Source organism: Dermacentor albipictus, chromosome 2, assembly GCF_038994185.2.
Source record: "Dermacentor albipictus isolate Rhodes 1998 colony chromosome 2, USDA_Dalb.pri_finalv2, whole genome shotgun sequence".
Taxonomy (NCBI): domain Eukaryota; kingdom Metazoa; phylum Arthropoda; class Arachnida; order Ixodida; family Ixodidae; genus Dermacentor; species Dermacentor albipictus.
Window position 1 is genome coordinate 99,544,547 of NC_091822.1, and position 118,595 is coordinate 99,663,141.

The 118,595-nt window shown below is 46.7% G+C and overlaps 3 protein-coding genes across 5 annotated transcripts; all 3 read right to left on the reverse strand.

The window, feature by feature from the left end:
- Positions 1–18,263: 18,263 nt before the first annotated feature.
- Positions 18,264–63,497, reverse strand: LOC135915933 (E3 ubiquitin-protein ligase MARCHF3-like). 3 transcript variants are annotated; one of them, XM_065449119.1, is made up of 7 exons: positions 63,398–63,497; positions 60,403–60,639; positions 58,271–58,380; positions 45,557–45,771; positions 35,798–35,885; positions 19,687–19,889; positions 18,264–18,607 (listed from the first exon to the last, which is right to left on the reverse strand). In XM_065449119.1, the coding sequence occupies exons 2-7, from the start codon at positions 60,581–60,583 to the stop codon at positions 18,550–18,552; spliced, it is 855 nt and encodes a 284-aa protein (XP_065305191.1). In that variant the 5' UTR covers positions 60,584–60,639; positions 63,398–63,497; the 3' UTR covers positions 18,264–18,549. The 3 variants fall into 3 exon arrangements, with proteins under 3 accessions (XP_065305191.1, XP_065305192.1, XP_065305193.1); XM_065449120.1 differs by having other exon boundaries at positions 60,403–60,633; positions 63,398–63,426; XM_065449121.2 differs by having other exon boundaries at positions 60,403–60,620; positions 63,398–63,423.
- Positions 63,498–65,624: 2,127 nt separating this feature from the next.
- Positions 65,625–86,879, reverse strand: LOC135915934 (E3 ubiquitin-protein ligase MARCHF3-like). The gene is made up of 4 exons (XM_065449122.1): positions 86,295–86,879; positions 71,402–71,511; positions 70,232–70,455; positions 65,625–65,897 (listed from the first exon to the last, which is right to left on the reverse strand). Exons 1-4 carry the CDS (start codon positions 86,722–86,724, stop codon positions 65,735–65,737), a joined length of 927 nt encoding a protein of 308 aa, XP_065305194.1. The 5' UTR covers positions 86,725–86,879; the 3' UTR covers positions 65,625–65,734.
- Positions 86,880–94,696: 7,817 nt separating this feature from the next.
- LOC135915956 (uncharacterized) lies at positions 94,697–115,118 on the reverse strand. Its single transcript, XM_070533006.1, has 5 exons — positions 115,045–115,118; positions 111,239–111,358; positions 100,835–100,954; positions 96,758–96,877; positions 94,697–95,142 (listed from the first exon to the last, which is right to left on the reverse strand). Exons 1-5 carry the CDS (start codon positions 115,109–115,111, stop codon positions 94,838–94,840), a joined length of 732 nt encoding a protein of 243 aa, XP_070389107.1. The 5' UTR covers positions 115,112–115,118; the 3' UTR covers positions 94,697–94,837.
- Between the last annotated feature and the right edge of the window lie 3,477 nt (positions 115,119–118,595).

A 118,595-nucleotide genomic window follows, 5' to 3' on the forward strand; every position in this document is an offset into this window, starting at 1 on the left:
TTCGGAATACGACCATTTGTTGACGAATACAAAAGTGGCACATCAAGTGTTCGACTCGGGCAGACTTGCAGCCTTCGTGTGGCAATGCACCCCCCCCCCCCCCCACGTAAGAAAGAAACGACGAAATAAACCCCAACAATAATCGTTTGAAAGATTGCAACATTAAAAAATTTAGCTGCTTCGCATTTATCAAGTTCAATATGTTGTATACTTTTGGCTGTAGTCTCATCTTCTACGACCAGGCGACACAGCGTGTGACTGCGCGGCCGCCCAACACGTGAGCGCTCAGCTAACACAGATTATTATCCCGTTCAACCGCTGGCGTGCGGTTGTACGAGAGCGGAACAGGGGCAGAGAACGTTCAGCTAAAACTGTCTAATGTCCCGAGCATATAGATTGTGACGAAGGGGCCGACCATGCGCGCTCCTGGTGGATAGCCTGGTTTGAACGACCTCCGTACGGTGGGCTCTGACAGCGAAGCTCTTTATGTGGACCCTGTGCTGTCCTTGTCGGACTTCGCTAAATCTATCATCATCAGCAACGGCTCGAGTGACGTCGTCTTCCACAGCTGGCCCGTTGGCGCCGCTATAGGCGCAACCGCGCGAACGTGCTCGTGCCACTGCTCTCTTGTTCGTCGCCGTCTTCCACAGCTGACTCCGTTGCCGCTCGTCATTCCAACGTAGAATTTCACTTCTTTTCCATTGTCGTAATGGGCAGGCCGCATTTGCGGGGGTATGAGCCCTTTATTCTCGTACGTGACGGCCAGATTTAATTTTGATGAATCGCAAGCGGCAATGCCGGGCGGATGCTGCTAACCACGCCACCAAGCAAACTGGGACATCGAACAGAACGATGGACTGCGGGCATACCGTCATTGAAGTCTTTCTCTCCGTGGCAGCCGAACGCGTGTGTAACCTCATTTAGAAACAGAATGACGTAACCAATATTTGAGAAATACTTTAATGAACCATAGTGATTTACGCGGTGATAAACGCTGGGGCCGCACGTTTCAGCTTCGCTGCTTAACCATCTGTATGGAGTGTTCGGGCTGATAATTTTTTTGCTATGCTAGTAATAAACGGCCAAAAAATGAAGAAAAGAAACGATACGCTCCGTAACTGTAATTTGCAACATTTCCGCATGATATTTGAGAACATACGTCAACTGATATAGGACTTATTTGATATGCCAGCGAAACAATATGCCTCCGATATTTCATATATTTTGGGCTGTTCTTTTCCTGTGCCGACAAAAGCTTTTTTAACAGTACTTGTTGCCCAAGTAGTTTATTCATCTTATTCCGCGAAGCTAAGACGCAACCAAGGGCAGAGAGAAGCTTTAGGACTGGAAAGAGCGTCACTTGACATAAGTTTATTGAAAGCAGACAGGATCTTATGGTTTTGATCAAAGCTTTTTTCCACCCTTGTTTGCGCCTTCGTGGAAAACGCTTTCCTAAAGTTATTGGAGACAACGTAACCTATCGTTAGCAGGAGTGCTACTTGTGCCGTCGATGCCTTTTTTACCATCGATATGTAACGATTAATGATTGATTATTCGTAGAGCCGATTGAAGGTCGTCACTTTGACCAAATATTTATCCTTCTTTTCCGCTCTCGTCTGATCTCTTACATGTCAATTTCTTTTCTTGTGTCTTGCAGCTGTCAACGTCGCAGCTCCCAGTTCCACCGAGGGCGCATCCAGCGACCCAGCTCACGTTGACGATGAGCTTCGGCCACCGTTAGCAGTTAAGCGTCTGAGGTCAATGGAGCCCGGAGAAGAACCTTGCGAAGCTCAGTGCGCCCCTTTGGACGTTGCCGAAAGTTTTCAAGATATCCAAGATATGGACCTTTCTTAGAGTGTCGGTGGCATTGTTACAATTCTGGGATGTATGTATTTCACTCGGTGTAGTCAAATATGTCGATATTTCACCAACTGGGCTCTCTGATGTGGCTCTATCATTTATTGGTTTATCATGTTCAAACTAAATTGCTTTGAGTACGTTATGAAGGTACCTATGTGACACCGTGTCTTCCTTTTTTTTTTACTGAAATGTTTTAAAGAATTGTATTGCGCCTTTTTGTATTCTCCTTCTTATTTGTACTTTTTTATTGCGCGTGTAGCTTCGGCTATTCGATCTCCCCGTGATACGTTGTCATACGCTTGTAGTCATTTTCCGCATCCGCAACTGTTGGAAAGATGTCGGCCGATCCCGGCGGCAGCGCAGAGCCAAGAGCAGTGGGTCGTAGCTCTGTAAGGCAGACGTTTCAAGCACTCAGCTAAGTGCACATTAATTGGAATCACGCATACAGATGAAGCAGGAAACAAGCATCTGGACCACACAATTAATGATTAGGCACTGCTGATATCAATGGGAAGCACCCACTGCTCCCGCCATACGTTTCCCGGTAACGATTGTTGTTGCACAACATGTCGCTAAGACGCCAGCTTGCGACGTGGCGAGCGACATCCCTAGTCTTTCGAATATACATGAACTGGCCTAGTCACTAATTTCAATGTTGCTGCGGCTCCACTATGGGCGGTGGTGTGCTGTCAAAATACCGGTTACTCGCATTACTCTAAAAAACTCTCACTCTATAGCACTAAAGCATTCCATAACCCGCCCACCCTTCAGTCCTAGTTAAGTACAAAGACCATGCGCATATTCACACTCCCGTCCGGCCCGCGGTGGATTAACGCAATTACACGTGCTCATGTTGTACGAGGAAAACGCTCAGTGGTGAGACCCACAGACACTGCTCTCATATTTTGTTTTAGTCCTAGTCTCAAATTCATTTACCGTGCAATGTGTTGGTTTGCCGGTGCGCTGAAAAATGAGAGCCAATACTAAGTTCCGTTGGTGTGATTGCGTGGTTAAAAGTAGTTTCCACCCGCTAAAATTTACCTACCCCTCTGCATGACCTTTCTTCTCTGGCTTGTAGACAACATCTAGCTTTCGAAAAAGTCATTTATATCGAAGAAAGAGCGATAAAAACGATGACTTGTAGTAAACTCAAACGTTTACAGAAGCAGCCATGGCCAATACCTTCTCGAAGCATACCCTGTGGTCGACAACCTAAAGAGTGAAAAGGATATTTTAGTTTGACATGCTTCCAAACCAAAAAAAAATTATATCTAAACTAACACATTACTTTGTTGCGACTTTGTTCTGCGACAGCTAGTGGACTTGTCTAGCCGTTAATAATGCACCTCGTCTTTCGTACAGCGACAGACCAAAGTGAGCCACCAGAAGAAAAAGTGACTCAGTAAGGGAAAAGTTGACAGTATAAAACATTAGGTGATTATCTAGCTTTGTATATGATTGTCTGTCGTGATTGCTTTGTTTCGCATGTCTAGCTAAAACAAGAAAACCTTTCTATGCACTGTTTTAATCAACTGTTTTCTCGTGCGGGTATTTTAATTCCATCTTCGAGTTTACACTGTTATTCATTGGGAATGTGCATAGTTTTATTTATGCAAAGGTGTTTACGTAATAATATCTCTGCATTTATTGTATTGGGGCTGTAATGGTCTCTTAAAGATGTATTCTGGACTGTCACATGCTGAATAAACTTTTTGTGGCCAATTTGACTGTCTGCGCACTTCTTATCAATAACTGAGAATTGCGTGCAAACACTAAGTTACACTGTATGTTCCTCTTAAAGGTATGATAAGCACTGTAAGCTAGATTTTTTAGACAACTTCCTAATTTTTACGTATATAAGTAACACTTTGTAAATATTTGGCGTCCCTCTCTCATTACAAGAAGAAGAAGAAGAAACTTTATTAATGAATGGTCCGGCAGTTTTTTGTTCTGCAGGCCTCAGGTGGCGGCTCGAAATCCTTGGACTCGGGCGGCATTACAAACTTTTTGGCAATAAAATTGGTTACAAGAAAAAAATGTGCATGCGTCTAGAATATGATAGTGACTGACTGCCTCGCTTCTACAGGAAAACTCAAGTTGAGAATATTATTTTAAGTGTATAGAAACTCGCTTTATTGCCCATACATCAAGTGAATCCTGTGGAGTCATTTGAATTTCACTATCGAAATAAATACATCTAGATTGAAAAGAGACGCAATCAGCGCTTAATTAAATGCTCAAAAACCCAGCGCAAGCGGGTTTTACAAAAATATTACAGTTTCGCCATAAGGGCGAAGCAATAAATGCCGTAGCAGCATGTTAGCATACTACAGGAAGTCTGGGACTCGTAGCATGTAAATACGAGCTGGCTGTGCTAGGTGACCTGTCTTAAGGCGAAATCTTTTATTGGCTCATGCTCGCCGCCACGGCGGCGTCCGTTCGCAGAATATGTCACACTCCGCTAGAGGGTACTTGTGATGTCATAGGAGTGGCGGGCGTAATGCGCATGCGCCCAGTATGTGGCGCCACCCTCGCGCTCCGAAAGGGCGACACACCTCGCTAGCCTAGGCAGTCGAATGTCTCCGAAGCGCGGTCCCGTTTCTCCAGCAACCAAGCACGTTCGCGCTGCTGACTGCAAGCCGCGGCAGGCTCAGCGCCAAGATTCGAGTGGAAAGGAACAGCTTCTTCCAGAGGCCCTAACACAAGAAGGTTGAAAGCCAATTAACGGATGCGACTGAAGCGACGTCAACCGGTCTCCTGGGACGAAGGCTAAAGAGGCAGAACGAATTCGGAACAAGCTCCACCAACAACAGCAACAGCAACAAGGTACTTCAAGTGGGGACTGCCAGCTTCCATATGCTTCCAACACCAGAAGATTGAAGATTAACTAAAGAAAGCGTCTAAAGCGACTCAACACGTCGGCCCGAACGAGTGCTAAAGAGGGAGAACGCAAGCGACAATAATGGTTGGCATCAGAACCGCAACCAAATACATCATCGGAAAGAGAGAGTTACCCGTTTCAAAACGCCCCTGTGATACAACTACACTCTCTCCGAGACTGCAGTTTGCTGCAGCGACCATCTATAGTCACAGACATTCACACAAGGAGAGAGCGAATAAGCTGAGAAAGAAGTCGTTGGCTCTGTGCGTAGCTTTAACCGATGGCGGAGGAGGAGGAAAGACTACATCGGTCGGGATGGAGGAAAAAGATGGCGTCAGCCAGCAGACGAAGCGATTCTTTTCGGTGTCAATAATAGTAATTTCTTTGTACGAGCGCCGTTATGCGACTGTGTTCCCATTGCGAAGGCATCTGACCACGTCGATGAACGCTCTAGGTGATCTCAGTGATGTGCGATTCCGAGTATGTGACCGGAAATTGTAAGAAGCCAGTGCAACTTCGACAGCTCGTGGGAGTGCGACCGCAGGGCGAGAATCGTCATTGGTGTGCCTCCACGTGCGCTGGATCGTCGGGCCCTGGAATGTGTGATTTACAGCCATGAACCAGTGTGGATTCGGTAGCCTGATTTTTGCTTACCATACTACTAAATGTTTAATTTCTGCCATTGCAGTATTATGAGCCAGCAGACAACGAATCTCGGTGATTAAACGTCCGAACATGTAGCACTAACGCGCACGCGCGAATAGACGTTTTGGCGTGTGAACTGCCTATAACTGCAGGCGTAGTTCCGTTTCGGTTTTCTCAAGTTGCATTATTGCTGCCGACATTTCTTGCTCGTGTAGCCAAGTGTCCTTTCGCTGAAATTCCATGCATGGAATTTCACAAGATCATGCGTTTTATCGCGCCACTAATAATAGCGTGTAGCGTTCTAACCATGAAATCTTCCGTTTTTTTTTGTATTCCCTTCATGGACTTTGTGAAATGCATCCACTCCCTTTCGTAGTTCAAGTTTATCGAACGACGATTTTATTTTGAACAGTTTTCTGGTGTTTTACGCACTTTTCGGTGTAAATTGTGGATTTGCTTTGGTTTCTGGCTTTCCTGTTCAATGTGTCAAATGGAATTCAACACCTAGTTTAGCTCGAAGCTTGTTTGACGCAAAAATAACCATTTAACTCTGATGACGCAGCAGCAGAGAAAAAGTGTCGGTTTGCGCTAGAATCAGAATTTGCCACAATATCTTTCTGAGATGAGCAGTACACTCATTACATGTAGAAGGTGCGAAGGTCCATGCCACTGGGAAACAGGCACCTTTAACCACGTCTACTCTTCTAAACACCAAGGACACTACAATATGGCCTTCCCTGCCATCTCAGAGTACAGAAGTGCAGCCGGAACGCCAGCGTGACCATGAACCTTCATCGTCGGATAGGCAAATCAAGGCAATGCTTGCACAGTTGATCCGTTCCTTGCGAATGCTGCTCATCGGAGTTAAGACACCCGTTGCAAAGGCTGCGGTGCAAATTCTCGACGCACTAGAACCAGTGCTTGCTGCTGTATAAAGGCTAGTAAACGCCATGGCATCATCAACTTCAAGGTTGTCACTACAGGAAAGGATAAGCGCTTCCGTAATATTCCAGTGGAACGCACGAGGTCTACGGGGTCGCCTGGGAGATTTTAAAGAAAGAGTGCTCAAGCATCGGTTTCCAGTTATCGTAATATGCGAGCCGAATATTACATCGCCATTTAGACTCTCTGGCTATGAACCATTCGCGTCTGGGACAAGTGGAAATATTAGCAAAGTTTTACTATGTGTGCGATGTGACCTCACGTATTCGCTAAACCAAGTTCCGGTGCATAACAGCAACGAGTACGTCTCTATAACACTGAAGCTAAAGCGCCGGATAATCTCGATCATCGGTGGCTATATTTCTCCCAGGGGAAGATTTGACTCTGGACACCTGAAACTTCTTCTTGACTCTTGCCAAGGACCTCATATTATTGTAGGCGATTTTTATGCGCACCGCCATCTTTGGGGTAGTAGCATCACAAACCTTCGAGGAAGACAACTTCTTAACTTCACAAGCAGCAATAATCTTGAGATCCTGAACGATGGCTCACCAAAATTTCTTCGTGGCACGACGTACAGCAGCTGTCTCGATTTAGCTATCGCTTCACGATGCCTTTCGTCTTCTGCTGCCTGGTGCACAGATGCTGAAACGTATGGCAGTGGTCACCTACCTACTTATGTACAACTGAGGTGGTTTACTAGACTTCCAAGTTCTCATACGCGACGCACTGACTGGGATGCGTTTCAGAACAAGCTAGAAGAATCTTGCAACTGTGTAATTTCACGGAAAGAGATTGAAGAGTGCATTAGAGCAGCAATGCACGCAATAACACGCATCATCGAAACTTCAAATTCAAGAACATCCGTTGACGTTATATATGAAGAGCTGCGTGCAGTCCGACGTCGCGCCGAGAGGAAATACAGGTGAACTAAATTGATATCAGACTTGAGGACGTCACCCCGTGTGCAAAAGAAAATTCAGAGATACTTAGACAAGCTCGACAGGCAACGTTGGAGGTCATTTTGAACCAGCCTGGACCCAAGAAAACCGTTGACCACAATATGGCATGTTGTACGAGCACTACCATCTCCTCCACAACAGCTACGTCCCTTCCGAGCTTTGGCTATCATCCAGACGCGCAGTGAGAAGGAAATCGCGGAAGATTTCTGCATACACCTCTCTGGATCTACAACATCGGTAGCTTCAGTGCTCAGGTGTGCTCCTCCAACAATGGACGATCGCCTCGACCTCCCATTCACGCTGCAAGAGCTACGTGCAGCGATTTCCTCCTCAAGACACTCAAGTGCGCCTGGTCCTGATGACATTACCTATTCTACCTTGCGCCAACTAGGCCCTCGAGCGACTGAAGAGCTTCTGGCTATATGCAATCTCTCGTGGTCCTCGGGAACTGTGCCTGCACATTGGAAGACAAGCAAAATTGTGGCATTATTGAAACCAGGCAAGACACCCCATGCTACGCTTTCCTACAGACCTGTGGCGCTTGCCAGTTGCATAGGTAAAACCATGGAAAGCATGGTTTTGACGCGCCTGGAGTGGTTTTTGGAGAAGCGTAATATATATCCAGACGCAATGACAGGCTTCCGAAAGGGTAGGTCGTCAATCGACAGCGTCATTGACCTAGTAACAACTGTTGAACATCAGAAACGTCGCCGTCGATTACCGGCTGCTGTCTTTCTAGATATCAAGGGTGCTTTTGACAACGTTCTCCATGATGCAATTTTAAATGCCCTAGAAGAATGTGGCGTCGGGGGACGTATGCGTCAATGGATAGCCAGCTATCTTCAAGAGAGAACGATATTCATGAGAACTCCAGACGGGCAAACAAGGAACCACCTCGTCTATCATGGAGTGCCTCAAGGAGGTGTGTTGAGCCCAACCTTATTTAATATCCTTCTCATCGGACTGGTCAAAGAACACGCAGGCGCAGTCTCGGTCTCTGTGTATGCAGACGACATATGTATATGGACCACGAGCTTAACGCGCTTACAAGTGCAAACGAAGCTGCAGCGCGCGGTGTCAATAACGTCGACATACCTAAACAGTCGCGGACTGCAGCTCTCACCGGAAAAAAGTGCAACCATGGCATTTACACGAAAGTCAATGTCCTGCTACCCCGTTATGATTGATGGGAAGATTATACCTTCAGTAACCGACTACAAGTTTCTCGGAGTCATCATCGACCGTGACTTATCTTGGTCGAAGCACCTCTCAGGATTAAGAAAAAAGCTAGACAGCTTTACTCAGATCTGGAAAATCATGGGGGCCATCCAAGTCATCTCTTCTGCAGCTCGACCAGGCACTTTTTGTTGGCTACTTCCGCTACAGTGCGCCTGTACTTTCTCGGGTTAGTACAACTGCTGTACGCACACTTGAAAGTGCTCAGGCACGCGCACTGAGAAGTTGCCTAGGACTACCACGATGTGCGTCTACTTGGGGCAGTATTGCAGAGGCACGTGCGTGCCCAGCTCGAGTTTATCTGCAACATGAGCCATTGCGAGTGCATCTAAGGGTACTGACTAGACACAGGAACCATCCACTCACGAACGTCACAAGCGTACGGCCTGTGTCCGCTTACTCAGAAGCCGTGTTGTCGCAGCAAGACTTATTGCCGTCGGACTTCGTATCGTATGACATACCCGAAGTTCCACTCTGGACGATGGCAAAGCCAACGGTGAGGCTCTCAATCCCTGGAATAACGAAGAAGTCGAAGATGCCGCTTGCTGGCCTCAAGCATTTCGCGCTATCATACATTGCTTACATGTATGGATATTACGAACATATTTTTACAGATGGTTCGGTGACACAGACCTCTTCCGCGGCGGCCTACACTGTGTCAGGAATGGGGATCGCACAACGGTTCAAGATAGGACACAGGACGTCGTCTACAGCAGCTGAGTTGACCGGAGTTCGAGAAGCAGTTCGCTGCATACTGCAACAAAGTCCCGAGAAGTGGACAGTGTTCTACGACTCAAAACCAGCACTGCAACTCATCAGCAATTATATATGAGTGACAGAACCGCATATAGTCCCCTGGTTTATGAAATCATGTATCTGCTTGCTGAGGCGTCTCATTCCGGACATACCATCGTGCTGCAGTGGATTCCTGGCCATTGTGGAATAGCTGGAAACGAACAGGCTGACGCAGAAGCAAAACAGGCCCACACTGACGGCACTATTATAAAAATTCATTTTTCCCGGTATGACATTACCGCCTTGCTCCATACCTCCCTTAAAACTTCTACGGCGCAACATTGGGACAACCCCGAACATCGACAAGAGCGCCTCCATAGACTTGACGCTGGATTACAATTCCGGCATCCACTTCGGTTGCGGAGAAGCCAGGAAACGCTCATTCATAGATTACGGCTGGGTGTGGCATACACCAACCGATACCTTCACAAGATTGGACAAACACGGGACCCTGAATGTAGCGTCTGTCACACTCTCGAGACAATAGCTCACGTACTTTGCGTGTGCCCGCAATATGCGGCCGAACGAAGAAAACTCAAATCTACAGTTGACAGCTTGGACTCCCGCCCCTTTTCAGAAGAAAAGCTTTTGGGCGCGTGGAGGAGTGTTGACTGTGCCCAACGTGCCATAAAAGCACTTTTTAACTTTTTAAGTGAGACTGGTTTAGACGATCGCTTCTAGAAGCTGTGAGACGTGTAGTCAGTGCGAAATGTGTTTGCGCAAAAACTTTTTGTGGCAAGATTACTTTTTGTATGGACAAGATTACTCTTAGTGTATTGCGTCTCCAGTGCGAATCCGCATATTGGACAACGTGTATATAGTATCTCATTGTACCATATCATAATCATCCGCCACCTACCTTTCCCTGTATTTCCCACTTCCCCATTCCCCAGTGAGGAGTAGCAGGCTAGAGAGACGCTCTCCAGGCCGACCTCTCCTCCTTTCTCTCCATTAAAATATACTCCTCCTCCTCCTCAATGGCGAGATATCTCACGTCAAGCTAGCAGTTTCAAGTTTTATTGCAGACAGACAAATCTGTGGATTTCTGTATTTTCGTCGTTTCATAATGCTGTCAGAAAGCAATGCTGCTTTGCTAAAAACTATGAAAGAACAAAAAAAAACATGGCAACTTTCACATCTTGGTAAATGTCTAGTGATTGCTATGTAGCGTTGATGTGCGGCATTGAGATACCCACTAGCCCCAAAACAGGCCTTAATAAGACATTTCTTATCAGTATTTATTTCTCGCCTTATCAAATTTCTGCTATTTCTTTTCGTTTTCACCTAACTGATTATTTTTTTTCTATAATGGAATAAAGCGAGAGACATCGACATTAATAACAACGCAACCAAAAAAAGCAGAAGCGCCGGCTCTCCAGTACAACTGTACAGTGCAGCACAGCACCGGTAAGTGAAAAACTGGCCCAGAATGGCTGTTCATTGCACTACGAAAAGATTAAATGCGTATAATGAATCACGAGCTTGCATTTGGGGAACAAAAAAAAATCGCAGGGTACTTTACCCTGAAAGTATGGACGACGTTCCAGCCCAGTGAAGGAAATGTTTACCAAAAACTCATGCACTGTGATTGCAGGCAACGCCTCCTATAGACGAGCGCACGCCAAGTTTCGCCCGAGACGCCAGCGCTCGTTTCTCCCCTGGCGGCACGGTTTCCAATCCCCCGGGGGTTTGCTTCCGCCGGTTCCCTTCGCTCGCGCTGAGCCAGAGGAGGCCAGGCTGAGCGCGCGCTGCACGCGAGAAGGCTTTCTCGCGCGCGCTGGACGCGAGAAGGTGTAGGTTTCCGTCGCCGCTTCCCTTCGCGGTCGCGCCCGCGTTCAGTTCGCGCTGCGCGCGAAACGTCTCTTGTTTGCGACGGCGCCTCTTCGGATGACCGGAAATTATTATTGTGTTGTTAACTGTCACGACAGCAATGTAAACATGAAAATGTTGATGCCACCAGTGAAATTATACCGATTCACAAGAAAATGGTACGAAAGAAGCAGACGACAGACATGGATTACTGCGGTGCGCCGAGCGAAGTAAACATCTGGCAAACGAAGCGAGATCGTTTATTGATCACTCCTGAGTGTATGACGGTTTCTATATGTAACCCACGTGAAATTAATAATTACTCGGTACATAATCCTTTTATTCATATAAAAACTTTAAGTTAAACGAGCGCTTGTCCTGTCTTCTTTCTCGTGTTTCGTTTGTGTGTGCGCTGTCTAAGAATGGAAACCACGTCTGTTGTATGCGCTAGCAGTGGCCGAAGTTCACGCGTGCCGAGAAATTGAATATGTGCATGATGCATTGAACATGACCGGAGTTCATTCCCGCTTCACCACCGCACCGATCGATCGGGTTACTGGACGATACACACCCGCGTCTTGGTCGCGCCGGCATTGCTGAAGCAGGAATGATTAATAATACTTTCAACTTCCGTCTCTTGAGTACTGTTAAAAAATGACCAAGCTGTCTACATTGCTGCCTCTATTCCATATTGTAGGGGACGTACTAGTTAAAGTTGTGTGCGCATGTCGTACTTGTGCTATGCAGCGATATATCTTGTTTATTTCCGCACAGTGTCGATAGAAGTCCGTTGTCGCCATCAGAGACAACACGGATTTGTAGCAAACATAATGTGAGAAACTGCAAAAATGACTTTAGCTCGTAGGTGCCGTATGTATGTGCCGCATCGTATGTGCTGACGATTTTTCCGGCGGCACATACGATGTCGTTTCCAATTACCTGCTCTGCGTCCCTTACATGGTTAAGCAGACGCTGCCGTTTCGCCGCATTGCAGCCATAAAAATAATTGTCAAGCGTACCGATCTTCTTAAAGGCAAATATAGCGTGTGCAGTTTGTTTCACACTAAGGGGAAAACTCGGAACGTATTGCGTCGCGATGCGGCAAGCAATGGAGTCGTGCGGCGGCAGCAGCTCGAGCAGGCGCACACGCTTGAGGGGCAGTGCCGTGATCTGCGTCGTCTGCTACGGCGGCGCGCGCTGGCCGCATTTTCGGGAAGCGTGGTACTGTCAGGGGCAATGCACCGATTTCATCGGTACTGCGGGAACTGAGCTGATATTCTTTACTAAACGTTGTGCGTCGCCACACTCTGATCCTTCATTGGCGATAATGGAGTTCCACAAACTTCTTTTGACAACATGGTTCATTTGTTCTTTCGAAAGGCCGGAGTACTGAGCGTGTGCACGTATATTTCTTCACTGTGTGTGCTACCGTAATGAGCAGCGACAAAACGCACCAAGATGTGCGCGCAACGTGCTCAGTCTTTGTTTGACTCGAAAGGAAAACAAAGCACTAAACAATGGGAGTCGAACACGGTGAAACAAACGGACACGATTAAATGAACGTTGTAGGTTCAGACAATGAGCTGGAAGTGATTTTTCTCGATAATCTTTCGCTACACCAGACAGACCCTGCCCGCCGGTGGGGAATTGGACACGTCACGCTCGGAACTTCAGTTAGTATCTCGTCATGTCCCCAGCGGCAGCGATGACAGCGCTCATCCTGGAAGGCAGTGAAGTGTAGAATGACTTGATCAGGGATGTGTTCATTCGCTGCACGTCTCAGTCACTGACGATGGTGGATCGAAGCCTATCCTCGGGCGACTGATAGAGGGGATGTTGCGCCAGCGATACTTTCAACGAGCCCCAGACATTTTAAATGATGTTGGCGCCCGGGGATTGAGGCGGCCGCTCCAAGAGAGTGACTGCGCGCTCTTCTAGCAGTTCTTGCACAGCACGAGCAGTGTGGATCGGCGTCCTATCGCGTTAGAATAGTTAGTCGCCTTCCAGAAACGGGCCGTCAAGAATGTATGGAATCAGTACGTCGTCTATGACTGCCATGCAGCGATAAACTTACATTCGAGGCGTATCAGTGGGCGTCGCGCAACGCTTAGCAAAGAATACCGGCTCCTTTCACGCAGTAACGATGTGATCAGCGCCCTGCACCTGACAGTAGAACGTTTCTCGACAATGCGGCCAGCGTGCGTCGCCGTAGCAGACGACGCCGTTCAAGATCCCGCCCCTCGAGCATCTGCGCGAGCTGCTGCCGCCGCTTGACTCAAGCGCTCGCCGCATCGCGATGCAATGCGCTTCGAGTTTTCCCCTAAATGTGAGAGAGACTGTACACCGCCCTTCGAAAGAAATGTCCACGCGCACACACCGCGCGCGGCGCGAAACGTGCCAAACACGCGCAGTGCAGGAGGCAATCAAGGCGGCGCGAACGAGAGATGGGAGAGGGGCACCACCGGCTAATAGAATTTTGCTCCGCATGCGGCGCTCTCAACGCCGGCGCAGCAGCGCCGCTCTCGGTGCCGTTCTTGTCTATACGCGGCGTGCACGCCGATGGCCGCGCCACTGGTGGCGGCCTTGCGCAGGACGCATGGGAGAGGAGCGAGCCGCGCGCCGTAGCACGCCGTAGTTTGTTGCGTCGCTGATAGTGCTTCTCCGCCTTATTTGTGTTTTCAGAGCAAAATAGGCAACACCCTTCGCATGTGTGGGATGGCCAAAGCTTCCGAAGAATGTCGAAGAAAAATTGTTGCAGGGTGGGGGGCTCAAATACCGGCGAAAACGTGCCGGCGATACGGTTCCAATTATTCCCCGCAAAGCCTCATCAGCAGGAGCAACGGTGGCAATGGATCGTCGCTTCGGCGAGAAATTTCTTGTTCTCATCCTTTCCTTTGTCGCTTCGGTGTTTTTTTTCTTTTTTATTATTATTTTTTACTCGATTGTAGTTAGACGCGTAAGCGACGAAGTTCGTCTGCAGTGCAACATGCGGTTTAAAGGCATTTCGCTAAAGTTCGGAATGCCGTTTGCCGCTTATATTGTTTTCCGCTTCTTTACCGCGTTGGGCTAGCTAGGCAGCACAACTGCACGAGCGCATTGTATTGTATGTTAAAGCTACAGAAGTTTGCAAGAACTGAAATTGTTAGTTTTATGTGGCTCGGTAAATCCTCGCACCAGCTGTCACGCACTTCATGTTTTCACATCGATTTTATGCGTGGCTTCGCACATGTTTAACTGTTGCTAGTTGCTTCATGCATAACTCTTGATTCTATTAAGCTGCGAGGTTTTCACCCTGCCTCGTTTGTAAAGGGTATAAATCACGCTGTGTCTTATCGGAATGACACCAAGCAAGTGCTTCTTTAACAGCTTTATTCATTTCGCCCGAGGGCATCTTAAATATTGTGGTTTTTTGGGAAATGTGTTTAGAAAATAGGTAGCTCAGGGCGAGAATTGCTAATAGTTGCTGCATATGGTATTTTTTTTACATTTTTCGCTGATCCATTTTTCGCTGAATAGTTCGCGTCACGTTTGGTAAGTCATCACACCTTGATGCTTTCTGAGCAGACTTAACACGCCGAGTGATTTGTTTGTTTCAGAACGTAGTCGCTTCTTGCAAGTGAATTTTGTACTCAACTGAATTATTTCTTGTTATGCTTACGCCGCATAGGACTAAATCCGGCCTTGCCGCCAGCGCTGGATCTAATTTGACTGGCGCTGCTCTGCCTTTAAATATATCATGTGGCACCTCTCTCTAGTAACATTTAAAAAAACTACTGCAAAGTTAGTCAGACTATAGCTTTGTACGTTTCCAAGCAGCTCCCTTAGGGAATTTAAAATTGCAAAAACTGCAGCGCGAACGGCAGTTCATCGGCGGTACAGCGCTAACACGCGCTTTTATTAACCCGTGCGTTTGGTGGCTTCGTTGACTATATAGTGTACGCGTTTCTATCAACAAATTCGCAATTATTCTTCTTCAGGCGACTTTCACTACGGCAGAAAAATCACAACGGCATATGCAGACATCGCACCGTGCGGATTTGTTATCTAAGTCTGCACTAACGACGGGTGCTTATTACTGAGGTACAGAAGCAGCATTACGGCAAGGGTAGAATTTAAAAAAGAAAACACGGTCGAGACATCGCATTAGTCAACAAAATTTGTCGGCAAGTTTGTCGGCAAGAGCTCCACTTCATGTAAATGGTCTTCATGGCGTTTGTCTGCGGGACGCACCTGGCGCGTATGTGGACAATGTTGCCCCAAACACCGCTAACATCATGTTCATACCGGCCCCCACAGAGGTAAGCGTCTTCCCTACAGCTGTCACCGCAGAAGAAGCAGTCTGGCGCCCGAATAAAGGACAAATCGCAGCCGCGAACTTCAGTCACCCTTGCTGCAAAGCGTTGTCGTCTGCTACTGCTCCCACGCGTATTGTTGGAAGCGCCCGCTAGGTGGCTATCAGTGGCGCCTCTATAGGCGGTGCACGCGGCCTATAGCTATATGCCTGGAACGTCGCTCTCTTTTCCATAGGGAGCTCTCTGCCGAGTTTTGCGACTATGCGCCGCAGGACGGCGCGCGCCACCGTACCGGTCCCCATGGCAACCACTGCCGCCGCCGCCGAAAGCTCACGACGCGCCAGCCACTTGGCTGCCGACGTCGCTCCCGGCTGGCTCCCGGTAGCCGCGCCACCGGCGTGTTTACAAGGGCTGGCCGCAAGAGGCGCTCGCCACCGTACCAAAAGGAGGAGAGTACAGGCGAGGGAAGGGCAGCGCGTTTGCGGCTCACGTTCCAGGCATTGTACATTCTAGGAGGCGTTGTTGCAGGGTGCGCTGGGGCATTATCGTTGTGGAGAGTGCAGCATCCATATTTCTAGGAGTTTCGCCGCACACGTCCCACCGGATTTCTCAGATCCTTCAGGAATACCAAGGGGAAAGCTACCTTCGCAGCTTGACATTCAGGTGCAGACTCATGGTGACCTATTCCATGGCCTACAAAAGAACACGATCAACATACTTTTATTCTTTCTTGACTTCCCGCCCGTTTTTCCTTCTATACTGTTTTTTTGGGGGGGGGGAGGTTGTGTTGCTGATCTTTCTTTTCAATCTGTGCTCTGCGACTTGGTTTCAGTATTTAATTTGTAAATTTACGTTTCGACGCCTATGACGGCCTCCTGCCAAAATTTATCGCTCGCACTCCAGTCACTCTTACATTCTTTTCGTGTCAACCACTGCTCAGGAGCCAGCAGTTTCGGCACCACCTTGGTGGAAAAATGTTTCATCTGCAACATTTCAGTCAAAACCGATCAATATAGGTCTTATGCAGTATTTTATAACTTTCTGAAATATTCTTGCCCAGTTTCACAAGAACGTTTGTATTGATCCTTTCCTCCCTCCGTTCTTGAACCTCCATTTCGACAGACTGAAGGTTGGTTGCTCAAAATGTGCTGGTACAAAATTCTGCCTTGTACAGCTGTCTCGCCCATACTGGAAATCAACCGCATCCTTTGGAGCGGATAGAAAGACACCACTGCATCCTCTCCCTCTTCTTTGCTGACTGCATCAACCTTTGAGATAAACCTCGTATATATGCATGCTCGTACTGTATTGGTTTGAGAAAGCGTATCTGCAAAAAATAATAAGGTCAATCCGGCCACCAAGATTCGGGATCATACACGATCAGTTTGGAAAAGTGAAATTGAAGCCAAGGTGCCGCAACTCCTGACTGCATTCCGCCAGAGCCAGTCCCGTCTTGGGACTGCTTTTCTTCACAATATTTATCAATGTAGCTCTCAGAATGTATCGCAGGCTTGCCAATAAAGAAAACATGCAAGGGCATTTGGTGTGCTAAGTACAGTGAAGGCGTACCACGGTGACAGCTCGGATTTGTAGTCAAAATCATGACATTTCGAACTTATGGGAGGGAGAGTTGAAACTGCTTGCCGGTTAGTTTCCTTAGTTTTTTACCTCTTCTGCCCTTACACTCGCTGCCGCTGTTGCAATCAACCGCATTTCTCTCGTGTTTCACTCTCTCTCTCTTTCTTGTTTACTAACGGCATGAAATTTTCAGACAGGCCTCATACATCGGTCCGCATCACCTAAATTTAGAAATAAACTATTTCACTCAAATAAGTTTGAAGGTGTGGTTGGAAAAAAGTTGTTTTCTAAAGATTTTAATTATCCTCAATTCCAAACCGCTATGAACATGTACGAACCGGTTCAAGCCAGTACATTTTGCTTCAGAGCTGAGCCAGAACCGAGCTGGTAAATATCCATGGAAGCCCGAACCCGAGTGCTTTTCAGTTTGACACCCTCAGCAAAGGTGTATATCAAGAGGGGTGAGAGCTGGTGAGTATGAGCGAGCCTGAGCACCAACGAGTGTGATCGACTACACATCCTGCGAGACTATTGGCGAGTGAGTGTGAGCATCGATTCATGCAACTGCATGGCTCTACACCAGCATACAAAGGGCGTTCTTTCGCGTAATATCAGGCTCGTAGGCAATTCAGTTTTTTTTAGTGGCTAATGTCATAGTACGGGCTGACGCACTGAACCTCGCTTACTTTCAGACTTTCATTCCAGTTTCGTTAGATGAGCTCTGTCCTGCCGAAAATCATATTACAGGCTGCTGAATACCGGTACGTCCACAGTGGCATTGCTGGTGCAACCACATGATGATGTGGTTGCACCATCAGTCAATTAGAGCACGCAGACCTATTATTGCAATGAACATACTCCACCTATTGGTCGGTTTCAGGGCGCCAGTAGCAACAGTCTTTAGCCGTATGCTACATTTTTTTTCCATTTCTGCAAAATCAGTGACACAACAGGCTCTCAAGCATTACGTTTGAATAAAAGCGTCGTAAAATGCGACTACCAGTGCTGCGCTAAATTTGCCACGCATATGGTTGTTGTAACAACAGTAACGACTTCCCTCAACAAGCACGGTTGCGTGTTGTCTTGAGATAACCTCGTAATGCAAAGACATCCTCCGCTTTACTAAAACAAATTCTTTGGTATGCAACACATGGCGCTCAGCTAGGACACGGTCGGAAGGTCCGTTTAAAGTAGATAAATTGGAAACCTGCGTATATTATGTAGTAAACTAAAAAACGATTTGCGATTGACAAATGTGACGTATGCGTTTCAACGACGAGCATTTTATTGCACACTCACAGACATACAGACACTCGCCTTAGATAAAGGCAATGTCATCACACGCCTCATTCTTCGATATCCCTCGTAATGTGTTAAACTGTGCAAGTAAATCTAGTAAACGCTTGAAAAACACACACGATCGAGTGCTTATCGATGGAATCTTGAGGTAAAAATGGAAAGCGTACAAAAAACAAGAATTTGCATCTCTTTTCTTTCTTCTTCAGGCCGGCCCCTCTGTTACCATTATTAATCTTGTAAACTTCACAATTTAAGACTCCATGACCACCTCTGAAGTCTCTGGCTTCCTTTTCTTCTTGAAATACATCCTGAAATGCAACGCAGAAACAAGACTGTACTGAAGTGCGTTAACTTATACCGCAAAACCTTCGCACTGAGAGTAATTCGTTGCACCATTGTGCATGAAATTCGTAATCTCGGCAGACCAACTTTTTCTCGACTATGAATGGTAATGCAATCCTGAAGTATTTCCGCTTAGACAACGCCCACCGCTGCAGTGTCTTACGCAAGTGGATGAACATACAACTCTGAACAACGGTCACACGACCTGAATGAGACAGGATGAGATCTTCACGTTCGGTGTGTTTTATAGCGCTGTAAATATGGCAGAATTCTTAAACTAGACAGCCAAGTTTCGTTCCTTGCATAGGAGCAGTTAGTTCAATGAGCGTCTAATAGAAAAAGAACAGCAGATATTCGAACTTTTATTTGCACAATGGACAAAAGACGTGTCTCAAACCACAAATGTGTGCATCCATTGCGAATATTTTCATCGCAGAATTATCACTTAGGCATCATGAGCGCTCAGTATTGTCAAAATAAAATTTTTGTGGCATTTCGTGCCGACTGCTCGCTTATCTGATGTACGTGTGCTGCGACATTGTAAGTCCACACGGCTTCGTGTCAAGCAACGCGCAATGACAATATCTCTATATTGGTTTTCCAGAGATACAGTTGCAAGGTATCACAATGACGAAGTAAAAATACCATGATTATACATTCCTCTTCCCTTGTGCAGTCATTCTTCAGCCCTTCCCGTGCATTCATCTCCAACTAAATAACGTTGGTACTTTTATTCTCAACTCCCTGCCTCTAACCTCGCGCGCAACGCGGGTTCGTATACAAGCACAAACGTTCTGCCTGCCAGAGTTGCTGCTTCTTTCAGTCTATATACTAAAGACTCGTGCTACCTCCACACTTTGCAACAGTGGAGACGTAGCAGAGCTCGTCGTGAAAAGGGTATATTATAGGGAACTTACTTTCTCGATGAACCTCGTAATGCTTACATGCCCAGCTGTATTCCTTACTTTATATTAGCGTGATGAGCGCTCCCAATGACGCATATCTCAGCCGTCATGGATTCGGGCGGTAAGCAGTGGTTCCTTACGCGAAGCAAGCGATGGGCATTAGGATCCACGCAATCGAGAGCAGGCTCAGAAACACGGACGCGTAGAAGGTCAGCACAGTTGGTATCGCTTTGCGCAGCTCCATGGCCCCCAACCAGGCCAAAGGCAGCGTCAGGGCCACGTTCAGGGAGAACACCGCGCCATACACCAGCAGACGCCGCGGTGCGTGAGGCTGGGCGGCCTCCTGTTCGAGCGAGTGAGAAGCAGGGCACGCATGAGGTCGCGCACGTGCAGAAACGCCTATAGCACGTAACTGTTTGAGAGCGAAGATCTCAGGGCCCATTCCTGCAGCAAGCGTCGGCCTAAGCGTATCCCGATACACACTGTGCAATTTCGGATGTGATCCGTCGTAGGACCATTCACATCGGCAGCCGCACTCCACAGGTATTAAAGTACAACTCCGGCGTTTTTTTTAACCACGTTAGGATATTGTCGTTTTCAAATGGCATTGACAGTCCTGTCACTGGCAGGGGATTCAATTTGCTTATAAATTCATCAATAATTTTAAATAAGCAACAAACGAGATACCGAAACAGGTAGCTGCTTCGTGTGACGTCAAGATGAGTCACTTACGTCGCATCCTACACTGCCTTAATGTAAACATACAGAACGCATGCTAAAAAGCAAAACCCATGGAGCACACACTGTGCAATACACACTGTACAACACACTGTGCATACACACTGTGCAATTTCGGGTGTGATCCGTCGTAGGACCATTCACATCGGCAGCCGCACTCCACAGGTATTAAAGTACAACTCCGGCGTTTTTTTTTTTATAACCACGTTAGGATATTGTCGTTTTCAAATGGCATTGACAGTCCTGTCACTGGCAGGGGATTCAATTTGCTTTTAAATTCATCAATAATTTTAAATAAGCAACAAACGAGATACCGAAACAGGTAGCTGCTTCGTGTGACGTCAAGATTAGTCACTGACGTCGCATCCTACACTGCCTTAATGTAAACATACAGAACGCATGCTAAAAAGCAAAACCAACGCCAAAGGAAACGAAGCTCATAATGTCTCCTGACGACACAGGGAGCTTTTAGAGAGTTTCCGAACTAGACAGCGGCAGTTTAAACCGCGATTTCAGTGACAGTGGTGGTGTAGTCTCTAACGTCACAAACACAGAGTGGCCAGCAGAAAATCATGAGTCGGGAACGCAACCAATCTTCAAAATTCATTTATAGGAATAATAAATTACTTGCAGATATATAGTTTGGCACTGATAATCAGAGTTCAAAAGAGAAGATGCATTCAAAATTTATTAAGATCAGTGGACATCGAAAAATCGCCGGAGTTGCCTGCAACAGAATATGCCGCAAGCGGTACCTAATCGCACGCCGCGCATACGACAAAATTGCTGAATATTGCCGCGCAACTGCCGCGTTGGTAGGAAGACCGCAACCAATGACAGCGCCGGTAGCATGAACGTCATGGCCACGTGGAAGACCCAGCGAGGCGGGGCTGGCGAGCGGGCGCCTCGCCGCTCCGACCATGCCTGTGCTTAACTTTGTTTTTCTCCCTGGGCGAAACGCTGGCCTCTTTCGCCTTTGACGGCGGCTTATAAACCGGGTACAATTGTTTCTTACACAAAATAACTTATTGGATAAAGTGACCTTATTGAATAAAGTGAATAAGAAAACGTTGTGTGAAACAGTAAATCAATTGCGTGATTTCTACTCGGAAGCAGTCAGCTCAGACGTGCTGCAATCGTCTCTATACGAAGCGGTTAGCCAGACTGGCGTGTTTACTCATCGTTACTAACGGTGTCGGGAAAAGTGATTGCTTTTTAACTTAAGTGGAACAGAAATGTTCCGAAATATTCAGACATTGATTGTTCTGACGAACTTCGGCGCCTTATTACAAGCTGCGGACGCATCGCAAGGGCCGCCGAGCTAGGCATGCACAGTCTCCCAGCGATCGCAAGCTCGTCTGGCATGCTCGTTCGCTTCCGTCGGCGTCGATGAAATAAAATGTACTGGAATTTAAGCGCGGTATAAGTGTGTGCGTGTTGTGCCGAGTAACACAGGCGCTTCGATATACGAGCTGCAAGCGATCGCGTCACAAGCGCCACAGGTGTCGGAGGTGTCGGATTCGATGGCCGAGCGAGCTACCCTTATGAAAATGGATTTAGAGTTCCTTTAGAACTCCTAATGAGTTCCTATGGAGTCAAAAGGGACTCTATAGGAACTAGCGATCTATAGAGTCGTCTGCATAGAATCTCTATCAGAAGTCTATAGAAACCTTTCTATAGAAACAAGTCATTTCACACACAATAGATGTTCTATAGAGGGTGTATTGACGTCCTATGTACTGAATTCTATAAAGTAATTTTTATAGAATGTCTTTAAAACTTCTAACGCGACCTGTCTATAGAATGGCTCTCCATTCGTTCTCTATAAATGTTCTATAGAGATTGTATTGATATCATATGTACTAAATTCTGTAAATTATGTCTATAGAAAGTTTTTAACACTTCTAATGCGGCTTGTCTATAGACTGACTCTCCATTCACGCTCTATAAGCAGTCTATAGCGGGTTTATTGTCATCATATGTACAATGTTCTATAAAATAATGTCTATAGAAAGTTTTTAACACTTCTAATGCGACTTGTCTATAGACTGACTCTCCATTCACCCTCCATAAATGTTCTATAGAGGTCGTATTGACATTTTATGTACCAAATTCTATAGAAAAAATTTTATAGAACGTTTTCTGAAACGTTCTATAGAGGTCGTATTAACATATTATGTGCCAAATCCTACAGAAAAATGTTAATAGAACCTTTTCAGAACTTCTAATGCGGCCTGTCTATAGAATGGCTCTACATCCTCCATAAAAGTTCTATAGAGGCCGTGTTGACATCTTATGTACCAAATTCTATAGAAAAATTTATAGAACGTTTTCAGAACTTCTAATGCGGCGTGTCTCTAGACTGGCTCTCCATTCCCGTTCTAAAAGTGTGCCATCATATGGCATACGTACTGAGTTCTGTAAAGGAACGTTTATAGGAAATTAAACAAGCTAAAGTGCGGCCTGTCTAAGAACGGCTCTATATTTTCACTCTATAAACAGTACCCAGTATCCAGTGCATCGCCGGATTATGGGTCCAGTGCCGCGCGCTGGATGCATGGGGCGCTGGGCAAGCGCGGCGTACTGGGAGGCGCTGGTTACTGGTGCGAAAAACAGCTCTAGCGCGTTAAATACGCGGTGCCTGGACACCGTATGTATTTTTTTTTGAATACAGAAAGCAACAGATAGCGTTTTAGTACAATATAAATCGAAAAAATGAACATGTAAAAACAGAAGTGCTCTGACCAGGATTCGATCGTCGTACCTGCAGATCCCCAGCCCGGCTCATTACCGCTACGCCACGCCAGCATACGGACATGGGCGGATAATTTAGCTTATCAAAATCGAGAAGCAGTTTTAGTTTCACAGAGAGAAGTCTTGCACAGACGTGGTAGATGCGCTATCGGCCAGCAACTAAAACTCACGCCTGTACCACAAAGAAAAATTTGCTCTCCGTATTCAATAGTGTGCTCGGAAGTGCCATAACATCGACTGCGATTGGTATTTTATGCTATCTTCGGCTGGTCGTTTCTGAGCGCTCTGGAGCGCTCTCGCGAGCGGCGTTGTCTTCGGCTGGTTGAAAGAGGGTTCGCGCCCTGCGTTCGGCTGGTTCTTCTCGATTGCTCTGCTCTATCTTGGAGCGCTCTGAGGCGCTCCGAGCGCTGTCGTCGGAGCAGTCATCGAAATTGAAACGTCATCGCAGCGCCGCGTCGCTGCTGTTGGCGACGGCCCACCGTAACCTTGGCAACCTAGGCCACTGCATGTTGGCGTCTCGACGAACGCTCTTCCCGCCGGCACGTCCGCCGGTTTTTCCGGCAGCGCCGGGAGCTTTGGATAGGCGAATCATCGGACGTTGGCAGTAGTCACGTGGCTTCGCATTAGCAATTTCTTCCTCCGAGAGCGAATCGCACGTTTGGCTTGCGCGCTTGTCCCCTACCTCTGAGCTCGGGAAACGACCGATCTACCCGACTCTGCTTCGGGGCATACAGGCGACCAGTCGAAGATACCATCAGCTTCGAAAAAAGTACTAAATGAACCACCGACCCGGGACGCTGCATGAATGGGCTGTTACTGCCGATTTCGATAGCCGTTTCTTGTTCTTCACGCGAGGGGTATGCAATGTTTTCTTAGTTCAGTGATGCCTTTCAGTCTACACGTCTGTCTAGCCATATATATCCGTCAGAAAAACGCAGGCTAGTGCTGGGAGCCTTCGGCGACAGCACATATACCTGCGTTTATGATGCGTCACATCGGCGCTCCTCACTTCTTTTGCTGGCACTGTAGACATGAAAAAATTGTTTATTTAAAAGCACCGATGCGAAATCTGAAATATAAAGTAATTTATCCTTTTTAGACTTCTTGATTCTTGAGGTTAGACGCGCCGATAGCGTGCAGACGGACTCGGCGGATACGCTATGCCTAAGCTTCGATGGGGACTGATCTCGGCGCGGGTAGCTGGCGAAAGCTAAAATGCGTGTATTTGAGCCTCAGAACTCTTTTTAGTACAATAGGGAAAGTGGAGCGCACGAATCGCCTCAGCCTTGTTATCAGTGCGATAATATCAAGCAGCGGTAGGCTTCGAACTCGGGGTCCGTTCGAGCGCGCCTGAACGACTTCTGGATTTCATGTCCACTCCACAACACTGCGACAATGGCGATAACTCCCAGTCATACGTTACGTGCGAACTACTAAAAAAGCGGCGTCCTCTGCGTTTGCGTGGTTTCGTTAAAGAATTTAGCTGTCCGCCCTGTCAAAAGGCAAAATGCAAAAAACGAAAGTGATTTTCAGTGTCACATCTGCAGGAATAAACAAGGCAGCTCACGCACCTTTATTACATGCTGCGACACGAAATAGTTCTATGACCCTAAGATATAGCGTTATTTAGGACAAGAGACTAGTATCAAGCCATGAAATTGTATAAAGCATTTAATATTCAGCAGCGCTCGTCCTTGCGTGCTGGAGCCAGCGCGGCACAAACACAACCAGCGCCGTTTCCAATGCGAGCGTCTCTTCCAGTGTGACCCAGCTCTTATCCAGCGTTCTCACTGGTCTCGAGTGAGTCCCAGCGAGCGCCAGCGTACCCAGTGCGATCCAGTGCTTAAAAAAAAGAAAGAAAAAGAAGAAAGAAAAACGCGCTGGTTTCACACTGGAAGGCATTGGAAGACGCTGGTTCTTGCAATCGGCATTTCGGAGGTTTTTTACTATCAAGTAAGAGCATCGTTAAAAAGACACTCATTGACCAAGGCAAACATCACACTAATCGAAATTAGGAAAACCAAAGAAATATAACGGAAGCGCGCATTGTGGTTTATATCGCATATGCAGGTAAATCACAAAGATGTATACCAAGAAGCAAAACTGCGCCTTAGCAATCGCGTTATATCTATTTGCTGGCATGCTGTGACTGCAGCACTTGGGGCGGAAACAGGTCGAACGCCGCCGCACATTTCTGGCACATACCACTCAAATGCGACAAATGCACGCTGCAGAAACGATTTTTTTTTTCAAGGAATCTTGAAAAGTCACAGACCACATGAGCGCGATCCGCGCATGATAAGCGCATCGCCACGAAAGCAAGATAGGGAACACATAAGCGTAACCTGTGCCTCACGGGTAAAATTAAACATCATCGTATATACGTTGCTGTGCGACGGACACAAGCGCACGGAAACATCACACACTGCGCACGTGTACCTCCGAGGTTGTGTCGACAATTTCTGGGCTACATTTAAACGACAGCAGGAAGTTATTTCAATGAGAAACGAAGTGAGGGCACAGGCACTGCAGGTAACGGCTGCGCATAAAGTCAGTTAGGGTTTTAAGGCCAGTGACCGAGGTTGAAATCGTTAAAATCACACCGCAGCGATAGCTTACACAGGGTAAATTGTGGAGATCTTGAAGGCCATGCTTTTTGCTGACTACATGTGGCATAAGCGATTCAAAAGCAAGAATACTGCATGTAATTTATTTCTGCCCTAAACTATAGCACACAATATGAGCATGTCAATGTTTCTTCTTGTCTAGCAACATATGTATGTAGTTCGGCTCAAAGGCCGGCTCAAAACGGCACAAAACCTGCTGTAGTGGGTATTATTGTAGGAATCACGGAGGCCACAGCAGCCGCACTATTATACAGACGGCGTTGGCGGCGCCGGTATTTTCGTATTCAACGCGACAGGTAGAATACGAAGATACGGCGTGTTGTTATTTTTCCGTCTTCAACGATTGTTGTGCGAGCTGCGTCGATGTGTTTGTTTGATCGTGTGTTATTAGGTTTGCTGTAATGAAATGAGACGTAGTTCGCGAGCACGAAAGTGCCAGAAGATGGCTTGAGTCTCGCTGTAAGCACGCCGTATGCGTGGCGCGCCAGCTAAATGTGGATCAACGATTTTCATGCCATGGAGTGCGTTCCCTTTGTCTCCGCTTGTGTTCGTGGAAAGTTTGGTGGACGGCGCAAAGAAGTAATGCGTATTATTAGCGCGCCTCAGCTCGTCCACTACCCACTGGCTTGTTTACTGCAAGTAACATCGCAGACGCATCACTGGAAACTTGGAGAGTGCCTTTCGACCTCGTCGTACTGTTGAAACGGTAAGCAATCGTGCTCGCCAACTACACGTGCGTTCATCCGTGTTGTGTGTGCTTCCCGTGTGTGTATAGAGTGCCTTGCGAACGTAGCAAGTGGAACACCCACGACAACAGTGAACCCTGTGCTGATACTTGCTACGCGCTGGTTGTAAGAATTGTGTACGCAACTCTATTGCCACAGTGCGGAATTGATAATCCTGATAAGCGTTTGCTTCCCCTGAGAAAAGTTTCGGAAATCGTGTTCGCCTTGTGCAGTTGTGCGTGAGCTCCCGCCTGTCTGCTAAAGTTGCATAGTAACGACCCGTCTACCTCTTCATCGATCCTTTCTTCAATGACGTTTCCTCACTTATAAATGCTTCGACGTTGTGCACAATCTCTGCTTACGAGGTTTTTGGCTAACGAACAGTTCTAAGAAAAAAATGTAAGCCAATCACAGCTTGCCACTAGTACAGCTTTATTTCCAAGGCAAGATGTGTTTACATAACTGACTTAACTAAGCATAAAAGGGGAACGTTGCCTATACTAAGTAATGGAAAAAAAAAACATTAAGTTTAGATTGTAATCTGCTGCTGCGGTGCGTCCAAAACTTTATTTGATGTAGAGGTCCGCATTGTCATGACATTCGATGATTTCAAGCATTTGCTCTCTTTCCACATTAGTGCAGACATTATTTTCGTGACTCTTTTAGGTGCTGATTGCATGTTTTCACGATATCACAGCTTTATTGTGCCACTGCTATAAGCTAACATAGAATTGATTTTGTAGTGGCGAGGCCGTGACCCACAACATAAACTACAAGATCGAGGAGCCCCAAGAAATGCAGACCCTGTGGATATATGACTGCAGCAGCATGGCATGTGATCTGGATGGTCATGACAGGTGTGTATGAAATGTATGAATAAAGGAAATTAAGACATCCACCCGTTCGTAGCGGCTGAAATGAAATGTATGTGTTCCAAAAAGGGGGCTTGGTGTCATTCATGGTGAAGTTTGTCAACACATTACTTAATGCAGCATACTAAAGAGACTAAATATTTATGCAACCTTATTGAACTTGCTACCTATTAGTGTGCATAGCCATTATGCCCACATGATTGTGTTCTGTATAAAACTATACCCAACCATTCCTGATGTTTAGTATTTCTTTTGCGTAAGTTGCTTGCCTGCAAGTTACAAATATTTTTTGCTTTGTACATAGTGTATTTATGACTTTTTATTGGGGTTTTATACTTTGAAAACTATTTCCTATGCAGTACCCCTATTTGCATAATTTTTTTTCTGTTTGTGCGACAATCTCGTGCAGTTTTCTGTGCGTGTAGGAATTCGAAGGGTAGTGGACTAAATATGTCACAGGTCTAAGCACGTAGTGTGCACATCTTTGTTTATCATTGATATCTTTACAGTTACTTCTCTGTTCCCATAGTAACAGCCACTGCAAAATACACATTTGGTGAGCTTTAATTTCTTGAAAATTAATATGAAGGTCAGTATTTACTAAGCTGCATTTACTTCTGTAGTACATAGGCACAGACTGATATGGATACCTTGTGACCTACACAGGATGCCTTTTTTGTTTGTTGCATTAAATATGGGGGCTCACCCACACCTCTTACTATATATGTGGTATGCCTCATCGATTTCACTTGTCAGTTTTTACGGTGGATGAAAACAGATGAACGATTGTAATCCAACATGAAGCCCCGTTGTGGAAATGTACGGCCAAGTTGGATGACCATACTGGTCTTTTAAATGAAATATGGTGAGCCCTTATACACATGAGAAGATACCGGCCAGTTTGCCCTATGTACGCTTGACCACATGTGAAAGGGATACAGTGCACTCACTGCCTGTGACACACGACAAATTTGGTGGTATCTTTCACCGAGCAAGCCTCCCTTGCCTGCTTGCCTTTCTCAATTCTCTTGCACACTGCTGTGCATATGGCACCCTGACAAGAAAGGCTTGCTTAGATACCACTAAATTTGTCTTGTCTGTCAGGGGTAGTGTAGTCTATTCTTGTGATATGTGTATATTTGGTCAAATGTACATGCAACAGATTGGCCGGTGCCTCAACACGTACCTAAGACAGCACCATAATTCACTCCCCGGATCAGTATGTTCGTCCCACTTGACCATGCACCGATGGGACTGGGGATGCGTGCCAGATTTAGACTGTTCATCTGTTTTGTTCAGCTGCGGCAACCAATTGACCAACAACATCGCTGAGGAATGCCACATAAAAAGACTGGGTCACAATCTGTTTACTGAATTGTCCGCAACCTTCGTAGTAACAAATTTGTTTGTTGCAACTAGTTTTAGGCACGTTATTTCTTGTTAAATTTTCTGCTTGACCTATAGAGCAGTTATGCAATCAGTTTTCAAAGTTACTTGATTAGTATAATTTTTGTTTTCTGTTTTTCACATGCCAGGTTGCAAGAAGGACCCTTTTTAATTAAAACTGAATTAACTTTTCAATTGCAATTGGGCAGTCTTATTGCGTTTAGGATACATATCAGTGTACATACCCGTACTAGATTAGAAACTAATTGTTTCAATAACTCAAAAAGCACGAATATACTGTGTCCATTGTATCTGACAGTGACATCGCGACTGTGTTGCAAATACCACAAATTGGCAGTTATCCATCATAGTTTGCGAAAACAACTTAAAACATTATTGTTCCCCATACAACGCATACTTAGATGCATCATCATGATTGCCCAAGCTCCACGTGAGAAACTTATTATTCGCATATTAAGCATAGTACATACCAACTATGGCTAATAGCGGATGGAATATTAATTTTGTCTACCGCTCAGCAATAGAAGCCAGTAGGTCATTCCCTTCTTTTCAAAAAAAATTTTTTCTATGCATAGTGTGACATCTGTATGGGTGTATGGCTGTATAGCTCATGGGTGTTCCTGCTTGCTTATGTTATAAATGGGAATGTGTTGTCATTGCAAGATGAGATTAATGTGTGACTAGGCTGTTGTCGTTCGGAGATGCTTTTTGTCATCAGCAATGATATTCTACTGCCAGGCACATTGGCCCAGTGCTGATGTCACCGAATCTTGAGAAAGTAAAAATATTCTCAAAAGTGATTCTCAAAAGAACTGCCACTGTTTGGCAGAGTGGTGGGGAGGTGGGGCGTTCTGCCACCTTTCTGTTATAATTTTTTTCTGAAATACTGAAATGAAACTTAGCATAATGCTATAACTATATAGATATTTGTGGCATGTTTGTGCCTGCTAATACATTATGACTGAATGTTCATTACACCTTTTGAAAATTAATTTCAATTTTATTTTCCAGGCTCCACCGTCGCCGTTACTAGACGGACCAAATGAGGCCAAAAACTAGCCTTTCCTCGCTCCATTCCTGGGAAGTGAAATAGCAGGTGATCATGTAAGAATGAACTTGCAACCATGTGGGCAGTAGCCAAAGCTCCCTACAGTTCATGCTGGTGGTGGAATGATAAGGCAAACCGCAATATTTATTTGTTTACTTATTCACTTAATATTTATTTATTCATATCTCATGAATACTTTGCAGTTTTTTTAGCAAGGAGTCGGGTAAAATAAAGAAATATTGTTGCATCAAAGTAAACGTTATTTGAAAAAGCATAATTCACGTAGCTCGAATGCATGGAAACTGTAAATTTTGAAGAAACAGAGCAGTAAGGTTAACAAATCTTATATAACAAAAAATGAGATCACATTTCTGTTGGACCTAATACCATAATTTAATCTGTCAAATTAGAGATACCATATGCTGCTCTAATATACAATCACTAATTTATGAGTAGATGCGCGAAACTCTCAAACGTTGCAACAATTTCATGTAAGCTGTAAATTCATATATACAGTTTGTTGACTTTAGACATAGCAGATGGAGTCTGCAGAACTATGATATCTCTTTCCGGCACAGAGACGGGGATTAGTAAGCTTCGTGGTGTTATTTTTCTTAAACCTGCCAAATAGTTCTTCCTGCAACAGGTAGAATTCTCAAATGCCGCAAACTTAATTCAAATTAATGCTGTGGTTGTCTCAAAAGTATTTCTGTATTTTGGATGTATTTGAGTAGGAAAATTTACAGAATTAACGAACTTGTGCTAGCTCTTTTTTTTATTTACAGTTGCAAACTAAGTCCTATTCCTTCAAGTTTTGCTATTTTCAGCAAATTTTAATAAAAATTGATGGTGTTAATGTAAAAACTATAATTTAAACATTTTTAAATGTATCAAACCTCATCAAATTTGGTTGCATAGTTGCCGAGAAAAACGATTTTACTGTTCATGTGCATTACATAGGAGCTCCTGAGCTAAATCTCTTTTTTAGTCATTGCGTGTGTCGGTCTGGTTTGTATTTCTCACCCTAATTAGAATATTGGCTCTGATCTCAAAATTGTTTCCCTTACAACGAAATACAAGCTTTTAAACTTTTTACGATATATGCTGTAATGCTCTATGATAACCCCAGTTTGCCACATTTTTGCAGGGCCTACCAATGCTAATTTTACACATAAACATAGACTAAAATGCTGTGTTGTTTCGGTATATGGTGTACTTATCTGTGAAAGCCATTATTTGCCACATTTATGCAGCGACTGCAAGTGTTATTTTTGCTCAGACTAAAATGCTGTGTCGTTTCGTCAGGCTGACACAACATTGCAGTGCACATTCATATCAGTCTATTTTCAGGCTTTAGTATCCAAACGTTCAATGTGCACTGCTGGAACAGGCACTCCTTTTGCAGTTTTAATGGTATGGTTTCTTGTCCTAGTCAAGCCTGTTATTGCCAGGTGTCAACTGTAATCAAGTCTGCCACTGATTCTTTTACCTCATGTTTCGTGTGTTTGCACCACCAGCTTGACCTGAGAAGCATGTTGGCAGCTACAGTTTGTGTGTTGCAAGTTCTAGTCTGAAGTGTGTATGTCACATAAATGAAGCATGTATCTAGTCTGAAGTGCAATAAACATTTCAAACTGAATACTTCGTGGTTGTAGCACCAATTATTTTGCCACTGCATTTACTGTAGTCCTTATTGCCTACAGTAGAACTGTGGTAAATTGCAAGTACTTTACACACATCGGCCTAGCTTTTATAGGCATTTGCTTGTAGGGACTCTAAAGCAACTGCATAGAAATATTCTATAGAATTTTTGTCTTTAGCATCTCTAAAGCAACTCGATAGAAATATTCTATAGAAATTCGTCTTTAGCATCTCTAAAGCAACTCGATAGAAATGTTCTATAGAAATTTGTCTTTAGCATCTCTAAAGGAACTCGATAGAAATATTCTATAGAAATTTGTCTTTAGCATCTCTAAAGCAACTCGATAGAAATATTCTATAGAAATTTGTCTTTAGCATCTCTAAAGTAACTCGATAGAAATGTTCTATAGAAATGTGTCTTTAGAGTTCCTATAAGAATGCGGTGGCCAAATAACTTTTGAAACTCTATAGGAAAATTCTATAGGCAATCAAAATAAACACAATAGAGTTCTATAGAGAAAGTTCAAAAGACTTTCTAAAAAAACACATTAAAAATTTTTGTAAGGGTATGCCTGCCGGCTCCTAGCCATCGGCGGCTGATAACGGAGCCCGCACTGCGAACGCGGCCTTGCGGTAACGTGTGTACGGTGTTGACATAGACGTGTTTATGTTGTCATCGTTAGTTTCAAAAAAGAGAGCATGCAAATACGCTTGCGTTCACTTTCTGTTCGAACTTACGCAGCATTCCAGCTTCTACGCAGAGGCGCCGGTTCTCGGCGAAGCTATACGCGCCGCTCCTCATTCGTACCATGTGTCCCGAATCGTCGCATGCGGCTAGTTAAAGTGCCTCAACAGAGAGACCTTAGGCTAGTCGGTTGCGATGCGCCGTACGACGGATCGCCCTTAAAATCGCAGCATGTGTCGGCGCTTAAGAGAGAAAACGAGCGAACGCGGAGAGCATCGCGGGTTCGGAATACGTGAGGAGGAATGCGGATGATGATATATGATCTAAGGAAAGGAAGGACGCTTGATAGGAATGCGGACACAAGGGTTCAGAAGAGAAAGCGGAAAGTGTGGGCGGTCTACGGGGAAATAAAGCGCTGGCGTGGGCTTCGGACTCACTGCGCATGCGCTACTTCACCTCAGGCGCCGCCGCTTGAGAATGCTCTCTGCGAGAGCCACGCGTTCCCTTGTTCACGCTTTCTTTCTGAACAGTGAGCGACGCAAGCGGTGGGAATGCTTGGTCTACCGCTGCTGGTAAACGGGTTGCCTCAGCAGAGGCTAAGCGCCGCCGCCGAAAGCACCTTGTCCTTCACAATCAAATTATTTCCCTTAATATATCGCGAATTCAAAACACCTAAACTGCTGCGCTCGAAATTAGCATTACGGAGTATTGTTAGAGAGGTTTAGTATAGCGTAAAATCCTTGCGTTAGCGTTAGCGTGCGACGCAACGCTAACGCAAAGAAAGACTGCACTGCGCGGCACAAGGCAGTGTTTTAGAATAGCGGAACGGAGAAAAGCGTTAACGTTAACGCAAACAAATACAGCGCCATCTAGATGTAAAAACACAAAGTACTGGAAAGCCAAATCCACACGAAATGTCGAGCTTATCCAATGCCGAATGCGCAAGTGTGTCCCTAAGTCAAGCTTATCGAAAGCCACAGTTGCTGCGTTAATTACGCATGTAGGTGTTTGGTTTGAGCGTTGTTTTGTCGAGAGTCGCGAAACACACCGATTATTCTTGGCATGCCGCGATCGAGTGTTCTGTGGGACCCATATTGCGTGTCCTATTTAAGTTGGGATGACATAGACGCCCTCATGCTTCGGGAACGAGAGCGACCGCGCAGGTTCTACGTGTCCTCAAGAGCCGCTCAACATCGAAGCTATTCCGGAGGGGACGTTTCGCCGGCAATTTCGCTTCCAGAAAGCGGATTTCCCACTTCTTTCTAATTTTTTTTTTCTGCGACGGACGCTCACCTTGACGTCCGTCCGAATGGCTTCAAGGCGAAAACCTCCTTCACGAGGTTTATATCGTCGTCGTTGGTAAAACGCACACGCATTGTGACGACAGCACCGACCACACTGTTGTGTTTTGCCGCGGAAAGCGTGACATGCATCAGCTTAACATGCGGCTATACAACAAGCGAACGAGCGAAATACACTTGGGCGCCATCTCGAGGCGGATACAGCAAACATGAGCAAACATTAGCAAACCCTCTCGTTAAGCCTACTGCGCCGCTAATCGAGAACGTATATCGTAAACAACGCCCATTTGTCACCTGTGCGCCACTTTCGAAGCATCATCACACAAATTTAAAGCAAATACGAGCATTAGTGGGGAACGAATGAGCCGAACAGTGCAGGCCGACGACTCGATAGATCCGAAGCGGCAGCTCTCACTTCGACTGGCGCCGCCATGTTGCCGTGCGTAAGGCTCCCCTTGCGTGCGTTAGCGTTCACCGCTAAATCTCGAAAATAGCGTACGTACGTAAGAGCTCCAGCACCGTTTACGTATAGCGCATGCGCAGTGTGGTGCACGCAACGCTAACGCTAACTCTTTGCGTTTGCTGCTTTACGCTATACTAAAACTGCCTAAAATTGTAATTGTCGGATGATTTTTCTGGTGGCAAGAGCATCGAGTGACACTCTTGTTTCTTGTGCAGCGCTTCCGGTTCACTTCCTCAGAGGAGGGAGGCAATTCATTATAGATGAGCAAAATTTCGAAAAAAGCAGTACATACAAAATGCACGGGTTTCATTAGAAATATCATATCAGATCATAAGTTTAGTTACAAGTCAAGTTACTGAAGTGTCAGGAATAATTAGAAATAATTAGAAATCACTGAGACGACCACGAACGAAATTCAAAATAAATCTGCAAAATAAAAAAAGTACAGTCAAAAATTCATGGCTACATTTTACATATAATATCAGAGCATAAAATAGTTACAACTTGAGTTACTGAAATGTTTGGAATAATTAGAATTAATTAGACATCACTGAAGCAACTGGGGATGAAATTCGAAATAAAATTTATTATACCATTATTGATAAATATATAAAAGCGTACGTTCAGTTACAAGTCCAGCTACTGATGTCTCTGGAATAATTAGAATTAAGAGTTGCTGATTACCACACATCAAAGCACAAAATCGTAGATTTTAGAGACCCGCCACGTGAATCAGACTTTGGCGAAATTCCTGGAAACCCGGAAGTAAAAAGCGAGAGTAATGGCGTCACTAATGGCGTACGACACAAGAAGGTGGTATGATATTTAACCGGCTAATTAATGCAGAACAGTTGCCTCCCACTTCAGCTCGCGCGTTGCGTTCGCTTAAAGGGACACAAAAGTGAAAAGTGATTTCTTCTGCATCAGTAAATCACCGTTCTACAACACCAAAAACACCACTCTTACAACGATGAGACGTTTGGTAAGCCAGAAAAAGCGCAAGAACGAAATACGGGTGGCGACGCCTACTTAAGTTCACGCACCTGGGGGCTGTGACGTCATGGATTTTGATGGCATCTTCTAGGGCCTACTAATTATATATAGCGGTACAGATTGACTACATTGTGTTCTAAAGGAACCAAATATTAAACATGCCAAGTTTCGGGTACCTTTATTCAGCCAACGCGGCCCAAATGCGCAAACAAACTTTCGAATCCCTGACGTCACGCTGGCGTACCGGCGCTGGCGTTTCGGCGCGAAATTCAAATACTGATACTTGGACCTTCATTTTCTCGTCTAATATTCAAACTAGTTTCTTGAAATGACTGCCTGCAGGGTTCTCAAACAATGCTTTATTAGTCTAAACTGATTTATTGTTTCCCTTTAGTGTCCCTTTAAGGTTAACCTAAAGAACACCAACGCCGAGGTTCGAGTGCCACTAAGAGGCATCTAAGTCAATGATTAGGGTCGCTAATCGAATTTTTATGTTGTTTCTTCACAAAATTACATTAATATTGCATCTACAGCTAATAATATGGTATAATGAATATTTGTACGGTATGGTAATATACTAACGAACGATACATTGATAATGTGCATATTACCGAGTAGCGAACATTCTTTTTTTTTTGCTTTCTTTGAATTTCTCCTACTGGTAATTAAGCATGGCTTGTTGACGTTTGCATATGAAAATACACATGTTTCACAAAAGAAAACAAGCACGCCGAAGAAGAAGCACCGTATCATCGTAAGTTACGCCAGAGGAGTCATTGGAAAACAGGGCGAATGGTATGCGGAAGAAGGTATGAAACGATGCGCGCAGTTCGTTTCGTAAATCTTGTTCTACCTGCCATTCTTCTTTTGCTTCCAAACCATGGCTATACCCTTCCATAACATCATAAACTAACCCCATTTTTCCAGAAAGTCAGTAAAGAAAGCCTACCTACGCTTGGCCTTCCCATTGGAGGGTGCACGTGCAAACAATGCTTACCGGTGCGCTCGGCACACATGGAGCGGGAAGGACCAGCTTCAGGTAGGAAGAGCGTCGCTTCCACTCGACCGAGGTCTTCAAGAACTCGCTGCGTTCAATAGGCAAACATTTTTAGTCGTCATGCTAGTCATTCCTGCAGGGTCCGCCTCAAGCGTAACACTTCAGCTTTGCCGATCAAGTATCTAATTCGAACTGTCTTCCTAAGCCAAAGCTGGCAGTGGCAACCCCCATTCACCAGGGCGCGTTGCGGGACTATGACTGTTTGCTAAAGTTATTAGGCGTTGTAAAGCAGAAAAACGGAAGAATGCAGGAAACATAGCGGACAGAGTTCAAAGTGCTGTTCTGTTTTCACCTCAAGAGAGCGCTCTGCACTGTCTTACCAGATATCGTTTCTACCCACCTGGTCAGTCGGAGCCGTATGCATCCTTGGAGTTACTCGGAAATCAGTAACTGCACGGAAAAGGCAAGTAATTGGCGCAGTAACTTCATTACAATATCGTTGCCCCTTTTCCTATAAACTCGAATTTACTTGAATCATGTCAGCGTAGTGAGGTGGAAATATTCTTCAAAAAGAAAAGTCAATATTAACTTCCTGCAAGCTTTACATTACACTTCTATATGGGAAGGTGGAGGGTGATCGTCATAAAATTCGAGTTTTGCGTTTCTACTTCTCAAAATGCCCATATATACCAATATAATCGGTATCAAATTATTCGTTCAATTTACCTGAGTAAGCATGCGGCACTGCGAAGTGCGGTCCGCGATGCAAGCCTCCTCTAACCAAGGCGGCGTAAAATGAAGCTTCTCCATAGCACCTGATAAGAGCGATGTTTCGCCCCTACTGCGGAGGTAACTGTGCGACTGATCGCGGTTGTCCGAAACGCCAATCGGTATCAGCTGACGGGAAGAGGGAACTGCAATGGGAGCTTCAGTTTATGTGACATAGGAGTCGGACGGAGAACCGAGCTTCTCCGTGCCACGGGCGTCATCAGGAAAAGGCAGCGACTAACCTGACGCTAGCGACTAATCTGAGGAAAGCAACGGGGCAAGTGCCCAACTTCGAGGGGTCCCTCAGCGGAGGCCGACAGCGTCGTGCGAGAACAGCGAACACCGAACAGAACAGCGAATCACCGAACAGCGCTCGCACAGCGCGAAGTTGATGATGGAGAAACTATTTTCATTGAAGCTCTGACTTCAATTGAGTGCAGTATTTAGCACCATATTAGTGGATTTCTTGTGAAAAGAACCGTGAAAAAAAAAATGGACTCTGAGAAGTGCATGGCTGCAATGCTGGTCTCGGCGAGCCATGAACATGGATATTTACCTGCAATAAAATAATATGTTCAAGATGGTAAAAACTTGTGTTATGTGAGCGGAGAGGTTATGAGCTTGCTCAAACCCTGCGAAAAGCATTTAAAAGGAGTCACGCCCTGGATAGACAACCTGTTCACCCTGAAGTCCCCTCTCAAGACTGTTACAGAATGTTTAATCAAGAAGACTAAGTGCAGTGTGCAAGCGTGCCAGCGACGCGAGGATTCCATGGAAAAACATCTTGATATCAAGTTACCCAAGAGTAACGCTACGCGTTCACCTGAGCAAGATTTAACCTGCAAGAATGAGTGGGCATGAAATGAAGACATGAGCTGTAGTCAATTTGCAGTGAGTTGTAGCCCTTGGTGGTTTTGATGTCTTTTAAGGTTCCCAACTGAATAACCAAGCTCGCACATAGGCAATCGCTATCTATGGAATGCAATTTGTTTTCTCATTGTTGAGCCGCGTGGCCGCTTCATTTTAACGACATCGATGACCGGTATAGCAATTATTTTACATTATGTATGTATGAATAGAATTTATTGATAGGAAAGACAGAGAGGTCGACCTGAGCTAGTGCGCTCTAGTCTGCTACTCTGCACTGGGGAAGAGGGAAGGGTAGTGAAAGTATTGGGTTGGATGATGATGATAAGAGAAGTGTTGAGTGCTTATGTACATAAGACAGTTGCCTCGCTAGAGCCGCTCGTCGAGCTTGGTGTCCTGCAGGAACTTCGACAATACTTTTGTTGCACGCACTAAAATTGCAGTTCCTGCAGAAAACATGCTGATCACGGCTTTATAGTCGGTGACTGCATGAGAATCATGATTTAACGTTATAAAAGCCATATGAAAGGCTCCAAATAATCTGACATGTATTTATTTTTATGTACCCCATCTGCATATGTTGAGCAGGGCAAAAGAATTCACAACAAAATTCAGAATATCGATGAAAACACTTTGCTGAGCATAATACGGTCATAAAATAATTAGCAGCGTGAAATGAAAGTACGTGCAGTATACTCAAACTAAACATAAAACTCTACCAGAAATGGTTCATTTCATAGTATTAGTGTGCAATATCCTTCGGAAAAAAATATTAAATGCGTTTAAAACTCTAATGAAACAATAAAAGCGGCCCGGATGTATGGGCTTGGTCGCTATGGAGTTCAACTGCTGTCCCTAAGGACGTAGGTGTGACACAGTCGCCGCGGCCGAGTTTCGATAGAGGTGAAACACGCGGTGCTACTGCGATATTGGTGCACGTTAACAAAACCTCATCAGGACGAAATTTCTGATGTCTTCCACCACAGCTCCGTGACAGCTGATGTCACGAAATCACAAAGGACCGTGAATGTGATATTAGTTGAAATGTGCGATGTTAAAAATTTCTCAAATGTGAGCAATGCAGAGCTCCAGCGTCTATATCGAGTAGAGCTGAAACGGAAAATAATAAAAGTAAGCAGTTGTGTTTGCGACCTGCCTCATACTTGAAGTCCACTAATGAGCTATCGCAACTCGCTTATCGCGCTTAAAAATTAGCATGTAATGCAGGCAACATAGCCTCAAACGCAAAACGGCCACCTTCACTGCAGTTTCCCGTGACCTCGGAAAAAAACAATTGAACATTGGTAGAATGTCACTTACGCACGGCTTCCTTTCAACCACAGAGTCCTTATTTGACAATCGAGATCATTGCCTTTTACTTAGCGTTGCAGCATTCAGTCCGTAAATGGGCTAGCTGATGAATGATTCGAAAACATGATTTAAAAGTAGAGCGTTCGGTGACAATTTTTCTTTTGTCCCGTGGTGGCACGTGGTTTGTGGATCAAATTCACCTTTCAGCCGGTAGCCAAACGGTATTTATGATCTTGTTAAAGGAACTAGATACACACAGACATAACGAAAGGCGACGGCATTCGAGTCTGTGCGTATTTCGCGCATTTAACCAAAGTGAATAGTGACCAACTAGTCCACAAAGACGTTCTCTTAAAGGGCCCCTCACCAGTCCCCATAGCAAATTTTGTTTATATGCTGTCCTTTAAGGAGCGTTGTGCCGCAAAATTTTTCAAATCGGCTCGTTAATAGCCGAGATAGAAATATTTCAGTGCCGCGAACCCGTTATTTCAGGAGGCAAGCTCCACTGCATAGCGAGACACTCTCTACTCGCCCCGTCTGCCTCCGCAAGCAAAATTCCTTCCCTCCGTTCTCCCATACCGGACCTCGCGGATTGCGTGCCGCATACGTCACGGGCCCCGCCTTCATTTATTGTTCTCTCGATTTCTTTTTGGCGCTGAACACGAGCTGTTGTGATTGTCTTGTCTCGCGCAGCGCACGATTTTGCGCGCTGTGCACAAGGTTGGGTTCGCGCTGTGCACGAACGGGTGGATGTCTGATTTTCCCTTCATTAAGGACACGTGACTAGCGGTATAATTCAGTGCTACACTATTACTGAAACAGAACAAGTGGATAGCAGAGCATGATCATGGCGCTAGAACACGGTAGAAAATGGCATAGTTGCAATACCTGTGCACGTGACTGCACTACGGTGCGAGCAAGCAGACGAAGTGCAAGCAGATCTCTCTTGCTTGGGTGTGAAGTAAAAAAAAATGAACACGCAGACAGTCCGTTTGTGTGTCTTTTATTTCTCTAAACTTCACTTCCTCAACTCACGTAATAGATCACACAAATAAGACATGGTGCCTTGAATAATTCTCGAAGTCACGTGTCACCCCTAGCGACCTGACACTGTGGACTATAGTACGTAGGCGCAGGGACGCGAGTATGTCACCGTCCGGCTTGGAGCGCAGCGGCCTCGAGGAGAAGGGAAAACGGAGTTCGGATTGAAACTTAAGACCTTTCCGCGGCGCGTAGCGATATAATTATTTGCAAACACGATCGTTGGCGGGCATTGTATGTTCTGCGCTTGTCAGTTCAAGATGGCCAGACCTGGTGAGAGGCCCTTTAATGTCATTATGCGTCTGGCGTGGACAGTAGATTTCTGCTGCCAGGACTACCAGTCGGAAATTCCGCTTTAAAAGTAAAGGTCGCAGAATATCAATCTCAGACCTTCACACTGCCGATGCGAAAATTTAGTGTTCTCGTCATATCATAAAGCAGCACACATCTTATCACAACGAATTTTTCATGCAGCTGTGCGACGCCCGTTGGCTGCGTACGGAGTGGGCCTCATAATGTCGGACGCCGTAGGAGACGGCGCGGTTGTCTCCGCCCTGCACGGCATCGGAGGGTGCCGCGTGCATCGAAGCACTCTACACGTTGTACATGCGTTGCCCCACTTGGCACCGCGTGGACGGTGGCATCTGCGCCTCCAAGAGGATGTCGGATATCGCAAACAAATGGCACAGAAAGCCAGCTTGCTTCTTTCAAACCCTATAACACTGGCTGCGTCAAAGGCGCACTGCATTCTTCGCCAACATGAATAATAAAACTTTCGCCTTCACTTTGTACTCACATTGAACAAACACAAACAAATGTTCCAGCACTCCTGTGCATTTACGGAAAGCTTCGCTGTATATTGTTTCCAACAAGGTACGTTGAATCTGCTGCAACTTTACAGCGAATCTGTATGTGGCTAGCCTATTGGTCCGTCCGTCCATGCATCTGTCGCCTGTACGCCGAAAACTGCTCTGACGCCACCCCATGCGCATGCGGGAAAAAAACGAGAAAGAGACGCGCGATTTGCTGCGCCCGTAGTAACGCCGTTGCTCTCCATTGTAGCCGAGTGCGCGCGCAGCAGTTTCTCTTCTGCTGCGAAATGGGTAGGTCACGCGTCATACATACGCCTGAGGAGCAGGCAGCTTTCGATTAACAACGCCGCGAACAGAACCGCGAAAAAGCTCCTCTATGCCATTTCGACGCGTCAGGCGTAGCGCAAGAGCAGGCTCGTGCAGCCGAGTGCAAGCAACAACTGCGTACCGAGGATCGGGCAGCCCACCATACCGTAGTTTATTGAACCGTCAGGATTAACCCAGTGATAAACACCGGCGCCATACGTTTCAACTTCGCTGGTTAACCATCTGTACAGAATGCCTGGGTGGTGATTTGTTCTAGGTGTCGTACTGGCTGAGCATTATCGAAGATACATGTACCTTAGATACTATCTTGACTACTCTTTGGGTATCTCGTATCTGTACATGATACTGCAAATCATATTGACCGCAAAAAAGACGGGGACATAGGAAGAAAACACATAAACAGCACAGGCGGTGTTTTCTTCCTATGTCCCCGTCTTTTTTGCGGTCAATATGATTTGCAGTAAATACCAACTAGGCCAAACTGAAGTTCTTCTGTACATGATACGCCTTGCAAAATGTGTATCACTATCCTGTATTTTTTATGCATGAAGGAATGTATCGCGTACCTTAAGATAGAAGATACTGGCTATCACAACATGACCGTGCGAATCTATAAACGTCGGCTAAACTCTGCCTTGCAACTTGACACTGCTGCCCTAAGCCACCTAAATAAAACTAAAGGGAGCGACATTTTTTGATCTTGCCGCCAGAGCCCTCCAGCGAGGACAGGCGATGAGGTCTGCGCGTCCCTGTTGGTCGAGCAGAGTCACGTGGTGGCGCTCGCGCCGTCTCTACTAAAACAAACGCTAGAACGTCTGCGATTTGCCCACCTTTCTTTCTTTATTTTTTTTTTACTTACGTCGGTGCCATGATACTTGTTCGTAGCCAACACGCGACGTTTCTCACGCAAATTCTGATGCCACTGTATAGTGTGGTTGTCGAACTTTCTTTTGCGGGGTGCTTTGTTACGAAGTCGGAAGAATGCACGAATGGGCTTGCCTTGCGTCTAGTGGCTTTCACACATTTGTTGCTTCATTATACAAATTTATAAGAAATTTGTGAATGTATCAAAACACCTTAAGATGTAAATTGAAAGTGTCAATAATTGCGGTAGTATGTTGTATCAGTTCCTCAAATATTCGTTGCCCGCGTATGTTGTATCCTATCATAATAAAACTGCTAACTATCCTTGCCCAGCCCTGACTCTGGCTACGCGGGTGTTTTAGAAGAATGTGGCTTCTATTCACTGTACGTAACAAATTGTCCTGTAAAAAAAGAACAAGATGAGAAAATTTATTATATTTTCCTGCACTGCTAGACGGTAGCGTACGTTTGCGATTTGTAATAAGAGACACGAAAGAAACAACTACAGTGCGACCGATAAGTAATCCTGTATCTCGCCATTCAATAAGTTGCAGTTGTGCTCAAAAGGCGAAGCATTGGTTGCGTAAAATATTAGTACACAGCTATAAAAAGTAAGAATGGAAGATTTTCCGGCCATATAAACTTCTAAACATTCGCGTAATAACTAAATTATTCAGCTTGGTGTGAATCGCACACAAGCGAACATCAACACATCTCACTCGATGACCGCGGTAAGTCGCTGGCGAAACGCTGGAGACACCTAGCGCGGCAGCAGCAGCGAGCGAATTGACCTTCGTTCTGAGTCTCGCTTGTGCGCGAACTATCAGCAGTGAGAACACAGCGCACACGAAGCTATGAGCCCTTGGCACACGTAGACTCTGTATTCATTGCAGGTCGCTTTCTAGATAAGGCCTGCAGGGCCGCGCGCGGCCACGGCACACGCGGCCGGGTGTAAAACGCCCCCTCCTTCCCTCCGCTCTGGTCCATTGCGCGCTACGGAAGAAGGCGCGAGTCCCCGCTTTCCTCCCTTGTGCATGCGAGATTGAGCCGTCACCGCCGCCTAAGCCTCGCTCTCAGGCTCTCACTCGCAGATAAGCATACGGCCAGCCACGACGATGTTATCACCGTTGGACTTGATAGAGAAAATTGTAGCGACGCAGAAACGTCCCTGGAGTGTCTATAGAATTGCTATCGCAACAGTAGTGATTGATCAGTTTTTGTTCAGTACGATCTAATACATTAACAAGACCCCACAATTTATGGTGTGCCCATGGCTGGTTTTACCTGTGACCTTTATAAGACCTCGACCTTACTGACTTTTCTGTGAGAGCATTGCTAAGCTGGTGGAAGCCATAAAGAGCAAATAACGTGTTCTTGATGGCGTGCACAGGGTGGGACGCTTCACAACCCCCCTCAAAAAAATATCAAATTGAAAACCTTAGCGAAATTCTGGCTGACCTCGTGTCTTCCGTGTACCTCAAACACCTGCGGATTGTGAAAGTTTAGTAGTGACTGTTGCGATGTCGACGTTTGGCAACTATAAGAAAAATATGGTTTGTCGAATATAATTTTTTTTCTCAGAAGAAATGCCCCTTCGTTGCAGAAAACAAAATTCGCGTAGAAACTCTTCTCGGAGTTGTCTAATCAAGCATAAGCATTGTGCCACTCGCTTATCTCCACGCAGCCCAGTGTCATAATGAATGTTGTTATACTTCATCCGACCACTATGACTGCAAGCGCTGACACGAACTGGATTGATGAGGCAAGCAAACTACTGCAGGTAGTGGCGCCAGGTGCGCTGATGACGTTCCGATCATCATTCGCCGGTATCGTTCTTTAGCGCCTTATCCATCCAGTCAAACCATTATCAACCGTGACCACCCGTACTCTGGCGGCCGCTGCGTATAGGCAGGTTGCGAACGTAGTTCCCGCGCCTACTAGGGCGCCCCTCGCGGCGGCGAGCGCAGAACCGGCAGGATACGACCGGCCCGCTTGCGTTCGGAAAGCCTGTATGTGCACTGCTTCGCGCGTAGCTGTTGCCTTTTCTGAGCAATGCCGAAGTGCAACCCGAGCTGTTGAGTAGTGGGCTGCAACAGCACGTACACCAACTCACGGGGAACAAAGTTTTACAGGTTTCCAAGCCGGTCGTATGAAGCAGAACGGCGTCAACACTGGATAGCGCTCGTCCGACGGCATAAGCTGTTTTATGTTCCGGCGTTATGCCAAGTGCGTTATAACGCTGCATTCTTTGCTTTTACAGCAATGATGGCAGCAACCGGACACCTACAGTAAGTGGCGTAGCTAGGTCGTCTGGCACCCGGGGCCCATAGGTCTTCTGTCAACCCCCCCCCCCTTCCCCGGGTTTATTGGAGGAAGGCGAGCATATCAACAATTTCTGTGTGTCTCCAGACGTATATGACCCCCTCCCCCCACCCCCAACTGGCCCCTTGTACCCGGAGCCTACGCCCCCCCCTTGCTACGCCACTGCCTGCAGTGCGTACCAGGATATGCATCAAACAAAGTAGTTTGTTCCTACACTGTACCGCAGTAAAGCCGTGGAACTCTTTCCCAATCCTCTCCCATTCAAAGAGCGCTAGGGCTTGCTGAGAGATTTGAGGAGGGGTTGCAGCCGGCTGAGCTGGCATACACTCTTCTGCGCCCATGGCAGCATATTAACGAAGGTGCAGATGAGATCACCAAAATTTTTGACAACGTCGTTTATTGGAACCTCCTTTGCACGCACTGAAAAATCGCAACATAAAGGTATCGCAGTTCCAGTAACTTGGGCGAAAATATTTTCCCAGCGTAGTCTTACACAACTGGTAAGTTCATCCCATTTTTTTTTGTGTGTGTGTGTTTGGGGAGAGCAACGTTAGAATACCTCTGGTAGGTCTTACCGAGTCGTTCATACGCCCCACGTTCTTGGATGAGATGTTTTGGATTCGTATTTGCCGTCATGTATGTACAGGGAAACTACCGCGGCGTCCTTGCACTTCCCTGCGATGCCAGCACGGCAATCGCAGCTCCCCGCTAGGATTTGTCTGCTGTCGCCGATCTTCAAGAATCAATTTCGCCTACAATTTCATGCGTCCACACCGTAGATAACGAAGTAAATTACGCTGAGCTTCACGCATCTCGCTGGTGCATTATTTTTCGTTTGCGGAATAAACCTAGCAGTCACTTCCGATCAGTGCGAGTTCAACACTTCCCTCACGTGGTAGACGCGCCCCACTTCAAATAGACGACTTCCTTTCTCTAAATTCTTTCACGAAAAAAACTATGAAAATCTTGTAATTCCTGAAACCCGGTTAAAATTAATATCGGCACGCTATTTCGCGCCATCGCTACCGTTTGACAGGACGCCAAACACGCAGCGCGTGTTGCTGACGCCGTGAATAATCCTACCACATTCGCGCAACTATTCGTCAGATGGCGCTAGGGGCCGGAAAGAGGGGGCGCCGCCTCGCACTTGCAACCTGCCCATGGCGCCGCCCCGCGGGGCCCAATCTTGAAAGCAATCGACGATGGGTCACAGTGGAACGAGTGCAGGCAGGTTCGTGCGCACTGTGTTCTCGCCGCTTAGTATGCGTTCAAGTGAGAAGCAGCCCGAAGGCGGATTCGCTTACTGCTGTTGGCTCTATCTTGAAAGTAATCGTCTTACGGAAAGGACGGATGGACGAATGGATTTTTTGTTGTTGTTGTGGAGTAAACGCTGAAATGTTCACTTATTTAAAATATGTTCTCACCCTCTTTTTATACATGCACTCACATGAAGTACAGCACGGGTCTCCGGAACCAGAACATGCTGTGGCCGACACTGAACACGTAGAGTGAGACCGAGATGAGCGAGTAATGAAGGCCGGCGACAAAGGCACAGCTCAGGGGCAGCAGGAAGACCACGCACAGCACCAGGCCTACGGCCCGCAACAAGTGGCCTAGAGGACGACCGCGGGCTTCCCGGTCCCAAAGCATCTCCTTGTACGACTGCGACAGGAGAGATGCTGAACCGTTCAGCCCGAGGTTGCCTTGGATGTCGCCTTGACTGCATTTAACTTTAGAGAGAATGACTACCGATTCAAAGAAGTTTGATATTTTTAACGCGATTGCGTTAAGGACCCCGTGTCGCAGGAAATCAAGCGTCGGCTTCGGTTCACAAGAAAAAGTTACCCTGGACCGCGCTACCTGAACCACGCAGACCCAGTGCGTGGCGCAGAGACGTTACTGAACTAATTGAATTTCCCAAAGTAATATGCGACAGAAAATTCCTAAAGTACGACTCACACACAACCAACAGACATGTTAGCGTCAGAATGTAATTTGAATATACGAGAAAACTTAATTCTGTTACGCGTAAAGTCAAACACAAGCCCCTTTTTCGGCTGCCTTGTAGGTCTTGCTTATTAGGAGCTGCAAGCCCCGCTCGGTTCCTTGTCACACCATGTACATGGCGCTCGCCTCCGCGCATCCGTAAGGTTCCTAGATAAAATAAATGTACAAGGTAGCGACACTCATTATTATTTGCGCGTCCTCCTCACTCTAGTACTTACTCCTTCATTTCTACTTCACTCGAGCCTGTAATTGCTGCACTGCTAGCAGGTGATGTTCTAAATGGCTAGAGGTGATATTTCATATATTGCAGAAGGTTGAAAAATAGTGCGCATACGCCCATGATCTGGTCAGATTTTCACCGGAAGGCTTGGCTGTAGCCAAGAAATAAGAAGCTAGGTGTTTTAGATTGTACCATGGCAGCTAGCAGAAAAATTATGCGTGGCCCTGCTATCGCAATTACCAGAGACCAGTGAAGCTGGCGGAAGGCCCCTAGAAGTTTGCGAAGCTACACACGAGTGCCGGCGACGCGTCCCTACGGCGTCCACGAAAGACGTCTAATACGGCATCTACTACGGCGTTCATGATTCGCGTGGCCAACGTCGTGGCAGACGCCGCGGTTGTCTCCATTCTGTACGGAGTGGCGGGAGAAAAAGTCATCGAGGCACCCTAGCAGCCACCGAAGAAGAATGCCCCTCCTCCCTCGCCTGACCAACCTGCCTCGCGCGCCACTGGAGAGGGCACGCATCCGGGCTGCGTCCCTCGCTCGCGTGCGCGCCGCTCCTTATCCCCCCAGGCTCCACCCACTTTGACCGCGTCGCTATGTAACCCGATGTTATTTTTATACTCTGCTTTCACTCTCTCTCAGCTCTCTCCTGGCCAGCCCGGCGAAGCTGCAGATGCAATGAGAAACCCAGCGAGGTTCTAACAGCTACACTGTAAAAAAGCGCACAGCGCTGCAATGGCGTCCATGAGAAGCTTCTTCCTGCTTTGTGGAAGCTACTGGCGTCTCGAGCATGAGGAAGGCGACCACATCAAAATGTTTGAGGCCTTTAAGCCTTTAATGGCTCATGGGAGTCCGTGCACACTCCGTGGTGGACGCAGGAAAGCGGTGATCAAACACAACCGGTGACAGCTGTCAGAGCGCTTGATGTATCACCCTAGGGGAAAAATGGGTGATCAATCAAAGTTGACCTGTGGCCTTAGGTGAACCCCGCAAAAAAAAGAAGAAAAGAAAAAGAAATAAAAAACATAAAAATGATAACCGAGTCGGTGGGATGTCTCCGAAGAGCGCAATGGGGTCGGATCCCACCTGCGACTTACGAAAAAAAAAGTAAACACACAAATAAAAATTTTAACAAGAAAGAAAAGAAAACAGAAAACAAAAAAATAAAAGAAAAACGAAAAAAATGGCTGTGGCTTAGGTAAGGTTAAGCCCAGGATGCGAAGCATACTAGCCTTTATTTTAGTTGTTGAACCACTGTTTAGCCTGGTGAACTGCTGTTGCTTGGCTATATTTGGTTCGGCTAGACGAAGAAACAACTCATGCATTACTTCTTCGCCTTCAAGAGTGGAACGCGACAGCGTTCCCGTCGACCCGCCAAGGGGTGTAAGACAATGGGCTACAGGGCAGCGACTACGCGCCCCGCATTGGACGCGGTGAGCGTCGAGCAAAGCAGCGTTCGGCGCGGCAACGAAATGTGCGCCTGAGCAAGAGACGCACGCCTTAGAAACAGCTCGTTTCTAAGGCAACACCGCATTCACTAGAGGCGCTTTTGTACCGCTTTGAAGCGTTGTACTCGTGGCTCAGTGGTAGCGTCTCCGTCCCACACTCCGGAGACCCTGGTTCGATTCCCACCCAGCCCGTCTTGCAAGAGTTGAGCCAAAGCCACTTCTCCTCTGTCGTGACGTCACGGTGTCACGTGATTTCATGGTCACCGCCGCGCCTGAGGAGCTGGGTTGAGCCCTCGTAATATGCTTCGCATAAAAGAAATAAACAGAAAAGTAAAAAAAAAATTGGAGGACGCTTAAGCTTCGCCTTCAAGAGTGGGACGCGACAGCGTTCCCGTCGACCCGCCAAGGGGTATAAGACAATGCGCTACGGCACATGCGCCCCGCATCGGACTTAGCGTCCACCTATCACGCGGTGAGCGTCGAGCAACGAAGCGTTCGGCGCGGCAACGAAACGTGCGCCTGAGCGAACGAAACGAACCAAAGAACTCGGTGTCTCGGAGGGGAAACGATCTACGCCAGCCAAACGTCGTGATCGGCACGGGCAGAGAGATAGATAGTAAGTAATCTAAACCGGGAGCACGGCGAAGCGTCGTCAGGGGAGAGGGAGTCCCGCGACGCGCCTGGCAGCGGTCCCAATGCGCGCGCGGCGCGCCTCCTGTCGGGGCAGCGCCGTACATTGAGAGGAGGGGGTCTTCTGTGTTTGCCGCAAGATGGCTCTGCGTGTGCGGAAAGCGCAGAAGAAATGCAGCGGAAACGCACTTCGCAACTCGTGTAATTGTGACTTCTGTACTTTACATGTTCATAATTACCGATATACACCGCAGTATAACTTTCCACGGCTCGTTTCGAAGGCAACACCGCATTCACTAGAGGCGCGTTTGCACCGCTTGGAAGCATCGAACTCGTGGCTGAGTGGTAGCGTCTCCGTCTCACACTCCGGAGACCCGGGTTCGATTCCCACCGGGCCAATCTTGGAAGTTGCTTTTTATTTATGAAGCGCCTGCCGTGATTTATCGCTCACGGTCAACGCCGCCGACGCCGACACCCGACGCCGACGACACCGGCTTTTCTGCGACACGAGCTCCTTAACGCTATCGCGTTAATATATAGCCGAGTGAGTCGGATGTTTCCGAAGAGCGCGCGCACTGCGCTTGCATCGCATGCTCGCGGATACGGCGGCGTCCGTTCGCAGAACAGTTCAGACAAGAGCAACAGAGGCAGTCATAGATAGGCTTTCGCCTATAGCACTTTAGCTCAGCGAAGTGCCTCTAGCTTTTTCGTCCGCGTTTTGTCGCTTGCAAAAGACGCCTGTAGCGTGTACGCAGTATCCGTGGTTGTGCAATTAACAATGCGCAAATGTGGCATGGTAGGAGACATACGAATTATATTAGAGCGAAACCTCTACTACACAATGTCTCACGTTCATTCCATCGTGTTGCAATCATTACCTTGAGCTGCCGCAGGGCGTATGCGGTAGTTTTGACGCCATGCCACCTGATGCGCTGCGGAGAGGCGTCTCAGCTGCGCTCGCCCTGAGCCTGTCCGCTGTGCTGCCACGTGACAAGGCGAGAGTTAATGGACTAGATATGGTCCGACGTACCCCGAGCGAGCGCACACGTTATATCCCGTAGGGGAAAACAACAGGTTTCATAGTTCGACCGATGGTTCAGACGCACTGGCGCAGCCACCGTATACCCGGATGCGGCCAACGCGCTGCGACGCGCTCGGCGTCGAACGACAGTCACCAGCGTGCCGATTCCGTCGGATTAAACGCGCCTTGAACGGCTGCTTCGCCGGCACTTGGTCGCTCAGTCTCGCCATGAATGGCGCGCCGGCTGGGCCGTCTATGCGTGCGCTTCTGCTGAAGCGACAGGCTGAATCGAATCACCGATTAGATATAGTTAAACGGCAGGCTACGAAACCTCAAGCAAATGCAAAGTTGCCTGCTGAAATACCGGTGCAAAAGGTGGCCACATTAGCACGTTAAACAAAGCTTACCAAGGGCGGAGGCGGGCTAAGATCGAAGCTATACTGCCACCGCCGCCGTCGTTCATCTACACAAACAACAAGGAAAGGGGGCGAAGCCATGGATGCAAGCAATGGCACCCACTATGAACGTTTGACGAACCACACCCTTCGGCTGGCGGCAAGCTCCATTGCGACGGCCAGGTTTCACCGCGACATCACGGACAATTCGTTGTACAGCGTAGCGTGTATGAAAGACTGTGGCCTAACCTTAATGAAACTGTGTGTGCGAAACTAAGCCAAACAGACCTTTCGCTCGAGATGACTAGATTTACAATAGTTAAATCTCAGCCAGTTTTTCTTCGCTTGCATAATCACCTGCGTTAACCTACCTCGCAGCATTGGCTGTGCCAAGCGCTGCTCATGAGATAGAGTATACTCCACTGAAGGCAAGTATTTAGTCTTTTTTAGAGCGAAACGCCGCCCGCGTCGGAGCCCCGAGAGAGCTGTATGACAAGGCCGTTGGTGCGAACACGCAGCCGTACGCCGCTGTCGGTGTTACATCACAACAGATGTTTCAGCGCTGTAACTAAAAGCCACGTTTACTGAAGCGTTGGGCCTTCGTTTGATTTGCAGTACACTTTTACAGGGAATCTCTTTATGGCTAGGTTATGGCGGATCTCGTCTCCGTAGACGTAAACAAACAATTCTTCAGACGTGGGCCGACCCCGAAGATAGTGCGATGCCTGGCAGACCCGCGGTGGAGGTGAAGCAGGCGTTAAGCACTCATACGTGAGCTGATCCCGAAGGTAGTACAATACCGAGCTGACCCGGTATTAGACCAATTGGGGTCCTCTAACGTGAACCTAAATCTATGTACCACGGGTGTTTTCGCATTTCGCCCCTATCGAAATTCGGCCGTCATGGCCGGAATTCGATCCCACGACCTCGTGCTTAGCAGCCCAACACCGTAGCCACTAAGCAACCACGGCGGGTTAACGGGACGGTAGCCGTCAAGCTAACGTTACCTAATATTTTAATGGGCGCTGCCTAACTCTGAAGGTTTCGCGTCGATCTCATCTCGTGCTCCATCGAAGTGCAAGGCTTACAACGCCCCTGGCGCCACTCCTCTTCCTGCCAGCGTTGGCAGACGCCTGGCAGCTGCACGGGAGCTGATCGTTCTGCACAGCAGGAGTTACGTTGCGTGTTTCTTCGAGCCAGCATGCGGAACCCGCTTACAGTTAGAACCCTGTCGGAAAAGTTCAAGCATAGTGATAAACCTTTCTATTGTTTTGGTTGTTTTTAACGTTATTTCCACTTCCATTCTACTGAATTTGATTCTTTCCAAAACTTCGGCATAATGCTGGCAAGATTCTTAATCATGGCAAGGGGTACCGTTTTCAGAAGCCGCGAGAAACCAATGAAAATATAATCGAGAACACAGAGTACTAGAGGTAAACCAGGAAAATGCTGCTATCTGTTTTCGAGCATTGGACAATCTGATTTGGCTTCTTTTGTTGTTCTTAGCGTTCTGTGCTGCTCCATCCCATAGGATGGAACAGCACAGAAAGGTATTTTGCTAGGTGAGCTCGTTCATCTTCCGAATAACGTGCACCTTATTTGCAAGATGAACTAGCTGCCCTGGCAAAATATTTTTATTGAGTACAGATCTTTATGATCATTCATTTTCCTATACAACATCTTATGGCGTAATATGCTGAAACTGAATAGTCGAGGACGGCAAGCAATCCTTCCTGTCATATGGATGAGTACGTCCAGGAGTAGGAGTGAAAGATAAGGGGTCCGTTCTAAATTGTTTGCGTCTTGAAACAAGTCGTTTGATATGTTGGTCAGAGCTTACACATGTCTGCAGACGTCAGGAGTTCTGAGCACTCCTCTTTCTGCGACAAAGGTCCGCTTTTAAAACGTTCTTCTTCCCGAGTTCCCTACAAAAGGGAATTCGATGACCTCGTTTTAGCCAATCAGAGGTATAACATAGTTCCCAGAACTCCGCCTCCGATATCCAACCTTCAAAGCAACGACGAGGCAATCCGGAAACAGATATCGTGAGCGCTTCTTCCACTAATGAGTTCCCACTCGCTTCCACCTCAACGGAGCGTGGCTGACGCGGTCGCTTCTAAGAGAGCCGCCTTTTTGATTGTGACGATGATGATGTCACCGGTACTGCTGTCGACGTCTGGCTGGCGCTGTTGGCTCGGGGGAAACACCCAAAGAATGGGCACTGCAAATGTGAGGTGCAACACTACCTAAACTTAAGTACAGCAGTGCTTTTACATTTCGCCGTATTGATAATGCAGCCGAACGGAGCGAAATGGCGATGCAGCTGATGCAGTGACAAGGCATCATGCAAGTCCAGTCACGGTTAAATTAAGTTGCACATTTTCGGCACAGACAATACGCACGCATCTCGCCGGCAGACTGTGTCATCGCGTACCCGTGGTCTCTGAAATGACATCGAATTCGCACGTTGATCTGTCTAGTTCACAAAGACTGACAGTACTGGGCTATTAGCAAAAAAAAATTAATTTAGCGGATATCAGTGGTGTAACCCGGATTAAGGATAAATTTTGACTATCTGGCGTTCTGTAGTGTGCACGTTAATCAAAGTACACGAAGTTTTTTGGCATTTCCCCTCATTGAAAGGTGGCCGCTGCAGCAGGAAACAGTAGCCAAAAAGAAAATCTTAGATCACATATTTGCGGTGAACTTGATACGCTATGTGGCTCGTACGTACAGGCGCCGTAAATGGTTGGCGTAAAGTGGCCAGCCGGTGACACGCAGCTACGAGTAAACATTCGTGAGAATGGGGCATTCGAATAAACTTTATTTCTTATGTTACTAAAATTTCTTCTTTTTTTTTTAAGTGCCATCCTCTTAACATTATTTGTAATACCACATTTTGTAAGTCGTCCACAACGGAAACACGTGTTGACGCGCAAGACATTGGAAAGAACGAAGAATAGAACGAGCGAAAGCTGAGCTAGTTGGTAAGGATTCATTATGCAAAAATTACATTGGAAAACTACAAGATAGCCCACATTGTTGGTTTCAACATCGTTTTCAAAGATCAAGCTGCTGATCTTTTCTCCAAACTCACTATACCATTCCTACACAGCGCACAACCCATTTGATTAAACTAGGCTGCCTCGACAGAAGCGCCACCTTTCGAAAGTGCCGGTGCCGTATTCGTGTGGCCCGTGTGACTCTCAGGTACGTTCGTGTGCTGCTCTTTGGTCTCGCCGGACGCCGGCTTTCTCTAGCTTGTTTTCGGCTAGCGTTTGTGTGTGTGTCTGTGTGGCGCTTGTGTTGGGGGGGGCTCACTGCGCTGTGGGCCGCTCACTGCTCGCTGCACTGTGGGCCGCACCGTTGCCGATGCTGTCCGAGTGCCCCGGAGCCCAGTCCACTCGCACGCCCATCCCTAGGAAGGGATGCGCATGCGACCTTAATATCATACGCCCACGCACCGACTCTAGGCGTCCCCGTGAGCGCCTTTATGGCGTCAAAGCAGTAAATGAATATTGTGTACTCTTTGCTTCTGTGGTCTTCCGAACTATTTTCCGCCTTTCCCGTCAGCCTCTTTTTGGCAATCAGGATGACCTGCAGTACAAGTGACTTGATGGTCGGTTCTTGCTGTTGTTAGTGGATCCGGACATCTTGCTGCTCACCATCAACGACTGCCAGTGCAGCAAAGGAGGCAGTAGAATATGGCATTTTCCATTAAGTCAGTCCTTTCTGCGTGTTTTGCTCTACTATCACCACGGTACAGGTTTCGTGACTTGAAACTGCACGTTGTCCCAAGGAGTGACTGCAGGAAGCACTTCTACCTTGTTCGACGAGCATTCTCCGTCTAACTCTAAGAGCTGCTCTCCAGAGCTGGTGTATCGGCGACTGCTGTCATGTCCCTCCTTGCGTTCTAAGATAATCTCCCAAAGTGGAGGAAGTCCCGTATATACCGATGCAGGTCTTCATTCACGTGTAAGGGGGAGGATCCGTGATCACTCGAAGACACTCGCTGTGCATCCTTTTGGGCTTGTATTCTGATTTGGTGAGGTCAAAGCATACCGCACCATAACAAGCCCTCGACGAGAGCACTGCTGACGTCGAACTGCGTACCAGCACCTCCGCGCTTTTGCGATATGCATGCGTTTCAGGAGATGCAGGAGTTTCGTCCATAGTTTCCATTTCTTTGGGCCAAGTAGTCCCTACCCTCCATCCTCGTGAATTGGAAAGCCGAGTATGTCCACGTGGCATTCAGGAGCTCGTTTAAGTTTCTTGCCAGCTATAGGTACAGCTCGACTTTTTCGTTCCCTTGCACCCTGCCACCGGGGAGGATGTACTTTGCATTCTACGGATACGGCTGCGTTCCCGTTTCTTTCAAATAATCCGTCTATGTGTCGAGCGCGTTCTGTATTGCCTTACTGGCTATTTCTGTTCTCCTCAGAGGGCCGCCATGTTCCGTCCACAATTTCACTTCGTCTGCAGATATGGTGAATTGGACGCCGTGAACCTGTCGGAGGCGCACAGTCAGTCCTCACTTGACAAGAATAAACAGCGTAGGCGATAAAATCGCGCCGTGATGAACGCCTACATTGTTAGCGACTATCCTTGGATATGTGTTGCCACTACGGATCTCAAATGTTCAAGGGTACAGGAAAAATTTAAGAAAGTTAACATTTCTTACCCTGTGGCGTGCTTATTAGATCTCGGAGAGTATGGCTTAGTTTGTGACACAGTCGAATGCCTTCCGTAGGTCCGCGGCGACTAGGATGCCAGGAACATTCTGCCTACCCCGCTGCTTCATGATACAACGGCAGAACAAAAAAAGATTGTCCTGACTACAAAGGCCTGGTTTGAATCGAGTCTGGCTTGGGTCAAAGTAGGGTTCTTTTTAACTTTCCTCGAAATGGTAGGTGAACCACGTGAGGACTAAGCGTTGGAGAAGCTTGTAAAGTGTTGATGTCAATGAAATAGGCCGCAAACTGCTGACATCGCTTGCAGGTTTGGCTGGTTTTGAAATAGCGCTCACCATGGGAGAGCTTCCACTAGGCGGAAATTTCGCCTGATGGCCAAACTTTGTTGAACTCTTTTTTATTTTTTATTTTATTTGAATATACTGCAGGCCCTTCACGGCCCGTGCAGGAGTGGTACAGAGATGCAATGAAAAAAAAATCACGATGACAAGTCAATACATTGAATGCAGTTAATAAAAGAGTCGATGTTATTGCAACACACAATATCGTTAGTTAATTTGTTCCACTGGGAAATGGCTGACGGAAAAAGGGAATGCTTGTGAACATTAACGTGACTTGGGGGAAGATAGATTGTTTTGGAGTGATTAAGTCTGGTTGAACGTTTTGGAGGATCTTGGAGGTAATGAGAACGTGCTATTTGGAAATGACCATGGTATAATTGATAGATGAATTTTAGTCGCGAAATTACTCTTCTCTGCGAGAGGGGTTTTAGGTTAGCCCTTGCTAGCAGACCCGAGACGCTGGATTGCCTTTTGTAGTCCAAACTGTTGTTTTCCTTGTTCACTGAAGTTCCGCAACAACTGCCAGGTAATACCATTCTTTTCCGATGCACTCTTGGCGTTCACAGAATCGACAGCCGTGATCAATACTGGCATAGTAACAGGCGATTCGATATCTGGGTCCGACGTGGGAACCATGCATTGGTAAATTTAAGCATCATGTGATACGTACGTCTGACTGAGGGAAGAAAGTGGGCGCCGCCTTCGCTTCGAACTCAGAGGGTGAAAAATCACTAGCCAGCATTACATTCCTGACAGTGTTGCACTTGCTCTTTCCAGACATGCCCTTGAAGTTGACCACAGCTTCCGCGTCCCTTAGGCGCAGTGGTCGTACCATCGTTCTCAGCCAAGTTTCCTAGCATAACAACGCGACTGCGCCGTCTTGTTATTAAGCGTGAGCAAGTCGACGTGCTGCATCCCATTCTAGATATATGCCTCTCGTGTTCCATAGGTTGAGGAAATGTTTGTCAGGTGCAGGAAGGTGCTCGTCCACTTCAATATCTCTTGTGGCTTCCCGAGCTACAATTAACCTCTCTAGGAACGGTGCGTTCTTATCGAAGGCCTTAAAACAGAAACAGAACATGTCTCAATCTACGACTGGTACGTCATTCTGTCCTACTCTGTGGCCTTCGCGTCGACTTCAATCCAGATGGGGTAATGATCGCTGCCCACAGGGTCGGCACATCTCCAATCATTCACAACTCCCGGAGTCGCCCAAGTCAAGTCAGGCGTGCTGTCACGCTGCCCCGAGTGGAGTGCGTGACGAGTGGGGTAGTTCAGGTAGTTTGCCAAGACAACGTCGGCGGCTTCACCTTCTTTAAGAAGTATACGACCCCTCTCTCAATTCCTGTCATATCCCCAGTTTTGATGAGGTACATTGAAGTCTCCTCCTACCAATATTCGATCCTTAGGGCAAATGTTTCGCAGTTCACGCAACCATACGAAATTAGCTTTGTACGCACCACTTTTCTTGTAGGAATTCGTTTCAAGGGGAAGGTAAGCTGGCAGGAGTAATGCTTGACGACCTCTTACTTTACACCGCACCGCCACCACCTCTTGAACCTTGCTGCACTTAGCTATGTCGAGCTTTGCTTGCGGCACATTCCTGCGCACAAAGACAGCCGCCTGTGCTTCAATTGCCTTTGTTCTTCTGGTCCGACGTTTTCTTTCCAGTCTGCACGTGTAATATGCTTGGTTCAAAATATCCTTCGTAGCCCCGGATGCCAGGAGTGGTACCTCTCGTTTCTTGCAACACAACCACCGATGGCTGGAGCACATGTTCGAAAAGGGCATTGAGTTCTGCGGCGCACTGTTTGAGCGAGCGGCAATTCCACTGGTGTTAGCTTGATGCTAGACAGTGACCACTATTAGCTGGAATAAAAGTACCAGATTATTTAACTCCTAAGATAATTACAAGTTTGCAACATCGTTGTCGTGCTTGTAACCATGGTTATAAAAATGATCTCGTCTGAAGTAACCTGGTGATCCTGCTACTGTACTCTCACTCACAGTGCCCTAGCTTGCCTTATTTACCCATCAACTGTTTGTATTTAACTGCGAAAAACAGAAAAAGAAAAGCTGTAGAGTGCGCATCAAATTGTGATGCAGAGTGCGCAAACAAAGTGGCTACATAATCCATCGTTGTGAAGGAATACAGACTTTTTTAAACCATTTCAAGATCCACATGGAAGGCGATATTAATAACTGGCCCAGCAGTATTAAGAGAACAGGTGGAAGGCAGTCGAAACGTACACATAAAGCTCCGAGAAAGTGCCGCAACAGAGATTCTGTGGCTGATAATTCTCTGTTGACAGTCCTCCGTTTAATGACAGTTCGCGCTTCTTTCAAAAAAATAAAAACGTTGTGCGCATTTCATGCAAAAATGTGGCATTTAGAGGGCATTATAAGATCATATCGCTGTGGTCAGCGCGCTTCTTTACCAAAAATTTGTCAAGATTGTTCACAGTGGAAAAATTCCGAATACATTTCAATGCGCGCCGTTGGCAATCTATCCACACTAAAACAGCGATGTTGCTGCCGCCTATTCGAACTTACGGCCAATAGTCTGAAATGTAATAACGAAGACTTCTATGGACAGCAAAAGCACAAATATAATACTCCGAGTAAGCCATTTTTCTGCTCATCATCATCGTTATCATTATCCTCATCTAGTGACCTTTCGATAAAATATGTTTTGTGCCGTGGCCTGGTGAACTTGTCAGAAAAGAAAAGGCTTAAAGCACGGTCGAGGCTTGCGGTCCCGAACGCTAAATTACCGCAATGAGTGCAAAATGTTCTAGTTAATATCTCGGGATAGAAGCGTGCAACAACAATACTACAAATTGGAGTCGTATTCCAATGAAATTGTCCCTACACATTTTAATATACACACAGCAGTCTGGCATATAATTTCAAACAACGTTTTAATGTAGCATGTCCTCACTACAGTGTTGCAAAAATTGCGTCGACCAAAGTACCTAAAAGTAAACCTGCGCGTCAGTATTCGCATAACTAGAAGAAAGTTTCCAACCTGCCGTGGTTGCTCAGTGGCTATGGTGTTGGGTTGCTGAGCACACGGTCGCGGGATCGAATCCCGGCCACGGCGGTGGTATTTCGATGAGGGCGAAATGCGAAAACACCCGTGTACATAGATTTAGGTGCACGTTAAAGAACCCTAGGTGGTCGAAATTTCCGGAGCCCTCCACTAGCATGCCTCATAATCAGAAAGTGGTTTTCGCACGTAAAACCCCATAATTTTTGAATAGTGTTTTCAATAATATTGCTGATACTTTTCACCTTTGAAGGATTTACATAGGAAAAGACATGCTGAAACAATACCAGTCAACATGGTTAATAGTTGAAGATGTCACAAAAAGACTGTTGCACCAGCCTTTTTTGCAGTAATACCTTCGAGCGTTCTTCCACCTCGTACGCGAAGGCGCAGATGTCGCATCGTGGGTTCCTACGCTGCGAGACCCACTTCTCGAGGCACGAAGCATGCACCAAGCCAATGCTGCCTGCGGTGAACAATGAGAATAATTGTTACTCGCTGTCCGAACCTTGAATCCTGCGCGAGAAACATTGCATCATCGAATTCAGCTTCTTTGGGTAAATGCCGCGCAAATGAAGCACCAAGCATCAATCAGACAGAATATGCACTGAAGAGTGCGTAGTGAACAGTGTCTGATATGCGCAAGGAACGTCATTCTCGTCTGTGGTGATGTGAACAGAAAGAAGTGCGGTCAAATTCCGCCGCTACGCATTTATTACAGTAAGCAAGAAGGCCTAGCTTTCCACCCCCTCCCCAACTCGTGTGCCTTTTACGTGTGAGCGTACGTGGCCCCACTTTGAAGATTCGCAATGGGGGTGTATGAAGCTCGGCGATAAAAGTTGGCACAGCGCCAAGAATGATGCCAGCGGCGCAGTTGGCATGGTGGATGATGGATGGCCCTGATAAAAAGCGAACGGTACTGCAGATGATCTCATCGGCACAGCTGGCGCGGTGCGAACTATGCGAACTCGCACAGGTAGCATGGCGCGGAGCAGATGGCTTCAGCGCCTGACATCGGCGCTCGGAGAGGAACGTAATTCACTTCTGTATTGGCGCTGGCGAAGAGCAGTCGGTGCTTCATCGCTGTGACATTGTGCGGACGGACCGGGTCCTTCGCGTGATCGTACAGACAAACAGATGGATAAACACTCACATACGCGATAAGAGAATAATTAGATGAACAATGATGGCAGAAACAAAAGAAAGGAACGCCCACACGTAATGCGAGTTCACTTCATGGAACGAGGGTCATCTAATTTAAAATTTTTGTCTTCGTTACTCTTTACTTTTCGGCCGTGAAACTATGGTGAGACCGTCGGGCATTTGGCCCCCTCCGCCATCTTGTCATAAGGCAAGCCACTGGTCCCTGTAGTCGCACATATTTTAATGACGGTGCATACTCAGTTACACTGAGGTTAGGCACGTTGTACCGATATTACAAAAATTTACAAAAAGGAGGCCTCAAATTTTCTGCGGGCCAAAAACAGCTCTAGCAGAGCGCTGTTGTATACGGCTGCCACGCCTACGCATGCGTGGTGCTTAGGGGCCTCCGGTATAAGTTTACCGAAAAAGAGGATCCTCCGTATACCGCGTTTGCGCAACAACATGGCAGCACCGAGACTGCCCGCTTCGATGCTGATTCATCCGTGAAACTTGGCTACTTCGTGACAGCAAGAAATAAATTCGAAAATCGGCCATTGCTTTGTCTCAGAAAAAAATTGTATTACGCCACGGATGCATACGACAACAAGCGGCATAGAAGTTTTTATGAATTTCTTGTGGGCATGCCAGCATGTTGAGACGCTTGGCGCGTTTTGATTTGGACACCTCGACAGGTTGTGCGGTCATCATATCGATTCTGCGTGTTCTTAAAGTATTCTACAGACGCAGAAGGGAAACGCCCCAAAATATGAAAACTTTTACACTCAGTGGTGTGCCTTGTTTTTTTTTACAGCTCCGCTGGTAGCCCACATTCACAGAGAGAAATTGCACAAATTTTTGAACTGTGAACGGCGTTCGATCGCCACAGATGCCTTTTTTTTCGTTAGTTCCAACGATTTCGTCACAATCTGAATGCGTGCTGAGCGGCCCAGTCGGTGCCTTGATTACAGTAGCCATCGACATTTTCCATGTGCACTTCGGTTTAAAGTTAACATTTAGGGAAATGCCGAAGACAGTTGCCAATGAGGATCGACGCGGAGCATGTCATGGGGAAGCTTGGAGTTTTGCGTGTGCGCCGCTGTAACATATGTACCCCACTCCTTAGGTAGAACCTTATTGTTCTCAGATTCCATCAATTTGATATTGAGAGCTATTTGTTTCCTATGTACTAACGCGAACAGTTCTTATCGCTGTGCCTTTCAGCCCGCTAAAGAGTACCAGCTATAATGGCCCGCTCTGGCATAGTAAAACTCGCCGTGGAATTGTGAAGCCGTCGACTGCACTCGCCCAGCTTGGCGTACAGTATTTCTTGGGTGCATTCTCTCACCTCGACAGTTGCAGGGCTGGCGCAGCGCTTCCTCCAAACATCCCCTGAAGCAGATTCGGCACGTGGGTCCCACAGATAGGGCACTGTGGCTTTCACGCACGCCCTCTTCCGCCTCTTCCGGCTCCCCTGACGCTGACACCGTTGCAGCCGAGGTCCCCGCAATGGCTTCCTCCGTGCTCATGTCGGCAACTGGATCGTCACCAGAGGCTTGATGGATTCTGCGGCAGGAATCTGGAACTAACCACGCCACACCTTAGGTTTCCACCGAATGCGTAGGTCATTAGACTTCCCATTTATATTACAGCGAGGCTGTACACCTCTACACTCCAATGCATTTGTCGTGTCCGTGGGGCAAAAATAACCTCTTTCATGGGCCGATCGCGGAGGTTAATTGTGCAAAAGTAGGTGAGAACTGAAGCGAAAAGTGTGGATATTCTTTGAATCACACGTGCAGTGCATACGACATAGGTCGTTTCGATAAAGAAAAGCATAAAATACGTCTCGTGTCAACATCTATGATACTGCGGTTGCTAACAATGGGATGCCCAGAGAGATTGATACCGACATCCACTTGTAACAGGGTGCATGTCCTCAATACCCATATAAAATATAAAATAAACTGCAGGTTTCTCACAGCTCAGTTTGTAATATAGGACGTGACATTGCTGTACTATATATATATATATATATATATATATATATATATATATATATATATATATATATATATATATATAATATATATATAATATGTCCATCGGAGAAAAACAGCGCGAAATAAGCACGGACAAGGGGGAGGAACAGAGGACAAGTGCTTTCGGACCCATGCGCCACGCTCGACGAAAATCCTTCTGTCGTTTTCATCAAATCACTCAAAACTCGTGAAAGGGCCATCACCAGTGGCGCCTTGAGCAATGCCATATATAGTGCGCTCCTGCCATTAGCAGGAGGTCTGAAGCTACGACTCCCAAGTGCAGCGACTGAAGGCGAGCGGCTATCCTTAATCCCTGTTGTCTGCCTCGACTGGTGCTCTCTTGCGTGAGGTCCGGACCTCCAAGGACCACGTCGGGCCAGCCCTTGCCAAATCCAAGGCGGTGGTAAGCCCGGGTGTCCATAGCGTTTCCTATCGCGTTAAGAAACCCGCGGGACATGAGAGGGTGCAAGTTGTGTATTCGGCTCCCAGCAAACTATAAGTTCCGTCTGCAAAAAAAAAAAGTGAACGTTTTAAATCAAACCCGCCAACCGGTGCTGTGTCAAGAAGCGCACCACCAGCTATGTGTCGTGCAAACGCACGAAGTCCCCGAGCTCGTGCGGTTGATCGTGAGCACGCGAATTCGTGAGCGCGCTAATAACGTTAAAACAAAACGTGGGAGTAATTTGGCCATCCACTGGGCAAAGTGTGGCTGCTACCAGATTTTTCAAGAAACACGGGTTCTGTTGCGGCACAGAACCCAAACAGCACGCGAAATTTTTCAGGCGTACGTCTGCCATGAAGGGGAAACGTGACGCAAGCGTCATCTAACACTGGTATCTTCGGCGCCGTACTAATTGGGTAAAGTGACGATTTTATTTTCCATGAGAGTGCATACGTGCTGCAAAAACAGGTTCGTGGCAAAAAAAAAAAAATGAGAGCGAAATAAGCCAACCGGAAAGCGACCCACGTGTAGAGAAAGACATAACCGATGCGTTCAAGAAAGTAAACGTACCACTTCCAAATGTGCCGAATTGGCAATCGGGGCGTCTGCACAATAATACAAACCAAAAAGAAAAACATCAAATTTCAGTGTACCCTTAATATCTGCGCATTCGTAAGCGTCGTTGAACAGCTATGTGCCGTCAGCTTCGATGTCCAAACACCCCCACAGCGTGGAATGGAGCCCAAGTTTTTTTTGAGTGAACAAAATGAGAAAAGAACAACACGTACTTATATTTTTCCTTCTTTAAAGGGATATTGTGCTTCAGTGAAATACATGGCAACGCGGTTTCTTTCGGGAATCTGTATTCATACCATGCTATAAAAATTGTACTCAGCTAGGAAGAACAACTGAAGAGACAGCATGAACGCGCATTCTATACATTAGGGAGCCATGCCAGGCACCGGTGAGCTATTTTGGCGTATGTATGAAGGTTAACTACTGGAGATACACTAGCAGTGCATATAGTGTTGCTAAAACGTATATAAATTTCAGTTGCAGTTAAGCGTTTGTAATGCCTGCCTCTTTTAAGAGCGCGTCTCTTGGCGCCCGTTCCCGAGTCCGGCGTCGTCGTTGGCTTAACCGAGCGAACGAGCACAGCGAAGAATAAAAGAGCGAACGCAGAACGCAGCGGGGGATGAAAGACGCAAGGGAGAAAGTGGAGGAGAAGGGTGCGCCGGACCCATGAAGCGAAAAGAATAGGCAGATAGTATAACGAAAGCGCGAGAAGAAAAGCGTAATGCGGCGACGATGGCTACGAGACTATATGGGGGTCTGTCCGCGGCGGCTGCTGTGAATCGTGCCCACGTGTCACCCGCGCGCTGCCTCTCACGATCTCTAGATTAACGAGGCAGTCGCGCCACACTTCGGTCTGTTTTCAACGTGCCCCACGAGCCAGATTGTCTGTACCAGCCAATGTATTGTGAAATGAAAACGCATCGAGCTGCGCTCAAGTTTCGCATTAGGGAGCATCGGAATCGTCTGTGAATTTTTGTCTTACTTATACTGAGCTGCTGATGTGAATGGAGAAACTGGAATCATTCCTTCTTATGCGTAAATGCTTCGTAAATGGCGATAGTAATACTTGGCTGTTTATAAGCAATCATCCTTTCTTAAGTTTTGATCGTTGCCAAGAAGGCTGTAAATGTGTTCTCTGGTAGCGTGCGAACCAATCCTACAACAGTGATTTTCTCGTAGGACGAGAGGACATAGCGAGTGTTTGCTGCTTATTTTCTTACTTATTAAGGTTAATTCCACCTGTGATAGTTTGGTGGAATGGTTAGAAAAGATGCAGTACGTACCAGCGTCGAAGAGTGAAGGTTATTCGGGCGGCTCGCTCAAAGTGAAATGGCGCAACCCACTGCAAGAATATCTGAGATTGGCTGGTAAGAAGGGACAACACTGCTTTCTTTAAAAAAAAATAACAAAAGCGAATAAAATTTTCCATAAGGAAAAAAAAACAATGTACTGAAATGTTGTGATGTGAAATTTGAGTGATAAATAGAAAGACTATATTGATGATGATGATTTGCATACAATGGCATGCAACCAAAATGAGGTATTTTCTAAGAATCGGTATATCGTTAAATTATCTGAAAAAGCAAATACCAAATCAGAATAAATGCCTACGTGGCACAGAAGATGAGATATAGTACATCGTAGTTTTAGAGCACAGCTGTTAGGCACCCGCTCCTGCCTTGAACGTCGGCGTGCCTCGTAAGAGAGTGAACGAGCACAGCGAAAGGTGAAAGAGCGAACGCGAAGCGCGGCGGGGAATGAAAGGCGGTGAGAGCGAAGTTAGCGTGAGATTAAAAGAGGAGGAGGGGGCTACAGCGAACGCATCAGTCGGAAAGTGGAGGACGAGAGTATGGGAAAAGGGCGAGGAGGAAAGCAGAGCGGCGCTCGAGACTACGAGATGGCATCATAATATTTCTCATCTGATCTTATGCGCGACGCGAATAGTGTGGTACCTCTGTAAGCCACGCGGGCACCAGAGATGGCACTGGAACTTTCGACAGGTAATGTGTAAAAGTTAACGCGCTTGATCGGCGGATCAACTTTCTGACGATCGCCGACTGCTCGCGGCTGACGTTGTGCTTGAGTGTGACTTGTTTTGGTGGGCACAAGTTCGCTCAATAAGGAGTTACATTTGTAACTCACAATCGGGTTCTGCTCTTCGAAACTGTGTCTTTCTTCACTGTAAGTGCCACGTGACAATATTATCATAATACAAAATAGTGTCAGCCAATACTTTCTCAACAATGAGCGACGCAACCGGTGGAAGTGCTTCGTCGGCCTCAGCTCCTAAACGAGCTGCCCGAGCAGAGGCTCATCGCCGCCGCCAAGGCGACCCTGTCGTGCAGAACCACATTCTTTGCCACACTAAATCACGAATTCAAAACACCTAAACAGCTGAACTCACAATTCGCATTAAGGAGTATCTTATTCTTCAGATAAGTTTTTGTCTGCTTATTGTAGATTATCACCACGAGCCCCACCACTTGACTCCACGTCATTCCTTTAATCTAAACTAGAATTCATCCGCCCTCCTGTGATCTCTTATTCACATTCCTGTTGCCTCTGTCCTTAATAACACCTATCATTTAACTTTCCATTGACTGTTTCAATGTCTTTACTTTCCAATCGACGTAAAGTATTTTCAAACGATCCTTTTGCACACATTTCACTCTTTTTGCTCTTCGTCATTTGTTGGCACAAAACTACGAATCAATAGGAAAGCACAGTCCACAATGAAAGCTGGAAGTCAAGATTTTGCTTACAGGCAAAATTTAGTGGTCTCCGCGTAGCCTGCTGCTCTGCACTGGACAACAGGCGATGGTACTTAAAGCACAGTGATAAATGACAACGCGAAAGGAACGAAGGTGGTGTTTGGTTTTTGATCATGTGGCGCTACTAAAGCCGCTTGTACAGTGCCGTGGCAGCATGCGGCTTCAAATTTACTTGTTGCCTTTCAAGTTTCGACTAAAGTACTGGGAGAATGTACGTCTGCGTGGTGAAATAAAATTTTCACAAACCCTTTTTGACTTGGGCTTGATTTAGTTTTAGACGCTGACTGACTCAACACTTGGAACTTGTTCTAAAAGCATGTGGTCTACATGGAAATGTCGAGAGGTAACAGGTGGAATTTATTGCCTATCTAGATAAAATTCTGCAAGTAAGTCGATAGTCGTTATTAGCACCCTGACCTTATTCTCCCCAACACTCTATCAAACACATCGTCAATACCAGAAAACAAGATTAGAAGAGAAAAACTAGAGGGAATCTATCTCAATTTCTTTCATCCACTTTTCACAGCTCTTGCTCTTATTACATACATGCCTGCTGGAACCAATAGGAGCAAATGTTTGACACCTGAGGTTGGTAGACTTAGTTCCGACGTCTTGCATGACCAGGAATGATTACCCTGAAGTGTCTTGTTCGCCGATTTTGCATGTGGTTGAGTAACGTGCGCAAGCCGCCCCAGGACACAGATATCGGTCTGCCCATGAACGTGAATGGAAGCACGAATGGGTTTGCAGGTCCTCTTTTAATTTCTTGCCCAAAAAACTACTTTAGTAGAACCACATTGCTCGCATTGGCTGGCGCAATTCCGCGTCCGAGTGCTTCCACTGGCGTCTTCATTGAGCGCTGCCAGAGGAGATCTCGGGTTCTTGGGTTCCCTTGCCGGCCCGTTGGGAGCCGAAGAATGACCAGAGTCGCCTCCTGTTTTCGCCGGCTCCCAGCACGAGCTTCAAGGAGGCGCTGCTCCGTCGCCATTTCTTGTACGCTCTGACAGAGTACCTGCAATGGTCCACGGTAATTTCTCTGTTATGGGCTTTTACATGCAAAAACCACGATCCGAGTATGAGGCGTGCCATAATGGGGGACAGCGAAAATTTGGACCGCCTGGTGTTCTCTAACGTGCGCCGAAATCCGTGTCCACGGCAGTTTTCGCATTTCGCACCCATGGAAATGCGGCCGCCGTGGCCGTGATTCAATCCCGCGACCTCGTGCTTAGCAGAGCAACACGATAGCCGCTGAGCAACCATGGCGGGTCGCGGGAATTTGCAAACAAAAAACTACTGGCTTTCGATATGTATGTCGCTTATTATTGTGCGCGTGTGTTGTCCATAAGAAAACATGCAGTTGAGAGAGTATCCAAAACAATGCGGTCGTTGTCTTAAGAAAACCAATTAAGAAAACCAATAATAGACACTTGCTATAGCCTGTAGTTATATTATAATCGTTCGGAAAATACTCCAGACATACCGGCACAGCAGTAAACCTCTGAGAAGCAGGGCGCCAAAACTGAATTCTATTGTATATATACTACACACATGACACAATGATTCTATCTATTCGCCAGCAACACAGAAGAGGGTATAATTTGCATGAAAGGCCGGTAGGTACGCATAATTCTAATAATTTATTAATACCGCGATGGCAGGATGCAAGAGTTTTCAATTGCTGTTTCCTAAACCACTTTTACAATATCATAAAACTTGGTATATTGTTGGTAACGGGCGCAAGTAGTAATCGGAACACAGAATTAGTTGAAAGTACACTGCTTCGCGTGATCAAAAGACAAAAGGGGGAGGGGGGAGAAATTTACTGTGGCCCACCTGTTCGATGAATTGAAGAAAAAAAACACGCTGTGGTTCGTAATTAGAAGCACTTGTGTGAGATCGCAACGGGATCACCGAGCTCAACCAACGCCTCCTAGATTGCGCAAGGCCGGTTCACTTTGATCCATGACGTCATGCTACCTTGGTCAATTGCAACATAATCTTATAGATATATTACCGAATAAGCCACGGTGATTTCGTCGTGGCCGCTTTTGAGTTTGGCAATGGAAATTTTGGACCAAGTAGTATTATCTCAAAAGGCAGAGCGCACAGGCCTCCTACCTAGGTGGCGTTGGCTGAACCCCTAGTTTGATGGGTTTTTTCCGTGGCTGCATACAGCCCTCGTGTGGAAGTGTGTGGAGGAGGCGCTTGTTGCCTATGGCGGAGACAAAAGCCTTTCTGGCTAGTAATTAAAGTGCACAAACTAGCTTTTAGATGTCCCGGCTAGCACCGACCTATTAACAAAGTAATAAGGCCCAAGATAAGCTAAAGATACATGTATTGAAGCATATCATGAGAAGCCAACACTGACACCAAGGAAAACATAGGGGAAGTTACTTGTGCATAGGGGAAATTACGAGTAATTTCCCTATGTTTTTCTTGGTTTGAGTGTTGGCTTCTCATGATATGACTAATAAAAATCGGGTTCTCGGTTAACCCCCTTTCTTCTCACGTATTGAAGCAATCACTTTCTATTTCTGCTTTGCATACTTTCAATGTTCGTCAGCTGATCTCGCATAATAAGAACGGGAAGAGCGGAAGAGGAAGGCGCAGGTGGGAAGGAGGAGGAAAGACCAAGGCACGTTCTTGGCTGGCGTACGCGCTAGCTGAAAACAGCCCATCGGCAGCAGCCACCTCCACGTCAAGCACGGCCGCTTGATGGATATCCATCGCAACGTAGTTGCGCCCAGGATACTAGGGATGGTGGGGGTTGCTACGGAGTTTGTACTTGTGAGCCACGATAAAGAAAATGTATAGTGTGTCATAGTATCATTCGGCATAGTGGGTGGCAGAGAGATTGCCATTTTTGTGTCCGCTGATGTGGCCGCAAGGTTTCGTGATTCACGGGCGACATGGGGATATGCTGCGGGTTACGCAAGAGAGCTAGCGCTGACTTTCATAATCTTCTTCAGTGGCTCATGCCATAATTTTATTACTAGCTGTTTCGTAAGTATAATTTTATGAGAGTGCTAAGCAATCAACCTGGCCGAATCCGGGAGAACACTGCGTGCGACGTTAGTGACTGCGGCAGAGCAAGTGAATTCCCGCAGTCTAGTGACTTCAGACTGTCTGCGTTCCAGGAAGTAGTCAGCTTCCTTTTTCGGGTGCGTCGACGTTTCGGGTGTCTTGCTGAACGCGTTAAATAGTTCAGGCCTTTCTTCGCCGCCAATCATAAAGAAACTTCACTTTGGGTAAATGTAGTTATAAGTGAATCTTATATACTGTAGAAGAAACCTTATAGCAAAATTGTAGAGCTGACAATTGTCCAATTTTCTTATTAGCAGCGCTTAAAGGTCACCTTAGCAGAGGAGTGCGCCTTGTGGTCCGCGGATATGAAGTCATTCCCAATAAGTCACCTGTGAGATTTTTCAATGCGTAGCAGGCAGCCGCATGCGTCGGCCGATTTCGGATGTCATGCGGAGGAGCCGCGCTGGTTATCAACGTTCTGGGTCATGCGTCACTTCCGGCAACCTCTAATGGAGGAGTTTCTTCAGTTTATGTGTAATAACCGTTCCCATTTGCCATTGCATTGTGAAGTATCAATTCATATTTCAATTGCAACTTTTTCCACAGACTGCCCTACATACGTTATGTATTACAGCAATACGTTATGCTAGGTTGTTACGCGGTTCGACATTTTGATGCCGTTGGTTTTTAAACACTAAAAGATCTCTCCTCGTGAACTAGTGGTAAACTTGTGTAAAAATATCAAAATTTCTTCACAAAATGGTAGCCGTATACACTTTTATTCCAGTGGAAGAAAAGTAAAAAGAAATGATAGTTTGGAAAACATAAGCCTAGTGTGAATCTAGAACCACTTGTACACAGCTATTGGTTCTGACGTCATGCATGCACGCGCAAATAGAGTAAAAAACTCAGTTTGGCCAATTTAAATGTAGCGCTCGCGCAATGTGGAACATTCGCGATTTGAAGACAACGGTTGCAGGAAAAAATTCGAACTTCTGCCCGATATGCGAAGCACCGTTTGTGATAGGAAATTAGCAGACAGCTGTACGAAGTAAGGATAGTAGTTTTATCGGCCGCATAAACTTGTGAACATTCGCTTACGAACTAAATTCACAATGATATAATGTGTAAGCGTGAGTCGACGAGGACGTAGAAATAGACACACAGAGACAGCGCTGTCTTTGTGTGTCTGCTTCTTCCAACGTCCTTGTTCTGTCGCGCTTACACATTCTATCATGCATTCAAACTAACTAGCCTCGTCAACATGTTATAAGTAAATTAACCAGCACGCTGTCACACGCGCACCGGTAAAACATGAACACATCTCGCTCGACGACAGCGGAAGCTGTCTGTGAAAACGCTGGAGATAGGAATCGCGGCAGGCAGCCGCGGACCAATTGACCTCCGTGCATTTGTCGCTTCAATGCGAACGAAACGTCGAAAGCACAGCGCATACAAACCTACCGACATTATGCGCACTGTGAAAACATGGCAGATCGCTTTGAAGATGAAGCTCGCGTGAGCCCGCACTTTGGCCACGCCGCACATGAGCGCCGGCATCGCGTCCCTACACGGCGTCCGCCAACGATGTCTTTTACGCCGTCCGCGATTCGCGTGGCCAAGTAGACGCCGCGGTTGTCTCCAGTCTGTACGGAGTGGCGGTACAGTGTACTAGATACAGTGTACTAGTACAGTGTACCCTATTTTATTACACTGTAGTGGCGGGTGAGGAGGACATCAAGGCACCCTAGCAACCGCCAGAGAAGAACGTCCCTCCTCCCTTGCCTGACCCCCCGCCTCGCAAGCCACAGGAGAGGGCATGCATGCGGGCGGCGTTCCTGGCTCGCGCACGCGAGATGGAACCGCGTTCGCCGGCTCACCCTAACACGCTTTCAGTCGTACGAAACCTCACGGCGATGCAGACGGTGATGGCAGAAATGCGCTTGAAGGCTCCAAATAACTGCCATCGCAATAAAATGTAACTGTTCCGTTGAAAATGGTTACGTAGTGATGATAATGTAAGAGGTTAATATATTTATAATAAGTAAGAGAGAACGCTTCCAAAGGCAAGATATCAGATGGGAAGCGAAGTAAAACCAAGTGGTCTTAGCACACATACACAATACACATACCCAGTCGTCCCTGCGGTACGTTATCTTTTATACTTCGCAATCACCGGCACCTGCCCACTTAAACACTCGCCCCTCAATCGCAAAAGAAGTGGCTGCACTAGCGGAGAAGAATGATCCGCATTAAAAGCACAGCACGAACTACCACGCAGCTCTTCGCACCTGCTGCATTCACTCGATTATTCTTACTCACACGAAGCTGACGAAGGGAAAATAGAGCCACAGGAAGTGCAGCACTGAAAGCAGCACTACGACCACGGCGGCCATGTTATTTCCTACCCGGGCAGGAAGGCGCACCGCGTACAACCAGGCCAGAGAAAAAACGAAGGCAGTGCTGATCACGAAGAGAGTTCCCAGTACCAGGTAACCGAGCACTGGGCGGCGGGCTTCAGCGTCCGACAGCAAGCGCCATGCCGGCTGCAGGAGAAAACAGAGGAAAGGCTGGAAACTAAATATTTCGGCATGATTACCCGCCTGATTGGGACAGTTGGGAATATATGAACAACTCTAACCAAAAAGTAGATTTATTAAACATTGATCATTGACCTTGACTGGCCCTCGGAAAGGTTACGCTAAAAAAGGTTACCATACACAGCGATGGTAAGCTTCCCTCTATACCCTCCCTCCTATTATGGGAGCAATCTAAAAACTCATCTCCGCCACCGCAGCCATGGGTAACAATTGAAAAAGGAGCGGAGCTGTCTCCGGAATGGCGGGTTTAAATAATCCATTTTCATGACTGTAGTCTTTCTATATCTTAAAGAGGAAAGGTTGCACGGAAGAGGGCAAGGAGAGTACTGCATGCGAGAAAGCTTTCGTAGGCAAGATTGCGAATGGTTTTTAATGAGCAGTGCAGATGACAGGAGTATGATGAGAACAATGTAAAAATGTTTGAAACAATGCCACAGGAACTCGGCTCGCATGTTAAGGAGGTGTAACAGGCATGTACGAACGTGAGTGAGTAGAATAATTTGTGGTACTATGGTACGGCACTTGTGTGCGTCCCTTATGAACATTTCATTGGAAACAGCCACGTTTGTGTGCACCGCCAGTAAAACATACTTGGCTCCTTACTTTTGTTACGGCGGGGAGGTGACGTAGTGAAGTTCTGTCAAGCATTTAGAATTTGGGACAGCACGTAAATAGGGATAAGATATATTGCAAGTGTGGTATGTACTCAGTCACCGTTGGCGCTTAAAAAGAAGCTGTTCTCGCATCTACTGCTGCGAAATATTGCCAACGTGAACGCCGTCAACGCAAGACTTACGCTGTGTTGGACAGCACCTTCGAGATCAAGATCGCGATGACGAATTGTACAATCGAATCCATGGTGACTATAGACAGAAGTTATCTGTAAGCTTACCTTTACTTCCTTTTTGACAGTATACTGGAAGTGGCAGACGTGGCACTGGGGGTTCACCGTGCGCCGAATCCACAACTCAAGGCACTCCCTGTGGACGAATCCGATTGTTCCTACAAAGAAGCAACGCAAACAGATTCGCTAGTTTTGCTATATAGCTGCATTTTTATTTATTTATACAGAAATAGCTATTGCACGTTCTTGCCAATATCGCAAGAGCGCCGATAGGAATATAGACCTCTCCATCTTTTTTTGCCTTCGTATTTTGTGAAGAATTCCATCCAGCACGCAAACCTGCAATATTCGGCAGATATTACGCGGTGCTAATTAGGGGTCTGAAGGTTTGTGGACGCTACCGACTGGACGTGCAAAACTTGACACAAGAAAGAGGTGCAGATGAACGCGAAACGTGCTTGTTTGCGTAGGTTCTGTGCAGCTATTTTTGGGTACGCTAAATGAGCTTGGATGCGCTACCTCTCTCCCATTACGCTCGGGTGCTAGATACTCACTTTTGCCTTGCGATAAGCAGCCCATTTACGTGCTTTTTTTCATAGCGTGCCAGAACGCACGGATATCTTTGACAACGCCGCTACTATGGAACTGGCTACAGACGGCGCAGTGCGCTGGCACAGCAGAGAACACTTTGCAATAAGTAAAACGTGAGGCTGCCCACATCACTTCCTGACGCGTGAGGCCTCCGATGCATTCTCTCAGAACAAAAAAAGTGCGCTATTAGACATCCTATACAGAGGAACCTCTGGCCAAAAATCACCTGCTCCGCTCCCGACTGCACTTGCGTCGCAAAGACAAAAAAATGCTGAGGAGAGGTTTTCCGTCAAAATTTGCGATGCCTTCCCGAAACGCTACAGCTCCATATGGCGGCTTAAGCTATTGTTCTTGTGCACTCAAACCTTTCAAAGCTGCGAGCTGCGAGCGCTGTAAACTCTGTCTCATGTTTTCACACACGAGCAGGCGGCATGCGAGCGAAGCAGCTCATGAAAGTGGATCTGCGTAACGCCAATTTAAGTGTAAGGGTGTTTCACGTAACTTCGACCAAGGAATTTAGGGAAGCGGTTAAGCGCAACCGAAAGAAACCAACGACATTTGTGGACATGTGGCGCTCCTTATATATGATTTATCTTTATATTCCGTCTTATTGGTTAAATAACAATGATAAATTATGTAAAATTGTCCATATTCACTTCAGGGCCAAATGCGTTTCGTTACGTTGTCGAGGGGATTCAGAAACAACCGATCCACTTTTCTTTGGCAGCGTACATGCTGTGTGATCTTTTGCAGAGTTTAAGAAATGTCTGCCAAATATGGAATAAACCCACGCGACTACGCTCATGCACTATCGTATTGCCACCTTATCAAGCGTGCTACGGTTGAAAGAACCGTGCCCGCGCATCGTGGCGAAGCGCGTGGCAGCGGCTGTAGGCATCGGCTTCACAGTACGTGAACATCTTTTGACGGTGGCACACGGAAAGGAAGCGCCGTCCTACCTCATAAGCGATATGCTTGAACCATGGCTGACAGCACTGCGATACGATAGCGCATGAGTGCAGTCACCTGGCTTTATTTCATATTTCCCAGGATTTCTTTACACGCCCAAAAACATCACCACATAGCATGTATGTTGCCATAAACAATTGGATCGGCCGTTTCTGAACCTCCCCACCCCCCACTACAACGTGACAAAACACACTTGGCCCTAAAGCAAATATAAAAAAAATTCAATTATTCATGTCACTAAATTGCCTATAAGCGCAATATCGAAAATGTTTTCAGGAGCGCCCCAAGATGACAAGCCACACGTCGTTTGTGTCATCCAGCTGCGGTTAGCCTCTTTTTCATTAATTATTGGTTGAAGTTACGTGAAAAACCTTGTATATATGCCCGTTCAGCTATCACTGTGGCAGTTTCTACATGCTGCATGTGACTCCTTAGCTTCTTGAACTCAAATGTATAGCAAAAGTTTGATATCCAAGCTAGGTAGTCCTATCCTGCTCCAATAAACTATTTGAAGTCAGAGCAACGCCCGGTTAAAGTGACTGCGAATATATCGTAAGCCAGATGCACATGACTTTTCGATTCATTATTGATTGACCTCGGTAAACGAGTGTTCCGGTGACTCGAACCCGAAGAAGTTTTACATTCAGGCAACGCGCTGAATAGCAGAAGTGCGGGGACAAACGTGGTGACTGAACTCGGGCAAAGCGTTCAGCCAGTAGATCGCCTCCGCTCCGGTGCCTTTGTGTGCCGCCTGATATTGTGGCACATAACCATTTCACTCTCGTCCACCGAGTCAATCGGCGATGACCGATGAGCGAAACCGGTAAGTGATCTACTCCACGCGCCTCGTCTCACGTAAGAAAGACTGCGGACCTCGGGTTATAATTACGTCGTCAACATGCAGACTAGTGACGTCATTCGTGCCACCTCAACAACGCTTCCGAGTTTTCACAACGCATTCCTCCACTCTGACAGGCCTATACTGCCTACACTAGCGAAAACGTGGTCATGTTGGTTAGGGCAAGTTAGATACGCCGGAAAGCCTGCGTGCGGATCTTTGCATTTCGTGTAATCCATTCCTCGTGCCAGTCTAGATTTAGCGGAATGCTGACTCACGTGGAGCGTAGTGCGGTGTTTGACCTGAAAACCTGTGTAAAATGAAACGCAGCTTAAGCAAGGTACTCCATGTTTGGTGAATGAAAGCAAGATACACTGCTCGAGAAGTTGAGCAAGTAGTTTCGAGACTTTTAGTTTTGTGAATGAACTCAGACCTCTCTCAAAGAAGATGCTGTTCAAATTTGGTTGAACAACCTGACTAAGCGTCAACATTTTCGCGGCACCTTGTCTGTTTCTTGTCGTACCTAACAAGTCCTTTGTGACGCCTTAAGTAGCGCGTCTGGCAATTATGTTTGAGCAACTAGCCCCCGTCGCAGCATTACTTACGTGGCACTCCCACAACCCACTGACTGTCACAAAAGATGTCGCCAAATAGCATAGCTTCGTAAACTTACCCTTTTCCACCGGCATTGTAGAAGCCGGAAGTGACATCTGCGAGGTACTCGCTACATATTTCAAGCGACCGGTTGTCACCAGTTTCTGACTTGCACCGGACTCTCTTAACCGTCCTATGCTGCTTATACCACGAAAAATAAAGCATGACGAGAAGAAATGGCTACGTAGTCTACTGAGGAAGTGCGGTCACCAAGATAGGCCCAGCTTTGGTAACATTACTCCAGCTTTGCTGCAGTGGATGCTGGTAGTCGTTACCCTCAGGGAAGTAGTCAGAAAATCTCGCGCAGTTTTTTTTATTAATAATAAATACCTTCCAACCGTGCCAAGGTATGAGTACTGAATTCTTCGAACTCGTGTTAATCTAATATTTATACATTATTTAATTTCGATGAATTGAGAACGCTCACCAATATATATTGGCCATGGCCTCCTGGCGTAGGGCGTGCATTTACATGGATTCTTCTACACGCAATGAAAATTAGGTGGGGGATCAGGGCACACCAAATATGCGCGAGTCCGTGTCGTGATCGAAGACACAGGGTGATCGCCATGGCATACAAATTGGTGCTATAACGTAAAATAATTCCAATCTGCTTCTATTCCAGAAGTCAAATTTATGGAACCACTGACGCCAAGCATCTGGCGGCAACCAACAGCCTTGTTTGAAAAGGCCAAGCAAACGCGCACCTTGTTTATAGAAGGTCACTTTGGTTGCTTTTGAAACGAATATCATTGCCTACATCGAGAGGTTTTTGTTATCTAATTGGCTGACAATGGGCGAGTTTCACGCTCACGCGGAGAGGGTACCGATGTAGCAGAGCCAGGACAGTGATAGTAGATAACCGGATAAGGAGGCTGGTGCCGGCATCTGCGATTGGTCCGCTTCTCGTTATTAGCTTGCTGTGGCTCGCCAAACATCGCAGCGGCATGCAACGGAAGCAGAAAAAAATGCCGCTAAAGCGAAAGCTCAGCAAAGAAGAGTTGCCAGAGCGATCTCTTGTACGTGCTGAAAGGGCTCTATAACGTTACACTGCCATGCAAGAAAAAAGGTTATTACGCTCAAATAAATCCATGCTCATCTGCAGCTCTTCTATTTCTTTCGGAACGGGGCAATCTGCGGCTATTCAGAGGAAAATTTAGTCTTGCTCGGCATATTATTGCACCTTTCACGCGTACACGTCACTTTGACGCAGTGAGCTTTTGCGGTTTCGTGACGTCGCGTGACCGGTAGGCGAAGTAGGCGCGGTCCAAAAGCTTTTGAGCAATAGCAGAGGGCTAATGGTTAAAAATGCGTCGAATCAGAAATAATTATATTTATTTCGGTCGGTCTACTCGTGCATAATCAGTGCGCACATGTCATGTCAAATGGGGCGTTTTCACTGTTTTCGCGACGGCGCGTGACAGGCGAAGTGGGGGTGGCCCAAATTTTTTTTTTCAGCAGCCCTGAAGGGCTACTAACGAAACTACCCACAGTGAAATTCTACTTGTTGAGACTGATGACCTTCCTGTATCTGTGGGGAATAATAATAATTGGGGTTTTACGTGCCAAAACCACTTTCTGATTATGAGGCACGCCGTAGTGGAGGACTCCGGAAATTTTGACCACCTGGGGTTCTTTAACGTGCACCTAAATCTAAGCACACGGGTGTTTTCGCATTTCGCCCCCATCGAAATGCGGCCGCCGTGGCCGGGATTCGATCCCGCTACCTCGTGCTCAGCAGCCCAACACCATAGCCACTGAGCAACCACGGCGGGTGTCTGTGGGGAAGTGCGAAACACTTTTCAATGAAAATTTAGTCCGCAATTTTTTGGTTTTGTCAACTAGCACGTCGGCTTCTTTGTGAATGCGCGATTATTTACCTATGTCTCCAATACAGATCGAAGCTCCTGGCATTCTAAATTGGTGGAAGCACCCCGAATGTCATCTGCTTGTGGTGTTGATAATAATAATTAGATTTCTTAAGAAAACAAAACTGTGCTTATTTCTTTTCTTTTATAAGATATTTCAACAATCTTTGGATCAAAGTGCAGTACAACGTGCATGGAGCCTCGTGTTCCATTATATAAATCAGGAAGCAAACAATTTGTCATTGATTACCAACCTATTTCTCCCACTTATATACCATATCAGATTCTGGAGCATATCATCTTATCAATCCTAGTTACCTTCTTAGAATTGCACTCCTCCTTTAGCTAGCCACAGCATGAATTAAGGAAATCGTTCTTATGTGAAACGCAGTTGCTCGAATGTTCACATTCCTTACACGCCATTCTATATATATATATATATATATATATATATATATATATATATATATATATATATATATATATATATTATATATATATATATATATATATATATATATAATGTTACACACGAGGTGTTTTGATGCAGAACCAGATGAATCTGGTTGATAGGCGCGGTTGTTGAAGAACGGTCTCGCGGCAGCTTGGCTCACGTCGTTCTCTTCCTTCTTTCATCTGGTTGTTTGCGCGGCAGGCGTGGTTCATGACAGCTTGTGACATTTCCCCGCTGGCAGACGAAGCCCGCCGGGCGAGTCAGTCATCTCGCGGATTGTAACGCCTCAGACGCGCGACGTGTGTCACTTCAGCCTTGGCCGAAAGTCGTCCACTGCTCGTGAGACGCGCAATGCGGTAGTTTACATCGCTGAGGCGCTCCAGAATAACGTAAGGGCCGACGTAGTGGGCGAGAAACTTCTGGCACAAGCCACGCTTCCGCAACGGCGTCCAGAGCCACACAAGGTCACCAGGATCGAAGTAAACGGGCGGTGACGCCCGTCATAGCGTATCTTGGACCGGTCCTGCGATGCTATGGTGCGTAGCCTAGCGAGGCGTCGCGCTTCTTCTGCTCGACATAGGAGCTCATCAATTGATTCGTTGTCATGAGCGAAGTAGGGAAATATTGTGTCGAGGGTGTAGCGCGGCGGACGAGCATACAGAAGGAAAAATGGTGAGTAACCAGTGGTCTCGTGTCTCGCGGTATTGAAGGCATAGGTAATGAAAGGCAAGATACTGTCCCAATTCTTGTGTGCTGAATCGACGTACATGGACAGCATGTTGGCAAGCGTTCTGTTTGTGCGCTCGACCAGACCATTAGTTTGTGGATGGTAGGGCGTAGAATGGCGGAAGCTACATGAACACAGACGGAGGGTTTCTTCAACCACGTCCGCGGTAAACAGTCGCCCACGATCGCTGATTACTATGCGAGGAGGTCCATGTCGGAGTATAATGTTAGCCAGCAAGAAGATAGAAACTTCTGTAGCTGTGGCCGATGGCAATGCGGCGGTCTCACAATAGCGGGTAAGGTGATCTACGCAAACGATAACCCAACGATTACCCTTGGAGGATCGCGGGAAAGGGCCCAGAAGATCTATACCAACTTGCTCAAAGGGGACGCTAGAAGGGGGAACTGGTTGAAGCAGGCCATGTGGCGCGTGTGGCGGATGCTTGTAGCGCTGGCATTTAGAGCAGCTGGCGACGTACCGTTCGATATCTTTCCGCATCTTAGGCCAGTAAAAACGTTCTTGAGCCCGGTAGAGTGTCCGTGTGGAACCAAGATGACCGGAAGTTGGGTCATCGTGCATGGCGTGTAATACTTGGTGGCGAAGGTTCGTGGGGACAACTAAAAGGTAGCGTGCACCGGTGGTCGAGTAGCTCTTCTTATACAGCGCGCCACCATCCCGTAGGCGAAAGCGACTGCCCGCAGGTGACTCCTGTGCTGCCGCGAAGAGCGGTTGTAAGCTCTCGTCCTTGTGCTGCTCGGATATGACGGTACCCATATCCGGAAATTCCGGGGACACAAAAGCGATGTACTCATCAAAATTGTCCGCATCACATTCAGTTGTTTCAAGTGGCATCCGAGAGAGACAATCAGCGTCAGCATGCCGCCGACCACTTTTGTAGCAAATAACGAAATCGTATTCCTGTAGACGGAGGGCCCAGCGCGCTAGTCGTCCTGAGGGATCCCGCAGATTCACAAGCCAGCATAGCGAATGATGATCTGTTACGACAGTGAAGGGGTGCCCATAGAGATACGAACGGAACCGTTGCACGGCGAAGATGACCGCCAGACACTCTTGTTCGGTGACTGTGTAGTTGCGCTCGGAGCGGCTCAAGGACCGGCTAGCGTAAGAGATCACGTGCTCTCGGTCGCCAACACGCTGAACTAGCACAGCACCGATGCCTACGCCACTGGCATCGGTGTGAATCTCAGTTGGTGATGAAGGATCAAAGTGGCGAAGAATTGGTTGGGATGTCAACAGGAACTTGAGCTGGCGAAATGATGAGTCGCAATCTGCAGTCCATTCAAAGGGAACACCTTTTTGGAGAAGGCGTGTAAGGGGATGAGCTATGTCAGGAAACCGGGGAATGAAGCGGCGAAAATAGGAGCACAAGCCCAAGAAACTTCTTAACTGCTTGACAGAGTTGGGTACTCTAAATGCTTCTACGGCCGCAGTCTTTTGCGGATCTGGTCGGATGCCTTCTTTAGCGACCAGATGGCCTAGCACAAGAGTTTGCCGTTCCCCAAAACGGCATTTTTTTTAATTGAGCACAAGACCCGCTTTCTCCAAGCAGTTCAAGACCAAATCCAAACGTTTGTTGTGCTCACTAAACGTTCGCCCGAAGATCACAACATCGTCTAAGTAGCACATGCAAACTTCCCATTTTAAGCCGCGTAATATCGTGTCCATGAACCTTTCGAACGTTGCGGGCGCGTTACACAACCCGAAAGGCATCACGTTAAACTCGAATAGTCCGTCGGGTGTTACAAATGCTGTCTTTTCTCTGTCGTCCTTGTGTATAGGAATTTGCCAGTAACCTGACCGTAAATCGATTGAGGAAAAGTAAGATGCCGCAAAGAGACAGTCGATGGCGTCGTCAATTCGGGGGAGCGGATATACATCTTTCTTAGTAACGGCGTTTAGGCGACGGTAATCAACACAGAACCGCCACGTACCGTCTTTCTTCTTCACCAATATTACGGGGGCTGCCCAAGGACTAGATGATTCTCGAATGACGCCTTTGCATAGCATTTCTTGGACCTGATCACTGATTATCTTGCGTTCTGATGGGGATACACGATAGGGTTTTTGTCGGATTGGCTGGGCGGCTCCTGTGTTGATGCGGTGACGAGTTCTGGACGCAGGAATTGATGGCGGTCCATTGTGCTGCGCAAAGTCGAATACCGAGGTATGTTTCGTAAGCAGGGCCATCAAAACTTGACGCTCATTATCGCTGAGTGACTTATCAATCATGGAAAGTATCTTCGAGCTCCCGGAGCTCGAGACACTGGTTGCTCCTTCATCGGGGAGTTCCGCAAGTACTGCCACCGATACGGGAGAGTCTGTCGGAAACGTGGCAATCTTTAGGCCTTGAGGTAGCACTGCCGCTTCAGTGGAACAGTTGAGCGCCCACAGCCCCGCGCATCCATTGGTCACTGAGACCACGCAGTGCGGAACTAATACGTTTTTCTTGAGGCAGTTCCGATGTACAGGTTCCACTGCAGCATCGAACGAGATAGGAGTCGGAGATGAACAGGCGACGGCAACACGCATCGCGGATAAGGCGGGCAGAACTGTATCCTCAGACACGCACAGCACACTCTCCGGGCAAGCTTCACCTTCAAAGAGCACAGGTGAAACACTGGTGTCGACACTGAGTTCTCCCGTCCGGCAATCAACATCATCAATCAACCAGATGAATCTGGTTGATAGGCGCGGTTGTTGAAGAACGGTCTCGCGGCAGCTTGGCTCACGTCGTTCTCTTCCTTCTTTCATCTGGTTGTTTGCGCGGCAGGCGTGGTTCATGACAGCTTGTGACAATATATATATATATATATATATATATATATATATATATATATATATATATATATTGTCGGTTAACCTTGTCGAAAGCCCTCAAAAAGTAAAAAAAAGATATATACAATATATATATATATATATATATATATATATATATATATATATATATATATATATATATATATTGTATATATCTTTTTTTTTACTTTTCGAGGGCTTTCGACAAGGTTAACCGCCACCTAATACCTCCCAAGCTTAGGAGCCTTAATACTGACAGCAGAATTCTTACTTGGACTTAGTTCTTTTTACCTAATCACTCACAGTATGTTGTTGCCAATAATTCTACATCACCATCGTCTCCTGCTACCTCCGGCGTGCCCCGAGGCCCTGTATTAGGTCCTCTACTTTTCCTCATCTATATTAATTACTTATCAGATTGTGTATGGTCTTCAACTTACCTCCTTGCAAATTGACTATGACGTTTACCGCGAAATTTTAAGTGACCTAGACGTTATTCTTCTGCAACCTGATATCTGTTATATTGCTCGTTGGTGCAGAACTTGGCATGTGGAACTAAACATTAACAAATGCAAAGTTTTACGCATTTCACGTACTAACGGACCTCCTGCCATATATAACCTAAATATCGCTAGTCCAGAATCTGTTAAATCCTATAAATACTTGAAAATTCATAAAACATCTTATCGATATAAGCTGGAAACATAACAAACACTTTATTACCATTGCTAACCACATGCTAGGATACCCGTATATGAACCTTTAGCCGGGCTCCTGTAAGCGAGAAACTAATAATGTGTAAAACGCTAGTGCGCCTAAAACTTGATTATGTATGCTCTACTTGGGACAAACGATAGCACAGCAATCAGCATTCGAATATAATTATAGCCCTAATAATAATTGTAAATATTCATCTCATCTATGGGATCTAATGCGCGCGCTGTTGCTTTGTCTCTGCGTGTAGTAGTTAAAAGAGTCAGTTTAAGGCGATATAAGCGTGCGTGGCCATGATACGCACACGACAAACTGCCTTAAAATATTTAGACTTGAGGGGAAAGCTTCGGTAACAAACTACAACACGGCAATCAGCACTCGAATACGACGAGAGAAATTATTGAGACATGGAAAATTCCCTTGAAATAAATATGGTTTGCGAGACAAATGACTGCAAGTATTGAACCTCTTAAGAGATGAGGGGGGAAATATGCGCTCACCGAGAGGTCATCGTCAGCACGAGACCACCACCAGGCACCTTACTGAGATGTGGGGGAACTTCGCGGCCGGAACGAAGCGTCCCCTCTCCGCCGGCCAAGAGGAGGAAACGCGCTTTCCGATCGCTCAAGGTTGCGCGGGCACAATAGTATAGCTCTAGCGTCTAGGAAAAGCTTTAAAAGGTGCGAGGGCGGCACGCATAGCGTGGGGAGCTAGCCACCAGAATAGCTATCTCAAGGACTGCTGTTGACGAGGGCGAAATACCTTCGTGTAATTATAATAACCCTAATAGGACTACTTTCGAAAGAACAAAAAAAAGAAAGGAAACGGCCCAGAGGGCTATACTACGAGAGCTATGACTGATAATTTTCTATATATATACATATATATATATATATATATATATATATATATATATATATATATATATATATATATATATATATATATATATTCATCTCATCTATGGGATCGCATGCGCGCGTTGTTGCTTTGTCTCTAAGAATCAAGGAAAGGAAAGCAAAATTGCAGCGCCGTGGTTTTAAAGCGCACCCGTGGTAGAGAAACGGAAGGCGATATAAGCGTGCGTGGCTATGATACGCACACGAAAAACTGCCTCAAAATAGTTGGACTTGAGGGAAATCTTCGTTAAGAAACGATAGCACAGCAATCAGCATTCGAATATAATTAAAGCCCTAATAATAATTGTAAATATTCATCTCATCTATGGGATCTAATGCGCGCGCTGTTGCTTTGTCTCTGCGTGTAGTAGTTAAAGAGCCAGTTTAAGGCGACATAAGCGTGCGTGGCCATGATACGCACACGACAAACTGCCTTAAAATATTTAGACTTGAGGGGAAAGCTTCGGTAACAAACTACAACACGGCAATCAGCACTCGAATACGACGAGAGAAATTATTGAGACATGGAAAATTCCCTTGAAATAAATATGGTTTGCGAGACAAATGCCTGTAAGTATTGAACCTCTTAAGAGATGAGGGGGGAAATATGCGCTCACCGAGAGGTCATCATCAGCACGAGACCACCACCAGGCACGGATTTAACAATTTTCTTGAAATGATACAGAATGACGCATCACGCTTTATATTATCTAACTACAATCGCACTAGCAGTATCACGTAGAATTAACGCATCCTTGCCATGCAGTCACTTGTTTCTCGCCGCGAAGCCTGACGTCTTACGCTTTTACATAAGATATACCGTCACCCAGCTTTGAAAGCTCAGTACGTTACGACCCCATCTTGTCGTTCAGTCCGCTTAGATCATCACCACAAGGTGCACGTTACTATTTGCGGCACTAACACTTTCTTTTATTCTATCGTCCCACGCACGTCCAATGACTAGAAATACATACCTTCCAATATCATTTCCATTTCAGACCAAGACCTATTTTGTGCAACCATACACAATTATTTATTTGATGATGCGTGCAGTACTTTTTATTTCATGCGCTGTTCTTCGCATACTACCTTTATTCCCGCTTTCTATTGTGTTAGCCTACCATTGCCTCCTCATGTGTATTGTAGACGTTATTACATTTGATATTTTGTTTCAGTTTGTTATGTACCCCATTCCCCTCTGTAAAGCTGCGTGTGATTTAGGAATGGCTTCAAGGAATGGGCTTCAAGAAGTGTTCGCTTGGCAAGGCTTCTTACGCGATGCAATGCTTCCTCCTACTTTATTGCTCTCCTACATGTCTAATTGCGGGTGTATTATGTCATTGATTGTATCCAATTACTCTGCGGCACGCCACTTCTCAGTGGCCGATCTGCACATGACATATTGTGTGCGGTATAAGAGAGACCGAATAAAGCAGCTCGAGACAGTCCGCTCTCCTGGAAGAATCGGTCACTTGGTCTCGCGTCCTTGGCGTTAGGGCTGCGCTCGCTCTTCTGGCCGCTGGGCCTGTATGTTGTCAGGCTCGGCGCACGAGAAAGTGCGATAGAAAATTCATGTGCCCGTATTCGCCGCTGTGAAACCGTTCCGTCCACGTTGTTAATTCAGCGCAGAGTGTTACGGCTGGGAAACAGTAGGTTACTCGTTCTAACAGGCTTAAGAACCACTGTATGGCTTCATGCACACATAGTGTTCCATTTGTTTCATTGTGGTATGTAACTGACTAACCGACCTAATTCTGAAAAATAAAGGTTTAGTGTTTCAGATACATCGTGTTTTCTTTTAAAAAAGAAACAGTAAATGAGAATACACTGGTTAAGTATTTTTCTCAGAACATTAAAGGGCCCCTGAAACGGTTCGGACAAATTTTGTAGGCGCGTAAGGTACAGCTTAAGTAGAACATTCGCACCACAATTTAAGTGAAGCGTTACGTATTAATGGAGCTGCAAGCGATTAGAAGTTACCCTCCTCCCTAGCTATGCTTTTCCTCCTCAACTCGCTCGCCGAGCGAGCGGCGCTAAGCTCCGCCTTCACTGGTTCAGCGTCACGATGCGACGTCACATCGCTCACTTCCGGTTGTTTAGGGGCACGCCCCCTCCCGCGCGAGACCTCTCCGCTAGCCGCTTGGCCGTCGACCGAGAGCTATCGAAGCAGCGTGCGTTGCGAGCATTCTGTCGTAGCGCCGAACGTGTCCGGTACTCCGCTAAAAACAGGCAAGCTGGTCATTTCGGCAAATGACTGGAGGCATAAACTCAAGCTGATGAAGGAACTTTAGCGTAGACGTACGTGAGCAGCCTGATCGGTCTGCACGGTCCAGACACTTGCTGGCGCAGCGCTTAACCAGTCAAACAAAGCGCTAATATTGCTCTAACCAAGTGTAAAGCATTTTAAACATTTAAAAATCAACGTGTTGATTACACTCCTGCGAAAAACACACACCAGCAGCAAAGAATACACTTCGTTGCTGCTACTGTGTATGGTTGAGCTCTGTGCCACCAGGTGGCTGCACCGTGCAGACCGTTCACATTTGCCCTTCTGCTCACCTCGTGGCTCATCCCGGCACAGTCAAGCGGCCAGACCCTGTCCCCTTGCGCTTGCGTTTGCCCTAATACTGGACTCGCGGTTTGCAGGTCGCTAGGTTTGCAGTCCACAAGGCAACAAAGTCGAATCATAGTGCTCGCGAAAAGACTGAGACCGACTCTGACCGCGGAGCTCTCGTCAAAATGGAGTACGTTGTAACACAAGCAGACGACACTTGCTGTGTGCCGGAAGTGCTGAAGTGTACTAAAAAACTATTCTTGTGTATTCTCTTTAAGTTATTTTCTTTTTACAAAAACAAAGTAACTAACATTCCAACTATTACGAGCATCATTTGTTCACCATAAAGTTGGAAAAATTATCGACCACGCGCCCTGGTCAGCCAATCAGATAGCTCGCCCATGTGACGTAATATGGGTTATTTGCATCATATGGGTAGGGGTGGCTTATAATTCCGCCGAGCAGTGCGCTGCGATCGGCAGCGATGGGTATTTTTAAAACCTTATAATAAATTACACGCTTTACGCAGAGCACTTAGATGCATCAATTAATGATCAGAAGAACCTACTCTAACGACTCAGTACGTTTGTAGAAAATCGCCAAAATCGTTTCAGGGTCCCTTTAATGTGTTTATTTCGCTTCATTGCGTTGATAACTTACAAGATAATATGAAATCCATTGGCCGTTCCTCTATTATTATTATTATTATTATTATTATTATTATTATTATTATTATTATTACGTTGATGTCATGGAGTTAAAACTATCTTTTTCCATATCTGGGCTGCTCTTTTTCACAGCATTTCTCGAAACATTGCAAGTTCAGCATCTAGCTGTTTTATAATAGGTTTTATCCCATCTTCACCGATAGATGCTGACAAAGCACCAGACAACGCGGTGAGCTGGCGCGGGAAGAGCAAGGTGGTGACTCGATCCACTACACTGTACTACCAGGCCTCCTCCCGTAGTAAGTATTGATCTTTTTTTTTTTACTGTAGAAGGGCAATTTATTGAAGTCAGTTGTTTTCCTTTGCTCTGTCGGCCGCTTTTGTGGTTGGTCGGTGGTCAGACTGGGCAGGGATAACATTCGCTTTATCTCTCGCTTGCTTATTCGTTCGCTCGCTCGCTCTTTTGTTCGTGCTATTCACTTGCACTTAAATCAACGTTAGTGTTTCGTGGACAATTCTTATTGCAGCTCAAATAATTTTTCTTTTTGGTTTCCCTTTAAGGGACAAATCGGTTAGCAGAGCGAGAGAAGTGAGGGTGAGGATAAAGATTCTAATAATATAACTCGCCCTGCGCGCCCTTCCAACTGCGCAGGTTGACCCTCTGACAAAAATGGAATAAATTGTGGTGCTTTACGTGCCGATGCAGCGATTGAGTATGAGCCGCACTGTAGTGAGTGACTCCGGATTAATTTCGACTACCTGGGGTTCTTTTATGTGCACCCAACGCACAGTACACGAGGGTGTTCGCGTTTCGCGCCTATCGAAGTGCAGCCGCTGCGCAAGGAATCGAACCCGTGACCTGGTGCTCAGCAGCGCAAAGCAACAGCCACTAAGCCAATGCAGTGGGTTTGGAACAAAGGTTCACTGCGCAGCTACAGGCTGTGCTTTCTGACGAAGATAGCCTCGAACCCTAATTAGACAACATCCATGAAGCTACCGACATCGCGTCGTCGGCAGGGCAGGTGCCCAGGTGTTCTGAACGTCACCATTCAGTCGCAATACGGTGGTGAATTCTGCAGAAAGAAATGCCAGTTCCACACACACTGAACCTTACTCAAGTAATCCTGCCCGGGACTTCCTGCAAATAAACGTCGATGCGGTGAGGGGGAGAGGGAGAGGCTCACTCACCACGGCAATGGCACGGCTCGAGCAGCGGCTCTCTCCCGGCTCCGAAGAAGCATATGCGGCACGTGGGTGCGCCGTCGCTGCTCAGGCTGACCGAGTCGAGCGACATTGGACGCGGCTGCTCGATCTCGTACACCGTGCAGGGGTCGTGGAAAGCCTCGCCCATCCGGGCAGACGAGTCTGAGCCGAAGTGCTCCTTCCCGGACGACTCGGTGGTGACCAGGTCTTCCATCGGAAGCACCACGGTCGCAGCAAGAGTGGTCAAGGAAGGCACCGCCGTGGTTCCCACCGTGGAAGAGACGGAATTAGCCGGAGGATCCGCCGCGTCCGAGTAGACGGCGGAGGCTCGAGACTGTGCGGGCGGAACCGGCGCCATGCCGCGGCTGCCGAGGCACGCGTTTTGGGAGCTCTCTATCGCGATGCAGCGACTCATCACTAACTGCGCAGCAGTGGTCGGCGTTGTGGCTGACCGCTTGCGGGTGTCCTTGGCTTGGTTGGTCCTGGCTGCAGAATGCTCGTTCGAGAAGCTCAAAGAAACACCGTGCAAATAGAATGCTATCGCTCCAACTTGAACGTGCTGTTCGCACGCGAGATCGCACCGCTTCGTCGTTTTCGAAATCTATGTTGGAAAGCCGACGCGATTATGCGTTAACCATTTTCGCTCTGCAGGTGTCCTATAAAAACACGAGACAAGATGGTTCTAAATCGTGGCACAAATGGTTGAGAACCAGATAGAAGAACACGGTTTGGTATGGTGCCTACGCATGTGGCTGAAACCACTACGGGGGATCGGCCATGAATCGGGAGCCGTAGGTAAAAAGAAATAATAGTGAAATTGAATTTTGCAACTAAAAATTATATTAAAAAATACTCATCCTCAATATCAATTTTTTACGCTCTAATATTTTAAAATGTGAAGTTAAGAATTTTGTGTTTATATTGAGGACAGTAGACGCTAAAACTAAGATGGCAGACTAGTTTCATTTACAAAATTTAATATGGCATCACATAAGCTCCTGTTGCGCTGTGCTAGTGCCGATGCCCCAACAGATAGTAAGCGTACTGAGCAATCCAAGTTGCCGAAAGGGTCCTTATAGAAGTCGTTCATTGTGCACGTCAAACCTACGACACTCTATAAAGAAATGTTCCATACTTTCAGCTTTCTGAACATGTATTAGAAAGGACAATGAATTCGCTCTTTATTGTGATAACAATTATATGAACACTGCAGGTGAATTCTTGCTGTCGGTGTTGCCCTGCATGTAACAACGGGAAGTAAATGCTAGATCTTTGTGAGCAACATAATCTCGTTATGGTAAATACAGGGTCTGAGTGTGATAAGCAGACCGCGTGGGAAGGGGGAAACCAACAATCGGCCATTGAATACTGTCTGATACCAGAAGGAGTTCACAATAAGCTGAGAGAAATGGCCATTGGCGAGGAAGGGTATGGCGCATCATATAAAGTGACCATAAACACATCATATTGAAAATTGGATCTGTAATTGGAAAAGAGAACAAGGAATGCAAAATGGCCAGTCAAAATTTGAGCGCTGAACAAATAACAAATATAGTCACAAGTGTCGAAGAAGAATTTCGCAAATGGCCAAGCAAAGAGTAGGAAATAGTGAGCTTTTAAGTGGAATAACGACAGATATACGGAAAGAGAGGCAAAATGCTCACTCGAAAGAAAAAAAAGTTACTGAAAAGCTGGTGGAACATGAAGATAGGAGAAGCGTTCGCCGAATGACAGAAAGCATCCCGACAGCGCCGGCAGGCAAAAAAGAAAAGCGTAGTTACCGCAGGATGAAGTAGCCAGAAAATTGGAACTACACCAGTAGAAAAATTTATGGTTGAAATAATGGTTCAAGCGTAGACAAATGGTGAGATGGAACGTTGGTTGTAAGAAATGCGTGAGAAAAATAATTCGCACTTAGAATATTTTGGACCCACACAAACTTATTAGGCAAGAAGTCTGGCACAATACAACAAAATATCCTAGACGAAGATGGAAACAATTTGGGAAGGGGATCGGCTATAAATTACATCCGAAATTAATAGCCGAATCTTTCCAAGGCAATTACGAAGTTGTGTGTGAGGAAAGAAAGAGCATGAAAGAGAACCAGAAGGAAAAGGAAATGGTTCTGACAAATTTCAACTTGAAGAATGCCGAAGAGAAAATTCGTAAGCGCACAGCCACAGGGCTAGACAAGGTTAGGCTGAATAATGAACTAGAACCAAGAAGTAAGGAAGCTATGTTGAAAACAGCAGAAAAACCTTTGAAAGATAGACGAATACCAAGCAGTCAGCAATAAATTGGAATGAATTTAACATATAAAGGTAAAGGGGAGAAATGTAGAAGGCACTCATATGTACCGCTTACCATTACATCGGTAATATACAGATTAGCAATGCAGGTAATTACATTAAAGCTGCAAGCATGGGCAGGGAATAATGGCATTTCGGGGGAACTTCAGAATGGGCTTCAGAATAGGTAGGCGTATGGATGATAACTTATTTGTCTTTACTCTGTGTATTGAAATATTCAGAGTACGAACGAGACCGTTATATATGACCTTCTTTAGAAATTACAGGAGCGTATGACAATGTAGACCGCAACATTTCTTGGGATATTCGTGAAGGAGAAGGATTAAGTGACGATTGTGTACAGCTTTTGAGAGAGATTTACCTCTCTATATATAATTATATATATAATTATATAACTATATATATGATTATATAACTATATATATATATATATATATATATATATATATATATATATATATATATATATATATAGTCATATAATGAGAAGCCAACAAACACTGACACCAAGTACAACATAGGGGAAATTGCATGTGCTTAATAAATGAAATAAAGTAATGATAAATTAATGGAAATTAAAGTGGATGAAAAAACAACTTGCCGCAGGTGGGAACCGAACCCACAACCTTCGCATGTCGCGTTCCCACCTGCGGCAAGTCGGTTCGCATGTCGGTTCCCACCTGCGGCAAGTTGTTTTTTCATCCACTTTAATTTCCATTAATTTATCATTACTTTATTTCATTTATTAAGCACATGCAGTTTCCCCTATGTTGTACTTGGTGTCAGTGTTTGTTGGCTTCTCATTATATGACTAATAAATATCGGGTCCCTCGGTTAACCCCCTTTCTTCTCGTCTATATATATATATATATATATATATATATATATATATTTGTATATATCTATAATTTGATTCAAAGAAGGCAGAGAGGTCGGCCTGAGCAAAGGCGCTCTAGCCTGCTACTCTGCACAGGGGGAGGGGAACAGGGACATAAAGGTGTGATGAAGGATGATGACATAGGAAGAGGGATGCGCAAAGGTGAAAGCAAGTTCAACACTCTCATGATAAACATTCACAAATGTCATCCATGAAGCCACTATCAGGTTTTGTATCAAGTCTGTAGTCACCAATTGAAGTTGACTTAAAATAGAGGCGCTAGGACGAAGCTGGTGTGTGGGCCTCCCCTGCGTGAACAGCACAAGCGCTAAACAAAATCTTTATAGCATATGAAGAGCTGCGATAAGCGGCTCTAGCGTGGCGAGCACTTGTAGGGCACCTTTAGCGGCCGGAGTCTCGAGACCACCGAGAATCACGCGCATTGACTCTACTATAGGTGTTTCAGCATTCTTTGTGCACTCTCCTTCTCGTTGTGTGAAGATACCTGCTCAGTGGTAGATTTAGGTATCTCTGGCCTCCTTGAAGCCCTTAGATTCAGCAACAGCAGGAGGAACGTGAACGTTTCCGCAATAGAGATTACTAAGAGGCTATTGGAAAACTCGTGGAAGAACAATAGCGAAACGACAAACAACGCAGGTGTACAAAAACAATGTTCCCAATAGGGGTTAATAAATTTTGGTTATGTAAATTTATCGCGTGTTTTTTCTTTTGTCTTTTATAATATTGGCAGGACGTCCGGCAGTGTATTAAGAAGAGCTTGGTGGCGCCACCCACAACCCCGTTCCGTACGGGCGCTCATAGCATCCATTCATCCATGCGGCTCGAAGTGTGCGCCGAGACGTCGCCGCGCTGCCACCGCCGCCGATGTTGCTTGTCGGAGAGGTCGGCGCATTATTTAAGCATAAATAAGGATTTCTTTTTTTAAGTTAATCCTACTTTTTTGTGGATGTTGTTTTCTCGTTTAAATTCTTACCTGTCTCAAGCAGGGGGTCAAGCAGGGGAGCAATGAATAACACAATACAAACAAAAGTAACTGTGGTCTCCACGCGTCTGCGCATGCGTGTCGCCACAAGTCAGCGGAACGTGGGATACGGAATCTTCTCCTTCAAAAGTACAATATGGCACAACGAGAAGAAAGAGCGTCAGAATCACGGCTCGAGGGTCGTGGGCAGTGTGGTTGCGTGTAGAATCGGCGATATGTGTGATAGCGGCATTAAAGATAGGTGGAACTTGTAGCAAGATAAACATTTCTAGCTCTGGTGAGTTTAAGATGTCGGTTGGAAGTTTTGGCATTATTCCGGCCGTTGCATTCGAAGGAGTTTTTCTGCGTCTCTACATGCAAAAAAACGTGCGTGTGTATTGCATTGTGGTGCTTTCTTTTTTGCATTCATATAAAAAATTGAGTGCAACTGACACCGACAGCTGCACTGAACTATAGAACAGCAAGGCTCTATAATATTCCTTTCTCCACGAATATGCAGACATACTCCACATAGACGCTTTTAGATATGTGCCCAACTTTTTTTTAATATGTTGGCTGAAGAACAAAAGACTTACAAGAAGTTTTGTATTTCTCGCACTCTGAACATCTCTGTGTTCGGTCTTCTCAGGCCCTAGTATGAAAAGGCCACAATTTCAACCAGTTTAGCAAAGAAGGATGCAGTGAAGCAGCTGTCTCTAAATTTGTGGTTTTAGTTTCCACGCCGCCGGCGCCGGCGCCGCCGACTAGAAACGACCACCACGCAGGTGCCTGTCAAAAGCGACACGGCGCACACCTGTAACCCCTGCTGACGGCATCGCGGCCGTGGAGATGCTTTGATATCCCCATTTGACATCGTGCAAGTGGTGAACATGAGTTGATCGTTGGCCCAGAAGTATTTTGACAGCTACAGGAAACTGCACGAAAATCAAGGTACATGGTTATGTATCTTTAAGTTGGCTTTGCACTGTGAGGGCTGTTCTCTGAAGCATAATACGACCGAGGTGCAGCTGAGGCACAGGCAGGGTGTCTACGCGACTTTGTGTGGCGTTTTGTGTGGCGCATATATATGCCTTGAGACATGGTAATCCGGCGAGTGAGTTGCCGCTGCGCCTAAGCGCTGGCCCTTACCACGCTTGTCATTTTTTTCTTTTTATTCGTTCACTTTTCCCTTTCAAAAGAAACGCATTTCATCATCTTGGTCGCTACATGGCTACGTTCTCTGGTCCAGCGCTATGTTCACGGAAGTCTTCATATACAGACATCACCGTGGTATAATTACTTTGCAGTACATTTTCTCCGGCCCGATGTACAGGCCAAATTAATTATTGGGGGTGCTTGCTCGCTGATCGCTTTTACTTTGTGAAGTTCCCGCGATGCATCAGTGGTTTCGAAGCGGCTTCTTTTCTAAGCCTCGAACTACTCTCTCTATTCCTTTTAACTACTACTGCTGAACGCACGGTGCGACTAGAATATATGTTTTCATACGCATTTTCACGTTGTCACACCACATTGACTTGAGGCAAGTGAGTTGTTTTTATAATCTGGCCTGAGATTCCGCGTGTAATTTACTGTATATTTAGAAACGTGCCGTACTGCTGTGTGGCGGGGCTGCAAATCGAGCACCGAGAAAAAGCTTAGTCTAAACTTTCACGAGTTTTCAGGGGATGAAACTCTCCGGCAAATGTGGCTAAAGCCATATCCCGGCAATATTCTTGTCCCATTGACAGGTCCGCCAGTAGCGTTGTGTGGTCGTTACACTTCTTGAGCACCGACTACAGTTGCGAGTCGGTCGAGACGCCGCGCCTGAAGCGGACTGCTGTCCCCAGAGTTTTTTTTTTTGGGGGGGGGGGGAGGTATTCAAGCAATATGCAGTCGCAGATACCAAAAGTCATAAACAAAAGCTTGCGGCCTGTGGTTTCGCGCAAAAAAAAAAATCTGCGTTGCCTAGTCAGTCAGGTGGCATTCCTTCTAACAGATAGAGCTCGAATGTCTTCTCTCGCTTGCAAGGTTTTCATTGGCATGCCGCGCTTGAGCACGCGGAAGTAATTTTACCGCCAACTTTCGCCAACTAGTGTATTCTCATCGGGCAGCAACGCCCCGAAAAGGCTGGAGCTCAAAGACAAAAAAAAAGGAGGGGGGGGGGGGGGCATTCGTGCTCTTGTGCGGCTTTTTGTTCAGCATAACTTTGCGTGGTTTCTTATAAAGCAATATTTTAAAGCTGAAGGAAATCGCCTCGCGCGCAGCCGTAGCACGGGTGTCGAGGGGAAGGGCGTACGCGCCGCGCTGCGGCGAAAGGAGCGGCTACGCCCCTTTCTGCAATGGGTGACCAGCGCTCAAATTTCGCGCGCCCACTGCAGCGCCGTAACACACAGCCTGGCGAGCGGTGCGCACAGTTTACAGTAACGCTCGCTACGATTTTCATCGCCAAATTCACCGCTCATTTTCAAGCACATGCGTCCAGCAACTGATCTATCTGGGCACCGACGTGCCAGAACGCAACAGCGCATGCCATCCTCAAAACCCGCATGGCATTGGACAGAACTTGGCTGGGCGTATCGGGCTCAGCAAACATTAGGGTCTTTAAGCTCGCCCACTATTCCGGCAAACGGAGTTGGTTTGGGCGTATTGCCGGTGGGGCGGGGGCGTAAACGTGAGCGGCCGGAGCGGTGCAGCCGCCTGGTGGCGCAGAGCTGAACCAGACAAACACAGTGGTAACATTGCGGTAACCTACTATATTCTGCTCCGCTGCTGGTGCAGATTTACTGCAGCGGCTTAATTGTGAACACGATCACGCTGCTGTCGAAAATTTACGCCAGCAGCTAAGCAGAATAAAGTAATTGGCTCTGAGTTTGTGTGGTTGAGCTTTGCACCACCAGCTCGCGCCACTAATCTAGCCGCTCAAGTTTACGTGGTCTCCCTTCGCGGCCTCCCTACCGGGCAGTGTCACCATATTCTAGTTGCACACTCAAAGTGCCGTAGAGCCTTTTGGTCAACGCTTGTTCCCAATTACGGCCTCTCCGTCAAAATGGAACGACTGAACCCCACCGCGAGCGCCGATCCAGGCGGCCGTGCTACTACACACGACAGCGCTTAAAGGGAAACGAGATAAATTTAAGTTCGGGGTATGGTTCGGTACGTTTCTGCTATTATGAAAGAGAAACACTATAAAAAAATATGTCAAGCGGACAACTTATGCAGGGCGTGCAGAAGCAGAGCAAGCGCACGGCAGTGTCTAGGCAAGACTGCGGAAGCGGTCGCACCTGAAATCAACACTTTTGTGCCTCCGTGGTAGCTTTGCGGTTATGGCATTGCTCGAGGTCGCGGATGTGATCCCGACAGCAGTAGCCGCATTTCGATGGGGGCGTAATAAAAAATGCGCATGCACCTATATTTAGAGACGCGTTCAGAGAACACCTTGACGTAAAATTTAATCTGGCGTCCGCCACTATAGCGTGCCTCATAATCCAAATGTGGTTTGGCACGTACCGCCCATAATTCAATTGCAGTTTAATACTTCTGCCACGATGCGATGTGCCATGTGAGGCAAATACAATGCTCAACCCTCTCGCAGGTTATGAAATATCAAACACAACAATCCCACAAGCAAATGCCTCTCCCTGTGTGTTCTGCGTGCTAGCAGACAAGTAGCAGTGGTGAAGTCAAGGTAGCATTTAACATCAACTCACCATTCTTGTGTTGCCCTGAACGTTGAAAAAACTAAATATTCGACGTCAAGATCACCGAAATTCATCGCCAATCAAAGCAAACAGCACAGAAAGCTTCGCTTACATCGATTCCCACAGTGCGCGGGACTTGCATAACCTTTTATCTTCTCTTCTCATCTTTTATTCCCTTACCTTATCCCCCCTGTGCAGAGTAATCAACCGCACAATTCACCTGGTTAACTGCGCTGCCTTTACCCTCTTGTTTTTTTTTATATTTCTCTCTCTGGACAATGCAATGTCACACCACTAGAATCTAGGTCGTGCACAAACAAGCGCATACCACCCACACTTCCACCGGGATCGTCGACTGACAATCTCGAACGGCTTTCTCAAGGCCACCAACAAATAGTAAAATAAGCCAAGACTTTTTATTTTCACTTGCCATATCCTCCGATACAAAATGCTACACACAACTGCCTGTTGTTTCTTTTATACCGTATTATTTCTTGTTATGCACAATTGAGACAACGAGTTATAAGTCCGGTTGTAACAAACTGACAAGGGATCCACTGGGAACCGTAAGCGTAATGACAACGCCAAAGGCAGGCCCTGCGCACAAGCACTTCTCTGTCCTCGATAACTCAGGTCGTGCTCCGTGCGGGCCAGTCGAACTGTCACTTAAGCAGCGTGTCGTAGGTGAATAGGCCGAACGTAAAAAGTTTTGGAGGATCGGCGGTTAAACCCGACATGGATGACAGGGGGTACTCCTCCGGGGTTACACCGAGATCGTGGGCAACCTCCTCTTCCCCACCATGGGCCAATGGCGCAGAAAATTCATGGGGTGGTCGGCCACCAATCTTTCGACGCTTTCTTTGCGGGAAGCCCTCGCGGCTAGTAGACGGCATGCTTCGGTCGATTTCAGGCTGCAGGAAACCATGAGCAATCCTCCTTTTCGACGAAGGTGCACAGGCTTCACCAACTGCACAATGTCGCAGCAAAATTCGCCAACGATTAGCCACATCCGCTCATTAATTTTGTTCAGCATTTTATACGTTGTAAGTATGCATGCATTACCCCAGGTTAACCGTTGTCCCGCCAGTAGTGAAATTAAATCTCTTGCAGTTTTTTTTTCTTTCTTCTTTTACGCGGCTGTCAACGCCATAATTACGATACGATGCCTGAATTTCTAGCGCGCCCCAAATACATAATACCACCTCTTATGCGGCCCCTTCGCAATGGCTGCATTTTGATAGGGGACGAAATGCGAAAACGCTCGTGCATATTCAGGTGCATGTTAAAGCATCCCTATCACAATTAATATAGAGCTACCCACTACGGCATGTCTGTTAATGTACCACAATATATGTTAATTTTGTACGCGGATCCGATAGCCAAGCTGCAAAGGTGGTTCTCAAGTCGAATTCGAAATCAAAAAAAAAAAATCGCGTAGCATTCTTGCATTTGAGTTTTATATTTAAATGTATACCAACTTTTGCCGTTAAATGAAGCGTAGCGTAGCACCATGTCTAAAGAATTTTAGATGTTTTGGGGCGAGCCAGCTAGATATCTAGTGTGCTTGACATATCAATAGACAGTTTTAGTATAGCGTACGCTATTCCATTGCGTACGCTAAAAAACAGCGGGTCGTCACTGCGCATGCGCTGAACGCTAAACGAAATAGCGGGTACAGCGGGCGTACGCAACGCAAACGAGTTAGCGTTAGCGTTTTTGCGGGGTTTCCGGAGTTTGCGGGAAACATGGCGGCGATCCCGGCTGCCCGCTTCGAATTGAATTTGGCTCTGCTTTTGTAAAATGCACTTCGTTCGTAGCAAATGACTGTGTAAACGGCTTTCGCTTAGTCTCAGGCCGCTTCGACGACAGAGTATTGTGGATAACTTCGTGGTGTTTTCGAGATCGCTTCTCGTTTCGAACGAGTCGAAGCCTAACAAAAGAAACGTTTGAGATGTCAGCGCCACCTATCGCTACAGGCGCGAACTAGCCGCAACGACGGAATATGGCCTCAGAGATCCGAAGATATCGTCGGCCAACAAAAATTGTAGAAAACGTGCGCTGCTTAGCGTACGCTATTTTATAGCGTATCGCGTACGCTATAGTTCCGTACGCTAAACTAAACCTGTCTAATGACTCCTTCTGCACAGAATACGCTGGGTCGGCAGAAAACGCGGAACATGGCGCCGCTGCGATCTATCCTTTACTTATTTGTTGTAACAAGAAAGCCAATATAAGTGTGACTGATTAAGCAAGCGGTAGAGAAATCGATGGAGTTTTCTTTCCAGACCTCGCTTTTTCAAGCAACAACAGATTTGAACTTTAGACGAAAATCATGTACAACAGAGTAGTGGGTAATGGCTAAGGGGCATCGAAATGAAAAATCGTTACAACAAGACGACGCTTCGGACTAGTTCACTCAATATTTTGCTGCACACATAGTGCGGAGAGAAACCTAGCTCCATCTCTCATCCCCACTTAAAAATTTCTTCCGTCTTTCCTGAGCTCACGCCCGAATACCTGCGTCACAGCTGGTACACAAATATTTTACAACGTAAATGCGAATAATGAAACCTTGCACTCACATTCTGGTAGAGACTGTTTTCTCTTAGTTGCCGTCCATGAGCTCTTTCTCGTCGGTGGAAATGGTATCTTGCGCAGTGGGATCGATACCATGCAAGACTCCTGGCGATTTTCTCGGCTATCTGCGAATTCGAGAGTGTCGTTAATCATTGCTTCTTAATTTGGCCCAGATAGTGAAGCATGAATTTGTCGGTGCCCTGCACCTGTATCCATCGGAAACAATTTCACGAGCGGGATCGCGATCATCCGAGCACGATATGGCCAGTGTGGCAGTCGACTCTACTCAGTGTGAGGTACTCAGTGCCCTTGAGTGCCGCTGAACACGTGTATATTCGCCTGTGAATCATAGCGTCCATGCTGTCTTTAAAGCGAAGCTTTCTTTGCCTCTTCCTTCGACTTTCCCGCTGCTGCTTCTGTTATCAAGCACGCCGCGTTTGGGGGGAGGGAGAGGGTGTGATACGAAAGAGTCTTATGGGAAAGGAGACGCTCGAAACTCGTTTTCACCCCCGCGTCGAATGTTCACAATGCCCTCTGGAGCTCCCTGGCCGTAGCCAATCTTGCCTCTTGAGAGAGCTGTAATTATCCGTGACTCCCCTCAGAAGCACGGCAGAAACTGCAGCGCTTCCCACGTGCGAGTCCAGAGGGCACGTAGATACAACTATAGGAAGGAGGGAGGATAAGAAGCAGTCAGCTTACATGGGAGGTGGGGAGGTGACGTGAGAAGGCAAGGAAACCCTACTACCATACGACGGCGGTTTCGGGGAAACTGGATAAGCCTAAGTTCAAGGTAGGTTACTGTACGTTGTTGCTATTTCTGAAAAATAAGCCCCATGCAAATATGTCAAGCGGACAAAGTAAGCAGGGCGTGCAAAAGCAGAGCCGCATTACTTAAATGCACCGCGGGGTCCAGGAAACACTACGGTAGCGGTCGATCGTCAAATCAACACTTCTGCGCCCGCCGCGGTAGCTTTTAGAGGTCGTGGATTTGGTCCCGACCACGGCAGCCGCATTTCGACGAGGGCGAAATAAAAAACGCACGTGCACTTAGATTTTGGGACATGTTAAAGCAAGTAACGCTGTCAAAATTGTTCCGGAGTCCACCACTACGGCCTGATTCATAATCCGATTGAGGCTTTGGCACGTACAGCCCCTTAATCCAATTGAAGTTTCATATAATACATGTGTCACGATGCGATATGGCATGTGAGGCAATGACAGTGCTGAGCCCTCTCAGAGATTATGAAATATGGAACAACAACGCCTCAAGCAAACGCCTCTCCCTTTCTGTCTTGTGTAGTATACAGACAAACAGCAGTGGTGCGCGCAAGCTAACCTTTAACATAAACTCACCAACATTGGGTTGGACAAAACGATGAAATTAAACATTCGCCTTCAACATGACCGCTAATTATCGTCAGTCAAAGCTAAAGATAAAGAAAGTCAACACTCGTTCGTAACTTCGCTTAGTGAATTCCACCCCATATCTACAGACACTTTACTTTCTTAGATCGCCGCACGGACCAACGTGCTCTTGAGGTTAGCGAATCTTTTCGCATGTACCAACACGCTTATTCGTGTCTTAGTTTGCTCCTGTGTAACTGCATTGCAGTGAAACACGATATAATCGAATGCGTGACAGCATGCCGACAGCATTTGGCTGCGATGCATTAGTGTTCTTTTGCTTTCTGCCCAGATTATTTCTCTGTTTTTCTGATTATGTGCAATAAAGGCTTATTTACTGTCAATGCTGTTTCTGTCATCTAAACTTTGTCCCGCCAGCAGTAAAATTGTATCTCTTGCAGTTTTTTGCTACTTTTTTAGGCGGCTGTCAAATCTGTAATTACGATATGATGCCTCAATTTCTAGTGGGTGCCACAAATTCTTAATATCACCTCTTGTGTGACCCCTTCAACATGTCCAGCGCAGCTTCGGTCGTTCACGTCGTCGTAAGCGGATGAAGTCGCAGTGGCTGCATGTTCATAGGGGGCGCAATGCGAAAACGCTCGTGCATATTTAGGTGCACGTTAAGGCGGTAACAACTTTATTGAGATTCTTCTCAGTTATGACCTGGCACGCTTGAGTCCTAGGATGGCCCCTCACGAGTAGTGACCCTTTCGGCCCTGGCAACGAGGGCTTTTTGTAGTTTTTGATCCGGCGTTCTGAGCAGCTGCTCCCACGTCTGTTGTGAGGGAGCTGGCAGGAGCGACCTGGCAGGGGGTAAGCCCTCGCGCCCCCCAAGAATGTGACTTTGGGTAGCCAATGCTTGATGTGTTCAGTTTTGACATATTGGTTTCCATTGGCCGGTGGCAATTACGGCCAGCCAATGTAGGCTGGGGAAAGACTTAGTTTGGATTCGACGCAGGATTGAGGCTTGCGCTCGCGTGAGGCTTACGTTTGGAGGCGGGTAGACTCGCCTTTTTTGCTTGTAGTTATTTGTTATCTCGTAGTATGTCGTCGGTGCCTCATCCATAGGATACGAGTCCGAGGGGCACACCTGGTTGATTAGACCTCGGGCTACCCAGTGCGCCTCCTCGTTCCCTTGATTCCCCGATTGGGTAGGCGCCCATACACGTTCAACAGTATTCTCCTTTGTAAAGTCCCGTAGGACTCGCGCTGCACAGACGCCTATGCTGCCTCTCGAAAAGTTGGCGATTGCCCTTTTGGAGTCGCTTATGATAGTTTGCACGTACGGATTTATGATGGCCAAAGCTATGGCAGTCTCTTCCGTTTCTACGATGGACGCTGTTTTTATGGTCGCGGCGTTGAGGATACTTCCCTCTCCGGTCACGACGCTCACTACGTAAGTTTGGTGATTTTTCTTTGCTGCATCGACATAAGTGGTGTGCTAGTTGCTTTGGTACCTTTCTTCAAGGGCCTTGGCTCTGGTAGACCGCCTCTTGTCGTGTCTCCCAGGGAGCATGTTCTTGGGTAACGGCTTTATAACCAAACGGCGTTTGACCGCACTGAGTAATGTTGTTCTCCCTGCTGAATTCATAACGGTATTCTGCTCGAGTTTACTTAGAATGACCCTGCAAGTGGTGGTGCTGCAGAGCCGTTCACGTTGGGCTGTTTTATGGGCATTCATGAGTTCGTATAGGGTATTGTATATACCTAGCTCAAGTAATCGTTCAGTGTTCGCATACCTCTGGAGACCAAGGGCAGCTTTATTAGCTGTGCGAATGACGCTGTTAACCATTTCCTTGTCAGAAAGGCGTAGGTGGTAATAAGGGAAGGAATACACAATGCGACTCATCAGGAAAGTCTGCGTCAGATGGCAGATATCGGCCTCCTTCATACCGCAATGTCGTGTGGCTACTCGTCCGATTAGGCCACGTTAAAACTTCCCTATCACATTTAATATGGACGACCCACTACGGCGTTTCTCTTAATTGAACCTCACAATCTATTTTAATTTTGTCAGCGGATCCGATAGCCAAGTTGCCAAGGTGGTTCTCAAGTGGAAATGAGCCATTTGTATGAAAAAGAAATCCCCAGCGTTGTTGCACTTGTGTGTTATATTTAGAAGTATACAAACTTACTGTTAAATGAAGCCTAGCGTAGCGCATGCCTAAAGTATTTTGGATGATTTTGGGCGAGCGAACTAGATCGCTACTGTGATTGACATATCAATAATCCCTTCTGTACAGAATAAGCAAAGCCCGCAGAAATCGGGGCACATGCCGCCGCGATCTATCCTAGACTTATTTGTTGTAACAAGGGATTCAATATAACTGTCCTTGATTAATCAAGCGCAGTAGAAATCGGTGGAGTTTTCTTTCTTGACTTCGCTTTTTTTAAGAAACAACAGATTTGAATTTTCTACGAAAATCATGTACGACACTCTACTGGGTAATGGCTACAGAGCATCAAAATGAAGAATTGCGACAACAAAACGACAATTCGGACTAGTTCAATCAATATTTTGCCGCACACATACTGCAGAGAGAAATTTAACTCCGTCTATCATCCCAACTTATTCAATTCCTTCATCTTTCATGAGCCATTCCCAAATACCAGCTTCATAGCTGGTACGCAAAAAATTCACAATGTAAATGCTAATAATGAAACCTTGGACTCACATTCTGGGAGAGGCTTTTCTCTCTGATGTGCCGTCCATGAGCTCTTCTTCGTCGGTGGATGTGGTACCTTGCGGAGTGCGATCGATACCATGAAAGACTCCTTGCAGTTTCCTCGGCTATCTGCGGATTCGAGGGTGTCGTTAATCATGGGCGTTATAACGTAACACTATTCCAATTCTACAATCAGCCCTCCGCAATTGACCAATCCCTAAGTTGTGAGCGCCACCTGCAGGGAAAACGCAGAACCTCGCGCCACACCGTTTGGCTGGAAAATAAGGCCTAGGCTTATAGCTTGCACTCCGTGCTCCGTTTATCGATACGACCTGCTTTCTGCGTCGTTTCAGTGCTTTATTGAATCGCTTTCAATCAGTGCGTGAACAATGATTGAAAGCGTTTGGCGGTATCTGTCCTTGAACACTTCGACCGTTCGTCAGGTGCATCGACGCTGGGCGCTACATGGCGAAGGCTACGTGGCAAATGAAATTATAAGCTTCCCCACAGCTGATCCAGAAGGTGGACTGACTGGTACGAGTGACGTGCAAGTGTTCAATGAAGACGGGCAGCGTGTACGTGCTGTCGGCGTGGTATATGACCGGAACCTGTACGATATGTTGTATACAGCCAACCAGCAGTGTTTACATATTTTTTCGAATTGTTAAAATAACGTCAAAAATTTCGGTATTCTCAGATCATTAACTATTGCATTAAAATAGGACATTTTTCCTGCGTCTAAGTTTCAGGTCATGATAACTTTTCAGTAAGCAGAAATGCTAGTGGACCACATTGCCGCACAGCAATGTACTGATATGTCTCTGTTACAAGCAAATACAGTTGACTGCGCTATTTAGTGCGTCGTCTTCCTAAAATAACTCGCATGCTGCGTTCACATTAGAAAATAATAGTAGTGTGGATGCGTGCAAATCAAAGCAGCGCACAGTGCTAAATTGTGTGTATAAAAAAAAGCAATAAACATCCTGACGGGATCCTACACTCCTTTCACAGTCCCCACGCATGGTGATCGTAACATCGTGACCCACAGGGCAGCAATACAATTTGTTTTCACAGCACGTTCGTCTACTTAAGTTTGCAGTCCATTAGCCTTTTCACGCAGGGGTTGTGTCGCCGTACAGCAGTCTCGCCAGGAGTCTTTCTGTATGTGATCACTGCCGGCACATCATCCGGATGATTGATCAGCTTCGACTGGCGGCGTGCGTTTGACGGATGGAGGTTACGAAACGATGGTCCCTCGGAGTTTATTTTTTTTTAAAGGGGTGGAGACATCAAAATGTTCGTTCATGCGTTTGTTGATTAAAACGTTGGGTCATGCTTAAGGGAGCACGATACACACAGCGGGATTCATATATATCCGATAAATAATTTATTATTCGCATTATTATACCGAGCGATTTCGGTTTCGGTTTCTGGGCTTCGGGGGATGCTATGACGTCACAAAGGAGGAAACGCAACATGGCTTGGTCCCGTGGGCCACAAGAAATAGTGACGTAAAACTATGCTGCGTCGTCTGCTCGCGCATACGCGTGCTCTGACAGCAGGGGTCAACAACTGGCGATTCGAAGTGCATGTCGCGATTATTATAATTATTGCGAAGAGCGACAACAACGGTTAGAAAATATTGCGGCTTGTGAGAGTTGGTGATTCATTCCGAAGCGCCGTAAGCTTTAGCTTCGAAGTGAACCGGAAAAGGCCTAGCGACGATATCGGCGGCGCCGAACGATCAGAAGCGGTGAAGCTGCCGTCGGTGCCAGAGTGCGCACTCCTCGGTCGCTCATTGGCCGCTTCGCCGGCTGCGGCACAAAACATGATTCCCTGGGCCCGTCCTCTCTACGGCTAGGAAATCTCGCCGTTCGCGAGCAAAACCGCCGTCGCACGGGGTCCCGCTAACGGCAAACGGCGTGCGGCGAGTTTCCGTGCCGGTAACGAGGACGGGCCGGTAACGTGGAAAGGCCAAGCGAAGGAGAGTCCGCTCCGAGCTGCCGATCTATGCGACTATGCGAGGAGAGAAGCGGACAACACGAACGCCGCATATCCTGGTCCCTTCCGGAGTTGGCCGGCTAGTGTTACACTCAAACTTGTAAAGGCCCGTCCGCACGGCAACTCGCCGCACGCAGTTTGCCGCTCGCGGGCCGCCCTGCGGCGTTCGTGTTGTCCACTTCTCTCCTCTTGTGTCCGTGCCTGCACGCCTTACCCCTTCTTTGCATTAGGAAATGATATATATATGCCTGTAGCTCGGTCATAGTGGAGGCTATGCTCGGTCGCTCGGCTCAGCAGGCTCCGTAATCGGCATTTCATCGCTACTCATCATACGTCACGTCTTTGTGCTAGTGTGTTATGACGTCAATATTTTCGTTCCTCCTCTGTGACGTAGTAACCGCCGCGCTAGCGATGGGTCTCGACTGCGAGAAGGAGTTTTTAAAGACTTTTTGGAGCTGAATTAAAATTATTTTGAAATGTTTGCAGCGTCCAATACCTCGTTCTGGGTGTCCTTGCAAACGGAAGCAGCCTACAACATGCTTTTTATAGCCTCAAAATTTGGTGTCCCAACCCCTTTAAGGAAACTTGCCGGCGATGATGGGCACCCCGCAGATTCGAGAGCGCTCTGCTGGCTGCCACAATAAGCCGTCCGGGTTTGCAAGCCTCGCTGCAGATATCCACAGAGCCCTCTTCGCATACATTTTTGCAGATGGACATCAGAAGAAGCTTGAGTTTCCGTTTCCATAGTACTAGTTCGTGCACCCGAAGGCCACAAAATTGATCGGCATACTCGAAAGAAAAAAATGGCTGTGGCTTAGGTAAGGTTAAGCCCAGGATGCGAAGCATACTAGCCTTTATTTTAGTTGTTGAACCACTGTTTAGCCTGGTGAACTGCTGTTGCTTGGCTATATTTGGTTCGGCTAGACGAAGAAACAACTCATGCATTACTTCTTCGCCTTCAAGAGTGGAACGCGACAGCGTTCCCGTCGACCCGCCAAGGGGTGTAAGACAATGGGCTACAGGGCAGCGACTACGCGCCCCGCATTGGACGCGGTGAGCGTCGAGCAAAGCAGCGTTCGGCGCGGCAACGAAATGTGCGCCTGAGCAAGAGACGCACGCCTTAGAAACAGCGCGTTTCTAAGGCAACACCGCATTCACTAGAGGCGCTTTTGTACCGCTTTGAAGCGTTGTACTCGTGGCTCAGTGGTAGCGTCTCCGTCCCACACTCCGGAGACCCTGGTTCGATTCCCACCCAGCCCGTCTTGCAAGAGTTGAGCCAAAGCCACTTCTCCTCTGTCGTGACGTCACGGTGTCACGTGATTTCATGGTCACCGCCGCGCCTGAGGAGCTGGGTTGAGCCCTCGTAATATGCTTCGCATAAAAAAAACACAAGCTCAACCACCAGTTTTTCTGTAGCATCACTGTCCGGAGTAGCCCGCGTTGTTTTCGAACCAAGTCTAGTTACGACAAGCACCGCAAGGGGGACTGGCGCCGCCCCATTCACCCGGTTATCGAATTTCGTTGCACTGGCACGGCCCCATCTAACCCCTCTCCAGTTGCGCGCGATCTTCGCCTCTTGTAAGTCAATTAGATCAGACAAGCCGCATAGTGTAGGCAATGTTATTCGTTTTTTAAGCAAATAAAAAGTGATCTCCTGTGAATGAGAGTGTTTTATTGGTGTGCTCAGACAACCCATCGGGTCACCGCCCCATGCTTGCGTCGGCGGTTGCGCAAATTCGACGTCAGGTCATAGAATAAAAACATATTGGAATAGTTTTGCGTTATAGGGCCCCATTACCTTTTAATTTGCTCCCGATAGTGAAGCATGAATTCAACATTTGCAGAAGTCGGAGCGCCACCTAGCGCGAAAAACAGGAAGCTTGTGCCTCGCCGCTGGGTTTGGAAACATCTGTGCAACTGCTTTGCTTTGGTACGGCGGCATCGAGTACGTGGCGACCTAGTGTTTGCAGAGCTTCTTTCACGTTTTGCGAAAGAGTCGACGTTCTTTGGCGGTTGCACATGAACTGCCTTTAATATGATTGAAGATGACTTCATTCCCTTGCCGTTTTTGCTAATGGGATGGGCAACTGATTTCTCAGAGTGCCGGATAACGAGCGACAATGCGTGAGGTTATATTCATGCCAACACTTCGTCCGTTTGTCAGGCACTCCGCGGATGGGCTTTAGAAGAAGGTTAAGTTAAGAACATAAAACTTGACATAAACACCGCAGACCCTGCACTTGGCCTCATACGAGCTACGTGCACGCCATCCACGAAGTCGAGCATCTACGTGGTTACAGCATGGTTCACGAAAGCCATTGCCGACATTGCCGGAGCGCATTGTGTATGTGTGGCCGGATGAGTACTTTATGCCTGTCGTATTCCCCGAACTCTTAGTTGTTGAATGGAACAGTATGTATGTGCACGTGTTAGCTTTCAAATTTGGTATTCGTCTCGTGCTGTTTCGCCAAACTGCTCTGTTGCATGCTTGTAGTGTACCAAATGGCATCCCAAATTATTCAGTGTGTTTTTGCGAGCTCTAAGGCATCAAAGTATACGCCAACATATTTTATTATACATTATATTAGGTTAAATATGGGCAGCGCGTGCTTCCGCAGGCCAGTGCGGTCGCGCTCACTCGCGAATACTCATATGAAGGTTTGAAGTCATGGTGGAAGAAAGCGCAACTTAACTGACACGTACGGAAGAAAAGAAGACGAGCGCAGCCTCACAAATGTCACGAAGTACATAGATTTGCCGCATCTGTTTGCGCTGTTTTTCACATTGCGCTCAACCGTACTCGCATATGGTCAGATTGACTCAGTGCCGAGCGCGAAGAAAAACTGCATTCTTCATATTTTGCAGCCTCAGCGAGACCTGCCACACGCCGCTGGCCTTCTGCTCAGCGTTGCAGAGCTGGCAGATGACACGGGGATAGAAGTCGCCTGCACGCACCACAGATTCTAGAATGCACTGTTGGATGCCACGGCGCGCCTTCCGGGTTCAAGCGCTTCACCGCTGCCCTCCACAAACTTCTCCTCTCCACATTAACCTTCGCGGGGGGATATGTGAAGAAATCACTGTTACCATTTTCCTTTTTATAGCTCGTCCAGCCGAAAGCGATTCAGTTGGCCGGCATGTCATGCCCGAGCTGCTCAGTTTGCTTTCCAACCACGCAGACGGCGCTCACGAAGCGCGGCCCCGGCCGGTTTTGTCGAATGCGCAGTCGTACTTCTGCAGATGGTCAATTTGTCGGTGCCCTGCTTCTTTAGTCACCGGAAAGAATTTCACGAGAGGTACGGTTTCACCAGAGCAGGAAGCGGACAGCGTGGCGGTCGACTCTACGCAGTGGCAGGTGCTCAGTGCTCTTGAGTTCCGCTGAACACGCGTGCATTCGCCTCTGAATCATAGCGCCTTATCCGCCCTTGCTGTTTTTAAAGCGAAGCTTTGCTTGCCCCTTCCTTCGACTTTCCCACTGTTGCTGCTATCAAGAACACCACCTTCGGGGAGGGGAGGTGGGGTTCAGAGCAAGTCAGAGAAGACACCCCCGCTTCGAATGTGCACAATACCTTCTGGGGCTGCCTGGCCAACGCCAATTAGGCTATTCAGGGATGTAATTATCCGTGACTCCCCTCAGAAGCATTGCGAAAACTGCAGCGCTTCCCTCGTGCGAGTGCACAGAGCACGTACGTAGAACTGTAGGAAGGAAGGAGGAGAAGAGCCAGTTAATCTTAAGAGTCGCGAGGGGGGGGGGGGTTCCATCAGAAGGCAAGGAAAGCCTACTACTCATAAAGGGAAAATCAGACATCTACCCGGTGGTAGCAATTGCTTCAAAGGAAACGCATACGGGTTCCTCGAATGGAAAGCCTCACAGTTGAAGAACAATTTCTCCCGGTCCGGGACTCGTACCCGGGACCACCGCCTTTCAGGGGCAGCCGCTCTACCATCGGAGCTAACCAGGCGGCTAGCAGATGGCAGGGCGAAGTCGAATTTGTCGAGAACACGAATCAAAGGCAAGAGTTTGACGTATTAGTTCTGCGGAAACCCGCAAGGTGGACAGAAGTAATTAATACAGGGAAAATCAAACATCCACCTGTTTTATAGCAATGGCTACAAAGGAAATTCATATAGGTACCTCGAAAGAAAAACCTCGCAGTCGAAAAAAAAATTCTTCCTGGTCCGGAACTCAAACCCGGTACCACCGCCTTTCCGGGGCAGCCGCTCTCCCATCTGAGCTAACCAGGCGGCTAGCAGATGGCAGGGCGAAGTTGAATTTGTTGACAACTGTGACAACTCTTCCCGTTGCTTCGTGTTGTCAACAAATTCGACTTCGCCCTGCCATCTGTTAGCCGCCTGCTTAGCTCAGATGGTAGAAAGGCTGCCCTGGAAAGGCGGTGGTCCCGGGTTCGAGTCCCGGAACAGGACGAATTTTTCTTCAACTGTGAGCCTTTTCTTTCGAAGAAGCTGTTTAGGTTTCCTTTGTAGCAATTGCTACCAAAGGGTGGACGTCTGATTTTCCCTTTATTAGTTACTTCTCTCCACCTTGCGGGTTTCCGCAGAACTATTACGACAAACCGTACTATTATAAGACGGCGGCTGCGGGAAGCTGGATAAGCTTAAGTTCAAGGAATGGTACGATACGCTGTTGCTATTTCTAAAAAATAAACACCATGCAAATATGTCAAGCGGAAAAATTAAGCTGGGCGTGCAGAAGCAGAGCCGCGTTAATTATTGCGCACAGCAGGGTCCAGGCGACACACCGGAAGTGGTCGCATGGTCAAATGAACACTTTTGTGTCTGCCGCGATAGCTTTGTGGCTATGGCATTGCTAGAGGTTGTGGACTTGACCGAGGGAGCCGCATTTCGACGGAAGCGAAATAAAGAACGCTCATGCACTTTGAATTGGGGACCCGCCGTGGTTGCTCAGTGGCTATGGTGTTAGGCTGCTGAGCACGAGGTCGCGGAATCGTATCCCGGCCACGGCGGCCGCATTTCTATGGCGGCGAAACGCAAGAACACCCGTGTACTTAGACTTAGGTGCACGTTAAAGAATCCCAGGTGGTCGAAATTTACGGAGTCCTCCACTACGGCGTGCCTCATAATCAGAAAGTACTTTTGGCACGCAAAACCCCATAATGTAATTTTTGTGAATTAGGGAAATGCTAAAGAACACCACGGTGTCAAAATTCATCCGCAGTCCACTGCTACGGCCTGATTCATAATCCGATTTAAGTTTAATGCATCTGCCACAATGTCATGTGCCATGTGAGGCAATGGAAATGCTCAAGCCTCTCAGAGGTTATAAAATATGGCTCACGACAACGCCTCAAGCAAACACCTCTCCCTTTGTGTTTTGTTTACTACGCAGACAAACAGCAGTGGTGCACGCGAGGTAACGTTTAACATAAACTCACTTATCTGGTGTTGGACAAAAAAATTGCAGAAATTCAACATTCGCCGTCAACATCACCGCTAATTATCGTCAATCAAAGCAAACAACACAGAAAGCTTCACTTACATCGGTTCCCAGAGTGGGTAGGTTCTGCATAATTTGTCCGACTACAGCGCTCGTCTTTTAAGCGGCGGGCATGGCAAGCTTGCTGATCTTACGAACAGTTTTGGCTTTGTGAACGCGTTTTTTCAAAATATTTTTTCTTACGTCAACATTTGTTGGTAAGTTCGCTTACTGAATTCCACCCGATATCTATAAACCCTTAATTTTCTTTTATCACCGCATGGACCAGCGTGCCCTTGAGGTTAGCGAAGCTTTTCGCATGTACCAACAAGGTGATTCATGTCTTGTACCCCTGCCACACGGGCCCAGAAAATAACATTAACTGGCTAATGCCGCAAACTTTAATGTCATTCGCGGCGTGCCACACGGCCATGCTTAATGGCAATAAAGCTTAATGCCATTCGTGGCGTAGTTCGTTAATTCTCGTAACTCACTTGGCCATCAAATGCGTACTCTTGATCCGAATGTCTCCACATACTGACGAGACGAAACGGATTCTTAATGAAGAACAATTATTATATTCTTCACGTCCTTTAAAAAATTGCTCTTTCTGGTGGCGTGTTGCTTTCTTACAATTACTACAACTCACTTGGCCGTCGAATGCGTAATCTCGTTTACAATGTTCTCGCCGTGGCCGTAGTGACCATATTCTCACGATATTAAGCAAACTTGTATATAAAAACGACTAATATATTCTTCACTTTTTTAAAAGGAGCTCTTTATCTTTCGTAGAGTTGAGCAGGCGATCTTGCCGCTACTCACGGCTAGAACACTAATCGTGAGCGCGTTAGCCAGCAGAAGCTGTTCGATTGCACGGCGGCAGCTCCTTGCCTTATCGGCCTCATACTGAAGCCTTCGAATTTCTCGAGGATGCTTGACTCGAAGAAGCACGTCCGCCAGAACAAACTGGAGCACATGGTCAAATTCTTCAGGATCGCTCCTTGAGAGCTTTGAAGCTGTGTGCACTATTTTCCAGTTTCAGTGCTTTAGCTGCGCTATGGATTGGCCGTCGAGCTAGCTTTGGACTCAAACAGTTTACGGCTGGACACAACAATAACATTCCTGAAGTAAACTACATACAATACACCAATTAATCTTTCTCATGCCATTTCTTAAACATCTGCTCCCTAGATAACAGTTTTTTATTGTATTACAATAGCAAACTTAACCGTTTCACAGCAGCTATCGCCATCGCAACGCTTAATGTCATTAAGTATGCGCGTGTAGCAGCGATCGAAATATAATGGCATGAAAAAACTTAAGGTCCAACTTTTAACGGCGTTAACCTGGCCCGTGTGGCACAGGTATTAACTTGCTCCTGTATAATTCTATTTCAGTGAAACACAACATTAATCGAATGCGTGACAGCATGCCGACAGCATTTGTCTGTGTGTCATTTGTGTTCATTTGCTTTGTGCCCAGATAATTTCTACGTATTTCTTATGATATGCAATAAAGACTTACTTATTGTCAGTGTTGTTTCTGTCATCTAAACTATGACCCACCAGCAGTGAAATTACATCTCTTGATGTTTTTTCTTTGTTTTTTTACGCGGCTGTCAACGGCGTAACTGAAACGGTGCCTCAATTTCTAGTGGGCGCCCCAAATAATTAATGACACCTCTTATGCGACCTCTTCACCATGTCCAGCGCAGCTTCAGTCGTTCCCGTCATCGTAAGCGGATGAAGTTGCAATGGCTCCAAGTTGATAGGGGGCGAAATGAGACAACGCTCGTGCATATTTAGGTGCACGTTAAAGTATCCCTATCACATTTGATATGGACGACGCAGTACGGCGTGATTAATTGAACACCACAATGTATTTTAATTTTGTCAGCGGGTCCGATAGCCAAGTTGCCGAGGTGGTTCTCCACTAGAAATGCGCCATATGTATGTAAAAAAATTGCCCAGCATTCTTGCATATGTGTTTTATTGTATATTTAAAGGTACAAAAACTCACCGTTAAATCAAGCCTAGCGTAGTGGCATGCCTGAAGCATTTCGGATGATTTTGCGCAATTTAGCTAGATTGATAGTGTGGTTGGCATATGAATGACCCTTCAGTACAGAATACGCTGGATGGATGGATGGATGAAAAACTTTATTATGGTCCTTTAGGGCGCGCCCTAGCGCGCAGCGGGCCGCTCCCACGTCGGGACAGAGAGGCCGAGCCTCTCCGCTGCGTCGCGGGCCTGTTGGACAGCCCATAACTGTTCTTCGAGGTTGGGGCTGTGTAGGACAGCATCCCAGCGTGAAGAAGTGTTACTTTCATCACTGCGTAACGCGGGGCATCGCCAGAGCATGTGAGGTAAGTTCGCCAAGTCATTGCATAGTGCGCATGCATTTGTCGTCTGAATTTCGGGGTACATCTTGTGAAGTAGTAGGGGGTTTGGGTATGCCCCCGTCTGTAGAAGCCTTAGTGTCAAAGCCTGAGGTCTATTGAGTTTGCAATGTGGGAGGGGGTAGATACGCTGGGTCGGCAGAAAATGCGGAACATGTTGTCGCTGTGATATATCCTTTACTTATTTTTTGTAACAGGGGATGAAATATAACGATCACGGATTAATCAAGCGCTAGAAAAATCAGTGGAGATATCTTTCTTGACTTCGCTTTTTCAAGCAACAACGTATTTGAATTTGCGACGAAAATCGTGCACAACACTCTACTCGGTAATGGCTACAGAGCATCAGAATGAAAAATCGTTACAATAAAACGACTCTTTGGTCTAGTTCACTCAATATATTGCTGCACACATACTGGGCAGAGAAACTTAATTCCCTCTATCATCCTCGCTTATTCATTTCCTACGTATTTCCTGAGCCCACGCCCAAATACCTGCGTTGTAGCTCGTATAAAACATTTTACGATCTAACTGCGAATAATGAAAATTTGCACTCACATTCTGGTAGAGACTGTTCTTTCTGACGCGCCGTCCATGAGCTCTTTTTCGTCGGTGGAAATGGTATCTTGCGGAGGGGGATTGATACCGTGCAAGACTCCTGGCGATTTCCTCGGCTATCTGTGGATTCGAAGGTGCCGTTAATCATGCTGTCTTAATTTTGTCCCGATAGTGAAGCATGAATTGGTCGGTGCCCTGCTTATGTAGTCACCGGAAAGAATTTCACGAGCGGGAACGGAATCATCCAAGCACGATGGGAACAGTGTGGCAGTAGACTCTACTCAATGTGAGGTATTCGGTGCTCTTGAGTGCCGCCTCAACACGTGTACATTCGCTTGTGAATCTGAGCACCTTATCCCCCCTATGCTGTTCTTAAAGCGAAGCTTTCTTTGCCTCTTCCTTCGACTTTCCCAATTTCTGCTGCTGCTATCAAGCACACCGCATCGGGGGGGGGGGGGAGGGGGGGGTAGATCAGGGTTATTGTATACATGACCGGAGCGAGTCCGCGGAAAGAAGGCACCGCTAGAAACTCGTTTTCACCCCCGCATCGAATGTGCACAATGCCCTCTAGAGCTCCCTGGCCTTGCTCTTGGCACTGTAATTATCCGTGACTCCCCACAGAAGCGTTTAATTTGTTTCAGCGATTCCCTCGGGCGAGTCGACAGGACACCTAGACAGAACTGTAGGAAGGAGGGAGAAGAGGCAGTTACCATGCAAGGGAGTGGCGGGGTGACGTGAGATGGCCAGGTAGCCCTACTTCAGTACGACGGCGTTCGCACGGTAACTGGGTAAACTTAAGTTTTAGGTACGGTACAGTACGTTGTTGCATTTCTGAAAAATATACGCCATGCAAATATGTCAAGCGGACAAACTACGTAGGGCGTGCAGAAGCCTCGCCGCATTACTTAAAGGGCACCGCCGGGTAGAGGAGACACTACGGAAGTGGTCGACCGTAAACTTAAGACTGCTCTGTCAGCACCGGTAGCTTTGCCGCTATGACTTTGCGAGAGGCCGTGGATTTGATCCCGACCACGGCATATCGATGGCGGCGAAATAGAAAACGCACGTGCACTTAAATTTTCGGGGCACGTTAAAAGAAGTCACGGTGTCAAAATTAATCCGGAGTCCACAGCTACGGCGCACCTCATAATCCGATTGTGTTTTGGCACGGGCAGCCCCATAATCCAATTGAAGTTTAATGCTTCCGCCATGATACGATGTGCCATGTGAAGCAATGAGAATGCTCAACCATCTCAGAGGTTATAAAATAAGGCGCCCAACAACGCCTCAAACAAACACCTCCCCCGTTGTGTTTTGTGTACTGCGCAAACAACAGTGGTGCACGCAAGGTAACGTTAACACAAGTTTACCACATTCGTGTTGGACAAAACGTTGAAGAAATTAAACATGCGCCGTAAATATCACCACTACTTATCGTCAATCAAAGCAAACAGCACAGAAAGCTTCGCTTATATCTATTCCCACAGTGCGTAGGTAACGCATAATTTTTTCAACTACAGCGCTCGTGTTTTCAGCGGCGGACATCGCCAGACTGCCGACCTTAGGAGCAGTTTTTGCCTTCTGAATACGATTTTTTAACATTTTTCTTACGGCAAAATTTGTTCGTAAGTTCGCTTAGTGAATTCCACCCCATTCTATAGACACTTAACTTTCTTATAACGCTGCACGGACCAACGTGCCCTTGAGGTTAGCGAAGCTTTTCGCATGTACCAACACGGTGACTCATGTCTTAGTTTGCTCCTGTATAACTGCATTGCAGTGAAACTCAATATTAATCGCATGCGTGACAGCATGCCGACAGCATGTTGCTGTGATGCATTAGTATTCTTTTGCTTTCTGCACAGATTATTTCTCTGTGTTTCAGATGATGTGCAATAAAGACTAATTTACTGTCAATGCTGTATCTGTCATCTAAACTTTGTCCCACCAGCAATGAAATACATCTCGTGCAATTTGTTTTCTTTCTTTTTTAAGCGGCTGTCAACGCCATAATTGCGATACGATGCCATAACTTCTAGTGGGCGCCTCAAATACATAATAACACCTCTTACGCGACCACTTCGACATGTCCAGCGCAGCTTCGATCGTTAACGTCGTCGTAAGTGGACGATGTCGCAGTGGCTGCCTTTTGATAGGGGGCGAAATGCGAAAACGCTCGTGCATATATAAGTGTATGTTAAAGCATCCCTATCGCAATTAAGAGAGAGCTTTGGTTTAGGGGACGCAAGCGGCTTGCGTACGCAAGAACTACGCAAGAACTGCACATGCGCAGACCGCTACGTTTACTTGCGTCCTTCGGGAGGCCGAAAACATCGCTGCCCCTAAGCGGTCACGTTACCCACGAGACTCTCGCTGTGTACGAGAATTAACGAGTAGCTAGCGGGTAGATAATCTTTTAAATCTTTCGCTAAGTGTCGAGAGACGTCGTTTATATATATATTAGAGTGGTTTAGCGTGTCCGGTATTCGGGTAAACGCAGGCGCGGGGGAGTAAACGGGAGAGTCCTGCGTGGTGCATCCACCTTGTGGCGCAAAGCTCAAACGTACAAAAATAGCTAATATTACTGTAACCAAGTCTAGTCTACTTCGCTGCTGGTGTAAACCCTCAGCACTGGCGTAATTACGTTGCTGCCAAAAATTTACACCCGCTGAAAAATAAAATAACCTTGGTTGCTGCAATATTAGCAGTTTTTTTTTTCTGTTTGAGCTTGTTGCCACCAGGTGGCTGCACCATGCAGGCCACTCCCGTTTACGGTTCCGCTCAAACGCCCCAACCTGCGTCCGCCTGCGTTTACCCAAATAGTGTACACGCTAAACCTCTCTATTAACTGCTTTTAATAGGAATAGTGTTATGTACTTTACTTCATATGCTTGATTTCATATGTTAAAGAATGATAACGCAGCAAAGATCCGACGTCAATGGCGCTGAGTGCATGCGACCTCACTGCGGTTTTCGTTTGGGGCCGCAAACATATAACGTGTTTCTGCTTGCGTACGCAAACGCACCCAAGCACTAGGGGCTCCAACGCCTTGCGTCACCTAAACTAAAGCTCTAATATGTAGCGAGCGACTCAATACGGCGAATGCACTAATTGAACACCATAATGTATTTTTATTTTTGCAGTGGATCCGATATCCAAGCTGTAAAGGTGGTTCTGAAGTCGACATGAGCCATTGGTATGAACAAAAAAATGCCTAGCGTTCTTGCATTTGTCTTTTGTATTTAGAAATATACAAACTTACTGTTAAATGAAACCTAGTGTAGCGCCATGCCTAAAGAATTTTGGAAGGTTTTGGGCAAGCCAACTAGATCACTAGTGTGATTGACATATCAATGACCCCTTCTGCACAGAATACGCAGGGTCGGCAGAAAACGCTAAACATGGAGCCACTGCGATCTATCCTTTACTTATGTGTTGTAACAAGGGATTCAATATAACTGTCACAGATTAATCAAGCGCTAGAAAAATCGGTGGAGTTTTCTTTCTTGTCTTAGCTTTTTCAAGCAACAACATATTTGAATTCGCGACGAAGATTATCTACAACACTCTACTGGGTAATGGCTGCAGAGCATCAAAATGAAGAATCGTCACAACAATACGACACTTCGGACTAGTTCACTCAATATTTTGTTGCACACATACTGCGGAGAGAAACTTAGCTCCATCTGTCATCCCCACTTATTCATTTCTTCCGTCCTTCCTGAGCCCACGCCCAAATAACTGCGTCATAGCTGGTTCAAAAAATTTAGAAACGTAAATGCGAGTAATGAAATCTTGCACTCACGTTCTGGTAGAGTCTCTTCTCTCTGACGTGCTGTCCATGAGCTCTTTTTCGTCGGTGGATGTGGCATTTTGCGGAGTGGGATCGATACAATGCAAGACTCCTGGCAATTTCCTCCGCTATCGGCGGATTCGAGGGTGCCGTTAATCATGACTTCTTAATTTACTCCCGGTAGTGAAGCATGAATTTTGTCGGTGCCCTGCTTCTGTAGTCACCGGAAAGAATTTCACGAGCGGCAATGGGACCGTCCGAGCACGATGTGAACAGTGTGGCCGTCGACTGTAGTCAGAGTAATATGAGGTACTCAGTGCTCTTGAGTGCCCCTCAACACGTGTACATTCGCCTGTATAATCATAGCGCCTTATCCCCCCCGTGGTGCTTTTAAAGCAAAGCTTTCTTTTCCTTTGGCTTTCCCACAGCTGCTGCTATCATGCACACCACGTCGGGGAGAGGGGGGGAGGGGGTTCGCAGCGTGCGTATACATGACCGGAGCGAATCAGAGGTCTCCTCCTCGTCGAATGTGCACAATGCACCTTGGGGGTCCCTGGCCTCACAACATTAGCCTCTCGACAGCTGTAATTATCCGTGACTTCCCTGTGTAGCATTGTAGAAACTGCAGCGCTTCCCTCGTGCGAGTACCGATGGCATGTAGATAGAACTCCAGGAATGAGGGAGAAGAGTTACCATAAAAGTTGGGAGGGGGTAAGGTTCCATGAGAAGGCAAGGAAAATTTACTGCGACTCTACAGTGGTCGCAGGGAAAGTGGATTATCTTAACTTCATGGTACGGTACATATGTTCCTGCTATTTCTCAAAAATAAACACCAATGAAATATGTCAAGCGGCGTGGAGAAGCAGTGCCACATTACTTAAAGCGCACCGCAGGGTCCAGGCGACACTACGGAATTCGGTTTTTCTTATTTTGTTGTAGCGTAAGTTGAACAAAGAAAACAGAAAAGCACACCTGACACACACAGTGCTAACTTTCAACAAGATATTTATTTCCCGTTCTCGTCGCTATATATATCTTGGAATGTCATACAGGACGTGTAAAATTTCGGTAAAAATTAAAAAAAAAAAGATTTCGGGAAGAACACGTAAGCAGTTTTTTTTACTCACACGTTCACACACATGTACACGCTCAGCGCGAACAAAGATAATTGAGATGTTTTGAGGGTAAATGACTTTTGTAGACATTTATTCTCAGCCCACTATCCTGAGGCCACAACAATTACAAATACCTTCGGCACCGTCCCTGCTGAGAGAAGGCGATCGGTTCAGACGGAATCAGAAAAGTGAAACTTACGCTTACTCTTGGACGCCAGCGTTTACAGCGCCACCATGCGCGCACTTCAAGCGTCTGAACGAGGTGAAATGATGGGCCACACGCAGGAGTATGCTGCGTTTTTCGTCGTACTTTTGCGGGATTTCTGCCGGTTCTAGCACATTCAATGCCGTATGACACTGCGATTTTTGTCGATCATGAAATACCATATTTATGACACGCGACGGAAACACCACTCTTCGCAGTGTGGCAGCGAAGATCGAAAACCAAGTTGTGCACATCAGTCGCTGCCAGCGCAGGGGTTTGTGGTCGGCAACGCAGACAATAAGAAAAGAAGCAAAGAAAATAGAAAGCTTGAAGCTGTGTCAAACTGAATCGTTCGCAGCAGTATCAGCGTGTGGCTGAGAAAGGTATTTTCTAAAAAATATAACTTAGCCCAGAGAAAATCAGAACAAACTATTGTTACAATTCAACGAACTGACCATTACCATTTGCGGAACCCTGCGCCGCTTCTTCTCTTCACGGAATTCGTTACTGTTTCTTTCCACCGCCTTCTCTTTTCATTTTTATTCGTATCTGCTGGGTGGGACAATGGGTGTACAGCGATAACGTTATTGATACACGCAATATGCACGTACCCCTTCGTAAGTTCTTTATGTTGCCGTTCTTGCTTATGTTTGTGCCCGGCTCGCTACTATACGTAGTTGCAAAAACGAAGACAGACCCACTTGTCAAACGGCCGAACTGGTCACACGGAGGCCTCTCTCGGAGGGTTTGTTTAAATACTACCGTGCAAACAACGGCAAGCTCTACTTCATTGAAGATTCAATAAGAAAAATACAGTAGGAGCATTACTCATAGTACTTAAAGGGCAACTACGACTTAAACAAATATTTCGTGTATCTATACCATTCTGTATGCAGTTAAAACTCGATCGAACAAAACCATATTTTACAAAGTTCCCGATCTAACCATGAAATTTCTTTTCCCCGGCAGGTAGCCATAAGACTCATGTTTTCATCAACCCGAATTAAATGAACTTGCTTGTATTAAACCATATTTACCGAAGCTTTTTCAGAAATAAATACATTCAGAAAGCTCTGATTTGTTTAAAATTTTGACGCACACGGGCTCTTTTTTTTTGAGCGTGCACTCTGACGCTTTAAAGTTGAAACATCCAGGTACCCTTGTTACAGCCCTAGCTTCATTATGATGAGGCTGCACGCCACGTCCATGCACTCAACAACGGACCCAACAATCGCTAGTGTTTTTACATATCAAATGGCGCTAGGGGCGGTGGTAATTTGGCCGCCCTCGCGGACGTTTTACACGCAGAGGCGTGTGTTAGAGGCAATCCTAATGTCGCGGTATCTTTTGGGTATCGCAGCTTTACAATTTCTGATTACGAAGGACAAAAAAACCTCTTACTCGATTTTCCTAACTTCCCGATTTAACGAAATAATCCGAGCGTGGCCATTACTTCGTTAAATCGAGTTTCAACTGCATTGACATTTGACAAGTGGAAGGGTGATAAGCTTGCGGAAGCATTCTACAACAAGAGGGCCGCAGCCAACGGGTGGAAACACCTGGTTACGTGTCCTCCTCTCTATCCCCTTTCGGAGTTTCTGTGGCAGTACTCCCTGGCATAGTACGACGTACGACACCACCTGCGTGCCCCAACCCCTTTCCCCAGACAAGGACGTGGATCGCGAAACAAAAAAAAAACGGCTTGGCTATGCGTCTGTGTTTGAAAATGTGGAAAATGCCACGCTCATCCTTGTGTACTCGTTTGATTTTCATTTAAATACGACCCTCTCCCCAAGCCACAAAGACTACCCACGCAACACCCAATCGTTGTGGGACGCGAGCTCCATTATGGATCCTTCGCGGTATTACTTGCTCACTGTGCATTATTTTGCATGTCCGGTGCTTTGTGTTTCCCCAACGCTTGGGAAGCCACTATTTGATGGGGGAGAAAAAGGAAAAGTATTGGGGAATGGTACTCCGAAAGCGACACACAATTATTATTGTCTCTGAACTCTACCTGTCAACGCACATCCCCGAGGTGGGGTAATGTTCGCGTCCGGATCTCAGCCAGTCGATATTTAAGGTTTCCTTTCGTTGTCCTACCAGTCATTCCGTGCCCACGAACAACCGGTCTGAGCATTCCTCTCGCCTTTCATGCCGTAGAGATCGGTCGTACAGACAGATGTGTTTTAACGCTTTTGTTACAAAAACAAGAATGCAACACTGAATGCTTTCATTACAAC

Bases quoted from the DNA above. Each gene is read 5' to 3' on its own strand.
- LOC135915934 (XM_065449122.1), bottom strand. From the start codon at position 86,724: ATGAGTCGCTGCATCGCGATAGAGAGCTCCCAAAACGCGTGCCTCGGC. The intron at 71,512-86,294 runs GTGAGTGAGCCT...GCTTCTTTGTAG, and splicing joins CGAGCCGTGCCATTGCCGTG to GAACAATCGGATTCGTCCAC. The intron at 65,898-70,231 runs GTGAGTAAGAAT...GGACCATTGCAG, and splicing joins TTTCCCTTCGTCAGCTTCGT to GTACTCTGTCAGAGCGTACA.
- LOC135915956 (XM_070533006.1), bottom strand. From the start codon at position 115,111: ATGCCACATCCACCGACGAAAAAGAGCTCATGGACAGCACGTCAGAGA. The intron at 100,955-111,238 runs GTGAGTGCAAAT...TCGAATCCGCAG, and splicing joins AGAACAGTCTCTACCAGAAT to ATAGCCGAGGAAACTGCAAG. The intron at 95,143-96,757 runs GTGAGTGCAAGG...GACATTGTGCAG, and splicing joins AAAACAGTCTCTACCAGAAT to TTGGTGAAGCCTGTGCACCT.
- LOC135915933 (XM_065449119.1), bottom strand. From the start codon at position 60,583: ATGAGCACGGAGGAAGCCATTGCGGGGACCTCGGCTGCAACGGTGTCA. The intron at 58,381-60,402 runs GTGAGAGAATGC...TGTTCACCGCAG, and splicing joins CCAGCCCTGCAACTGTCGAG to GCAGCATTGGCTTGGTGCAT. The intron at 45,772-58,270 runs GTATTACTGCAA...CTCCTGTCGCAG, and splicing joins AGGTGGAAGAACGCTCGAAG to TCGTACAAGGAGATGCTTTG.